The following is a 144,179-nucleotide window of genomic DNA, read 5'->3' as shown; positions in this document are numbered from 1 at the left end:
CGTGCCCCAGCAGCAGCGTGTCTGACTCGGGATATACGTGTTCCGGATGGTTCTGTTCTAAGCTTACACACACATCTCAAAATAACTAACTGAGTTGACAGATCTTGATAACTAGGCCATGCCATGCATTGTCGTGACATCCCATAACCCGCTTTCTAATCCCGGCCCGGTCGTGTCATCCGCAAACTACTACCTGTAAGAGGCATTTTTGCGAGTTTCCTCCCGTAACGCGGACACCGGAGTATCTGGGGAACACGGTCCGTATACTGAGTTTGCGTTGTTTTCAGAAGTATCGTAATCCCCCTGACCTCGAGTCCCCTGATCGGTGGAGACACCGGAATCGGAAGTGGTAGTGACATCCGGTTCCGGTGTTTCCACCAATTAGATGAATCACGGTCAGGAAGATAACGACACTTCTGAAAACAACGCGAACTCATAATACGGTACCAGGAACCTTATCGCTATTGTGTTGATAATTTGGGAGATAGCTCGTTAAGAATACCAGGATACGTGATGCTTTATATAGCGCTTTATGTGTGGCCTCTGTAGACACCACTTTCTGTGGAGTGGTTGTTAGTCGAGGAGTGGTAGTTGTCCCTCACTATCGAATATAAATTGGATGGAAATGAAAAATAATATCGTGCTTCCACAATTCTTCTTCGCAAGTGTGTCGAAGTACATTCAAGGCATCTCTGGCATGACTCAACCCGCCTTTTCGCGTGAATTCTTGGAAAGCGTGCTGTGTGGTAAGCTTCGCAGTCATACATAGGCGATCTCTATATGGCTAAGATTTCATATCAATATGTTTGAGAAAGTTTGTCTTCCTCCTTTAGGCATAGCAGTATCGAACCTTGCAGCTTGCCTATTCCGCATGTTAGGGAACAGAAGAGGACTGCTTTTAAAAACTATCGGATTTTTATCTACAGATCAACAGACACACTACCATAATACTGAATTTCAAATGCACTAAAACGGGGTGTTTAACGAAGCATAGCAGTAAAACCTTGTACACCATCTATCTGTGGCTATAATTATGTTATTGGGCCGTGCAGTGCTACCGCGAAAAATTCGTGAATGAAAATAAATCAACATTTAAAAATGTTTCTAATTCAAATTTGAATTAAACCCCAACGTAGCGCAAGAGTTTATTGTCTTGAATGTCCCAGACATGCATGCCAAAAAGAGATTTACAGTGAAACCGCCATTAAGCCTTAACAAACAGCCTATTGTTTCCCGTCGCCATTCAGAATGATAATAGTTTCTTTTCTGTTTCTGTTTAGACTGTGCTGGTTGGCATTACGTTTACGAGTCAAGTATCATACAAAAGCCGGGAGTGAAGGTTAGTCCACATTTCTCCCCAGAGGTAGTTTTCACGTCAGTCGAAAGAACAGTTTGCGCACATGCTCAACGCTAAGTGCAAGACTTGAGGCATTTTCCTAATTTCATTCAATGTATTTACAGAGAAAACAAAAAAATAAATGCGATCAACTTCATAATTATTATGGCACGCTAAGCTTGGAATGTTAACAACAGTTGTAATAGTTGTTTGTAAATCCACTTGGTCAAAAATATTCAGAAAGTATTTGCGTGCCCTCGTCGTATTTGACTTTCGTTTCGCAGATAATGTTTATCCACTCAAATTCAACATTTTCTGCAGTTTGTTGAAGTACTAAGTACTAAGCAGAGAAACCGACAAGCTAAACATGACGCATGCGCGATTCTGCAGTTTCGAAAAGATGCATGTCATATATAGAGCAGTCTTCGCATTCATCTGAACAATGCCGGGGTTGTAAAGGTTCCTCTCCCTTCTCTCCCCAAATGGCCCAGCAAAATATTATACTAAAGCATGCTAAAGCATTATACTAAAGCATTTTGAGTCAAATTTAACGAGGAGTTTTGCATTTGAATGCGGAGATATTTTTGCATTAGACACTGTCGAATGCTCTCAGCGCTAAATAACTAGCTTATACTGACCACATGGGGAACTTGTTCCCTTTCGGTGTTCCTTCATTGTGTTATGAGCTTTTTTCCTAGATGATGTGCTATGTTTCCTTCTAATCAGTGTTTCTCCTGAAATCAGTATCTTCCCATCGGTTTACATATTGTCTTTTTATTGTTTTTATCGCCTTTCTCTTCCGTTTCTTTTAGACATTTATTCACGAGGTTCATTTATATTTCGTGTTCTTGGTATCAATCTTTAGTTTGGAAATACACCTCGTGTCATGGTCCTCCTTCTTATCGTTGTTGTTTTTTGGGCTACCGTCACATGAATTCGATTATACTTGCCGAACTTTCCGTATTTCGTATTTTCATCCATTGGGCCAGTTTAATTTCGTGAGGTTACCAAAATATTGATCCATTACCGCTGGTCGGGTGCAAGCAGATTGCAAAGCGGTGAGATGCGCGAGCACGGAAGAGTGGAGTCGATCGTTGTGACGTGTGCTGAAGAATAGCGCAAAAAAGACAAACACACTAGACAAGAAACAGCGACAGACACAGCGCTAGTGTGTCTGTCTAGTGTGTTTATTTTGATGCTGTTTTCCCGAAGATGTTTCACCAACTAGTCTGTCAATACGTTTTGATGATAGATGCGGTTTTCAGTACCTGCGTCTTCTGTTTTTGGAATGTGTACGGATGTCTCGCCGTCGGGTTTCAATGTTAGTTTTATGGACTGGCGACTAAGGACATTTGAGGTCATGTCACTTTGAATGCTGTTACAAGTAAGCATCTGATTATATATGAACACGGCGTGGCGAAAGAGGAGTCCCAGTTTGTTGGAGCATACAGAGATATCGTTCGGCCGATGCATTGGAATATTGTTTCGAATGAAATGGACAATATTGAAGCCCACTAAAAGCAAAAACATTTACACCTTCGGGGCCTTACATAGTGAATATACTACTGTAGTACTGCTATTGGGGGGAGGGGGATACACTACTATTCTATTGTCTTTGTTCCCGATCGAAGCTGACGACCTCTGCCGACTACAATTCTGCGCCTCTAACACGTACTTCTCCTTCAATAAGACATTTCACAGACAAACTTTCGGAACAGCCATCCCGTCTTAGTTGTATGTGCCAACAGTGCTCTAGAATGCGTAATGCGTAGAATCCGGAGCACTGTATGCTAGGGGCGAAAATTGGGGGAAGGGGGGGGGGGGGGGGGGGAGGGGGGTTATGGGGAGGCTTCGAACAGGCCCACACAAATGCTTACGCACTAAGGCCCAGAAAGGAAGAGTGCGCACTTTAACAGTGTCCTAGGGTAAGGTTCGTAAACTCTTCATTATTCTTCACTATCGCCTGATGTATTGTAGAATGCCAGGACATGACGTTCTTACGCGGGGGCGAAAAATATTACTTTTGCCTCGCGCTAAGACATTCTTCTACAAACTTAGCTTCTACACGGACACATTGCATGAGAAGACTTGGCTTCGGTAAAAGCACATTTTGAGTGATCTAGCTGTTAGCTGCCGCCTTTCTGATACTCCCGCAAAAATTCGACATTGCTTCATTATATGTAAGGACTCAATTTCGCTCTGAGCGGTTTTACAACGGACCTTGAAAAAACTTTTTTGACTTCGCATTCCCTTGGATACGTCACCGCAATGCAGTATATTGATGAACATCTTCACATGTGCTTTTCTAACTGGACGACATAGCTTATGAGAAACGAGAATAGCGAATCGGCTATGCGAGTCACTGGTTTCGACAAAATCTAATCTCTGTCAAATATAACCTCTGCTCAACTGAGATAAATTTATGAATAGACCGACTTTTAACCGCTTGGTGAAGGGATCGGCCTTACCTCCCAACTAGTGCACCGTAACTCTGTATTTTCGAGGTGGCTTTCGTGGGGTTCCATAAAATATTTGTCAATAGTTCATGTAAATATAGCATCAGTCTAATAAGTAGCATGTACGAAATATAAATGCGTGTCAGGGGAAAGGAAGCTGCTCTGATTATTAGTGGACACACGAGCTTTCTTTTTCCTAAGTATTTTTTTGTGAGGATACACTCTGACGGCAGACTTTATCCATAACACTCGAGAGCCAATACATTCATTCATTCATATAAAAAGTGCCCACATGCCGTCGTAGACACGAAACTCATCGTTCGTGTTCTTTTATCACTTTTGCTTTTCTTGTTCTTGATATCAAAAATATATTTTAGTTAATAGTGCTCAACTAACCGTGGTGAGGTTGTATCATGGCTTCTCTCCTTTCCTTGTAAAACTGCGAAGCGCTTGCAATTTGTTTCAGTGTTAAGCAAATAACTAACCCTGCACAAGCTACATGTAGTACTTTCAATCTCTTAGTGCTGTGGGAGTGGAGCCAGAAATGAAAAGCAAAATTTACTGGGAAAATGGCTGTCGAACAAAGTTTCTGCTATGCCTCAGCCTAGGTTGCCTAGCAATGCACTTATTTAGTAAGTCTTTAGACAAGATAATGAACTCGGGTGTAAATTGGGATAAACGTAATTGCAGTTGCATTCAATTCTAACCTACTCCGTCTTTTCTCTCTTTCGCCCGCTTGTCCCTCGGTACCTTTTTATTTCCGCCGCCTGTGTTCAGGTGTTTCAGTTATTGAAATAACAGATAGCGGGGCTGGCGAAAACTATTTTTTTTATCTTTTATTATTATTTCGAAAATTTCTTTGGGTGCCAGTATAGCACGACGGAAAAGATCTGCTGCCACTTTGCTCATACTGTTCTTTGCAAAAATAAAATTTCGAGTTTCAAATTTAATACTCGGCAGGTGCATCTAGTTACAAAACGGCAACATCAGCCTAACAAGCATAGGGAGTCAAAGCACTTTTATCAGCGTCAGTACAGATATACGATGCGGTAGAGTTGAGAATGACAGCTATTCTAATGTAACTAAAGACCGTATGTAGATGTATTATGTTTTCATTTGTTTTTGCATAAAGCTTTCTCACCGATGTATTCGATGCGAACAGTTGCTGGGGCAAATAAAGTCACAGGCGCTATTGGGGACCTTGTGAGATCTAAAAGCTGCCAAGCTAGCTCTGCTTCGGGTAATCATGCGTCTGGTCCAAGCTGTAGCGCTGACTCTATCCTGCATCTGCTCCTTTCAAGCACATTACTGCGAGGGCAAACCTAAGCATCAATTGTATCATGAAACCTCTGATGTTGGAAAGGTAAGTGAGGAAGCAAATCTCCTGATGATCTTCCCTGCATTTAGCCATATTGGACATGTATCAGATCAGTTTAAGGTTGATACTTTCTTATTCCGGCCGCGGGCGTGGACGACGCAAGGCATTGCCCTCCCCCCCCCCCTCCCCCTCTTTATTTTTTGCGTGCGTGTAGCTTTCTAAGCATAAAGTACACAGTACGCAAATATTACGGCTACATAGCTGGCTATATTTACGAAGATATTGGACTGCCATTTTATTTCTCAGAACGTACACCTTTTTTCCCAAATTTACCCCTTACAGTATAACAGATCGCCAGACACTGAGATTTGGAGTGCATTATGCCTGGAATCTCGCGGCGTGAGGTACATGAGATGCACACAATGGTATTGCCCTCAGGTTTGGTGCTCTCGCAATGAAGCCAAATCCACCTTAGTCATGAAGGACTGTTTCGTTTCACAGGAATTCGACCTTTACATATCCCTCATCTCATAGCTGTAGTTACTACATGAGTACTCTGGTCATGTAGTTCCCATTGAGTGAAGTTTGTACGACGTGTTTCAAAACATGTAACCACAGGTAATGGAAATTCGAGCGACACGCGTGGAGTGAGGGATACAGAACTGAGAGGGGAGGTTCTGCATAATGCAATTTCAGGTTAGCCTGATCAATCAAGGAGACCTTGCCCCGCAAAAACGCATTGCTTATCACCCATGATGGGTCCTTTTTAAGAGGCAATTTGCGTTTGTTTACAGGTTCGGGAAGCGTGTTTCGCAGTTCGCAGTCACTCAATTCAGCGGCATCGGGAGAAAAGAGAGATGGGGGGGGGGGGGGGGGGGGGGGGCAACATTAAAAGAGCATCGGATGGGGACATTTATTGCTTGGTTTATGGGCTTTAACGTCCAAAAGCGACTCAGACTATGTGAGACGCCGTAGTTGAGGACTCTAGAAATTCCGGAGTTCTTCTGGAGTTCTTTTATGTGCACATATATCGCACATGACATGGGGGCCTCCAATGAAATGCGGCCGCAGCGGCCGGAAGTTGATCCCGCGACCTTGGGTTCAGTAGTCAAGCGACCTAACGACTTAGCCACCGCGGTGGAGCGGGTGGACATATAGCATCGCCTCTAAGGGCATGACGCGATGCCTCCTGGATATTCTCGTTCGCGTGAGTCTTTGCTAATCGATTAACCGCTAATTCCTTGGTTCTTCTCTGCCTCGGTTATCTCACACATATTCGTTAGATTGCAGCCGTAAGCTGGCCACTTATGTGAGAGACATCTCGGCGCATATAACTACAGCTATCCGCTTTAACGAAGCTACCTGAAGCAGCGCGTCTTCCTGATAGCCAAAGGGTTACGGAAAGTATGACTAACATCTCACCCACCCAGGTGAACAGAGAAGCTCGAGTTGACAGCTTCTACCATATCATATATCTTCGGACCTCCGCACTACCGCCCAGCCAATCAGTATAAATCCATACTTATTTTACAAACTGCAACATGCCGTAGCCATGCCCGTGAATTTTCGCTCTCTACGCCGACAACGCCGCCAAAGCCAAATTTCTGGCAGAATGAGGAATTTTACGCTGTTGAAATAAATTGTAACTTTTGGGTCATACCAGTTGGGAAATTCTACTTCAACAAGCGACCAGATTTTGTATGCATGTTTCCGGTACTTATGAATTGTCTCGCCATCTATAAGGGTCAATAGAAGTTTTCTGCTGTTGCCGTCATTGCCTTTTGTAAATCACTACCTCTTTGTCATCAACTCTACGCCTGTTATATCTAAGAATGTTTGCAACTGCAGGGCTTCAATTAATTTTATTTGCCAGGTGGTTGGGTATTTATCAATAATCTGAAAGTTTGCAACTTAGACGCAGTTTTCTAAAACGATCGCGGGCGCCGCCAATAAATTTTGACAAATCAAATCCGCAGTTTTTTCATACATGGGCCCTATGGAACATTTTGCAACTGACAGTTTTGAAGAGCTTTGAAATTGTAATAGGGATATATGTGAAATCAGGAGGAATACACTCCTTCTCCTTCGCTGTCACCGTTCCTCGACTGTCATTTAGCTCCATTGCTCCCTTTTATCCGCTTCCGAAGAAAGTAAGAGAAAGGAGGTGTCATATTGCCTCCCGGACAAGTCCCTCGTTATCTCCATGTCTAAGAGTTAGTAGTTGCGCTTGTGTTCTGCGTGCCGTAAGACTACCACTTATGCATTACTCTCGCGTGATTTTTATTCTTTCCTTCGTTTTTATTTTAGTGCACTTAAAATGCAGTTAGTGCCGTACGAGGTTTTCGGAGAGACAGCCAGGAGAGGGAAAGGAAAGCGGACGCCTACATGCGCTTTAGCTCGAGGCCCTGATTTTTCTTTAACTGGAATTAGTAGGGCTGCGAATTTGGCAGGGGTACTCGCTCAATGCGCATAAAACATTGATTGCTAAAGACTAATCTACAAGTTTCTTCAGACAGCGCGATATAGTCTCTTCCTTTCATAGCAAGGCAGGATCTGTGCGAAGTTCATGGGCTTTTCATGGACATTTTTCACATGTTCTCAAATTCAATCATGTATAGTAAAGGAGGTGTCTCGGACTGTGGCATCAACGACACATCAGCGAATTCATTACCATTGCTTAGACGGGCGCGAGATAGCTGGACTCCTGTGCAGATGTTCAGTAAGTAATTATTGGGAAACAATCCTTCATTCTTCAGAGAGGAAAGTGAAACTATTTTTAAGCTAATGCATACCAGTAAGAGGTAGTGATAAAATCTAAAATAAGGGGTCACTTTTCTTTCAGGAAGTCTAGTATGCACTGCCATTTCTATCTGCAGTCATACGTCAACTGGAAATTCCTCAGCACTACATTTGTATCTGCAGGTATTCGCAAGCTTCCCTCATGTCCTCTCTATCGCCGACGTGGACAAAGATGGTGATCTTGACTGCCTAGCAGCTGTGCGAACAGACTACGACAAAAGCATACCGCGAGCCACATACGTCTGGATGCTGCCAGGGCTGAATGGCCGTGAACCGTACGTATTGGATCAGAATAATTACACGGAAAGAAGTTTAATGCTCGTAAGGAAAATTATAAGAACTGAAGGACGGTATAAAGTAACTGCATTAAGCTACAAAATTGACGCAGACAGCGGACTCGACAATCTTCAATTTCCTTTTAAAGGAATTATGGTTTATAGCGCTATTCCAGGGGATTTTAGGGTTGGTTTAGGAACAAAAAATTATCGCCGTTGGCATAACTTTAAATTCTCCTGTTCGTACCTGCCGATACAAAATTAATTACCATTAATAAAATACAAGAGTTTTCTATGCACATTCTGCCCACCCGTGCACAGAATTCGCGCCACATCCAGATATATTTGTGCTTTCGTAAACAATATATATATATATATATATATATATATATATATATATATATATATATATATATATATATATATATATGAAGGAAAGAAGCCAACAGTCGGCGAGGCCAAGAAAAGCGTTGGGGATGGTACTTTATGTCTTTTTCTTTCTTAATGTTTACTTGGACAATCACAGAAATTAGTAGTGTAATCTGTTTAGGGGAAAGATAATTGAACACAAAGTAGAAGAAAAAACAACGTGCCGATGGTGGGAACCGAACCCACGACCTCCGAATATCGCGTCCGGTGCTCTACCAACTGAGCTACATCGGCCGCTGTCCCCTCTGCTACTTGCTTGGGTATTTATGTTGTCTGTATACGAACCTTGAGAGTGTTCACCAGCGCCACCCTCAGCCAAAGCAGCGGACGTGGAACGTCCTTTGTTACCGCCAGCGTCACGTAGAACGTGATCAAGAGCGAGGGCGAAAGCTGTGCTAGAACCCTCTTACGCTACCTATGGCTTCAAGACTGCCAGAACCGAGACCCTCGTAAGCTAGAAGCAGATCAATTAAGGGGAAATGAGGATGCTCGTTATAATACATGAAGGAAAGAAGCCAACAGTTGGCGAGGCCAAGAAAAGCATTGGGGATGGTACTTTATGTCTTTTTCTTTCTTAATGTTTACTTGGACAATCACAGAAATTAGTAGTGTAATCTGTTTAGGGAAAAGATAATTGAACACAAAGTAGAAGAAAAAACAACGTGCCGATGGTGGGAACCGAACCCACGACCTCCGAATATCGCGTCCGGTGCTCTACCAACTGAGCTACATCGGCCGCTGTCCCCTCTGCTACTTGCTTGGGTATTTATGTTGTCTGTATACGAACCTTGAGAGTGTTCACCAGCGCCACCCTCAGCCAAAGCGGCGGACGTGGAACGTCCTTTGTTACCGCCAGCGTCACGTAGAACGTGATCAAGAGCGAGGGCGAAAGCTGTGCTAGAACCCTCTTACGCTACCTATGGCTTCAAGACTGCCAGAACCGAGACCCTCGTAAGCTACAAGCAGATCAATTAAGGGGAAATGAGGGTGCTCGTTATAATACATGAAGGAAAGAAGCCAACAGTCGGCGAGGCCAAGAAAAGCGTTGGGGATGGTACTTTATGTCTTTTTCTTTCTTAATGTTTACTTGGACAATCACAGAAATTAGTAGTGTAATCTGTTTAGGGGAAAGATAATTGAACACAAAGTAGAAGAAAAAACAACGTGCCGATGGTGGGAACCGAACCCACGACCTCCGAATATCGCGTCCGGTGCTCTACCAACTGAGCTACATCGCCCGCTGTCCCCTCTGCTACTTGCTTGGGTATTTATGTTGTCTGTATATATATATATATATATATATATATATATATATATATATATATATATATATATATATATATATATATATATATATATATATATATATATATATAGCGGACGTTGCGCTTGCGACATACTGCCGGCGCCCCTCGTGCGCTTAGTTTCGGTTGCATGCTGATAACAGCGTCTAATTTCCTCGCGCTGCCGGGCAATGGAAAATAAGTTTTCCGTTGTTTTAAAAAGTGATATGGCATCGTCTCGTTCACGGCATCAAACTGCCCATTCGAACTAACTACCCAACTACGATAATTACATAGTCATGCAATCTTTAATTACATAAATATTTATACGAGCTTTGCAGTATATTACTTCCGCCGGGCCAGATATTTTATTTGCTGCTACAAATATATTTTTTGCGAACCTAACAATTGCAAGAATATTTGAAAATGTTCGCTGAAACACCGGATATATTGTCACGTAGTGGTGACAAGCCCAGTCTGTCTGAAACTCCTAATTGGGCTCACTTGCGCCTGCAAAAGAACTATAAGCGAATCGGCGGTGGCGTAACAGCGAACGCGCTCGTCGGTCGTCGAACTCAGAATGACCATTTTACTAATTAGCGCGGAATTTAGAAGCGGGGAAGAAACATCTAGATAAAACCGCTAACAGTGACTACAGTATAGCCTGAAACATTGTTGAAATACAAGCGCGTGGCTGGAATCCTTCGAGATAAATCTCGAATCATCTGCCGCAACAAAGGAAATGATAAAGCCGTGTCTCGCTACAACGCATATGAACAAACAAATTACAGAATTGATACGCACCCTAGATTCACAATGATAAGACAACATGCCGGCGGCTGTAAAAAAAAAAGAAAAAAAAAACACGAAGATTTTAATAGATCGCGGCAATATAGGTACATATATACTAGTGTTGTTTCATCAAACACTTTCGAAAATTCTTAAATCTATTGTGAGGTGCCCGGCGGTTACGAGGGCTCGCTAGCGAGGCGCTGGTTTGGTTCGAGGCTAGGTGTGCGCGGGGAGAGAGGAAGATGGCGTCGGGACAACGGAACAGGCGTGTGTGATCTGTGGTGCCGTGTGGTGCGGTGCGATGTTTGAACTGAGACGCTGGTCAGCGGAGAGGACTTCTGAGTGTGGGACTGACGTGTTGCGGCACAGACGTATTTCCCGTTTGAAGCAATAAATCTAGTTTAAACCCCTATAACCTGACAAGGTAGGGGCTCGTCCTAAGCGTCAACATGGACAGCGGTGCGGAACAAGGCGACGAGTCGCAGGCGTCGCGTGCAGTCGTGGCTCACAGTGTAATCCAGGACCTGCTGCCGCAAACCGACGGTTCAATCCTGGCTCGGGAGCAAATCACAGGGGAGCTTCGCACTCTGCTCCTCCAGACACCGGTGGACTCCTTCCATTGCTCCAGCCTAGTAGGCCAGGCTAGGCCTACATCCGACCGACGAGGCGCCACTGACTTCCATCAGTTTCAGGCTGAGTTTGTGTCCGTCGACGATAAACAACGCGGAAAACGGAGACAGCAACGCACGCAGCACCTGCAGGAGAATATCCGCCACTTCACTCACGTGATAGCGGAATAATATGAGATAATTGGCGGCCCGTTATCTGAGGATAAAACAGTTCTTATAGCCAGAAAACTCATGCACCCGCAGTTCCAAGATCTAGCGAAAAACATGGAGTTCAAGGACATGCGTGATATGGCGAAGGCGGCGGGAACATTGATGCAGAAGGCGTGGAGCCGCCTCAACTACGTGCCACCCCCTCCTCGAAGTTACTAAGTGGCCCAAAATCTAGCCTTTGTCGACCACGTTGCAGCAGCTCAAGGAGGCGGACAAAGCAACCAGAGCTGCTATACTACTTATCAGTGGTCTTTGCTCCCATGAGCTTTGCAAACTACCCAGTGGCATAGTCCACATTTCGGCGGCATCCACCAAGTAGCACACCCGAGGCACCTCGACAAAATTCGAAGCAACAACTCTGCCGTCATTGTGGAGGTGCAGGCTACTTTGCTAGGTGTTGTGCTGCGAGGCAGTCAAGAGGACAGTCCCGCTACTTCCAATGCAACAGGGCAGAGCATACTAGAGCCAACAGTCCGGGAAACGCTGGGTGTAGATGCTGCTCCAGCCGGCACCTACGCCGCAACGCTGCAAGTGGCAGCTAGAGCTGGAAGGGAAGAGCCCCTGCTTGAAGCAGCGGGCGTTCTTCGCATTGTTTGATACCGGATCAAGTGTAAGCCTTTTTGGTGACTCTGCTATGGCCGCAGCAGAGTTAGCAGGTGCCATTCTTAGAGAAGAATCTCATTCCCTCCGTCTAGCGAAGGGTGGACTGGCACAATTCGGTCGGTGCGATGCAGGATTTTTTGGGCAGGGGCCAGTCGTAAGACATCCTTGACTGTGTAGGAATGTGGTTGCAGGAAGAGACTTCCTCGTAGCGTCATACATGCGTATCCATATAAGCCATGGTGGGTAGACAGTTAGCATAGACCCGTGTTCTCTTGTCAAGTTTGTTCGTCCGCCAGTGACTAGGCCCACACAGTCGGCACCTACCGATGACGGGTACGCTCTGGACACCCTGTATCAGACAGCGCCACAGCACATCGTGAGTAGAGTGAGCATCCAGCCACAGGATTTGGACAGGCGTGTGTTAACAGTGATGATTTTAAAGACATCTTTAGTGCAAAGCCGGGACTCACCATCCTCATGGAGCACAAGATTGTGATGGAAGACAAGGTACCAACACATTGCAAGCTCCTCCCAGTGAATGCAAAGAAAAGAGAGGTTATGGGTTAGTGCTTTCGAGAGCTGTTCAACGAGGGGCTTATAGAAACCGGTACAAGCACTTGGGCAAGTGCACCTGCGTTGGTCCCCAAAACATCTCGTGGATACCACCTCGCAATCAACTGAAGAAGTCTGAATGCCAAGTGAAGTGTACCAGTGTACCCTATGCCAAGAACAGACTGATTGCTCGCCCAACTAGGAATAGCACAGTGTTTTGCCAGCCTCGATTTGTCGCAGGCCTTCTTTTAGATTCACGTTGATTCGGAGGACATCAGCAACACCGCCGGCTTATGCCCTCAAGGCTCATTCCAGTTTGAGTGGATGCTATTTGGTCTAGCCGCGACCCCAGTCACCTTCCAAATGCTAATGAACAAGATCCTGCAAGGTATCAAGCACAAGTATTGTATGGCGTTCTAGATGACGTGCTCATCTACTCAGAGTCCTTCGAGGCACACATTGAACATCTACAAGACGTGCTAAAACAGATACAAGCGGCTGGCCTCACAATAAAGCCAGATAAAGATCAACTCTGCATACGCACCCTGAAGTTTCTTGGGCATATCTCCCCTGGTAATTGCTACCTCGACCCAGAAAAAGTGCAGGCAGTACAGTTTTCCCTATCCGCGGGAACACTAAGGAATTACAAGGTTTCCTTGGACTGACAATGTATAACCACACTTATCTGTCGAATTTCTGTCACATCCAAGCCCTTAACGTCACTTCTCCGGAATTATTTTTCATAGAGCTGGGGCCCGCACCAGGAAGCTGCTTCCACCACTCTTAAGCACCAGCTGTCTGTGGGAGCAGTAATCAGCATGCCTGACCTCAACCGCCCTTTTACCATTGAGACTGATGCTAGTGGAGATGACATTGCAGCTTTCCTGCTTTAGAAGCCAATGGAGTTCTGAGTCCAGTATCGTTCATCAGCCGGGCGTTATCTGCTGCTAAAAATAACTATACTGTGCAGGTATGGGAGTGCCTGACTGTAGTGCAGACTCTCGATAAATTTTCGACCCTTCATGGAATTTGCAGAGTTCGAAGTTCATTGTGACCATGCTTCACTCGCATGGATGTTCCGCACCGAGCAACCATTGATCAGAGTAACATAGGTTCTTCGGCTCCAGGGATTCAACTGCACTATTAAACATTGGAGAGGCAAAGCTACCATCCCAGCATATACGTTAAGTTGCTTTCTTGGGCCAGAAAATCACCACATATTGCCATCAGTGGCTGAGGAGCTCTTCCTCATGGTAGCGGCAGAGCTCGACAGTTTTATTGATATTGAAGGACAGTAGCTGTACAGAAGCCTGATGTAGCAACGTTTTCTAACTTTCCAGATGGACATGTACTGCTGAGGGACCTCTTCGGCTACATTGACAAAAACTGTCTCCCCAAGGGCACCAAAACGGCCAAATTAGTAAGACCTAGCAGGCGAAAGTGAAGTTGACGCACATGGTGCCCTTTGGCATGTTGTTGGCAATGTGAAGGCACTGTGGATACCTCAGCAGCTCCAAACAGAAACCTTGTGTTTGGGACATGACCATCCGCACAACGGCCATACCGGCTACTTTAAAACCTACAAACACACGCGTGAGCAGTACTTTTAGCTTAGAATTCGGGCGGATGTTTGCCGGTATGTCCGTGCCTGCCGTCATGCCACAGACTAAAGCCACGACAGAAGCCGAAGGGTCTGATGTGCAGCTCATGGGCCACAGGACCCATACAAGAGTTAAGTAGCGACATCATTGAACCTCTTCTCATCCCACCTCGCCGCCAGAGGTTTATCCTCCTTGTGCTGGACAAATTTACAACGTTTGCAGAATTGTTCCCCCTTCGTGTTCATACCTCACAAACCATAGCCAACAAACTTATCGAAGTTTTCTGCAGATATGGTGTCCCACGCAGCATCTCCAGTGACAATGGGAGTGAGTGAGTGAAAAAACTTTATTGAGGTCTTTTGGTTAGTCTCGGAGAGTCTTCCTGCAGCCGCTTCTTCGCCACCGTTGGAGACTCCTTAGCACGGGTGGTTCCTTCATTCCAGGGCTCCACTGGTCCTGGCTACCTCGCATGCGTGCTGCACCAATGCCCTTTGGGCGGTGAGCTCGCAGCTGGCTAGCAGGCCCTCCCATTGCTCCGCACTCGGGTTAGTTTGTTTGTGGAAAGTGTAGTTGTGTTTACATTCCCATGTGACGTGGTATAGGGTCGGACTGTCTCCGCACCAGGGGCAGCTATCTCTATACTGTGTGGGAAACATTTTGTTTAGAATGTATAAGTTGTGGAAGGTGCCAGTCTGCAGTCTTCTCCAGCTGGTCGCTTCTTCTTGTGTGAGTCGCTTGTGGGGCGGAGGGTATTTTAACCTGGTGCCTCAGTAGTGATTTAAAATATCTGCGTACGTCGGGTCCACCATCACGGGGTCCACGAGGTCTTCTGTCAGCAAGGCTCGGTGCGTGATTTCGCGAACCAGGCTGTCTGCCCTCATGTTGCCCTCTATGTTGGTGTGCGCCGGTGCCCAGAAAACTACTTGTGTTGCTTTATAGCCCGAGGCTCCTGCGCCGAGGAGAATGCGTAGGGCCTCCCTGCAGATTCTTCCTTGTTGGAACCTTCTGCAGGCTGTCTTGGAGTCTGTTATTATAACCTGTGATTCGTTTCTTCGATAGCCCTCGGCCGCTGCGAGTGCCACAGCGATCTCCTCTCCGTCTACTACCGATCTTCCTCTCGCGGATGCGCAGCTGATCGTGTTGCCTAAGCAGTCAACCACCGCTGCTGCTATCCTCGTGTTGGTGCTGTATCTGTCTCTCGGGTATAGCCCTGCGTCTGTATATACTGTATATGCCTTTTTAGCTAGGTGGTTCTCCACGTATTCTGCTCTTGCCTGTCTTCTGGTCGCGTGTAGGTTGGGGTCCATATTTCGTGGTATCGGGCGAATTCTGAGGGTTCGCCGGATTTCGTCTGGAATGTTTTCGTTTGGGTCTGGCGTGTTTTCCGCCTGGTAGCCTAGTCTTCTAAGTAGTCTTCTGCCTGTTTCCGTGAGTTCTAGCCTTTCTAGCTGTGCTTCCAGTTGGGCCGTCGCCAGCTCCTCAAAGGTGTTGTGAACTCCCAGTTCTAGTAGCTTGTTGTTTGGGGTGTTTCTTGGTAGGTTTAGGGCCGTTTTGTAGGCTTTCCTTATCAGAGCTTCGGCCTGTTCTTTTTCTTTCTTGATTGCCGGGTGGTAGGGAAGGGAGTATGTCACCCTGCTGACTACCAGGCTTCTGACTAGTTTAAGGGTGTCGTCTTCCTTCATGCCATGCCTTCTATTGGAGACTCTTTTAATCATTCTGCTGACTTGTTCGGTTGTTTTTTGCAGTAGGCTGATCGTGTGGCTGCACTTTCCGCTACTCTGCAGCCACATGCCTAATATCCTTATGACGTTTTTTTCCGGTATGTTTTGGCCTTGGAGCTTGATTTCCAGGTTCGCCTTCGTAGGTTTCTTCGCCACCCTGAGTAGCTCCGACTTGTCTGTTGAACACGCTAGGCCTCTTGCCCTTACGTATTCTTCTACGCATGTTGCGGCTCTCTGTAGGCTTTCCTGCTTCTCTTCTAGCGTGCCCCGGTTGGTCCAAACCGTGATGTCGTCCGCATACATGGCATGCTGTATGTCTTCGATTTCTTCCAGTCTTTTGGCCAAGCCAATCATGGCTAGGTTAAAGAGCACGGGCGAGATCACCGACCCCTGTGGGGTTCCCTTGTGGGGGGTGCTGAAAGGCTGACTTCTCACCTCCCCCAGCCCTATGGTGGCTGTTCTGCCTGCTAGAAAGGCTCTTACATAGTTGTGAGTTCTTTCCCCGCAGTTTATATTTTGGAGTCCCTCCATTATGGGCCGGGTGGCTGACGTTGTCAAAGGCCCCTTTGATGTCTAGGGCCATGACCACGTTTTCCCCTGTTTTTGGGATGTTGGTTAGGATGTCCTCCTTGAGTTGTAGGAGAACGTCCTGCGTAGATAGCTTAGACCTGAATCCAAACATGCTGTGTGGATAGATTTGCTCTCGTTCCATCCACCGCTGGATTCTTTTCGTAATTATTCTTTCATACAGCTTTCCCAAGCATGAGGTAAGGGAGATTGGCCGCAGATTCTCGATTTGAAATTTTTTGCCCGGTTTGGGAATCATTACCACCTCTGCATGTTTCCATTCGGCCGGGATTGTGCCCTCGGCCCAGAGTTGGTTGAGGTAGTTTGTCAGCTGGTTTACTGCCCCCTCGCTGAGGTTGCGTATGAGGGAGTTTCGTATCTTATCTCCCCCGGCTGCCGTGTTTTTAGTGAGGGCCCCCATCGCCTCGTGCACTTCTGCCAGCGTGATCGGCCTGTCCATCTCAGGATTCTCTTTGCCCTGATAACTTCCTTTGTATTCTTCTGGGCTTTCTTTCCCGTAACATTTGGCCTTTAGGTCCTCAATCATTTGGTCCTCGGTTCCTTCGTACTGGTGGATTAGTCTTTGTATTGTCTTGTTGCTTTCGGTCCTCGTTTTTCCCGGATCCATCATGGCTTTCAGGATACGCCATGTCTTAGCCGTGCTCAGTGTGCCGTTTAGCGAGTTGCTGAATTCCTGGCAGTTTTGCCTTGCTAGTTGTGTGGCGTATTCTTCTGCCTTGGCTGTGATTTCTGCAATCTTTTTCTTTAGCTTTCTGTTTAGCTTTTGTTTCCGCCATCGCTTGGTGAGACTGCGCCTTGCCTCCCATAGCCTAAGCAGGCGCTTGTCCACCTCTGGTGCTCGCTCGGTTCTGTCTACTTCCTTCGTATACGTTTCCTGTATTTGTTTGAGCTGCTGGCACCATTCTTGGATGCTCGTAATCTGTCCTGTTAGGTCCCTGCTCCCTTGTCTGAATGCGTCCCAGTCTGTGAGGCGGGCTTTCCCAAGCTTCCGTCTGGTGGACTCTGCCGTCATTGTGAGCTGGACTATGTAGTGGTCGCTTCCTAGATTCTCTAGGGTGTTTTCCCACTCTGTTTGATTTGTACCCTTTACGAAAGTGAGGTCTGGACTTTTGTCTGCACTTACGCTGTTGCCCGTTCTTGTGGGTTGGTCTTCGTCCGTTACTAGTTCGAAGCCCTGGCCTGCCGCAGTGTCCCAGATGCTTCGGCCTTTTCGGTCAGACGTTGGGTATCCCCAGTTTGGACTTTTGGCATTGAAGTCTCCCGCTATCACAAGGGCGTTTGTTTTGGCTAATTTGTTTACTTCGGTAAACAACCTTCCAAAATCGCCGTCCTTTTGTCTCGGGGGGCTGTATAGGTTTACTATGAAGGTGCTTTTTGCCCCAAATTTCTTCTTTGGAATTATTTCGGTGATTACGTGTTCTATATTCGTTCCCTCGATCTCTTTGTGTGCTATGGTGGCTATTTTGCTGCTGATGAGGGTTGCGGCTCTTTTCCCGCCTGCCTGGCAAGTGTATCCCTTTAATGTGGGTGTGCTGTTAGTTTCTTGGAGCAGGATTATGTCTGGCTGTTTCCCCCTGGAGTTTATGTACTGCTGCAGGAGGCCCTGTTTCTTCCTGTACCCCCTGCAGTTCCACTGCCAAATATTTAGTTGCTGTTGTCTTGCCATGATGGGTTTTCATTGTTGTTTGTCCCTTGGTTTTCTGTTGCGCCAAAGCGTCTTTCGCTAAATAGTCTGTCTCTAGCCTCGTGGATAGGTCTGTTGTTTTGATTCTTGACGTAGCTGCGGAAGCTCTGGTCTTGCATAGCTAGTCTCTGCTGGAATTCCTGCATTTGTTTCTGTACTGTCATCATAAAGCTTTTCATTTCGTCCCATTTTTGGTCCTCCGTTTGCTTCTGCTTCTCCTCGACCGGTTGTGGAGGAGGGGGAGAGGCTGGTCTAATATTGCTTGCCTCGTTTCTGCCCTGTTGCTGCCATTGTAGTTCTTTGATGAGTTCGTCTAGTTTCCGTTTAATCTGTTTAGTTTCCTCTCGACTTTTCTTTAGCTCCTCCCTCAGAGCCTTATTTTCTTCTTCTAGCTTTTTCTCCCTGCTTAAGGGTGTATTTTTATCCATGTATGTGTTTGAGTGCGGATTAAACGATTTAGGAGGACCCGCTTCCCAGCTTACCTTGACTCCGCTACTCTTCTTCTGCTGTTGTTTCGGCCCGGGGCCCCCGAGCTTCTCCAGTGGCGGGTAGGACTCGTCTCGCCGTCCGTCCCGGCTCTTGCTACTCTCCCGGCTCGGGCTTCTCGAATTGTTCCGTGGTTGGGTGGCCTCTTCCTCCCCAAACCATCTTGGTCGTCGGTTTCTTCTGCCGCTCCTACTTCTTCCCCGTCCTAGCGACTGCTGTTGCTGCTGTTGCTGGCTTCTGAATGCGGGTCGCCCTCTCAGCTCCGCCGCTGGCTTCAGTCTTTGCTTGCATTCCTTGGTGCCTGTTTGGTGGTCTCCGCCGCAAATCAGGCATTTCGGGGTGCATCGGTGTTCTTGGGTTGGGTTCTGCTCTCCGCATTGCTTGCAGGCCTTACTGTCCGGGGTCGGGCAGACGTCGGATCTATGGCCTTGCTTGCAGCATATGTGGCAGAACTGGCGGGTGGGAAAGTATGGGTGGCACCACATCTCCCCTCCGTAGTATAAGACTTGTCTGGGTTTAATGTGGCCGTCGAAGGTGATTACCGCCGTGCTTGTCTTGCCTAGCATGCGAGCGCTGTGAATCTTGACTCCCTGGGTACGTACCCTTAAATTGGCTTTCAGCTCTTCGGGCGTTGTTCCGGGCTCGATGCCGTGGATCACCCCTCGTATTGTGTCTTCCGGCGCCGCCACGTGTGCGTTAACCTCGTAGGATTTCCCGCCGAAAATGAGATTGGATATGCGCCTCACGTGCTGGGCCGCCTCTTCGTTGTCGGTGCTCACGATGACTATATTGGAGCCGTTGCGTAGTCTGATAATTAGGTCTTCCCCCTTGGAAGCCATTCGCTATACATGGTGTGGAAGCAAGTGATGCGCCACTGGGGCACCAATGATCGCCATACAGTCCCGTATATACCAGCTGGGTAAACAGTGGAGAGGAACAACGCTGTAGTGAAGCAGGGCATCATGACATACTGCGATAGCCACCGCGACTGAGACAGGCTTTTCCCGGAGATTGCTTTTGCCATGCGCACTTCAGAAAGCGCAGTCACAGGGTACATACCAAATTACGTTCGTTTTTTTTTCAAGAGAGACAAAGTGACAAAGTACAATGCACGTCACACTACTACAGGCAGTCCGAATGAAGTAATGTTCACATGAAAATTTCTTCGCCTGAGCGAAAGCGACTGAAGGAACTCTTTCTTAAGAACTACTCTCCGATTGCACGCAAACAATTTTAGGAATTCATTGCGCAAAAGACGTAGTGCGAGAAACGACGCCCCCCGCCTTTTTATAAGACACTGACAACGACTTCGTACCAGTAACTGATGTCAGTAAAAATTGATTGCTTGGCTGTTTCTGGCTATGTTGCCGCTTGTTACAACTCAAAAAGGCGTTTATCCCCAGAATGTGGATATAAATATCTTTCCATCGGTCGAAACAAACTCGTTTTCAAGTCAATAACGGCATATAACATATTCATGTGACGTCAGCTGCGCGGAGCATATACGCAGCCAACCGTTTCGCGCAACGGCATGCAGGGTGCATCGCGCCGTGGCGAGCGGGAAAATCTTGTCCTCCAGCTCCTCTAATAAACTGGTCCAATGCTTTAAGGAAATCCTTCAAAGTTGAGTTGATCTGTATTGAGGGAATAATTACTCGTTAGCATTCCCCGAAGTGTAACATAAAGCTGCACAAAAAGAGCTATGCCGCTTTCAAAATATTGCTGACAAATGAAAATTCGTCCTGCTAACGGGTTCGAAACTGCTACCAGCATCTGCCGGGGCAGTCGCTTTACCCCCTAAGCTAACGAGGATGGCCAGTGGATCAGATCCAGGGTGAAAGCTGATTGATCAACAACTTGAAGTCGTGACTCAATGCCTTATGGGAATCCCCCGAGGTGAAAAATACTTTCAAAAACGTAGTATTAGAATCAGAATCCTTCCAAACGCAGCCATATCGCTACACAGGAAAGCTAGATGGCTTTCTCAAAAACTTTATAGTTAAAATATCCGTCTTGGCCCGCGGTCTATTCCACCTCGACGGATTCTCCTATAGCATATGACGAACACTGTGATCGAATCGCTTTCGCCCTACTATCTAATTTTCCGTCTATCCTGGTTAGCTCAGATGGCAGAGCGACTTCCCCGAATTAGCAGTGGTCCCGGTTCAAAAGTGCTGACCAAGAAGATTTTTCTTTAACTAAGAAATATCTGAGAACTCTATATAGCTTTTCTGTGTAGCCACATGGCGGCGCTTGGATGGATCTCTTTTTGAACCCGTCCTAAATTTTGGTGGAGGACACATTTGTCAACTGTCTGTTATACACCAAGAGAGAAACTTTCTCATCCCCCTTCGTGCAGCGTCTTTAGGGCAGCGTGGCGCCCCAAGTCACGTACTTTTATTTTCGGACCGCGCAAGAGCCTTCTGCCGTCCATCAACGTTGCGAGTGAACGAGGTCTATGGCGTGCCCTTTTGAACTGTGTTCACCTTTGATTCCGGTACCCTCTTATTTTATTGTCACTTTTCTGGCTTTTAAAAACTGCGTATGGTTTGGTGAGATAGGTTTCTTTATGATTACAGCCCTCTACCTTATCGATACAGTATATTTTCTGCATGTTCTCAGTGTACATTTCAACTAACCGGTCATGAAACGACTTCACGAAATCCTGCTTCAAGAGACCACTAACAAGGGCGCGCACACCACCGCTGCTTCCGTCTTGCTGCTCCCGTAACAGCCCATCACATGGGCATAACCATAAGACCTTCTTCCTCAATGAAATAATTGTACATATCCATGCCAGAAAGGAGTCTGAACAGACCTACCTCAAGCGCGGTAGCAGATGAAAGGCACCGAAGGGGCGCGAAAGTTTACTGTTCATTCATCACGTTCGGAGAGAGGGGTAACGAGAAGCAGGTCGCATACCGCTGTGAACGCACGGTATCGATCGGCGCTTGTCATGAGTCGACGGAACTGTGTTGCACGACTCTGTCGCATACAAAAGCTCTTACGAGTGCAAATCAAGTCGCATGAACTGTTGTGTGCCTATAGTGCTTTAGTAGTCGGCTAGGATGAAGACCACCGCAGCAGTGCAAGAACTTGAGGTTGGCTCGAGCGGTGCAGTACGATCGAAACCAGTCAAGACAACGATACGAACGGATACTGAATAAGCAGTGACTACCATCGCAAGCCGAAAGCGTGAACCATAAAAGCAATATGCAGAGGTGGAAAGGACAAGGCGACGCTCAGGGAAAGAGGTTACCTAAGGAAGCATCAGCGTCAATAAGGAGATTTATCCAGAAGCCCAGAATAGACAGAACCTGAAAACCCTGCAGACGCTCAGAAGGAGCAGGATTAACTTTATTTGGGGTCCAGCAGGGTTTAATGCGCCCCTTCATGGATCACTGCCTTGTCGTGGCGGAGGGGCTTGCGAAACTGGATGAAGTCGTGAGCTCTGCTGTGTAGGGCCACCCAAGATAGACAGGTCACGACAGAGACTGCTGACAAAATGTGATTCACTGGAGAAGGTAATGGCAACCCACTCCAGTATTTTCTGCCTAGAAAACCCTATGGCCTGTCAGAATAGCATTAATGATATGGCACCGGAAGATGAGCTCCCCAGGTTGGAAGGTGTCCCACATGTTACTGGGGATGAACAAAGGGCGATTCCTAGTAGCTCCAGGACGAATGAAGCGGCTGAGCTAAAGCCAAAAGGACGCTCAGCTGTGGATGTGTCGGGAAGCGACCGGAAAGTCCGATGCTGCAAGGAGATACTATATCACGTAGCAACATGGAATGTAAGATCTATGACGCAAGGTAAAGTGGATGTCGTCAAGCGAGAAATGGACAGATTGAACATTGATATATTGGGTATCAGCGAGCTCAAGTGGACCGGAATAGGAGAATTTAATTCCGGCGACCATTATGTGTTTTATTGTGGGCACGAATCCAGGAGAAGGAATGGGGTTACTCTCATAGTAAACAGAAGAATGGGCAAAGCAGTGCTAGGGTACAACCCCAAAAACGATCGAATAATTTCACTTCGGATCCATGGTCACCCTTTCAACATAACAGTTATCCAAGTCTATGCACCAACCACTACTGCTGAAGAAGCTGACGTTGAGAGATTTTATGCTGACCTGCAATGCATTTTAGACCGCACTCCATCATCAGACGTCCTTCTTCTCATAGGAGACTGGAATGCTAAGGTGGGGAGTGAAGAAATATCCAGAATTACAGGCAAGTTCGGTCTTGGTGAGCCAAATGAAGCTGGGCAAAGGCTAGTAGAGTTTTCTCAAGAAAACAACCTGAGCGAATACTTATTTTCAACAGCGCAAGAGGCGCCTGTACACATGGACTTCACCGGACGGTCTTTACAGGAATCAGATCGATTATATTCTTTGCCGGTAGAGATAAAGAAGCGCTATACAAGCAGTAAAAACAAGGCCTGGGGTCGATTGTGGCACCTATCATCAGCATCTTGTTGCCAAATTTAGGCTTCAATTGAGGAAAACGCAGAAAAATAGAAAGTTTTCAGGTATAATCTGGATCAAATTCCATCAGAATATGCTGTGGAAGTGAGGAATCGATTTCAAGAATTAGATCTAGAAGACAGAGAGCCTGAAGAGATGTAGACTGATGTTCGTGATATAATACAAGAAGTTGCTACTAAGGTAGTTCCAAAGCAAAAGAAATGCAAGAAAGCAAACTGGTTATCCGAAGAGGCTTTGCAAATAGCTGAGGAAAGGAGGATGTCAAAAGCTATGGGGGAAAGAGAAAGATACAAGGTTCTCAATCCAGATTTTCAGAAAATAGCAAGGAGAGATAAGAATGCCTTCCTGAACATACAGTGCCAAGCAGTTGAGGACAACAGCCAACTGAGGAACACAAGAGCTCTGTATAAGACAATCAAAAATATCAAAGAAAGCTTCCATGCTAAGCTGGGCGTGATAAAGGACAAACGAGGCAAGGACCTCACTGAAGCCTCAGAGATAAAGGAGAGGTGGCAGGAATACACAGAAGAACTGTACAAGAAGGACTCTGATGTGCAAACCCAACATAAGACGGTTGTGATTACTGATCTCGAGCCGGGCATCCTGAAGAGTGAAGTTGAATGGGCCTTAGCCAGCCTTGCTAAGAACAAAGCTAGCGGAATTGATGGCATTCCTGCTGAGTTGCTTCAAAACCTCAACCATGATGCTGTTAACGTTCTGTATACATAATTTCAGCAAATTTGCACAACCCTGCACTGGCCACAGGATGGGAGGAGGTCAGTTTACATCCCCATTCCAAAGAAAGGCAGAGCCAAAGATTGTTCCAACTACCGCATGATCGCGCTTAATTCGCATGCTTGCAAAGTGATGCTGAAAATCCGTCCAAGGTAGGCTGCAGCAGTATGTGGATCGGGAGCTTCCGGACATGCAAGCTGGGTTTCGCAAGGGCAGAGGAACTAGAGACCAGATTGCCAACCTTTGCTGGATAATGGAAACAGCAAGAGAGTTCCAGAAACCCATCTACTTCTGCTTTATTGATTATGCGAAAGCGTTTGACTGCGTAGATCACAGCAGATTGTGGCAAGCTCTCCAAGAGTTCGGAGTTCCAATTCACCTCATCTGTCTCCTCAGGAACCTGTATGAAGGGCAAGAGGCCACAGTCAGAACTGGGCATGGTCTTACTGATTGGTTTCCGATTGAGGAAGGAGTGAGACAAGGCTGCATACTGTCGCCCTGCCTATTTAACCTATATGCTGAGTGCATCATGAGGAAGGCCGGTCTGGACGAGTCTTCAGCTGGAGTGAAGATTGCTGGAAAACGTATCAACAACCTGACCGCCGAAGAATTGACGCGTTTGAATTGTAGTGCTGGCGGCGACTCTTGATCGTTCCTTGGACTGCCAGAAGATCAAATCAGTCGATATTGTCGACCATGAACCCTGACTGCTCATTTGAGGGTAAAATTCTAAAGTTAAAGCTCAGCTACTTTGGTCATCTGATGAGAAGAGAGGAGTAGCTGGAGAAAGATTTGATGTTGGGAAAGGTTGAGGGTCACCGGAGAAGGGGTAGGCAGCGAACGCGATGGTTAGATGGCATCCTCGAGGCGCTGCAGATGAAGTTATGTGATGTTAGGAAGATAGTGAGAGACCGGAAAGCGTGGCGTGATATGGTCGATAAGGTAACAAAGAGTCGGACACGCCTGAACGACTGAACTGAACTGAACTGAACTGAACTGAACTGAGCTGAGGGTTTAATGCGACCGGGCCTAGGTATCCCACATGAGAATGTCGTGACCTTGTCGCTTCGCCGCCACGCTCAAGCAGTCACTGTTTAGCTTGCGCAGCAGTTATGTTATTTTTGTACCTTTAAGCATGTTGATTTCTGATTGTAAGTACATTTGTTTGTATTTCAGGATAAATATTTCGTATGTTGGTGTACAGGGAGAGAGCCCTGACGAGGTCCGTTTCTGGGATCAAAATGGTGAATATATTTCCTTCTAGACATGTACACGTGAATTTCTCCATTTAGTCAGGATGTTTTCAAAGGCACATTAATGTATTAAAAAATATACGAGTACTAACCCAGGCAAGTAATGACTAATTGTGTTTGAGTTGCTAATATCCGAAGACATTATAACCCCATGCATCATAAATGTAGGGTGCCTACACAGAGTTGTTAAAGAAGTTCGGATGTTCATGTTGACGATAGAAGCGACTTCCTGCATATATGGCAATTTTTCTGACTCTGTGCAAATGTTGTTGCTGTCAGAAAATCAATCAACCAAATTTCTGGAATGCTGAAACATACACTGCCTGCTAGAAGAAGAGGTACATGGTGGGATCGAGAAAAACAATTAAGATGCAAGCATTCTGGAGAAGTAAATTTATCGTGACATTAATGTTGAGAGAGCGCAACGGCAAAAGTCTAAAAAATCACGAACTGAATTCAATGGGCTCAACTGAAGAAGCGACGTAACCCTAGAGCCAAAATCTTTGGGAAAGAGGGGCCATCACTTTTGCAGCAAGAGAGAAGAACGCTGTTCGAAGGGAAAATTTTTTCATTGCCTTACAGGTGACGGAACTGCTGAAACCGCTAGATACGTTTACACGGACTACAAGGAGTGCCTCATTGCGGACCTTTACGAGAGGAAAGGTATAAAAATTAAGTAACCAACCACTCTTCATACTATAGTGTGTGCCACGAAACCTAGTCGGAAGCAAAGGGCCCGTGTTTCATCGCGGCTTAGATTACATGAGTCGTTTCTGGTCTTAAATATTGTGCAAGAGAATACACACAGCTTTACAACCTCATTGCAAATGTGTTTAAGTGCGTAGGAAAAGAAAACTCGGAATATGTGTCCATTCGTTTTGGGTGGCCTTTGCAAGAGGAAAGTCGATATAAAGAAAAAAAAAAAAGACAAAATGTTGACCAGATGAGCTTTATCAGGCTTGAAGACCGGTTACAAGAAGGGAAAGAGAGCATACCACTTGAAAAGAAGCTGAAAAAAAATATAAGAAAAATGAAACAAAGCTTTGCCTCAAGTCATAAATGGCAAGTTTAAGCTTCAAGAAAAAAAGATTATACACAAAGACACAGCAAAAAGCAGACGGGACTCCAGACGAAAAAAAAAAAAAAAACGACACAGAAAGGCGGAAATGCATGAGCTGAAATGAAGGAAACTTATAAAAAGCTAACTGAGCAAGAGCCAGCGGGGAAATCAGAAAAGCAAAATAAAAAAAAAGATATTTGATGGTAAGAAGTGTTGGTACGGACAAAAGTAAGCGTAACTTAATAAATCTCTACAACTATAATCCAGGTGGCACAAAGCATCGGCCCATTACTGGTACTATGCCGGCAATGCATTGACCCTACATTGAACCGGACATTGTCAACCAAGTACCAATATTGGGGCAATGGCTTGTGCAGCTTAGGAAATAGGGCAGCAGTATGAACAGCTTGCTGAGGTGGCAATATAAAATGTAAGAGCAGAGCATACAAAGAGTGAAGAAAGTGAACTAGAAGAGGCTGCAAGGAAACTAGTAAAAGGCTGGAACTAAGTATGATGCTTGGCAAAAAAATAAATAAAAAACAAAACTAAGCATTGTAAGATGACAACAAGGAGGTCAAAATCAACGAAATAAGATTATTGTTATATATAAACAGATGATATAGAGAGAAGAAAGAGAAACATCGTAGAGATATAAGGGAAATTGTTCTGTGTAAAGGGAAATATTTACAACCAATGAAAAATGTGCACGAAAGATAACATGCATAACGCAGATTGCAGCTTTTACAATAAGGTTAACTTCGAACAACAAGCAGCACTGATAAGAAAATGCGAAAGACACAAGGGAAAGGAAAAGTACAAGAAAAATAGAGGTGCACTGAACAGCAATAAAATGTTGAAGATATGAAAAGTGAATATGCACGTGAAGAAAGATAAGCGATAAAGCCAAAGGTATATAAAAGCTTCTTACATGACATCGAAAGTAGGACTACAATAGAATACGAACCGAGGGTGTGAAATTAGATTGGTTGGTTGGTTTGTGGGGTTTAACGTCCCAAAGCGCGACTCAGGATATGAGAGACGCCGTAGTGGAGGACTCCGGATGTTTCGACTATCTGGGGTTCTTTAACGTGCACTGACATCGCACAGCACACGGGCGCCTTGCTTTTCGCCTCCATCGAAAAGCGGCCGCCGAGTGTAAAGGGGAAACGAAAGATGTATGAAAGGTAAAGTAAAACATAAGGCTACTAAAAAATGACACCACAAATATCTAAGAAAGAAACATCCTTCGTCTTAGCTCAGTGGATGGTAGAGCACCTTACGCGAAATTCGGAGGTCGTGGGTTCGAATACCACCAAAAGCATGATATTGGTTTTTCTTCTACTCTCTGGTCGATTATCTCCACGTTAATTTTATAGCTTCTCAGGGATTAAAAACATTCTCAATGCATTCTTTTATGTCAGTGGTGCTGTTGGCTCTTTTCGTAATAACGGACGACGGTCCATAAGAACAAAAGCTAAAGCTCGAAACTGGTGTAGTAGAATTAGAAATTTGCACATTAGGTACATGCAAGCAGTGGGAAAGTGTAGCAAGCGAAAAAGAAATGGATAATTATACAAATGTGATAAAACAAGCTGGTACCAAATGTAGAAATAAAAATAAAACAAAACACATCACGAAAAGGAAGTTGCGGAAAATGTCCAGGCAGGTAATTGACTGTGAAAATGGAAGGCAAAGAGTATAAGTTCAGCAATTATACACGCCGCGATACACCTGGAATTTTCTGAAATGCAACCTTGACTACAGAGGTCATGCTGAATGCATCGGCGTTTTTTATTTATTTTTTTTTTGTGCGCTGTGCATGTTTTGCTGCCCGCTCAGTATTCAGTGCTGGAATTTTTCATCGCAGAGTGCATGCTGTGGACTTCCTGGGAGGTGAAAGACCACGTTTCGCAAGAATGCTGGGATCAGTTCGAAGACAACTGCGAAGACGCGCACATGTCCTACGATGAAGATACGTGCCGCCCATTCTTCAATTTTTAACCAGAGAGCAGGACCGGACTCGGCACTATCCGGAGCCAGCACTATAGCTTTTCCTCGTTTGATGCGGTGGCAGCTTTGGCGGGCGCTTTATTGAATATTTTGACTTGTGGTGGCACGCCTCCATTAAACAGTCAACAGTATCCTTGTTGTTGGGTCATTCTAAATTAGGTATCTCATGCAGAGTTTGACAGGAGGGTGGTGGCGCATTGAGAGGCCTTCCTTATTATCCTTATTAGTATTGCTATGCATGCTTGTGATTAAGAACATGAAGGGCATTACGTTTGCATTTATTTAGAAATGTGCGCAGATAACATCCGCCAAGGATAAAACAGGTATAGGGAAAGGACTTTGTGCTACACTGAAGTCAAAATGATAAATCTGAATAAAATGTTCATCCTTATCAACTATGAAATCTATCCTACACCTTGGCGCACAGCGGTTGCCATTAGCAAGCCTTAGCTAGGTTCCTTTTTAAGGAGAGAGAAAGCTGGAGAAGAGAGAAGAAAGGAGAAGGAGAAGAAAGAGAGAAAGAGATTGCGATCCACCAATCGAAAATGGTGGATCGCAATAAAAGCTGCAAATGTAGCCGTTAAACGTGTTCCTGCATTAATAAAAGTTTCCCCATTGGCGCTGAAAAACAGTTCCTCTGCATGAGAGCCACACACACGACGCACAAGTTGCGACTTTTCATTTTTACCGTCTGCTTTAACATAAATATAGTACAGCCAGCAAATAACATAGGAACATGCCAAACATGCATTTTCACATAACAGTAAAACTTCCTCAATTCAGCCAATTTGTCACACAGGCTCAGTCATTCGGGCGTCTCGAGTGGTCTCTGAAAATATCCCACACACATGTCACACTATCAATGAAAATTTCACGTGTAAAGCGAACTTTTTGTTCGGCTTGAGCAACCTGCATTCTTATCCTCCAAAGGCTATCACAACTTTCAATAAAAGTGTAGCCTATATTTTTAGGCTTTTTTCAAAGACTGCAATTGTTTGACCAGTGGACAAAGACACTTTTCCCGTGAACCCACGTTTTTACATAGAGTGTGCTTGGGCTGGAGGTTAAGCGATGATTGTTGGTGATATTAGTGTTACAAGGACACTCAATGAACGCGTTAAGATGCACATGATTTACTTACGTGTATTGGGGACGTGTACAGTTGTTACAGTAACAATAGTGTAAAAAATTTATTTTGAGTAAGAAACATAAACAAAATTGCGAAATAAAAAGGCGCTGTCGCGCCTACTAAGTAGAAGGTCAGGTGTCCCCTGAATGCTATTATTATTAGGCACATGACAAGTACCTACCAAATAGTAACTTGCACATAAATCTTACATTGTTGCCGACTGAATATCCGGTTGCGCGCAGAGTGAAAGAGGCTTCGGGAGAGAATGAGTGAAGCAATAAATGTTGGTTGACGGGAAGCTCAAGCTTTTATCGAAAATATTAGCATTGTTTTCATTCCCAACACCATACTTGAATGACCCTGCAATATCACCCTAACGCATTATTATGTTTGTTAATCTCCGTATTTGAAGAGAAAACCGCTATTCAACTGGTTTTTCGTGCTGTAACTAGCTTACAGTGCTTCTGGAGCCGTCATTTTGAACGTGAATATAAGTACTCGAGCGGCTGAGTTTTAAACGCTGCACTTTCTCGTCTTAGCCTAACTGGCAAGGTCGAGTAGGAGAGCCAATACGAAATGGGACACCGCAAAAAATATGGAGTTTGGACTCTTCTATAACTGAGACAGGGCGCAAATGATCTGTTTGGATTGGTTACGCTTTCAGCTCTCTTTGTCGCGCTTAACATCAAGCTTAGCAAAGCCGCGGCACGACGAGCTACATCAGCCCGGTGCTCCGACGCGGCTTGTCGTCCACTACACACAGTAGTCGCCGACAGTTCCGTTATGGGCTTCCCTTTACGGAAAAAAGGAATGCGAAGCGTGGCTTCGCCTTTGTTAATGTGACGTCTATGGTCCCATGATCAACTACGCAAGTGGTCACATGTGGTTTTAAGCGTCGCTGTTGTCGGTGTAACCGACAGAAAGAGAGTCACGAGCTCCGAGAAAGTCCCGAGCCAAAGAGAATTTATGAGAAGAAAAATAAGAGCAATGAGCTTGAAGGCAAAAGTGTCCCACCCGATGACCTCGGCGACAGGGCGCCTTACACAGCGCTCGCTCTAAAAAACAAAATGTCAAGTACAGCCTTTGTCAAAAGTGTGGAGCCCGGGGGGTCTACTTCTTAGCCGTGTAGTGGAGCTGATTTAGCATTGGTGTAGGTCCTTCCCATAGGAGAGGGTAGGGCAAAACATCTTCTTACTCTCAAGAGATTTGGAACATTGTAAATACATTACAAGCCGCACGAAGTGGCTCAGAAGCAGACTCTCTTGGCTCTACACATTTGACAGAGACTGTACTTACTATTATGCTATTATATATACTATTATACTTACTATTATACTACTATAACTTACTATTAGACAACTATTATACTATTATATATACAATATTATGTTATATATTACATAGGCGATCAATATACTACTAGGATGTCACCTCAAAATTCTTAAATTTGTCTTCCTCCTATTGGCATAGCAATATCGGAGCTTGCAGCTTGCTATTCCGCATTCTAGGTAACAGAATAGAACTTCTCCTAAGAACTATCGGATTTTACCTAGAGATACACAGCCACACTATTATAATCCTGAATTTCAAATGTATTGGAATTGTAATGTTTATTGAAGCATGCCGCAGTAAAACTCAGTGTACCATCTGTTAGTGGGTGTGATTATGTTCTTGGGCCGTGCAGTGCTACCGCAAAACATTTGGCGATGAAAAAAAAAAATTACTTTTCAAAATGTTTCAAATTCAAATTTGAATTAAACCCCAACGTATAGCCCAGCGTTTCTAGTCTTGAATGTCCCAAACTTATATGTCAAAAGGAGATTTACAGTGACACCGTCATCAAGCCGTAGCAAACAGCGTGTTGTTTCCGGTTGCCATCTGGAATAATAATAGTTTCTTTTCTGTTTCTGTTTGTTTACGTTTATGATGGCTAAAGATTGCCAAGTTTAAATGCAAACGCCGGGAGGGAAGGCTAGTCCATATTACTCCCCAGAGACAGTTTTCACGTCAGGCGAAAGAACAATTTGCGCACATGCTCAACTCTGAAGGCAAAATCTTAGGCGTTTTCTCAATTTATTTCAAAGTAGTTACAGAGCAAATAAAAAACAAATGCGGTCAACTTCACAATTAATATGACATGCTACGTCTGGAGTGTTAATAACAGTAGCAATAGTTGTCAGTAAATCCTCCTGGTAAGAAATATTCAGAAAGTATTTGCGTGCCCTAGTCGTATTTCACTTCTGTTTTGCAAACAAATTGAATCCACTCCAATTCAACATTTTATTCAGTTTTTTAAATACTTCTACAGTTCACCGAAGTACTAAGCAGAGAAATTCACCAGGTAAACGTGACGTATGCGCGATTCAGCAGTTTCGAATAGATCCATGTCATTATAGAGCACTATTCAAATTCATCTGAACAATGTCGGGAATGTAAGGGTGCCCGCTCCTCCTCCACCCCTCCCGAATGACGAAGAGAATTTATAGTAAGGCATACGGAGCTACTCTCACTCAAATTTATTGAGGAATTTTACATTTAAATGCGAGAATATTTTTTACAAGACACCATCGATTGCTTTCAATGCGAAATAACAAAGTTTGTACACACATGGAACTAGTTCTCTTTCGGTGTTCCTTCATTGTGATATGAGATTTTTTCCTAAAGGATGTGGCATGCGTATTTCTAATCAGCCTTTCTCCTGAGATGGTTACATTCACATTGGCATGTATATGGCCTTTATTTTTTTATTTCCATCTTGTTTCGTTTCTTTTAGAAATTTCTTCACGTTGTTCATTTATATTTCGTGTTCTTGGAATCAATCTGCAGTTTTTTCCAAACGTTTTTCTTTACCTCTTTAACCATTTGGCGAGTATATGTTTTGTGCTTAGATTTCTCTCGCAAGGCGGGATCCCGCCGAACCTTGGACTTCATTCACTGCGGCATGCTAGGAGCGCAAATTGGGGGAAGGGGAGAGGAGATATGGGGAGGCTTCGCACAGGCCCACACAAATGCCTACGCACTAAGGCCCAGAAAGGAAGAGTGCGCACTTTAACTGCCACCTAGGGGAAGGTTCATATACTTTTCTCGACTCCTCATTGTCGCTTTATATATTGTGGGATGCCAGGACATGAAGTTTTTACGCGGGGACAAAAATTTGACTTTTGCCTCGCGCTAATACTTTTTTTCTACAAGCGTAGCTTACACACGGACACATTGCATGAGAAGACTTTAGTAAAAGCAAATTTTGAGTGATTTGTGAACTGCCGCCTTTCTGATACTCCCGCCACAATTGGACATTACTTTATCAATTCTATAAGGACTCAATTTTGTTCTGGAAGGTCTTGCAACGGATTTTGGGAAAACGTTTTTCACTTTGCATCCCCTTCGATACGTTATCGCAGTGTTATATATTGAGCATCTTGACATCTGCTTTTCTAACTGGACTACATAGCGTATGGAAAAAGATAATGGTGAATCGGCTCTGTGATGTCACTAGTTTCTACAAAACCTAATCTCGGTCAAATCTAACCTCTGTTCAACTGAGGTAAATTTTTGAACAGACTGAGTTTTACCGCTTGGTGAAGTGATCGGCCTTACCACCCATCTAGTGTACTCTAATTTTTATTTTTGAAATGGCTTTCGGGGTGTTTAATAAAACATGTGTTAATAGGTCATGCATATGTAGCATATTTTCAGTCCATTAAGTAGCATGTTTAAAAAATAAATGCGTGTCAGGGGAAAGGAGGCTGCTCTGATTATTAGTGGAGACACGAGCTTTCTTTTTCCTAAGTGTTATTTTTGTGAGGACACACTCTGACGGCAGATTTTGTCCATAACACTCGAGAGCCAATACATTTGTTCATATTGTTACGATGAAATAAGAAGGGGTGTTTATTTACAGTGCTGATGTAGCGGAACAAGATGAAGCCTACTAGCGCCCAGAAACCAACGCTTCTTCCTCCTCTTCGGTCACACCATCACCATCCTTCATCGTCGTCATTAGCGTGACATTTCCCCCCTACTCAGACGAAGCCCTCTGGGTGTGTTCGTGAGTTTTGCGAGGCTGACACGGCTTCAAGCGGGCAACATGACACAGTTCGGTTTTGGCAGACCGGCGACCCGATGCTGTCAGGCGGGCTATTCCATAAGTTAAATCACTAATGCGTTTGATAACCACATATGGGCCGTCATAATGGGCCAAGAGTTTTTGATGTAGGCCACGGCGCCGAATTGGACGCCATAGCCAGACTAAATCACCTACAGAGTACGTGACCCGCCGGTGACTGGCATCGTATCGCACTTTAGAACGTTCTTGTGAAGCACCAGACCGTAATCGGGCGATTCTCCGAGCTTCTTCGGCGAGGCAGAGGGTCTCAGCCAGGCAGGGGTCTTCACGGCTTGTGAAGGGGAAGATAGTATCCAGAGAGTAGCGTGGTGGTCTGGCATAGAGCAGAAAAAATGGACTGTACCCAGTCGTCTCATGCGTGGCGGTATTAAACGCATACGTGATGAAGGGCAGTATGGTGTCCCAGTTCTTATGCCCTGCGTCCACATACATGGCTAGCATGTTGATAAGCGTTCTGTTGACGCGCTCAGTCAAGCCATTTGTCTGGGGATGGTATGGCGTCGAGTGTCGGAAAGTTACGGCGCATAAACGCATGAGCTCTTCAACAACATCTGCAGTGAATTGTCGGCCCCGGTCAGTGATGACAATTCGTGGCGGCCCGTGTCGGAAGATGACTGAGTGCAGCAAGAAAAGCGACACCTGATGCGCCGTAGCAGATGGAAGAGCGGCGGTTTCACAGTAACATGTGAGATAGTCTACGCAGATTACAATCCAGCGATTACCATCCACGGACTTCGGAAACGGACCTACGAGATCAATGCCTACTTGATCAAACGGTGCTGTCGGGGTCTTCACAGGGTGCAGCAAGCCTGACGGAGTTTCAGTTGGACGTTTGTGGCGTTGACATTGCTTGCAACTTGGGAACGGTTCGCCACCGAGTTAAAACTGCGTTTTGGCGACTCTGTTCCCAGCAAAAAGCGAGCTGAGCAGACCCTTGCACAAAGAGCTCAATTGCCCGATGAAGCTTGTACAACTTACACAGAAGAGATCCTCAAGTTATGCAAATGTGTCAATTCCAACATGCCCGAGGAAGACAGAGTCGGTCACATTTTGAAGGGTATCGCGGCGGACGTGTACAACTTCTTAATCGCCAAAGACAGCCTTGACACTGTCTCTGATGTCATTAGACACATCCGCGCGTTTCAAGCTTTTAAAACACGTCGTATTGCGCCGAAATTTGGGCGGCTGGCCAACGTGCCTACCGTGGCCAGTCTTGATGACCATGCCCAACTAGATCTTCCATCAACTATCCGGCAAATCGTGCGCGAAGAACTTCTACGGATCAACACGCTTCCCCTGCATGAATCTGCTGAGGTTTCTGTCCAGAGGGCCTCTAGACGGCCGGCTTCACCACCACAAGCGATTCAAGTACACCATTTCTCTCAAGCTCCTGAAATTGCAGCTTCTATTGACTACCCGCCAATGCATTTTGCCAACCCGACTGCGTCGATGCTTGAAGCCCCAAGGTATGACGTCACCTCAAGTGCACCTAGATCTTCTATTCGATCTACAAGGAATCCTGTGCAGTGTGAGCATTCAGCCAGACCTACGATGCGCCCTGCTGTGCCTGGCTCGTATCCACAACAGCATTTTATACCTTCCCCACCGATATGCTACCGCTGCGGCGTCGAAGGTCACATCGCCAGGTACTGCCGCAGTATGTTCCCGCAACGCTATAACCGCCCGGTGCCTCCAGCAGTACCCAACAATCGGCAATACAGCCCCGTTTTCCAGCAATCCACTCCCCGTGGGTACTTCGGCAACATCCAGAACCAGAATCTCCGCGACCATTCCCCAGCATCTGAGCGAAGTGTTACTCCGCCACCCGCCTTCCGTGCACGTCATTCTTCATCACCGCGGCGGCGCCCCATGCCGCCCCATCCGGAAAACTAACCAGCGCGACCGATGGGGGTGAGGCCGCTGTAAATGTGCTGTGTGCCAACAACCCTCCAACTGCAATGCTCAAAAACAAAATTCGTGTGTTCATTGATGGTGTGTGTACATTAGCTTTGGTAGATACGGGTGCGACTGTGTCTGTGATGAGTAATCAGTTTAGGCGCTTGTTGGGACGCAAAGTGATGTTTGAATATGACCGTGCTTCAACGTTTTGTGGTGTGAGTGGAGAGGCGTTGCGACCACTGCGTGTGTGTAGTGCGCAAGTGTCTGTGGGTGGTGCAAGTTTTCAAGCCGAATTCGTAGTCTTACCCCACTCTACGCATGACATCATTTTAGGAATGGACTTCTTGAAGTTTTGTGGCGCTACCGTGGACTGCCGAAGCCAAGAGGTTCATTTTGATGGCTCGCATCTGCCAACACTTTTCGAAAGTGGCCGTGATGGAGAAACAGTTTTTAGTATTACCGAAGACACCGCAGTTCCACCCTTGTCTGCCATGTTCGTCCCCGTATCCGTTCCACTTCTTGAGAAGCTTTCATTCCAGGCCGTGGTGCACCCAGTTCACTCAGCATGCCTGAAGAAAAATGTAATTATCCCTCACTGTATGATCTCCGTGCATCACGGTAGTGCCTCGTTATGGACCATCAATCCATCGTCCGAGCCCGCAGTTTTACCAACGGGATTGAAGCTTGCCTCCTGTGGACCCGATGCGCCCCACGTCGTTGCTTTGGTCACAGATGCTACGAGTGCCACCGTACCTCTGCCTGCTGATGAAACTTCGATCATCCGCATGATCAGCGCCGATCTCAGCTCACCTCAACGCCGTACTCTTGTGGATATTCTTCTACCTTTTTCGCCTATGTTTGACTTTTCTGAAACAGATGGACCAACCTCTCGCCCTGCACATCGGACCCATCATAGCATCGACACTGGTTCGGCTCATCCCATTCGTCAAAAGCCATATCGCGTGTCCCCATCTGAGCGCAAAGTCATTCATGAGCAAGTGGAGGACATGCTACGGAAGAAGGTGATACAGGAGTCATCTAGCCCCTGGGCTGCCCCTGTTATTCTTGTACGCAGGAAAGACGGTTCGTGGCGATTCTGCGTCGATTATCGGCGTCTAAATTCTGTTACGAAAAAGGAGGTCTATCCTCTTCCTCGCATAGACGATGCCCTCGACTGCCTCTCTGGTGCGTCCTATTTTTCTTGTCTTGATCTCAGATCTGGCTACTGGCAAATTCCAATGGACCCTGCGGATAAGAAAAAAACAGCCTTCGTAACGCCAGATGGCCTTTATGTGTTTAATGTTATGCCATTCGGGCTGTGTAATGCGCCAGCCACATTTGAACGCTTTATGGACACAGTTTGCGCGGCTTAAAATGGGACATTTGTCTTTGCTATCTGGACGATGTCGTCATATTTGGGAAATCCTTCCAAGAACACAATGACCGTCTAGTACGTGTCTTGAATTGTCTGCACAACGCCGCCCTAATTCTGAACTCCAAAAAGTGCCGCTTTGGAGAGCGCCAAGCGCTGGTGCTAGGACACCTTGTCAATGGTGATGGTGTAATGCCGGATTCCCAGAAAACTGCCGCTGTTGAGTCTTTTAAACCCCCGCAGACAGTGAAGGAGTTGCGCAGTTTTCTTGGGTTGTGCTCGTATTTTAGACGCTTTATACATCGCTTTGCTGACGTTGCTTACCCATTGACGTGCCTTCTCCACAAAAACTCTACTTTTAACTGGACACCAGACTGCGACGCGTCATTCCGTCAACTGAAGTTTCTTTTAATATCGAAACCCATCCTACGTCACTTCGATCCTACTGCAATGACAGAAGTACACACGGACGCTAGTGGAATCGGTCTTGGTGCAGTCCTTGTCCAACGGCACGATGAACGAGAGCATGTTATCACGTACGCAAGTCGTACCCTGAGCAAACCGGAGCGAAACTACACAGTCACCGAACAGGAATGCCTAGCTGTAGTTTTCACTGTGCAGCGTTTCCGTACATATTTGTACGGACGTTCGTTTACTATCGTAACTGACCATCATTCACTCTGTTGGTTGCGGAACCTTCGAGACCCATGTGGTCGCCTCGCACGCTGGGCCCTCCGGTTACAGGAATATGACTTTGCCGTGGTTTACAAAAGCGGGAGGCGTCATGCAGACGCAGGTTGTCTTTCTAGGATGCCAATGGCCACGACTGGCCTTGAAAGCGACGATTTCGACAATTATATATCGACCCTCGAGCCAGCGTTCCCCGACACGAATGTTTTCAAAACGGAACAGCAAAATGATACCAGTCTGCAGCCTCTCTTTGCCCAAGCCAACGTACCTGCAAGCCGTTTTAGTGTGCGTGATGGCCTTCTATGGAAAAAGAGTTATTCGCCTGTCGGCCAGCGATACCTACTCGTAGTTCCCAAGACGTTGTGCACGGACGTATTGCGTGTTATGCATGATGATCCAACTTCTGGGCATTTGGGATCGGTTCGAACACTCCACCATGCTCAAGAAAAATTTTACTGGCCAAGAATGCGCTCGACGGTTGAACAATACGTTGCCAATATTAAAAAGTGCCCACACGCTGTCGTAGACATGAAAATCATGTTCTTTCGTCACCTTTTCTTTTCTTTTTTTGATATCAAAAATATATTTTAGTTAATAGTGCTCAACTAACCTTGTTGAGGTTGTATCATGATTCATGGCTTCTCTACTTTCCTTGTAAAACTGCGAAGCGCTTGCAATGTGTTTCAGTGTTAAGCAAACAACTAATCCTGCACAAGCTACACGCAGTACTTTCGATCTCTTAGTGCTGTGGGAGTGGAGACAGAAATGGAAAGCAAAATTTACTGGGAAAATGGCTGTCGAACAAAGTTTCTTCTATGCCTTAACCTAGGTTGCCTAGCAACGCACTTATTTAGCCAGTCTCTAGACAAGACAATGAACCAGAGTGTACGTCGGAACAAACCTAATTGCAGTTGCATTCAGTTTTAACCTACCCTGTTTTTTCTCTCTTTCTCCTGCCTGTCCCTCGGTACCTCTTTATTTCCGCCGCCTGAGTTCAGGTGTTTCGGTTATTGAGATAGCAGATAGATACCGGGGCTGGCAAAAATCGTTTTTCTATTTTTATTATTTTTTCGAAATTTTCTTTAGATACCAATAAAGCACGATGGAAAAGATCAGCTGCCACTTCCCCCCCCCCCCCCCCCCCCCCCCCCGATACTGTTCTCTGTCAAAATAAAATTTCGAGTTTCAAATTAAATACTCGTCAGGTGCAACTAGCTACAAAATAGCAACGTCATTCGAACAAGCGTAAGGAATCAAAGCACTTTTATCAGTGTCGGTACAGATATACGATGCGTTAGAGCTGAGAATGACAGCTCTTCTAATATAACAAAATACCGTACGTAGATTTATTAAGTTTTGTTTGTTTTTACATAACATTTTCTCGATGTATTCGATGCGAACAATTGCTGGGGTAACAAGCACCATTGCGAAAGTTGTGATATCTAAAAGCTGCCAAGCTAGCTCTGCTTTGGGTAATCATGCGTCTGGTCCGAGCAGTGGCGTTGACTCTGTCCTGCATCTGCTCGTTTCAAGCAGATTCCAGTGAGGGCAAACCTATGCATCAACTTTATCATGAAACCTCTGATGTTGGAAAGGTAAGTGAGGAAGCAATTCTTCTGACGATCTTCCCTGCATTTAACCGTATTGGGCGTGTATCAGATCGGTTGTAGGTTGATGCTTTCTTATTCTGGCCATGGGTGTGGAGTACGCAAAGCAATGCGCCCCCCCCCCCCCCTCTCCCTCCGCCTCCGTATGTTTTGCGTGCGTGTAGCTTTCTAAGCCTAAAGTACACCATACGGAAATGTTATGGCTACATAGCTAGCAATTTTTACGAAGATATTGTAGTGCCATTTTATTTCTGAAAACGTACACCTTTTTTCCGAATTTACCCCTTGCAGTATAATATCTCATGTCAACAAAAAAAAAAAAAAAAAAGCGCAGAGACAGGACAAAGAACAAGCAAGAACACACACGAGCGCCAACTTCCAGCTTGTGTGTTCTTGCTTGTCCCTTGTCCTGTCTCTGCGCTATTTTTGTTGACATGTGTTACCAACAAGTCCAAAGTACCACCTTAATAGCAGTATAATAGATCGACAGGCACTGGGATGTGAGTGCACTATTCTTGGAATTTCGCGGAGTGAGGTAGAGGTACATGCGATGCACATAGTGGTATTGCCCTCAGCTTTAGTTCTCTCGCAATGAAGCCAAATTCGCCTTAATCATGAAGGAATGTTTTGTTTCACGGGAATTCAACCGTTACAAATCCCTCTTCTCATAGTTGTAGTTACTACATGGGTACTCTGGTCATATAGTTCCCACTGAGTGAAGTTTGTACGACGTGTTTCAAAACATGTAACCACAGGCGATGACAATTCGAGCGACACGCATGGAGTGAGAGATACAGAACTGAGAAGGGAGGTCCTGCATAAATGTAATTTCGGTTAGCCTGATCAGTTAAGGAGACCTTGACTCGCAAAAACGTATTGCTCACCACCCATTATGAATCCTTTGTAATGAAGCAATCCGCTTTTGCTTACAGATTCAGGAAGCGTGTTTCATAGTTCGCAGTCAATTAATTCAGCGCATCTGGAAAACGGGGGAACGAGTATATGCCTGTTGCATATACTCGTCCGCGTGTATCGCCTTTGCTAATCGATCAACCGCTAATTCCTTGCCTTTTTTCTGCCTCTGTAATCTCACACATTTTCGTTAGATTGCAGCAGTGGGCTTGCCAGTTATGTGAGAGATCAGTTGGCGTAGATAGCTAGAGCCATCCGCTTTACAAAGCTGCCTGGATGCTCCTGTGTGACAGGACAGCAGCGGGTTTTCCTCATAGCCCAACGGTTATAATTTCACCCACCCAGTTCAATAGAGAAGCTCGAGTCGGCAGCTCTAGCCATGTGACATAGTTTTGGGACGTCGCCCTACCACCCGGCCAATCAGCATACGTCCGTACATAATTTGCCAAATACAATATGTTGAAGACATGCCCATGATTTCTCGCTTTCTATGCCGACAACGCTGCCAAAGCAGAATTTCTTGCGGAATGATGGCTTTAACGCTGTCGATTTATATTGTAATAGGGAAAGTAAGGGAAATCAGAAAGAAAAATATTCCATTTTCTTCGCCACCACCGCCGTCGTTCACCACCTCTCATATAGCTCCATTACTCCCTTTCATCTACTTTCAAAGAAAATAATAAAAAGGAGGGGCCACATTGACTCCCGTTTATGTCCCTTGTTATCTCCATGTTAAGAGTTAGTAGTTGCGCTTGTGTCCTGTGTGCCTTAAAACTAACACTAATGCATTGCTGTAGCGTGATACCCACTGATTTCCCATTCGTTCTTGCTCTTTTAATTTAGTGCACTTAAAATGCCGTTACTGCAGTACGAGGTTTTTGGTGGGGCAGCCAGGAGAAGGAAACGGGGGTGGAGGCCTACATGCGCTTTACCTTAAGACTCATTTTTCTTAACCCAGAATTGGTAGGGCTGCGAATTTGGCGGGGGTGTTCGCTTAATTCGTGTCAAGCAAATGCTCGCTAAGGCCTCAACTACCATGCTCTCCCAAAAACGCGAAGCAGCCTGTTGCTATTGCATCCTAGCCACGTCATAACAAGAGGGCAATTCGCATTTGTGCGAAGTTAAGCGGATTTTTAATGATCATTTTCCACAGGCGCTCAAATTTAATCATGGATCATAAAGAAGGTGTCTCTGACTGCTGCATCGACTACACATTAGCGGCCTCGTTGCACTTCCTTAGACGGGCGCTAGACAGCTGGACCCCTCTACTAATCGTTGGGAAACACCCATACGTACTTAAGAAAGGACAATGAAACCATTTTTAAGCTAATACATACCAGTAAGAAACAGTAATAAAATCTGTAAAACATTGCTTTCACTATGAAATCCCTCAGCACTACATTTGTACTTGCAGGTATTTGCAAGTTTCCGTCATGTCCTCTCTATTGCCGACGTGGACAAAGATGGCGATCTTGACTGCCTAGATGTTGTGCGATCGGATTACGACAAAATCATACCGCGAGCCACATACGTCTGGATGCTGCCAGGGCTGAACGGCCGTGAACCGTACGTATTGGATCAGAATAATTACACTGAAAGAAGTTTAATTCTCGTAGAAAAGAAATGATAAGCACTTGAATGACGGTATAAAAGTAATAGCATTCAGTGACAAAAATTGACGCAGACACTGGGCTCGACAATCTTCGATTTCGTTTTAAAGGAATTATGGTCACTGCGCTACCATAGGAAATATTAAGCTCAGTTTCGCAACAAAGAGTTATTGTTGTTGGCATAATTTTAATTACACCTGTTCGTACCTGCTTTTATATGCAGTGCATGCTCGGCAAGCCCAATGCAAAATTGCACACACACACACACGCGCGCGCGCGCGTGCACACACACACACACACACACACACACACACACACACACACACACACACACACACACACACACACACACACACACACACACACACACACACACACACACACACACACACACACACACACACACACACACACACACACACACACACACACACACACACACACACACACACACACACACACACACACACACACACACACACACACACACACACACACACACACACACACACACACACACACACACACACACACACACACACACACACACACACACACACACACACACACACACACACACACACACACACACACACACACACACACACACACACACACACACACACACACACACACACACACACACACACACACACACACACACACACACACACACACACACACACACACACACACACACACACACACACACACACACACACACACACACACACACACACACACACACACACACACACACACACACACACACACACACACACACACACACACACACACACACACACACACACACACACACACACACACACACACACACACACACACACACACACACACACACACACACACACACACACACACACACACACACACACACACACACACACACACACACACACACACACACACACACACACACACACACACACACACACACACACACACACACACACACACACACACACACACACACACACACACACACACACACACACACACACACACACACACACACACACACACACACACACAAAAGGAACAGAAAGGCGGAAATGCACCAGCTGAAAAATAATAATGAGGAAAACTAAACAAAAACTAATTGCGAAACGAGCAGTGGCAATATCAAAAAAGCAAAAAAATATTGCAATACCACCAATACCAATGCCATACCAGCCCACCATCCACTAAGCGGCGATAATCAAGTTTTTCCAATTCAATCCGAGACCACTGCAGGAACTGCACTTGAGAAATGCGCAAGCCTGAGCGTTGCTGTGTTGCCCGTGAGATGTGTCAGCGAGTTTCCGCGAGTGACATATACTGCGCCTTACCTTTCCTGTAAGCGAATTGAAGTACGCCGGCGAACTTTGATGCGGTTAGCGGAACGCTGTTTGTGTTCAACAAGGGGCACGCAATGTACCGTTCGCAGCAACGCTAAGGCTTTCGCAGTTTTCCACTGCAGATTCTGAACTGCTCTTGAAACCTTTTTTTCCCGTGACTTAACAACACTTAACACACTTTCTGATCACTTTCACTTGTTTATTCGGTTCATTCATCTCGAAACACGTCCGCTTCCTGGTTTGTGACGTCACACGATGACGTCAAATTCTTACGTACACATAACTACGTCACTATTCCGACGTCCTCATATGTCACCTTACCGGAGGCGAGGTTCTACGTGACCGAAAGTGAGGCATCACATGATCACTTTGGAATTCGACATTACTCCGTTTGGCTATTTCGACTTCCGATGAACTTACTTGGCTCGAAGTAATCACCTAATCAACCCACATGCACCAAATTTTTCACCAGTGAGATTTTTTATTCTCTCTCTAAGGAAGCCATTGCTTTTTTTATAACCTGTTTCGTTCGAACGTAATCGTGCGGACAAACTCGTAGTGACACGAACCTGCTTACATACCCACTTAATCATCATCATCATCTTCATCAGCCTGTCTATACCCACTGCAGGGCGAAGGCCTCTTCCATATATCTCCACTTAACCTGGTTCTGTGCTATTTGCATCCACTTGACCCCTACGAACTTCTTAACCTCATCCCCCCACCTAACTGTCTGCCGCCCCCTGCTACGCTTTCCTTCCCTTGGAATCCAGTTTGTTACCCTCAGCGACCATCGGTTATCCTCTCTTCGCACTACATATCCTGCCCGTTCCCATTTATTTTTCTTAATTTCCACTAGAATGTCGGTAACTTAACCCACTTAATGCTTACGTATTAATAATACTCCAAATCGGAGCCCGTGAGGTATTTGAATAAATAAACAAAAAAATGAAGAATATAAGTAACCTCATTTAATAAATCTCTACAACTATAAGGACCTGCAGTATGAAAAATTTGCAGAGGTGGAAAGATAAAATGTAAAATTACCGCATACGAAGAATGAATAAACGGAACTTGAACAGGCTGCAATAAAACTGGTGAAAGTTACAACTAAGTGCGACACTTAGAAAAGAACACTAAACATTGTGGAGATGACAAAAAAGAGGCCAAAATCAACGAAAAAAGACAAATGAAATAGAGAGTGGAAGCAGAAACACTGCAGAGAAAAAAGGTAAATTGTTTTGTGTAAACAGAAATAGCTGCAACCAAGAAAAATTGATGACGAAAGATAACATGCATAACACGGTATGGAACTTTGACAATAACGTTCACTTTGAAGAACAAGCTGCACTGCAATCAAATGCGAAATAGATAAGAGAAAGGAAAAATACAAGGAAGATAGAGGTGCAATGAACAGAAATAAAAAGTTGAAGAAATGAGAAGCATATATGCACGTAAAGAAAGATAAACGCTAAAGCCAGTGGTAAATAAAAGCGTCCCACATTACATCGAAAGTAATATTACAATGTAATACGAACCAATGGTGAGAAAGGAGAGTAAGGGAGAACAATATATGCTGGAGAGGTAAATTGAAACTTAAAGTTACTTTAAAAGGACGCCACAAATACCTAAGAAAGTGGAAAAGTAAACATTCGTCGCCTTAGTTCAAAGCATAGTAGAGCACTGGACGCGAAATCGTTGTCAACTGTTTTTGTACATAACGGAAGATGACTCATAAGGAGGAACAAAGGGGTTACTCGAATCTGTGACGCCATTTTTTCCGACAGAGTGCATGCTGTTGGCTTCCTGGGAGGTGAAAGACCACGTTACGCAAGAATGCTGGGATCAGTTCGAAGACAACTGCGAAGACGCGCACATGTCCTACGATGAAGATACGTGCCGCCCATTCTTCAATTTTTAACCGGAGAGCAAGACCGGACTCAGCAGTATCCGGAACAAGCACTATAGCTTTGCCTCGTTTGATGCGGTGGCAGCTTTGATGGGCGCTTTATTGAATATTTTGACTTGTGGTGGCACGCTTCCATTAAACAATCCAATCGTTCCAAATTAGGTATTTTTTGCTGAGTTTCACAGGAGGCTGGTGGCTCATTGAGAGGCCTTCCATACTATCGGTATTGCTATGCATATTCGTAATTAAGGACATGAAGGGCATTGCGTATGCATTTATTTAGAAATGTGCGCAGATAACACCCGCCAAGGATAAAACAGGCAGATGGTAATGACCTTGTGCAACACTGAAGTCAAAAGGATAAAACTGAATGACATGTTTACCGCAATTAATTATGAATTCTGCCCCTCACTTGGCGTGCGGCAGTTGCTGTTAGGAAGTCCTACCTGTTCCTTTAAAAGAGAGGGAGCAGCGGTATCCATCGTTCGAGTTACTGTAAGGACAGTTTTTTTTTATTTTAAGATGCATTAAAAAAATTCATTTCATAAAAGATACTGCGCGTCCAATATTGCACTATACTGAAGTGAGCCAGCCGAGAATTGGGGGCGAAGCATAGGAAAGATAACATCGCCTTTCCGAAAAAGTCAAAGCCATGCTCAGCTCCATTCGCATTTGCGCAAATTGACCTCAATTAATTCTTCACAACCGTCGTGCCATATGTGCTATAAATTATTGTTGAAATCAATTCAGGAAACGAACGGTTTTGGCCCATTAATGATGCAGGCAGATCTCTTTGCTTTTGTTATTTTATGAAAACCTCACCATAACATTCGTAGTACTTGGCTAGCCTGCTATACTTGCTGAAGCAGGCTGAGGCCATTTTGTTTTTCTTTTTTTAAGCCTCGCCATCATTTTAAGCAGTACCCGTCTTTGTGAACGTGTCAACGGAAAGCCGTATTTTCTTTCTTGCCGAATGCTGTGCTACCTCCTTGCTGTCATGTCGCAGGGATGCCTGAAACGCAGATTATTACTAAGAATTTGCAGTGGCTTAGCGCAACTGGGTCAGTATATAGGCATCGAAAGATTAGGGTCTGACTTGGATGGGCTTAGTTGTCTGATATGTTCGGCTCCACCGGTTAAGCAAATGAGACATCATTGCGTTTTTCGGTGTGTGTAAAGCACATGCTTATTCAGTGTTAGGCTTTACAGAAACGAAGGCCGATCGGTGGTCTGTAAAGTAGTTTGCCACCATGCCAGTTTGGATACACAGTACCTAGACGTGATAGTCTCTCTTTGGTACACACTATTTGCCTTTTTGCAGTCCGACAACGTTTAAAAGTGATTTCCAGAAGGTGTTCTCTAAGAATAAAAAAACTATTTCTGATTTTTTTTTTGTTTACTGTATCACGCTCTGAATGCACCTGGAAGCCTGAATAGAGAACAGATCCGAGGTGGCAATATTCGGTTGATGTTTACAGCGATATGAACTCCGCTTTTAATTCTAATTTATCGCGTTTGCTTACCTATTGGCGGAAATACTGAATCACCGCTTATACCGAAATAAGGAGTTTTGAACCAGAGAAAGGAAAAGAGCACAGAAAACCGTCTGCGTGTATGAAAGTGAATGCTGGCTCGAGCGATACCCTGCCATGGTCCCTGGTTCTCCCGTTTCCTGCTTAAAGCTACTCAAACTTCGTAGTTTCAGGAACATCCTATTACTATACCCTCTCCAATACTCCTCTCAAACTTTTTTTTTTCTTTTCTAAACTGCCGCTCAAACCGGAAACATGATTTTGACCTTCGGCGCCGGTAAGCGCCAAATTTGGTCATGCAATAAAAACTACCTCAGGTGTAGAGGTGACTGTGGTTGGCGTTGGTTACGACCGCTTAAAAGAAGCAAAAAGAAACTAAAAAAGTCCCTCGCCTTATTGCTGCTCGATAAAGAAAGGTTTCAGTAATTTTCCGCGCCAAAAGATACGCCATCGGTGGACGTAGCTGTGTGGAACATCGCATAAATATTCCCGCTTGTATTTCTCCCCTTTGTTTTTGCTACAGAAGATAAGAAACTATTTTAAAAGGGAAACGTATATCAAAATGAAGCCAGCTCGAGCCCGTCTGAATAAATGCCTCTAGAGCTCTGAAACAAGCAGCATGTGCCACATTGATCCATCCACCAGGATGAAGCAATAGCAAGCCCGTCTGGTACTGGAGATTTTTGCTGCCGCCCTTTGTAAGGAATTCAAAGACGATTTCACCCTAGTTTTGACTACATTATTTAATGAGGACAATGACAAGGATATGCTTCCCCCGTCGTTTCTAACGGCCCATACAAGTTTAATACCAAAAAACGTTGACGAAGCCAAGCTTCTACAAGTTACCGCTTACAGACCAATATGCCTGACGAACACAGATTATAAGATCTTCATGAAAATTCTAGCTAAAAGGCTTCAAACTGTAATGGAAGAATTAGTAGGATCGCATCAGATCTACGGCATTAAAGGCTGAACAATATATACTAGTATCCACAAGGCACGGTCTGTGCTGGAGTATTGCGGAGTCTTGATGTGCGCCCTGATGGCACGTCGGAGACTGACCACCGAGGACGGCGGACGGTGTTCGAAGATAGAGCGGCCTGCGGAAGTTAGTGAGAGGCGTTGGCGCTAGGATAGGAGGGCCGCCTCAATGAGCTCGTCAACCGGGTTGGAGACACCAAAGGCGATGAGCTTGTCGTTGGGAGTAGAGATAGGAAGACTAAGGACTGTTTTGATGCCGCTGCGGATAAGGCAATCCAGGCAGTGCTTCTCTATGAGCGTGAGACGTAAATATCGAGCAGTGTAAGCAATACGACTTACGACAATTGCTAGAAAGAGGTAAAGGAGATTGGCCTCCTTCATGCCTGCCCGCTTATTGGCAACGAGCCTTATGAGACAGGCTGTCTGCTATGTGTATTGTGTTGGTGTTGGCTCCGTTTGCTTGGAGGTGAAGGTCAAAAATTCGGATGGTGTCGATTGTAGGCACGGGACGGTTGTTAATAGTGAGGCAGATATCTGGAAAAGTGGGGGGTTTGCAGGCACTGGGATAATGCACAAAGAAGAGCTCAGATAGCACGCCCCTCTAAATGTTGAGATTTCTATGCGGATGATACATAAGAGCTCAATAGCATGTCATGGAACCAAACACCTTCGCCTATTCATTTTAGATAAATGGCGCAATACATTAATAACGAAAACATACTGGATGAAGAAAATATAAGTTTATCAATGAGTGGTACCGCATACAATTGTACTAACGTTCTGCAAGTGTAGACAAATGCTGGAAAACGCCAACAAAGCAACAGCGTCACTAGGTGAATGAATGTTGCCCCATTGCATGCGCCTGAAGCTTACACGCGGTGTATAACATCTAAATGAAGATGACAACCGTGCACTGTTAAAATACTGTTTATATGTTTCTGAATCTGTCAACTTAATGTCGGATAAGCAGCCGTTTTTTGATCGCCGGGTGTCAGCCGAGACTGACTGAAAAAGAATGTCTCGCATTTAACTCATTTTTATATTATCCAGGTTTTAGTGATCGAAGTAACAGGAGACAATAGTTTTTCTACTTGAGGTTAGTTATTATTTCTGGAGAGAAGAAACATTTTGGGAAAAAAACGCAAAGTAAATTACAGTTTTGTATTTTTATTTATTTCAGCCTCACCCCAGGTGATTTGCAATTGTATCTTTCGTTCGTTCGAGGTAGTTTTTTTTTTTTTTTTTTTACTCAATTTGCAGTCTGCATGTAGGAATTACCGAAAGAAAATAATTTACAGCATAACACTTTAAGCCCTCGTTGCAGCACAGCTCATCACATCCCAGACGCTTATATCATATGGACTCCAGCACACATCCACCTGGATGGAAATGAGGCCGCCAAAGGTTCTGCCCGACGATACGCTAATCGGACACCCCTTCCAGAAAGATTTCGGAGAACCCAGGATGTACCCAAGAAGTATACAGATATCCTCCCTCGTTGTAGACTTGAGAGAAGAAAATATTCTCTACCTCACCCAAAACTAGCCGGAGAAGATGCACTCACCTTCCGAGAAATACAAACCAACCATCCCGCTGACGGCACCTTACTACACAAGGTATCGACCACCACCTACCAAAATGAATGAACATTACGGGACATTCCAAACAGTCTACATTATATGATGTGCAGGGTATCGTACCAAAGGGTACGATAACCATCAGGGACCTAACGGAAGAGCAGTGAGAGACAAGCTGTCAAGCACCAGCCTTGATGACCAGCGTAGTCTTATTGGCGGGACTAAAGATATGGTTTGGGTCCACGGCTTAATGAAGTGAGGCGTTTACCCATCTAGGGCGAATATTTCGTGCCTGCTCTTGATAAAAGTTTCCAGCTAACTCCCCCTCTCTCTTTCTCTTTCTTATTTCTTTCTTTGCGTTCAAAGAGTAAACAATAATATAATTTTTTAAACAAAAGCGAATAGTTTAAGCAGAGACTAAATGCAGAATGCGACCCTAGCTCGCGCACAGAGAAGTATAGTTGCTGCGCTTTTGTTGAAGAAGTCAAAAATATCTTCTTACTATTTAATTTAGAACTTGAGTACTATCATATAGTACAAGGACTTATAGTATAACAGGAGTCAGTTTCCAGCAAGCGCACGTTAGTTTTCTCGTTGTCTGGTATTTATAAAACACATATTCCTTGAAATGATTTTGACTTCAAGGCCGGAGGTATCCGCTCCGTATACATCGACTGTCAGCCGTAATTTCTAGGCACTAAGCCAAAATATGCGAACAAGAAAGCAAGCACGTTCGGATAATATGTGCTAGCTGCCTGGAGATTCAAACCAGGGGTCGACAGTAAGTTCCACGAAAGCGATCGCATCGTTCTTGACTTCTCTCCCGACAGTTCGAATTCACTACGGCGAACAGCACAGCTCACGGGTTCTTCACAGATGAATCTGCAAAAGGCAGAAAATGAAAAACAACACACGAATGTATTTAACAATGTCATGGGCTGCATCAGCGGGGCTAGTGATTCAGTGGATATCGAAAATGTCACATTAAGTATTTTACTCTCACTTATTGTAATCGGGAAGTCTAGATGAGCAGCAATTTTGTCGCAACTATTCGACAGTGTTTTTCTTTCCTTTTCCACTTGATAGCGCCAAAAATTAAGCGCGGAAAAAAAAGTGATTCACTGCTGCCGGTATTCTACAGACACAAAAACACTATCACTGCCACCTGTTTCATGGCCTAGTACCTCATCTGTCTTTAGAGCAACAGAGTGGTTCATTATAGTGTTGGATTTTTGTATCAAGAAACGGCAGCGTTGGATACCATAATATTCATTCTTTACCGGTAGAGTAGGGTCGTATGCATTGAGCTATGATGCCTGCACTTGCCTTTCCGGTATACGAAAAGGCAAGATCCCTTTCTCCGAAAGAAAATATGATGGCGACCCATACCTTCCTCATCTTTCGGCATCGAGGCAGTTTCCGCTGTTTTCCTTGTCCGACAGGCACGGTTCATGCGCTCCAGGTCCTCGCTCGTGGCCAAAATGAGCTCGAACGGGAAACCAAGGCCCAGTTTGGCACCACGCGAAACCACTCGTAAACTCGGCAGTACTTCTACACTGAGCTCCAGTGGACCAAGCTCAGCCAGTAGCCGCGAGGCTAGAGCCAGCCAGGCTGCGGCCAACACCGCCATCACTGCCCGGTGCGTCTGCTCAGACGGGGTCTCTTTTTCGGGCGTGGTGACACTAGGAGGGCGCCATTGTAAACAGATGCACTCAAGCAGAGCTTGCGAAAGAGACAGAGGAAAAGATTCGGTGCATGACATCATACTTGGCTAATGGAACCGACAAAGCGGGCACCGCTGGAAGCAAGGCTTCCCTCCGGGCTCCTTGTACCGTAACACCGCCCACGTCCCGGCTCGGTCTCGGCGTAGTACAAGCGCAGTACAAAAGGTAAGGCTTGCGTGACGAAACTCATCGCATACAACTACTGCTGCCCGTAGCGCTTCGTGCACGAGTTTTTAGCTTGTGAAGGCGTAATCGCAGTGTCGCTTTGTCCATATTAATAATGCCGGTGGAAAAATGGTATCGTTTAAGGTGTGAATCATAATCTCCGTTCTTCTAGACTTATGTGAGCGCATCAATGTCGACTCTGCACTGGAGCCTATTTCGTGCAGCTTCTTTTTCTTCTTTCTACATTCGGTATTAGTTCTCTCGCCTTCAGAACATCTTCCAGGAAACCTGGCAACACAAGCATTGTCCCCTAGCAGCGATTGACATGCGGTGACAAAAACTGTAGGCGGAAATGCATGGTAAACAATTTGGCAAGGAAAGCACTTACTATTCAGATGCATCCAAATTACTATTGGAACTCCCGGTTCCGATTCTCTTCTAGTTCTCTTTCTACAAAACACATCAGCTTCCGAGAGATCAAGCCCAACCTTGCCACTATCTCACTCCATCGTGATGTCTTCCTATATAATGTCCCTGCCCATGTGGTGCTTGGGGCGACGAGCTTGCATGCAGGGCCGCCTCACTGGCCTCAGCACGCGGCCTTCTACGGCCGTCGTGACTATCTCCTTTGTCTATGAGCACCATCATGCGCACCATGGTCCTCATGATTCGGGCATTAACCTGGACAACGGATAACTCTTACATCCTCTTGTCTGTTTTGTGCCCTCCTTTCTCCGTCTGCCTCTTTCCCTCCACCCGTTCTCTTCTCCCCCACCTAAAAGGCCACGGCCGCTTTTCCATATTTTCAAACTTCGCTTTTCGGCTTCCTGTCCACGCGGTGACGCTGTGGGGGACGTCCCTCATTACCTCAGTGCCTGTCCGCTCACTGTGGACATAGCGGAGCGGCTTCCTGGCTACCCAAACTTTGTTTCCCTCGAAGACTTCCCTTCTTCACTTACTTCCCCTCGATTTCGTGCGATGCTTATTTGTATTCCTGTTCGCATTTCATCTTCACTCCGCTGTCAATGGCCACCAATCCCGCCCTGGCAGTTCTTAGGCCTACGTGCCCGTCTGCTGTATGTCATGCTGACGGAAATCTCATATTTGGTGGGCCGCGGCCCTTTACCTGGCATGTGGACATGGGGCTTTACTGTTTTTTCGCCCTGCGTGTACCCACAGTACTTTTTTTTCACTCTTGTTCCATATATGTTCGTTATTAATGGCTGTTAGATGAACATGTCTCTTTTTTTTCCTTTATTATATGTTTTGCTTCTGCGGTGGTACCTTTCCATTTCATTTTCTTTTGCTTCACTGGCAACACATGATTTCATCTGTCTCTACCTGTTAGTTTTCTTGCTTTGCTTTTCTCTGGGTCTTTTTTTAATTTTATTTTTCGCTCTAATATCGTTCTGCGTTCTCCAACACATTTATCTTCTCTCTCCGGTTTTTTTTTTATTCCGCTCGTTTTATTTTTGTGACTCCCTGCCCTTCCCACAGTTCCCCGCACCTTCCCTCTTCTTGGCCGCCTACAAGAACACATCAAGCGTCTTAGCATGCTGGCTCTAGCCTTGTTTTCTTTTGCACTAAATGGGACCTCTCAGACCACTTTTCGTACCTGTATAATTTGCGCCATTTTTTTTTTTTGTCTCATTGGGTTTTCTAACGTTTTTTCTTGGCTGTGCGTCTGCCCCTTTTCTTTTATGTTCAATTGCTTCTTTGCCTGCGATAGCCTCTGGTTCGGTGTGGACTTTGTCTCACATTTATTTTTTTAGGTCTTGAGTGTTTTATGATAAAGGAAAAGGTAACCCCTTAATATTGCAGCCGTCCATGTGTATAGCTAGCTCTAAAGAATCACAATATTGGCTTTGCTTTTAGGTTAAATGCAACAACAAGTTCAAGACTTTCAAGCACTGCACTGAATACAACACCGTGAAATCAAGGCACGCTTTGTGGAAAATAGGTGTTGGAAGGGTGGTTTCAAGTCGATGCGCTAGTGTCTTACAAATCTTACTATCGATGCCAACTTTCCCCTTTTCTGGAACGTTAGAATTTACCCTCTCTTTGTTCAGAACATTGTGCCGTAAATTGTGCCTTCCTCTGGCTGCGCCAAGGGCGCGGCGAACGCAAAGCCGCTAGATGAAGAAAATAGAGAGATTTAGCACCCCGTGGTCCGCGATCTGCTACCGTGATCCGTCATCGCGCGTTCCCCTGCGCCATGGCCGGTCTCGAGGGAGAGAGAGCGAGGGAGAGGGCGCGCGCTCTCTCTCCCTCGAGACCGGCCGTGCCTGCGCATGCCCAGATCAATTTGATGCCGATAGATGGCGCCACATACTGGATGTCGGCACACAGACCTGCCGCATTGGAACCAATCAGCTTGTACGCCCCGCCCACAAGCGGTAGAGGGTCACGGTGGAGGATCGCGGATCGCGGTATGCTAAATCTCTCTATGACGGCGGCGGGCGGTGTGGATGTGAAGCGGTGGGCCTATATCCGTGCCAGCTGTCTCGTCTTTCGCTCCTTTCTTAGGCCTACAACTTCCCTGACATTAAATTCGAAGAAACGGATATCACTGCGTATATAGTTAGCACCATATTTATTTTAATGCTTTTAACATGGGATTTTTGAACAAGTTACTTAACGTAACGCGACCGTTACTGCGCGGAATGATTCAAAGAGCCGCTTCATTTTTTTTATTTCCGAGAACCAGAATAACAGCAGCGTCCATGCGTAGCTAATCATGGCTATAATTTTGAAACTGGCGAAATTGTATATACGTTTAAATTCCCAGCTATTACGCATGTGTTCACCTTTCGAAGCATTGCACGTAGTTTATTAACTGGCTGATATCTAGGGGTGCTACGAAATTATTCCGTTCTAATATTTTGTATTACTGTAGACATGTGTAAACATAACCCGTGTGTAATAAGCTAAGACGACCGTGTGTATGAATAATTAGTCTTCGGGCTTGCATAAGTTGACCAGAACTATCTACTATTTTTCTTTCCAATACAAAATACAACATGCACGAGGCTTGTAGCAGTATTTTGGTTATCTGTACCGTAGGGAGCAGCATTACAGAGTGTAGGTTGAAATAAAGGGTGTCTCTACTTATTTGGGCAACCGCCGCAATCTTCTCTGGAACACACTTACTTTGCACACAAATGCCGATATTCTGAGATGTCTTGAAGCTGTTCAAGCTTGCAAGCTCTAGCATACAGCAAGACCATTCGGCACGTATTACTCGAGTAATTGATTACATGAGTTCATATCCTTGCTGCTGCACTGAAAATGAGCGCGTTTCTCATGTAATACATTGCTTCTATTATTAGTTAAAAAATATTGCGGTTATTGTTACATGTTGTTCAGAGGCAGCTACCAGCTACAGAACACACTGGCTAAGTTGCAGCTTCAACCTTCATTTTGCTGACAAGTTTTGCTAGTGCTTAATCACTCGCCGAGCGTAAAAAGTTGGGTCATTGCTGTAGTATGGTGTTGCCCATTTGAATGAGCGAGTTGAATTCCCAACTTCCCTCTGTATAGTTACCATAGTAGTAACTATAAAGTGAGGTTTGTTTTGAATCATAGCGCAGATTGTGTGAGGAAATTTCCAAGATAGTTACATTCTTTCCAACACTGTTGGTGCTTCACGAGTAGCGACAATGCATGACTCAAGTATATAGCGTACCTTTATTATTTGTGTTTTCAACTGATTGCATGAGCATTAACCTAATTGTCTTGCTTGATTAAAAAATATAATGGCTGGTGTACGCTAGGAAACATGACCCCCTTATTCACCCCCCCCCCCCCTCCTCCCATTTAGGGAAAGAAAGCAGAGAAACAAACCAAATAAACCAAAGAACCGATGCTAGGAATGTAGCAACGCTTAATGCCATCACACGAGAAACCACCATTTCCCAGTTTACGCTTCAGTACTCACAGCAACGACTCGCGTCCACATGCATTATTCATGCGCCGCTTGTTTGCAAGCCATGCGCACCGAAGTATGTCAGGTGTTGAGAAGGACGAAGCTCGCATAACAAAAAGGTCGACTGCTTCGCCCTCGCATGCAGTTTGAGTGCTTTATACAAAAATATTCCATCAATGCGAAATTCCATGTGCGTTTTGTACAAGAGGGGCTGCTTGTTGTGGCAGGAAGGTTGTAATTCTTTCTCAAAGTGCGGGTGCTGTATCTCCTCCTTCCCTCACCTCACCTGCCCTGCTATCTGAATTCGATTCAAAACAACATACTTGTGTGTGGCGCATCTTAGCCACGGTTTCTTACGCGCTATAAAACCCTATATGACTAAACTATCAAAACAACCTACACTTTCGAGTCAACTTCAGTGTGTTTGAGAGCTCACAAAATGAAAACCTGCGAAGTTTGATAACGCAAGGCTGATCATCCTTATTAGTAAACCAATTCAAAACATTATCTTGACCAAAACCGACAGAGCGTATACTAGTTTTTGCAAACTCACATGAGTGATAACAGATGAAAACATAGCAGCTAAAACATTGCGAAAGGAAGCTCATGTTCAAAGATACTGTTTTACGATTTCGGCTGGAGATACAATGTCTTTCTGTTATATTACCTTGAGTAGAGGCAGGTGTTTGCATTGGTAGTGGCGCCGCGGTTGTGGCTCGTGCGTGTTGCAGTGTGCAGCATTCCCTTCTTTGTGTTTATTTTTCTAGTAAGGCTCTGAAGCTGCGCGCCGCCATCTTGCCATAGGCAGAACGCGCGGGCCTTCCGCCGCGAAGCGTAGTCAGCGTGGTGTCGTCCGAGCGTTGTAAACGAGAATGGTGTCATCGTTCGTTGCGTACGGCTGCACAAACCGAGCGAAAAAGGATTCTGGTATATTGTTTCACTTGTAAGTAGCACTTTTTGAGCGTATTAAAAACATATCTTCATGTTGCAGGGAATGCCGACAGTTCGCAGTACGCCACATATTTCATGTCTGACGGGCACAATTTTTCCAATCAGGTTTCCCAAGGATCCAAATGTGCGAAGCATGTGGGAGCGGTCTGTGTGGCGGGAAGGCTGGCAACCAAAAGACGGGGATCACTTATGTTCGGCGCACTTCACGCCGGATTGTTTCGACCGGACCAGGCAGACAACGCGGCTGCGACCGGGAAGTTGTCCGAGCGTGTTTGCCGCATTTCTACAGCACCTGCAAAAGCAGGTGAGTACTCGACCTTCTAGTGTTCACTGATGTCGCGGGTGCGAAGAGCGAGTAGGAAATGAAACCACAGTTTGTTATTCGCTGGAATAAAATTGATTTAACTTCCTAGCTTCCGCCGTCGATTGCAGTGTTGTCTAAAACCTTTGCTCGCAACTACGAGCTGTTAACTGGCGTATGTTTCAGCAGCTTAAGAGAAGCTGTTCTGTCTTTCACGTGCGCTTTTTGCTCTTATATTTGTGCTTGCTTTACGCGAATGCAGCGAGTAAAAGGAGGTGGATTAAAACGGTTTGCAACTTCCGTTCCAGCTGAAAAGAAAGCGACCACCACCGAAGCCCCGGAGCCCTCCGGCCGCACACCTGGTGCAAACTGAAGTGCGATCTTCGAGGAGTGGCTACTGCACACAGGACATAGTCTCCATTTTGAATGGGACAGCAGCCCTTCAAGAAAGTGTGGGTACAGCTGTGACTGCAGCAAGGCGGTCTCCAATTATACAGCCAGAGGACCACGACTACACACACCGTGTAGGGTCTGTGGTGCCTTTCATTGCAGGCTTTGTTGCCAGAAAGGTTTCCGAGACGAGCAGTTGTGAGGAATGTGTTGTAGCTCTGCAAGCAGATGAGCAACCACCCCTAGTAAGGAAAAAGAGCCAAGGTGGGCTTGTTTCGCCTTGCAGGACGTGGTGGAGATTTGTACTGCTGCTGAGAAGAGTTTACGACGACTGGAAGCTGAGTGCCAAAATTTGAAGCATGTGCACGCAAAGTCAACGCACTTGGTTTTGGAAATCCTGAGCTTGTTGTCAGAGAAGGAGTAGTTTTCAAGCCTCGATGAGCACATTCTTGACTGTGATGCTCTGGCCAATTACATATGTATCCTGTGTAAGAAAGTGGCCGAGCTCTATATAAGCATCAGGCTCCATCACATGACAAAAATGCTGAGGCTTAGCTAAGGTTAAGCCTAGTCAGATGCGAAGCATATTGGTGGCTAGGCTTGGAAATGCACGGTTTTTCCTTGGTTAAACTCGGAAATACACGGTTTTCCCTGGTTAAAGTCGGCAATAGCATGACTCGTTCATCTCGAAAATACGGTAGTATAACTGTGTTACCGACACAAAACGAACATGACGAACTCCGGGCCAACGTTGATCGATTACCACTACGCGAATATGTACACGCACTAAAAGCTCTTAGAACATCGACGTGCTGAAGGGATCAACGATTATGAATTTTTCGGCAACAACACGATCATATGGCATGTTCTGGCATGTTCCACACGACGTTCTTCTACAACAGCCTCGCTGGTTTGCAAACGGCTAGCCGCCTCTTCAGCACGTCGTTTCCTCCGCGTCTCCTTTTCCCTTTCTCGCCTTGGTCGTTCTTTGTCAAGTCGCTGCCGTCGCTCTTCAGAAGTTTCCCGGGCACGCCTAATTCGTTTCGTAGCATTCCAGCGTTCCGAAATGGTAGAAGTATTGGCAGACTCACTGGCCGCACTAGTGAAACATTGCTGACAAGTTCCTCGCTTTGTTCTTCAGTTGTTGTAGAACGTTGTCGCCGAGCCGCATATTGAGCACGCCGCTTGGCTAGACGTTCTTCACACTCTTCATCGATCTCTGTAGCATGCTGCAGCTTTCGTTTCTCATTCCAACGGGCAACCCTGTCTTCTGGACGCATCTCAACCCCGTGTGTGCCTAGCAGTTGTTGTTGTTGTGGCTGTAGTAAGAAGGAAAAGAAAATGCACGGGCCTGCTACTGGCTCTGTAGCCGAGCCACCTCCGCTGCCTTGTGCAGATAGAAGAGAATATAGATAAGAAAGAAAAGGAAGAGGGAAAGAAAGACGCGCGCCGCAAAACAGCCGTCGTCCACCACCAGCGGTGGCGTGTGCAATGACGGCCTAGAACAGATAAAAATTTGGTGCCAGGCTAGCCCCCGCCGCAAGCGGCGGTGACCCACCTGTACCAGCCCCATCAGGGGAGATTTGCAGCAGACGCACCCCCCTTATATATCGCCGCTCCGACATCACGTGTTCACTACAGCGCACCTAACGGTAGAAGTGGGAAGCGCATTGGTAGCGACGCCGCGCTCGACCGCGCGAGCCGGCTGCCCATCTCTCCTCTGCTCTGACGTCACGCATCACGTGGTACTCCTTGGTAGCGACGCCGCGCTCGACCGCGCGAGCCGGCGGCCCATCTCTCCTCTGCTCTGACGTCACGCATCACGTGGTACTCATTGGTAGCGACGCCGCGCTCGACGGCGCGAGATGCAGCCCTGTCTCTCCTCTGTCATGACGTCACGCATCACGTGGTTCTCCTTGGTGGCGACGCCGCGCTCGACGGCGCGAGATGCAGCCCGGTCTCTCCTCTGTCGTGACGTCACACATCACGTGGTAGGTCATGAAAGGTCAATGGTGGCGACACCGCCGCGCTCGAGGAGCTGAGGCTTAGCTCTAGCACGGCCGCTCTTGAGCGGCCGTGGCTCTAGTAATATGCTGCTGCTCTTACGAGGCTCATTATTTTTAAAAACCAGTGAGCCGGGCCTTCCATCCGTGCTCGTACTTTTAACGAGAACGCCGAAAGTATTAAAATGAAGTTTATTGCAATGTTGTCTGCCATTTCGCCTCTTATTGCTCATTACTTCCCCTGCTGTGCCCGCGATAATTTGTAAAAACCACGGCGGGGAAACGCAGCCAGCGCGCGCTGTGGCACCCGCCTGTTTCTTGCCTATGGCAACATGGCCGCCGCGCGCGCGGCGCGGCTTCACCGCCGCCTATTGGTAGGTATAGACGACCTCCGCTCCAGCAGTTTTTTTTAAACCTCCTTGTACTGACTAGTATTATTTGGCCAAGAGCAGTGGGAGAGGCACTTCCGAACCGACTAACTTTTTAAGGCGAAAGCCTTTCTAGGCTCATAAAACAAAATACCTTGCGCGAGAGTTGTGCTCGAGATCTGTCACATTACGCCAGACTCAGCGCAATATGTTCTTCCTGCCATCTGTAATCCCACACTTGAACGCGCCACGCGATAGGAGCGATGGTGTACTGTGTAAACTCACACTTGCCGCAGTGTGTGACAGATACTGCGCCTTTCCTTTACTGTAAACAAATTATAATTATATGTAGCAATGCAAAGAACACTAATAAAATGCAAAGGATAAGAGGTAAATGATAGGAGAGGAAGGGCAGGCTTTCGCCATTCTCCTCTTAAGCGACATGTACATCTATGAGACCCTAACTTCTTTCGGTGGTGACTTCTTAGCGTTCTTCGCGCCCCTGCCGTGGCCAGCGTTCGGTCGGTAGGGACATCTTTTTGCGTTCGAGCAGTCTAGGCAGTCGCCTTCACCAACCCGCCCGTCCTGGCACACTTCAACCCCTCAGCACTAACGGAGGTACGCACTGACGCCAGTGGTCACGCTATTGGTGCCATTCTCGCCCAACAGCAGACGGGCCACACTCGCGTCATTGCTTATGCCAATCGCCTGCTTTCAGTGGCTGAGCGCAATTATTCGATAACAGAACGTGAGTGTTTAGCCCTCGTGTGGGCCAATACAAAGTTTCGTCCTTGCTTGCTTGGCCGCCCATTCTTTGTCATCACCGACCATCACGCCTTATGCTGGCTTTCTACGCTGAATGACCCTACTGGTCGTCTCGGGCATTAGGCGCTGCGTCTTCAGGAATACACCTTTATATCATCTACAAGTCCGACCGGCTACACACTGATGACGATTGCCTGTCCCGCAAACAGGTAGATCCGCCGCCTGAAAGCGAGTATGACGATGACACCTGTGTGTTGTCCATCTCTGACTTTTTAAACATTCATCATGAGCAGCGATTAGATCTCAAGCTTTGCGGCATTATCAACCGTCTCAGCACTGATCACCCTGACGTTACCCTAGCTTTGTTTGTGCTCCACAATGGCACTTCATATCGTCGGAATATGCGACCAGATGGCGCTGAGCTTCTGCTCGTAGTCCCCGGCCACCTGCGTGTCACCATTCTTCAGCAGCTGTACGACGCGCCCACTGCGGGTCATCTTGGCGTATCTCGTACCATAGCCTCCTTTATACTAAAGGAGGCTATGCTCGTACGTATGACAGCGTCCGCGGGCGCTTCTTTTGGCCAGGCCTCCAACGGTTTGTTCCTCGTTACGTGGCTTCTTATGACAGATGTCAGTGACGGAAGAAGCCCTTGGTTGTGCCTGCTGGATCTCTACAGCCAATCGACATCCCAATGGACCAATTTTCCCGAGTTGGCCTTGATGTCCATGGGCCTCTCCTTCTGTCTGCTTCAGGAAATAAATGGATTGCGGTGGCTACTGACTATATTACGCGCTACGCGGTTACACGAGTGATACCTACCAGCTGTGCAATTGAAGTGGCTGTGTTTCTCCTCCACGACGTTATCCTGCTCCACAGTGCTCCAAGCCAGCTGCTCACTGACCGTGGCCGTGGCTTTCTTGCTCGAGTAGTCGAAGAAATTCTCCGATATTGCTCCGTTAAGCACTACTTTACCACCGCTTACTATCCACAAACGAACGTCCTCACCGAATGCCTCAATCGCACACTCACGGACATGCTGTCAATGTATCTATCGGCTGATCACCGTGACTGGGATAGTACTTTACCGTTTTTAACTTTTTTGTATAATTCCTCCCGTTACAATAGAATAGGCTATTCGACCTTCTATCTTCTGTTCGGCCGTGACCCTTCTCTTTCGTTTGACAGCGTACTGCCCCCCACCGCTACCGCAAGTTCCTATGTTCGCGATGCCATATCCCGAGAGGACGTCGCCCGTGTTAATGCTGGCTTCCTCCCAAAACTCTCAAAACCGCCGCAATGATTCTCGTCATCGGGATGTCCACTACCCTCCGGACTTTCTCGTCTTGCTCTGGACTCCCGCTCGTAGAGTTGGGCTCTGTGAGAAGCTCTTGCCGCGCTACACAGGCCCCTACCATGCTTTTACGGCCAGTAACTTCCGTGACATACGAGATCACCCCTGTGCACTCACACCCACAGTTCGATATGTCACGTACCAAAATCGTTCATGTCGCTCGCATGAAGCTGTACCACTCCAGGTGTAGTTCCCCGACGTGGTACACACCGGGACAGTGCTTTTCGTGCTGGGGTAATGTTACGTATATACGATTGAAGGGGACGACAATGGTCAACAGTGAGAGAGACAACGAAGCTGAAGCAACGGGTGGCGCTTGCCAGAACACTTACGTCTGTCATCAGCTATTGTGTTCTCATGAGGTAACCTTCTGCCACGTATCAATATTTACATTTGGGGTCGCAGAACCCGGGGTGTATTGTGTTTAAACGGGCTGGTGTGTTAGCACACCAGCCCGTTTAAACACCGCGGGTTCTGCGACCCCAAATATATGTACCTGTCGGTAGGCGTCGCCATCTAACTTCCTCCGCTTTGGCCACACGAAGACCAGCTCCAGCTAGCGCAGTGAAGCTTTCGCTTTTATTGTAAATTGGTTAAAAGAAAGGGAAGGCGCAGTACCTGTCAGTGTCACTGGAAGGTGAAAGCGGCTTACGCGACGACTGCTTTACCTAGCGTAGTGAAGCTTTTGCTTCAAACAGTAACTATTTTGATAGCTATACCGTCTGTAAAAAGTCGATTCGCAGTGTTCCGGTACTAACGGCGTCCTGGAAGCGCGCCAGTGGGAACAGGATACAGGGGGGAGATAGATGCCAAGCAGGCAAGGGCAAAAAATGTTTTTGTGGACGCGCCGGCCTAGCGTAGCTTTTCGCAGGTGGCCATATGTCACCGACTACAGTACAGATGTAAGCTGCACTCGCAACTGGGAGAGGAAAAAGCACGTTCCCATTCTGCATAAAGCGCCGTGTTTGGAGACCTCCCACTCACGGCGCGTTATCGTTTTCATGGTGCTTCGCGAAAAACGAGTACTGGAGGCTTTGTATCACGTGGTACGTGCCAGTAACTATAAATAGGGGCTTCGGCAGAGCTGCAGACAATTTAACTCTTCAGGTTTCGCGGAGACCCAACTAGATGAATCCTTGCGAACGCCGAGAACGAATAGTTATACGATCGAGGCATCCTCTCTCAGCGACGTGGAAGTAATAACCTGCTGATGTGTTAAGCTGATCATGAGCCCAATCACGTTGACCGCAGGACGACGGCTTTTCCCGGTAATATGTTTGTAATTATACCTTGCGCCGAATGGCGGTCATTTTGTACGCGCAAATTTCTTGCCCTCATCTCCTGAAATGGCTTCCTGCTGGCCTTCGCTTTCGGTTCCCTTAACTGCGTATGTAATGTGTTGTCCTGAGTGATAATTTAGCGACTTTCGCAAGCATCCACCTTCAATAATCATTCATTATCTGCACTTTAAATCACAAGCGCTGCCAATTCCATTTTTTTTTCTTTAGCTGAGCATGGATATTATCATCTGGAGTTTCCGTCTTAATAACCTTCACTACTGCCTCCTATCTCTTCACGTTACCTGCACAGTTTTCCTTTACATGACTAAATGCGCTTTCCTGAATAATGCAGATTAGCCTCGGCTAAACGTTCCGCTTGTCAGTGGGACTGAATGGAAAAAATATTAAATAAAGATCCTGCAAAATTCGCAGATCAAAAGCAAGCGAACTATTTCAATTTTTTATTTGTTGCTTTCTACAGCCACTGGCCTGCAGCCCTACCTCTTGAATTGCACAGCGCAAAACAATCCCACAAAATTTCGGGCTTCTTGTTTGTTCAAACTCGGTGTCGCTTACAGATGATTTTATCCCATTTTTTTGTAAAACAAAATGCGCCAAGAAGTATCTCGAAGGATCTCAGCCACACACGACCGCTACAACACTGTTCCAAATTGTTTCCACAGGCTTGCAGACTTTAAATTTAACGGTGCAGAGAGTAGCACTAATTCCTGTAGTTAGACGACCATGAGCACCAATATTGCTTTTGTCGACGCCGAGCTACGTAGTATTTTTAATCCAATAAATAGGTAATTTCAGTGCCCCACGAACCAGCTCAATTTTCGCCAATCACATTGTCGCAATCAGCTGTATGTTCAGTTTTCGAACACTATATGCGCTCTTTATTATTCTGGTATAAATAGGTATCAGACCATCGAGAGGGTAATTACTCCGACGAGAACAATAGTTCGTTTACAGGAGTCCATCATAAATGATGGACAGTGTTAAACGAGCTTCCCTCTGGTGCACAGCTAGAAACGGTTGCAGTACGTGAGGTTATTTTGTTGCTGGCGACGGAAGGTGTCCGTGTGTTTAACGTGGATAGCGTGGATAGCCCAGTTAAATTCCAAAACATTGCGTGGGGACAAAGGCAGCTAGCTGTCTTAGCGGCAAGAGCGCATCGCGCGTGAGAAGCTAAACTCGTCCTGAATACAGCTGTACTTCTACACAGGCTGACAGCATGTCTCGTTGCGCAAAAATTTCCATGGCTGCAAAGACTAGTGTTACTCCACATTCTTGCAAAGAGACAATGTTATGAATGACGTCATTTATAGAGCGAGTTAATACAGCAAATCCGGTCCGAAACGTCTGCCAAACAATTCACTAGAGGCCGAGAAAAAGCTAGCAGAAATTGAAGTTTCGCTCCTAACACCAGAAAAAATAGTGGCTCCTTCTAATGGAAACATGACTTACTGGCTAAGACGATTAAAAAACGAAAGTGTAATAACAGACACAGCTGCACCCGCGTCTGCCAAAGCAACTGCGATAACACTGTTCGCACTCACTGACGCTTGGTTATTCAGCATGGAAATAGGAAAAGGTATGGGAAAGCTAACCGGCCGGTTACCTTACCTCTACCCGTCATAGCAGCTAGTCACGACCCGACGTTGAACGTCGTGGCCGTATTGGGGGTCAAGTTATAATGCGCTCTAAACGGGATAATTAGCGTGGTTGGTACGAACAACGGGGCTGGCGAAAAGAAGCAGGCGGCTGCCACGATGCTTCATATTAGAAGCGGGACGGGCTTGATGTGGAAGAACGCGTAGACCCACAGGCGGGCACGGGTGGTGCACGTGATCGTGAGTTATACCTTGTGTGGCAGCTCCTTCACGATTCTCCAAATCACTGAGGTGATGTCTTCAAATCCAGGAAGGTCGACGCTGGCGACACTTGGGACGTTAGAACTCCGACCAGACTAACTTATAACACTGCATGTTTTTCTGCCTAGTTGCAATGCAGTCACCTCGCTATAACCCCCCCCCCCCTCCCCCCCACCCCCCTACCTTCTAGTGGGCATGGTTAGCCTCTGACCAGCTGAAATACCAGTTGACCTTAGTGAACCTGAGCCAATCTATTATCGACGCTTAATAGTGCGTTACATTACAGTTGTTTCTTCCTTCTCTTCCTCATATTCCTTCTCGGAGTATCCACCACGGCTTGAGTGCGGTAAACACAGGGCACTGCTACATCACGTCCGCTGCAGAAGCAGGTATATCTTTGGAGATCAGAATGCTGTAAACGTCATTGGCAATCCACTTTGAGAGATGGCCCATCTTGTCTTCTTCTGGCATATTTCGGTTGACAAGCCAGCAGAGCTGGAGTACTTCTTTGATGCACTTCGTTCATGTCTATTTTCGAACCTGATCTATCTGTGCCGGCTCTTTTGATCTTGACCAAAGTGTTGCCGAAGTGCTTCGTGATTCGTCCACAAACCGGGTCGGGGTAGTGTACACGTCCTGGTGATTCCAAACCACATGAGTGCGGTCCCGGCTAGAAAGGAGAGAGCGTTACTAAGTTGAACAGTCGGATCCTAGCGGTTGTACTTGCTGACTCGTTGATAATACGTCAGTCAGTCTTCAACGTGGTCATCTGATTCGCCAGGAAACCTGCGAGGTTCTAGCTGGGGTGGCCAATTGAGCGCTGGTTTGTTCAGGAGCAGCGCTTGGATCGAATCGTCCTATTGAGATCTGGCGATAGATTCGCCAGCGTTCTAATACATCTGATTCGCGTAGTTGCTTCTGCCCAGCATTTTTTCTTAGTGTGGAAACCTCCACATTATGATTCCGTTTGCCTTACATTTTGTGCGCCTAATTCCGTTATCTTTGATGAGAATTCGATTAGTTTGAGCCTCAAGCGCCTGAAACCATCTTTTTCTCCTGAACCTGATGGCATTCCAGCCGCCATAATAAAAGCATTAGATAGTATCTTTGTACCCGCTTTAACCACAATATTTAATAGCTGTTTGAAACATTCGGCTTTTCCTCGCCTGTGGAACCCCGTCTTCAAATCAGGAAACAAAAATGATGTTTGCCTAATTTTTCTTTTCTTTCATTCTGGATTGTTTGCCTTGTGACCCACTCCTGTATGAGCCTGTAAAGGCTTACAGTATCTATAGAAAATAATAGAATAATTTTTCCACTTATCGTCCCATTTCCATTCTTTTTGGAAGCTTTAAGCTTTATAAATTACCCTCGCACAAATTACTTTCCTTTCATCTCAAACATGTCATCATACCCAATCAGCATGACATCGGGTCGTTCTACTTCAACCAACCTAGTCACGTTCATGGCGTATGCCTCTGCTGCAGTCCTTCAGACACGACAGGTTAACACTATGTATGTGATTTGAGCAAAGCGTTTGACGTTGTCACTCACTGATTACTTCTCGATAAGCTTCTGCTTTCTGTAATCGAAGTTTCATTTGTAACCTTCCTGCGTAGCTACCTTGTTGATCGCTCCTGCTTAGTCAGCATCAATGGACAGACCTTCGTTTGCCCTGGAACTATCGATGTTCCTCAAGGCTCAGTATCAGGCTCGCTTCTCTTCTTTGTTTTTTATTAATGACGTTTCGTCCATGGCCCAAAACTTTTTTTTTTCCTTCTTTATGCTCACGATATAAAAATATTTAGGGTAATGCACTCATTTCAAGATTTCTTGTCGTTGCAATAGTGCATATCTGCTTTCTCTAATTGGTGTGCGAAAAAAGGGATAACCCTAAGTTCTTCCAGAACTAGGGTTGCCTCACTTGCACGTACTGCGCACAGCTTTTTCTACTCTTATTCTGTTAATTCTGTGCTGTTGGACAGGGTTGATGAAATAAATGAGCATGTTGTACTTTTTGACCGTACTCTCAGCTTTTTCTGTAATAGTAAACGCATTGCTCGGCGGGCTTTGCGTGCACACTCGGTTTCATCTGTAGGCTTTCGAGAGAGTTCCGTGCCCCACTTTCGTTCCTAAAACTGTACCTGTCCATATGCTTGCTGCGTTAGAGTACGCGTCTGTTGTTTGGAATGGCACTTGCAAATCTAACTGTGACAAGGTCGACAGAGTACAGCAAATGTTTTTGCGGATATTTTGATATCGCTTTCCTTGCGCAACTTCCTCCTCTCGCTCCACTGGGAGTATCCCACGGCATCGTCCTTCTCTTAACTGCCGTCGTGTCAGGGCAGATATAATTTTTCTGCACAAACTTCTTCACGGCCACATTCCGCGAAAGAGAAATTGGGAATTCAGAGCGTTTCAAGCTTCGCCGCTTCTGTACAACCCCCCATCTTTCCCTCTAGACAGAATGCAGAGGCTGATCAATTCTTTCTGTGCTTACCTAGACATCATTCGAAAATCGCCCGCTTCGTTATATCGGATGTTGATAGCGTTTTATTCTAAAAAGTATTTTACCACATCTAACTTCCACTATCTAACCTAATAGTGTATTTACTAATCGTTTGCTTTTTCTCCTGTTCAATGCGGTCTGCATCTTAACTGTTCTTTATCCGTTTCTTATTTATATTTCAACTTTAAAACTTTATATTTGAATGTGACTTTCCCGCGTTTAATTGTATTTCTTCGAACGTGAATAACACATTGCGGGCTAGTTAGTTGATCATCACAAGGTAAAAGCGCCTGTGTTCGTCTCACCTTTGTGCGTCCTGGGCGTGGTTTTGCGCTGTTTTACCTTGTGTATTTCTTTATTGTATTTCAATCTATTTCTAGCTTTGATTTAGGTACAACACATTGGTTAAGGATGGAGTGGTTGTTTATTTTCTGAATATTTCTGTATTACAATAGTCAACGACCGTTCTTTGTTACTTTTTCTATTTATCGCTTATGTGACGTCCTCTACAAGACACGCTACTCACTAATTTCATCCTCTCCGTGATTCATTTTGTCTACCTTCCATTTCATGCATTATTTGCTTTTCCTTTTGTATTCTGTGTGTGTGTACAGCTTGCATGTGCATTCCTTTGTTCTCACTTGTGCTGCAGCACAAGTACTATATGGTTGTTCCTACGCACATTACATAAATATTGATTGATTGATTGATTGATTGATTGATTGATTGATTGATTATTAGCAGCAGCAGCACCAGAATCCTGACTACGCCCACTGCGCGACAAAAGCCTACACCATATCTCGCCATTTAACTTAGTCCTGTGCGTTTGCAGTAACACTATCGCTGTAAACATCCGGTTATCATCCGTCCGCGTGACGTTTTGCCAGTCCGAACTACGCGTCTTTTTTATTGGAGTACAGTCCATTAGTCCTAATGGTATCGGTTACTTGTCATTCGTGTTAAACGCCCTGCTCTTGTCAATTAGTTTTTCTTTGTTTCGATTGGGTTATCATCTACTTGTATTTACTCCCTGATGCAGTTTGCTCTTCCCCTACATTGTAACCCCTTTCACGTGTTCCGTGCTGTGTACCTTGAAGCAATGATTTGAATAAGGCTCATGTAGATTTTTATGTTTGACGTCATCACAGAGTATTCTGTCTGAAGACTGACATATCACATATTAGGCCTCTCTTTTATTAAGAATAAATAGCGACTCTATATTCCTTTCAAGATTTTTGTGATAGCGTTGATGATCACTGCCTTCGGAAACCTCTATGAAGAATCGACGCTCAGTATAAGGAATTTTGTTTTGCAGTTACTAGAAGACTTCTGAAATATTTTGCCTCGTTACTGCTATCGACGTTACTTCCTACAGGAACAATTGCAACCCTTAGTTTTCCTACCTATAGTGCGCACCTTCAGGGCAGGGATGATAGATGCCCCTCCTGTCCTGACCCGCCGGGGTGGCGCAGTGGTTACGGCGCTCGACTACTGTTCCCAAGGACGCGGGATCGAATCCCAGCCTCGGCGGCTGCTTTTCGATGGAGGCGAAAAGCAAGGCGCCCGTGTACTGTACGATGCCAGTGCACGTTAAAGAACCCCAGGTGGTCGAAATTCCAGGAGTCCTCACTGCGGCGTCTCTCATAGCCTGAGTCGCTTTGGGACGTTAAACCCCACAAACCAAACCAAACCTATCCTCCTGTCTTGTTTTATTTTTCTATGAAGCAAGTCTTCAGCGTCATACATTTAAACCGAAAACCGTACGCTTTTCTCAGCCACATCGCAGTCGTACATTGAAAGCTTGAAGAGTTAGCGCTGAACCATTGTCATGACGCATGGCGCATCACTCGAGCGAAACCAGTAGAGGGGGTCGGAAGAGACGTACTTGAACTTATGAGTCTCCTTACTTACATTCCGAAACTCGGACTCTAGAACACTTACATGGCACTGAATGTTTCTGACCGGTGCTCACGACTTGCATAATCACTACGCATCACAGTATAAGCAAAATAATTTAGAGGTCTATAAAAGTGACTGAGTGCATTTCGCGCTTGTTATACATGTTTCATTAGCGTACAGTAAGTTTACTGACATGCAGTGTAATCTTTCCACATTCCTTCTTTTCAGGCCTACATAGCCCACGGGAGGAATATACAGTACGGCTTGACTGGTGTCTGCGTTTTATGCGCCTCTGTCATCGTCTTTGTTATGATGTACACGAATCTGAAACAAAGGGAATGGATTCCCGGTGCGCACACAAAGGGAGCTGAAAGAGAAAGTACGAGACAACCTGTTCAAATCTTGTTCTACAGTAAGGACTTCAGCACCTGGGAACCGAATACACTCTCGAGCAGTGACGGCCTAATTCCTTATGACGGCTGCAGTGTAAAGTGTTTTGTGACAAAAGACAGATCCCTGATCAAATCGGTTGACGCCATTGTGATACACGATAGGGACGTCGATGGTGACGACCTTCCAAAGTATCGGGATCCACACCAGCGCTGGGTCTACTGGAACATGGAGGCACCGGATAATAGCCGAATCAAGCAACTGGAAGCACTCAAAGATGTATTCAATTGGACCTATACATACCGTCGTGACTCGGACGTACCGCACCCTTACTTCTCCGTCCGGCGACGCACTCAGGCGCAGGGCATTAAGCCATCTTTCGTCAGAATAACTAATCGCTCCAAATTAATCGTATGGGCAGCGAGCAACTGTAACACTAGCAGCGGTCGAGAGAAGTTCGTGATGGAACTTCAGAGGCACATCCCCGTCGACATTTACGGTAGCTGCGGCCGCCTGAATTGCCCACGAGGGCCAGAGTGTCTGATCTATTTCGGCGAGATGTATTACTTTTACTTGGCTCTGGAGAATTCAATATGCCCTGAATACGTCACTGAAAAATTTTATAATGCTCTTTATTACGGCATGGTACCTGTTGTGCTAGGAAACTACTCTAAGATCGCTCCACCAGGCTCATACATCGATGCGTTTGAATTTTCATCGCCCAAGCACCTCGCCACTTACTTAAAGGCGGTGGCGGCTGACCCATCTCTATACAAGCAGTACTTTGCTTGGAGGAGAACCCATGATATAAATTTACATAAGTTCAGTGATCATTGCGCCCTCTGCGAGGCGCTTTATAGGGCGCGACCAGGTGAGAATCAAGTATACCAGAACATCATTCGCTGGTGGCATGGCAGTGGTTCGGCGTGCACGTCGTGGGAGGCAGTTCTGTCACCCAATAGATCACCGCAAAACATTGAATCAAGACGGAGCCATCGGCATCATATGTTGTAAAAAAATTCGTTGCTGGCAGGCTTAGCAGCAGGCTTGGCAGGCGATAGTACTAGTGCGAAAATTATGCGGCGAAAAAAAGCGATCAACAGCCCCTGCGTTCACACACAATAGAGATAAGCCCGGAAGTAAATGCTGCCAAATTAGAAATTCAAGCGCTAGTTCCAGACATGTTGTGGCAGAAATTGTCAGCTTAAACGGTAGACAAGTGAGCAGCCAACGCCTAAAGGAATGCGAAGACATTCTCTTACAGTAAACGCTATGAGCTTTGCAGGCCTGTGACAAGACTCAAGTAGCCATGCGCTACAAAATACAGCGCGGAAAATAAAAAACCTTCTGCTGGGTGCCAAGAACATCGGAGAAGCAGTCTTCCGAAGTGATGCCGGCATTAGCGCAATCAAACGATATTCACAGGAAAAATCGCACACTCCGCATAGCAAGCGAAATGGTCGAAAAAAAAAAATAATTTCCCCACTACATTTACTACTTGAGGATTATTTCAGGGTGTGAATAAAATCGCCGGTACTAATCGCTGACGAAAAGATTAGCATTTAGAGTAAGATATCACTCTGACCATGAAAGAGGGATCCTGCGTGGTATATGTGCATATACGAGGCGAAGAAAAAAAATGTAGGGAGGGGGGGGGGGGGCAGCTAAGCCCTTTAAGGATATGACGCAGCAGCGTTAACGGCTCCAGTCCGCAATTTCAATTGTGAATCTTCGCTAGCGCACGCGCACTTTCCCGTTAGCTTAATCACACATCCTTTAACTATTACGTCACAAATGCTGTTTCTAAGTCACAAACGCTGTTTCATATATAGACGTAAGCTACCACATGACGTGAAACACCAACCTTCGTAGATAATCAAGCCATACGAACGTTCCTTAGTGGCCCATATAGAGTCTCATGTAGGAATATAAGGGTCCTGTAAGTTTCGATTCCCCTCTCCCTCCTATCTGAAGTGAAAAGCTGAAGTTCGTAGCTCCTGCCAACACGTCTATTTTGCGTGGTCGCGTGGCCTCGCACGACCATAGGATCAATCAGTGCCTGGACACGTCAGCTGCCAAGCTCCCAGAGCCATCCCGTGATTTTTTTTTTCTCAACGCCGACAATGCCGACGCCGCATTTTCTGCGCAACTGGACATTTACTGCCATCCCGTTAATAAATGCATACGGCTGAGCGCAAAATTGCTTTGTGTACTTCGGTGTGCTTGTTTGTTCATTGTGAGTGAGACGGTTGCTGACTACTTTATTTTCTCAGTACCATTCGCCCACCCACGCACAAACATGCGGCTGTCCACGGCCACGCGTACACCCCCCCCACCCACACACACGCACACGCACACGCACACACACACACACACACACACACACACACACACACACACACACACACACACACACACACACACACACACACACACACACACACACACACACACACACACACACACACACACACACACACACACACACACACACACACACACACACACACACACACACACACACACACACACACACACACACACACACACACACACACACACACACACACACACACACACACACACACACACACACACACACACACACACACACACACACACACACACACACACACACACACACACACACACACACACACACACACACACACACACACAACACGCATGCTAACAATACTTACGCCGGTGCAGAAGGCGCATATTGTTTCGGCCATAGGTATAAATTTCTCTACCGTTGCAGTAATGTCTTAAATATTAATATGTACGAAAGACGTATATATTGTTACGGTGAAATAAGAAAGGGGGTGTTTATTTACAGTGCTGAGGCAGCGGGACAAGGTGACGCCTACTAGCCCCCAGAAACCAACGCCACTTCCTCTTCTTCTGCCACACCGTCACGATCCTTCATCGTCGTCAGTAGAGTGACATTTCACCCCTACTCATCTGAAGCCCTCCGTGCGTGTTCGTGAGTCATGCGAGGCTGACAGGGCTTCTAGCGGGCAACATGACATAGTTCGGTTTGGCAGACCGACGACCCAATGCCGTCAGGCAGGTTATTGCATAAGGTAATTATCACTGATGCGTTTGACAACCACATGTCGGCTGTCATAGTGGGCCAATAGTTTTTTATATAGGCCGCGGCACCGAATTGGGCGCCAAAGCCAGACTAAATCGCCTATACGTGACACGCCAGTGACTGGCATCGTATCGTAGTTTGGAACGTTCTTGTGAAGCACCAGACCGTAAGCGGGCGATTCTCCGAGCTTCTTCGGCGAGACAGAGGGTCTCAGCCAGGCAGGGATCTTAACGGCTTGAGAAAGGCAGGATAGTATCCAGGGAGTAGCGTGGCGGTTTGGCATGCAGCAGGAAGAATGGGATGGCGATATTGAACTCATACGTGATGAAGGGTAGTATGGTGTCCGTTCTTATGCCCTGCATCCACATAAATGGCTAGCATATTTATAAGCGTTCTGTTGACGCGCTCAGTCAAGCCATTTGTCTGGGGATGGCATGGCGTCGAGTGTCAGGAAGTTACGGCGCATAAACTCATGAGCTCTTCAACAACATCAGCGGTGAATTGTCGACCCTTATCAGTGATCACAATTTGTGGCAGCCTGTACCGTAAGATGACTGAGGGAAGCAGGAAAAGCGACACTTGATGCGCCGTTTGCTGGTATCCCGTCGCCGAGTTGTTCAGTTACTTTGAGGGCGAAGGTCATTCCAATAAAGAGTTCATTCCAGGGCTATACACCAACCACCTGTTAGTTTTTGGCCTACGGCATTGCCACCACGACATGGCACTATTCCTTGTCCGCTTGTCCGTGTCTCCCTGTCGGTTCTAGCACTACACATACCTCGATTAAACCAAGTCTTCACACTTGAAATAGCAATAAAGTTATTGAATTTCTTTATTTCCTGTGCTTTGAAATTGGGATAGAAACAGCGATGACTCGCTGATATAGGTAAGAGCAGCTGGAGATTCTTGCAGTGCACCAATCATTCTGGCGCGTATATCTTGTACTGCGTTACGTATTAACTTCTAAATCAAGCGCCGTTCTTTTCTGTAAGTGCATTGTGAAACAGCAAATACCTTACTGCTCCAACTTTTTGGTAGGAAATGTTGCAGCGCAGGAGCTGGCGCGGTATGCATGCCGCTGTGATTCAGACAGAAAACCTCCCGCGGCAACACGTGCCTTGTAATTGATGTGACGCATTCTATAGGTGGAGCTTCCGGCTACGACGTTAAAGCATCATGAGAGCTGTGGAAAGCTGTCGAATGCGTGCAAGAAAAAAACAACAGTTCAGACCCCGTCACCATTTTACAAAAGTCGTTTTGCAATCTGCATTCACTGGTAATGACGAAGCCTTGCAAGCGCACCAGCGGTGGAAGTATACCAAGGGGTTGGCACAGAGCAAGCAGGGGCAAACATATCCACCGACGCACCTGTAGAAAGAGGAGCATCGCAGGTGGCCGTATGTCGGAGATTAAAGCGCAGATGTATGCTGTGCTGACATCAGGGACGGAAAGCTAGATGCTCTAGCTCTGCATAAAGCACAGGGTTTTGACAACAATTATTCTACGGAAGGTACGTAGTATTTTCCATCGGGCTTATAGTTAAGAACGAGTGCTGAAGACAGTACCATGCGGTCCGTCACAGTAAATACTGTTCGGCGCTTTGGCAGAGGTGCGGACGTTATAAGTATTCCTATTTGCGCAAACATGGTTGGGGAATTTTTGCAGGACCAAGAACGGATTACTTAGATGATCGAGGCATCCTCTGTCGGTGACGTAGCATGAGCGATTGCCTGCTGAGATCAGTGAGGTTGATGTTGATCATGAGCCCATTGGCGCTTATTGTAGGACGAGCGGTTCTTGAGATTATCTGTGTAATTTTATCATACGGCATGTGACGATCGTTCTGTCCCCCGTATACTTGCCGCTCTCAACCGCACACTTAGGTTTCTGCTGCCCCTTGCTTTATGATTCCTTAAACATGGTATTTAATTCGTAGCGCTATGAATTGCCTACTTCTCCAAAAATCCACCTTAAGGGATCATGGCTTATATTTTGTCCATATTAGCTCAGCCGGGGTGGCGCAGGGTTTACGGCGCTCGACTACTGTGCCCAAGGATGCGGGACCGAATCCCGGCCTCGACGGCCGCTTTTGAATGGAGGCGAAAAGAAAGACGCCCGTGTGCTGTGCGATATCAGTGCAAATTAAAGAACCCAAGGTGGTCAAAATGTTCGGAGTCCTCCATTACGGCGCCTGTTATATCCTTAGTCGCTTTACGACGTTAAACCCCGCAAACTAAACCAAACCATTTACTGATATTACAAGTCGGGCCTATACCCATATTTCTTTTTTCTGTTTTCAACTCAGCCAGGACATTACTGCGTTTCCCTCCTAATAACCCGTTTGACTTTCTGCCTGCCTTCTCTCGTTGCCTGCAAGCTTTTTTTTTTTTTTTTTTTTTTTTTTTTTTTTGCCCAGCTCAATACACGTTCTCAAATTATTACGATTAGCCTTAGCGGAAATTTGCATGGGTCCGTTGAACTGAAAGATAAAATATTGGAAACAGCTGCATAAAAGAGTACTTAACTGGGGAACGAGCGCAGGTTGCGGAAAGCAATAATTTTCTGCAAGTTGAGCTTCCGTCGGCGGTTTTCACTATTGCCTTCGCTTTCCAGTCGGAATTGCTGCTAGGCTGACATTTGGCCTGCGTGACCCTGAAAAAAAAAAATGCCAGGAGATCTTTGACACGAAGAAACAACGAATGAAATGTCGGTATTTTTTTTTAGCTGCGGAAAGCTTGCTTAGAGCCGCCAAAAACAATATACATTTGAATCCTGTAGGTCAGTTTAGGGGATTAAAACTAGCAATATCATGAGATGCATAGTAGGCGCTTGAATGCGGTGCGACGTTGCCACTCGAAGAGCATCAACAGACGTACGCCTTGGAGAGAATGGTCCAAGGTGTTGACTGTCAATGGTGCACTTCCACATCATTGTCGTATCGGATAAATAGTCAGCACAACTTAGGCAGGACTGATATACTGAATCACCTTTTCTGAGTGCGCTGCTTAAAAGACCGCTAGCGAGTGATAAGGGGCGGAACGTAAAATGGCGTTTATTGCTATAGAAGCTTCGATAAAGATTACGAGTCACGCTGGATATGTGCAGCTCATGGAAGTGAAAAGTAATTTACAGACAAATTATCAGAAGGTCTGATATTTTGGTAAGAAAATTGCGTTGTAGTGCTTTATGTTGAAGAGATGCATTGCACATCATATTGCACATTTCTAAGGCTGTCTCTTGTGGCAGTATATTTAGTAAGTTGCTGCTATTTTAAAATTAGTGACGCGCTATCTTCATGCTAGCAAAAGAAACAGAACGTCGATTGCAAAAAAAAGAAAATATACTAGAAATAATTAATTACTATTTAACTGCATACAGCTGTAGTTAACATTGTAATAAAAATTCATTTTTATTTTCTGTCCACGCAAACGTATGTCCACATTTTAGACAGAGTACATATGCTTCTAATAGCACTAGCAGCCATGCAAAGCAGCCAGATCAACATCAATCTCCACCTTTGTGTTCCTGTGTTCACTTACATGGGCCGCGTTTGCACCAACGGGAAGTTGAAATTTTTTCCACGCAGTACTTCAAGAGAAGTTCGTATGTTCGAGTACTTGTCGTAACTATAAAAATGAATTCTAAAAAATGCAGCTTTCAATGAAAGTTTAATTCAAGCTTCCACGCCGTGGTGGCCCAGAAATTAGGGCACTAGACTGCGGAGTCAGAGGATGCGGGTTTGATCCCTGCCGTGTTTCAATCGAGCCGATACGGAAGATACCCCTGTACTGGGCGCTGCCAGTGTACGTTAACGAAGCTAGGTGGCCTCTCAAATGCGGCGCTTCTCATAGCTGATATCGCTTCGAAACGATAAGCCCCACCTACCATACTGAATTCGAACGGCACACCTGCCGCAGCTGAACTTGGGTGATTAATCAGCCACCTAGCTGTGTCGCGTAAATAATCTAGCCAGTCTAAGTAAGTTTATTAGCTGATATAGATACGCCAGGACTGCTTGCTCTTGGGTTCTCTCTCGTCTATGCGAATCTTGGTCGCTGAATTGGCGCCTTTAACTACCCACTGACTACGTTGCACAATGCGAATCAACTGGCGCAGTCACGGTGACGGAACGGCAACACTCTGCCTTTTTGATTTCTATACCACAGCTGCAAGTGCTGTATGTATGTCACAATTGCCTGTGGGGCTTACACGATTACACCTGTGCTGAATAGTTTTCACAGCCATAGTGCAACCACAGGGCATTTTTGCTTCGTAGCGTTCATGTGTTGCCGCTAGACATATGATCACTGCCTCTCTGTCTATTTTAGAGGATAGCATTTAAGAGGTACGTGAACTGCGTTAAGTTTCGTGGATGCGAGCTTGAAAGCCCTCCCAGTATCGAAAGCAGCACGTGAGGTTAGCACTGCCAAATCTGTGTGTTGCGCAAGGATATTTAAATATAGTGATCTATGCATCGAGAGATGCATTACCTTTGCAAGCACTGACGAAATTTCATGCAATAACTTCGTGTACATTACGTCGCTTTCATGATGAAATACCGGAAGGAATTCGTTGAAATGTGTATGTGTAGAAAAAAAAAAAAACTAGAATAGTGAGATATATGCAGAAGGGAGAGAGAAAGAAGGACGCACATATAAGCACTTCTACTTCGTGCAATGTTTTTCGTTTAATGTTATTCTCCCTCGTTAATAGCCGGTCCTATATATATAGCATATCTAAACTCTGAATTGAGAGCTTGATTGCCAAGATAAGGAAACTACTGACGTTTTTGCGTGTTTCTCTGGAGGTTCGCTAAACTCGGATATGTATGCGTAAGCCCTGTGCTGCCACAACTCTCTATGAGGCATCGATTATGAAAATTTAACGGCACGCAATGACAAAAACGCGCCGCCTAAAAATTTTGCGTTAATGTTGGGATGTTAGCCAGAGTTGACATTTTGTTACTAACGTACTCGAAATTAATTAATATTTCACAACGTCCCAAAGCGTGGGTGCCTAGTAAGAAATGTAGAGACGTTCCCAGTTCTGTATTCACCAGGATGGAAACTTGAACTAAAGCGCCGACATAAACGATACCCACGTTGAAAAAGTATACACTGCGTGCGCTTTTCTTTCCAGGCTACACAGCCGACCCTTGCATTCCCACCTGATTGCAAAACAGCCTGGAAATGCGAAATAGAGTGGACGGCCGGTGGGACATCGCTGTTGTGGCACTGTTGGCCGGTACTTTCGGCATAGCGACCAACCGCAGCATAGGATGGTTCTACGTGGCATACATGGACGAGTTCAGCGTAGACCGCCAGAGGGCCTCGTGGCCAGGCTCTGTCCTTCTAGCTGTGTTTCGCGGCGCAGGTATGTATAGACCTTTGCAACGAGGGCCTCCTAGGCGCCACCATATTGCTCGCTGGACTGTCGTGTGCACCTGACGTCATCACGGTGGAGGCGGCAGCAGAACCGGTTTGCAACAGTCCAGATAGGAGGCGTTTCGACAACCTCCTCGCCCGATGCAAAGGTCTATATGCGGCCCTTGCGAGGAGCGTCCGGGCCGACCTATTTCGGCCTGAATACTGCAGATTTGTTTGTTTCGCTTTTACGAGTTCTCCACATATTTTGAATTGCCGACGAACAATACTCGTCGGCATGCTTCTAGCAGTGCAATGCTGTTACGCATTACAGAAGGTCCATGATATGAGCTTGCAAACGCGCCCTTTGGCCTCTTATGTGCAGAACGACGGCCAGAGTTATATAGTATAGTCGAATTTGAATCTGCACAAGAGGATCGGCTACGCTTGCTGTCTTTGATCGAAGTTAACGGTCGGACGTTTTTGGGAGGAGCAGGAGGAATAAATTTATTTTGTGTCCGACAGAGTTTAATGCGACCAGGTCTAAGACCATCGTTTTTTGTAGCGAGAGCTGTCTTGCCATTTTGCCGTGCCTGTCCGTGCCTTTCCGAAGACCGAATAAAAATGAAAAAAAAAAAGAAGAAACTGCTGAAGAAGAAGAAGAGGAAGAAGTGGAAGAGGAAGAGGAAGAAGTAGATAGATAACTCTGTAGTTGATAGAGGCGAACGACTACAGCGAGTTGCTAGGACACAAGTTTCGTTCTAACGTTGTGGTGGTGGTTGTTCGGAGTTCGACGTAGCGACGATGTCATACCACTAGAAGTCTTCTACATATGAATGGGAATGGTCAACGATGAGCGGCAAGGGATGCTCATACGTGAAGTGATGCCAGTGATTCCCCTATGGCATAAATAAAGCTGCAACCACAGAGTAAACTACTATGCGCAAAAGCCATGTCTTACTTTCAAGCCGAACCTAAGCGTAGCCACGCAGATTGCTCTCGCGTAACTCCAGGTTTCAGCACAAGCTAAACCACAGCAAATTTTTGTTACTCTGGCTGACAACACTACGTAAGTACGTTGTTATTGTTGGCCACACCAGCATAACGCAACTAGTGAGGAACGGCAGTCGCACATTAAGAGTAGACATGGGTCACTTAATGCCGTAAAAGCAAGATATTCCGGTGTGAATGTGGGAGGATAACGCATAAGCTGAAATTGAAATGCAAGAAAATTAGGCTGTAAAGAGCTCCCTCTAATTGTGGTGCAGCCTGTATCTTTAGGCGAACTGTGTATCCAGTTTCTCTCCAATGTAGTTCAAGTGACATCATGCAAGCAAGGTGCTTGTCAGCTTGTACTCACAGCGTGCAGCCTTCAAAACGCGCGGCAACAGCTGAATTCACTTTCTACATTGCTGATGCATAGAAAATATAGGAGAAGCTCCTGAACGCTTCCAGAGAATCAACACTGGTTTTAGTTTTTCAAGCTTGGAACCAAAAGAGTTTCGCTTGTACTACACATGAGACGGCGTATATATTACTGCTCCTCATATGTTATCTTCTCTAATATCAGGCACTTGCTTGAAAACTATGGTGCACCAAGTTCTAAGCCGCTACTTTGCGCCTTAGTTGCAAAGTTTAGCAGTGCTTAATGGCCGAATATTTTCCTTTCTCGACTTATTACGTACAATTTTATGTAAAGAGTAGCACTGCATTGCGATTTATTTAAAAAAAAAATCTGCGTTGTAGATTTAAATCAGCGTATTTGTAAAAGGTAGCGGCCTAAAAACAATACGCGCTCAACTTCGCAAAGCGTCAAAAGTCAAAGGCGTCAATCGAATGAACGTGCAAACTTGGGCTGAAAGCTTTCTTGATATCCGCGCAGGTCTTCTCGTCACTGTTCTCCACAGGCGCTTGTCATTGCGCAGCATTGGTTTACTGGGCAGCTGTGTGCTTTGGGGAGGCATAGCAGCATCTGTCTTTGCTCCCGACATAGCATGGATGACTTTTACTATCGGAGTTTTGCATGGTGAGTAAGGAAAAGTATTCACGGCTGTTCTAAGCGCACAAGTCTATATAAGCGTTGGTATCGAATAATTTAAAAACCTGAGTGAAGCGGTTTGTTGCGACAAATTAGCTCCGAAGAGGTTGTGCTTAATTTGATGTAGTAAATGAAACTTGAGGAAAATGGGGACACGAGGAAAAAGAGGTACGAGATAGTGTTTATTGTAGCTGTGCCACGTATTTCATGTCCGCGCCGACTCTTTCGAAAAGGCAAGGGAAAGCCGCAAATATGATGTGTGCGTTTCATCACATTGCAGATTTATGTCTTAGGGAAAATCATATAAATGATCTTTGTGTAACAGCTGTTACAGGGAAGGCAGCGTCTACTTTGAAAAACAAGCTTTCTGTAATAATGAAGTGATTTTCGCGGCACAGTGATATCGGTGTTGAAAGGTATCTGAAAAAGAAAAGGATGATTTCAACTGGTTTACTAAAATCCAAAAAAATTAACGACTTAACTCTAACGCTGCAGCAGTTTTTGGCAGTTCGTTATCACCAGCAACACAACTACATTTACTGAAGGGCCGCTCCGATATCCCTGCATTTAACCGGTCCCGTGCCAGTTACATCCGTCTAATCCCAACAAAATTGCTGCTGCCGCTTGGTACGCTTGCCATCCCTTGGAATCCAGAACGTTACCCTTTGCAAACCATTACACGCCCTCCATATGCCCTTTTCTCCTTCTTGATTTCGACTTGAATATCATTACCTCGCGCCTATTCACTGACCCTCTCTGCACGCTTTCTGAATCGTAACGTTGCAGCTGTAAGAGACTACCTTGCGTAAATAATAGTTTAATTTTGTGGCAGGTTTCCCTGATGTACTTCGTGCTTGAGGATTATAGATGTTCGGCGTTTTATACGCGTACCATTCGATATTGTATATTGTAAATATACCATAACTCAAACTGCATTTCTTAACAGTGCTTCATCATTTCATTGCAGGGATTGGCTGCGGAATGCTGCTAATATCCAATATGGTGCTCATTATGCAATACTTCAAGAAATACCGTGGGGTCGCCACAGGTCTCCGGCTGACAGCAAATCCGCTAAGCGCCCTGGTGTTTCCTCCTGTTCTATCAGCACTGAAAAACTCGTACGGTTTCCGTGGTGCACTGCTCATTTACACAGCAATAATCATGCACGTGACCGCGCTTGCCCTATACCTAAAAGAGCCACCTTGGCTTCAACCAAAGAAATCGAATGAAAACACGGCCAATTCGCTCGAGTCTAGCAAAGAAATTGAATCAATAGATGAAGTTGAATGCAACTCGTGTCTACTTTCAAAAGCAGATGAGCCAGCTGGTGCTGCATTTTGCATTCATGTGGTCATTGAAGAATCCCGTAAACGCAGCTCCTCTATCATAGAGGCTGAAGCACTGCTACAAAACAGACGAGGTACACCATGTGGTACAAAGAGCAAGTCGGCTGAAACTGACGTTCCCAGCCCGAAAGACGAGTTCTACAATGAGGTTTCAGACTCTGAGGCATTGGATATTGGGGAAAATGGTAAGATTTGTATTCGAAATGAACACGCGTGTGGTTGCTCGTCTTCAAAAGAGAATGAAGCCCTCCAACAACTTTTACCAGTTGCTGAAGATGAAATAAAGGGTCTTGGCATACGCTCTATTAGGACTGGGCAGTGCACCGTCAGAAAGGACGCCTTGCCACTAGGTTCCGGAAAACGTCGAGAAATCGTAGGTAAGGAAGGAAAAATCACACTTGGCGGTCCGAACTCTCAGTCCAAAGTCTCAATAACCCGACGGGTACAGAAGCAACTGCGGCGTTCGTTACCAGTGAGGACTCCATCACTTAGTTTTATTGTATGTGTTATGGGGTCAATGTTAGTGGACTACATCAACTCTATCCACCTGTTCACATTCGTTGACTATGCCAGAGACAAGGATGTGCCGCATCATCACGCTGCCATGACTCTTACTTATGCAGCGGGCCCGGAGATAGTAGGACGTGTGTTTCTTCCCTTTGTTGCTGACATTGGCTGGGTGAGCCGGTCTGCAATGGTGTGCGGGAACATGTGCGTGGCCGGTCTGCTGCTTTCTATAACGCCTCAGACAAGTGCCGCGATGCATGTGGTGCTGCGGGCACTTACCTCGGTATCCATCGCGGCCCTGCTGACCATGAAGCATGTACTGATAGCCGACTATTTGGGCTCCGAGGCCGTCTCCATCGTCTCAGGAGCGTCTGGATTGCTCCTCCTCCCTGTAATCTTCTGTAATCCGCTAATATTTGGTGAGAAACAGAGTCATATATTTATTTCTGGACGTACTTTGTGGTTTGGGGACACTACTCGGCAAATTGGAACTTTTCTCTTTACTTACAGACCACTTTACCCGAAATTGTCTTTAGACTGCCTTCTTTGTACAAAGATGGTTCATGGATGGCCTATCATTTCTAAATTGCATGAAGCTTTGTATTTTTATTTTACTGGCTAGTATGTCACTTGTAACGATCGTCGCATTCAGAACTATTGTTGGAGCCTTGGTCTTGAACAGAGGTAGAAATGTGCTTACATTAAGCGAATGTGGAGCGCACATTTAATATTAGAAAATAAATCACGAGAGAACATTTCTTACCTGCGGGTTCTTGCTGGCGCGATTCGGATAGAAGTGGGACAACAAAGAGATCATTTGATGATGCATTTTTCTAATCAATTAATTTTGTTAACTCATTATTGCATGTGGGGCTGAGCTCGAGAAGTAAGCGGCGAAAACACTTTCCTTTAACGTGTCGTGTTCGGTGGTCATGGCTTACTGGATGTTGTCATACCAATCAAAGTTTGACGCAGAGGCTCTTGTTATCAGCATGCACCCTATATTCTTGGCCAGCTATTTGGGACCAATCGTATATGCTTTCCAAAAGTGTCTCTCCGTGCAGCTTCGCGAACATTTTGAAACTTTATTCCGCTGGGAACGTTTTTGGCCTGCTCGGACATTTTGAACTCCGTGTTTATGAAAAGAAAGCCACAGAAAAAAAAAAAAAAAATATTACAAAGGTTCAACGCTGCTGAACCAAATATTGAGCGAAAGCATTAGCTGCGGGTGACCGAGCGTTCTTCTTCTTCTCTTTTGCTTCTTCCTCAGCCCACATCTAAAGCCCGCTTTAACCACCCTATAAGGACGTGTCTTAGTGACGTAGCTATAGGGGTAACGTGAATGCCAGTGCCCTAGCAGGCTGACTCTGACATAAACACCTCATGTGAAACGAGAGACCCAGATTGGCAGCTCCTGCAAGTCCGTGTGTCACGTGGGGTGTGACGTCACAGCGTCACGTGGGTAAAACGTAACTACGGCCGGCTTACGCGAAGGCTTGAAAGTGTGAGTAGTATTGCTTTCGCAATAAAAAATATTAAGAGTGAAACTGACATGACCGATATTGTATAAGATGCTGAACCTAAATCACGTCTCCCAATTTTCTACATTCTTCGCGTCGAAAAGCTTTTAGCAACAGCTTTACCGCGTCACTACCCATTTGTGTATACTCATATATATATATATATATATATATATATATATATATATATATATATATATATATATATATATATATATATATATATATATATATATATATATATATATATATATATATATATATATATATATATATATATATATATATATATATATATATACATATATATATATATATATATATATATATATATATGGCAACTTGGATAGCGAAAATATGAGGGAAAATTCTGAAGAAAGCATTTCGCAGTGTCCAGGTCTCGGGTCTAACTGGGCCGCGTTCTTAGAGAGCAGGTGAAAGCAAAAAATTTCAGCTATGAATTAGGGCGACGCCCGTAGTGCTTAATTCAAACAGAATGCCTCTTGTAGCAGTCGTAAGACTCGCTGCGTAACAACATGCACGCTACTCACGACAGGCGCAAGCGAGTACCACAGACTTACGGAAACCGTGCGTTTTGTGCTTCTGCACTTCATGTACCTCGTGCTTTATAACTTACACCGAGCCAAATTGTACATTTTTAAATAGCATGTGTTTTGCTTGCAGGTTATTTTCGAGACACCATCGGGTCTTATGACAATCTTTTCCGCATCTCCGGGGGAGTCCTCTGCGCAGCGAGCCTTATGGTTGGACGTTTATTGTTCCTCCGTAAAACCAAGAGCAAGGTCACTGGGTCCACTGTAATCGAGCAATAAAAGCGCTGGTCGCCAATCCTGTGATTTTTTTTATATCTTGAATTTCATCATGAGCGCATATCACAACCTTGGCCACAGGGGCCCCCAGTATTATGAGCATTAACAGTACAGATGATCATGTCATCATCATCACTATCATAGATCTGACCGCACCCATTGCGAGGCATCCCCCATGTACTCCTAAAATCAACCGATGTCCGATATGACGCAACACTGCACTGGTCTCATTACGGATAAAAGGAGAACCGGTGCAAGTTCTATAAAACAGGCTACACGCCCTTGTCCAGCCAGAAGTGCAATATGCATCTGTGCCTTCTACCAGCCAGAAACTGCTTTCGTTCTTTCCATGCAAAGAAGTGCCTCGCTTGCCCGATGTTGCCCAGGAGCAACAATTCATTACGTTGAAATTAATAATGCTAAATATTTTTTTTTTCACTTCTTTCGTGCTCTTTTGTCATTATTCAAGCTATACTCAAAACGATAGGCGCGTGCATTGAAAAATAATGTTTTGGGCATCAGAGGGTTAACGCTTCCCCCCCCCCCCCCACACACACACACACTACCTTTTGACCTAGCGTATTTAGACGTATGCGAATCTTAATCGAGTCTCAAAATTTTCCTGGGAACATTTTTTCTTCACGATGAGTATGTCCTACTTTTTTCTTTAGATATTTAAGAACTGGAAGAAATTGTTGGTCAGTAAAGTTCTGTAATAAGACCATTTTCTAATTTATGAATTTTTTTGCAGTCGCCATCCTGAAACAGCCTTTCTCCGATGTGACGATAGAGGCCTTTTATTTTTCCGAAGGTTCACGAATCGGAGGTTGGGTTTGCCGGCCGAACACTTCAGCATGCCAGAATCTTACGAGGAAGGCAATGAGGACGCTGATGGGAGCGCGCAAGATGCACTCAGTTCCGGCGGACAACTTCAAAAGCCCTTTATACCCAAAGAGAAATAGCCCCAGTCTAGAGCAGTGGAAGGTTCCTCTGGCTAACTCCGGCCCCAACACACAGCTTATGAGGGTGACGAAGGTCAAGGCCGCAGCGGAGGCTGACGGGATTCTGGAAGAGGGACGACGGATCCCTGAAGCTCCTAATATATCTCTGCCGACAACCTTTCCCCTAATTTTCCTTTTCGGAAATGAATGTTATTACTGTGGCTACTCCAAAAGTACCAGAGTACTCAATACTCCCACTCAGTGTCTTGTAGCTAAAGCCAGGGCATAAAGCACGTGTTCGTGGGCTGTTTCAATGCGGCGGCTAATGGCGCACACAGATCAGTTGAATACTGTGCTGCTGTGCTAAAGTCTTTAGCCAGTTTCAAAGTTGTATTCAAAGCCCATTTTGTTGCCGGGTCGAATTGCCTGTGACTTCCATGTTTGTGCACGACAGTGAACAACGCATAAGTAATAGAGAGGTTCAGTTTTGTTCCAAGGATAAATTGCGGCAAGTATTACTAACTTGTTCTATTATCTTGAACTAGTGTCGTTGGAAATGATTGTTCTTGCTCGGGCGGGACGAACAGAAGTTAGGCATGTGAAAATGACAAGACAGGAGAATGCACGCAAAGACGTCGATGATAAACACTATTAAATGCACGCAGTAATAGGTAACATGTGGGCTGCATTTAGCAAGCTCACTAGAAATTGAAAATATGTATGAAACACGGGCGGCATTAGTAACTCGCTCCCCAGTGAGAGCGTCTCTTGGCACCACATGACCACTGAAAGGGCTGGGAGAGTTGCTCGCCCTTCAGAGTTAGCTGTTCACTGCTTTACTTGGCTGATGTCGTTTAGTATGCTTTTGAACTGGAAGGAACAGGGTTTTTATTTTAGCATGGTTTCTAGTTTGCCTGCCATCGAGCTGCAGGATGTTTTTATTTTTTTCACTTTGCAATGTTTTCTTCTCAGACGCCTTCATTTTTTTCCCTTCCTTGTCTACATCGGGAGATTTTGGGACGCTAGATCATGTTTTCCTCCTGTCCTATCACCCACGACTGCTCCAGGAGGAACGTGCTGCAAAATAGTCGATTTGCAGTCCTACATTCTGGCCCGAAGAATCAAGTTGTTTTCACTAAATCTTTTTGTCTTGATTATGGAGGCGATATTCTGAATGCTAGGCATAATTGGAGGCTCTGGACAGTTAGCTGTTTTCTCCACATCTCATCAAATTGCATAAACGTTCGAAAACAAGAAAAAAGGGACAAACTTGATTCGCGTTAAAAAATTACCCTCTTAGACTTTTATCAAAATCTCACTGAAGAACTCCCAGTACATCGGAATGGTTATGGACAAAAAATGGTGTTAGATTATATAAAAATTAATACACAAACTGAGACATTACGCAAGTCTTGTTCTTTATTCCTGCAAAAACGTTGTAGCACTGCAATTGCCTGTTCATTCTCCGTGTTACTTCAAAATTAGGCAAAGCTCCAAAATATAACAAATGTCAATTTTCGTTCGAAGTTAAAAAACATCATTATATAAGATTTTAATTTAAGCCATATAAAAACAATACTCAGTTCTTCATAAATATCAGCATTGTGTAAAATAGAAGTATAAAACCAAGAAGAGAACTATAGCGCATAGTTTTATTCTATAGAATTGCTTAGGCCTTCCCTATAAATGAATAGGTGCCAGAAATCTTGATCTATTATTTAATGAGTATAGTGACATTTTATCTCATGCCATATCTAAAATCATTTCAGTGCTTATAAAGTCGGTTTATACCTGTTGGCAGGGTTAATGATAGCTTGAAATAGAATATAAAGTTTTTAATTCTTGCTTGTTCAGGAGAAAACGCAAGGAACGGTATAGCTTTTACTCTACCTTGTATTCTTTTTCTTTTGCGGCGCAGTGACATTCATTACAGCTCTTGATTTTATTAATTCTTATCTCGGTTATAGAAAAACAAAAATAATATATTTTTGCACATGAGTTTTCTCAAGCGCACTTACGTACTATAATAAGCTGAATGCTCTGCAGCATGATAGCTTTTGTGGAATTATATAGGTATTTGTGCCTGCAGCACGAATGAGCCGAGATGGCGACAGTTCTTGTCGACAGAACTATCTAGGCTAGGCGAGACGAAACAATCCAAAGCGAACTCGTCATATACCTAACCTGCAAAGCCCCGGGTCTCGCATCTATGGATAAGTGGACGGCGAAGTCATTTTTTTCCTCGCCTTTCTCTCTCTCTCTCTCTCTCTCTATATATATATATATTGTGAGGCAGAAGAACGCACCAGCAAATTCACCTTTTTACTTCAGGTAGGCCGAAGCAGCAGCTACCGACTAGCCACAGCTTAGCAACACTTCGTCTTCTTCGCACGACCCGAAGACCGATGATGATTACGCTGAGATGAAGATGAAGGTCACTCACAGTGCTTACAACATTCCCCCTCTCGAACGAAAGCGACCATCCTGGTCGCAAATTAAATCTTAAGGTCGGCGGTTAAAGGGTTTCAAGCGCGACACGTGCACAATCTCGGTGCCGCGACACCGGCGATCGCGAACAGGCGATGCAGGTGTGATGAGATAGTTTACAGGGGAAGTTTGTTCCAGAACCGTGTACGGGCCAATAAAACGGCTCAGAAACTTTTCACACAGGCCGGGGATGCGAGTAGGTGTCCAGAGTAGCACTTCGTCTCCAGGGCGGAAAGACACTGAGCGATGAGTCGCATCATACGTGCTTTTCCTGGAAGCTTGAGTGGCTTCAGTTTGAAGGCGGGCACGATCACGGCAGTGGGCGATACGAGACACGAACTGTTCGTGGGAAGGCGCGGCAGAAGGAGTAGAAGCTGTGAAGAAAGATGCTTCGAGGGAGAAGGTAGGATGGCGGGCATAAACAAGAAAAAACGGAGAGTAGGTGGTGGTTCGTTGAACGGCAGTGTTGTAGGCGAAGGTTACAAAGGGGAGTAAAGAGTCCCAGTTGTTGTGCTGAGGGTGAATGTAGGTGGATAGCATATCAGAAAGGGTGCGATGAAAGCGTTCCGTGAGGCCATTGGTCTGAGGGTGGTAAGGAGATGTAGTTTTATGCACGGTGCCTGAAGCATGAAGCACTGCGGCGAGGACGGTGGAGAGGAACGACTTGCCACGATCGCTAAGGAGGAGGCGAGGGGCGCCGTGGCGAAGAAGTATGGTGTGGAGGAAGAAGTTGGCGATTTCGGAAGCGGAGCCGGAAGGAAGTGCTGCGGTTTCAGCGTATCGGGTGAGGTGGTCAACGGCAGTAACGACCCAGCGGTTGCCAGCTGGAGTCAAGGGCAGGGGTCCATACAAGTCGATTCCGACGACTTCGAAAGGTGTGGAAGGACATGGGAGAGGTTGCAAGAGACCGGCAGGAGGCGACGTAGACCGCTTGCGTCGTTGACAAGGGATGCAAGACGCTACGTATTTTAATACTGAGGTTGAAAGGCCAGGCCAGAAGAAACGACGTTTGATGCGGTCGTAGGTTTTGTGGTACCCAAGGTGACCTGCGGTGGGGTCGTCGTGAAAGGCTTGTAGAACTTGAGGACGCAGGGAAGAAGGAATTACGGGAACCCATGTGTGGCCCAGTGGGCTGTAGTTGTGCCAAAATAATGTGCCATCCTGTAACTTGAAATTTTTGAGCCGACGACGGAGACGGGCATTTGGAGGTCTAATAACACCGCTGAGACTATCAATCAGCTTTTGACAGTAAGGGTCAGCACTCTGGTGGTGAGCAAGATTGCAGGGTATATCTGGCATGGGAGCAATAGAGGCGGCGCTCAAAGACTGCATAACTGTAGGGTTTAAATGGCTTGACTCCGTTGGGACAGGAGAGGAATGCGAGGACATGGGTTGCGACGGCAAAGCAATAGGGCAACGAGAGAGAGCGTCGGCGTCCTTGTGCTTCTTGCCCGATTTGTAAGTGACAGTAAAGTCGTACTCTTGAAGGCGGAGGATCCACCGCCCGAGACGACCGGACAGATTTTTCAAAGTGGATAACCAGCATAGGGCGTGGTGGTCAGTGACGACTGTGAAGTGACGGCCGTACAGGTAAGGACGAAACTTCTGAACAGCCCAGACGACGGCGAGACATTCTTGTTCGGTAATAGTGTAGTTTTGTTCCGCAGAAGTCAGAGTTCGGCTCGCATAGGCAACAACATTTTCTGTAGAGGTGTTTTGGCGTTGCAGAAGGACAGCGCCAATGCCATGGCTACTGGCGTCGGTGTGCAAAATTGTCGGTGCTTTATCATCAAAATGGCAGAGGACGGGACCCGAAGTCAGAGCACGCTTCAGAGTTTCAAATGCTTCTTCGCAAGCAGGAGACCAGATGAAAGGCGTGTCGTTGTGAAGAAGCGCATGTAAAGGTGAGGCAATAGAGGCGAAATTGCGGATGAATCTGCGGAAGTATGATGCCAAGCCGAGGAAACTGCGGAGATCTTTGACCCGAGTTGGACGGGGAAAGTGCAGCGCAGCAGCGATTTTTTCAGGGTCAGGCTTAATTCCTTCGCTGCTTACGAGATGGCCAAGAACTTTAATGGATTTTGATGCAAAACGGCATTTCTTCGTGTTTAGCTGTAGGCCAGCGCTGGAAAGTGCTGTCAAAACTTCATCGAGACGAGTAAGGTGATCAGGAAATGACGAAGAAAAAATGACGATGTCATCTAAGTAACAGAGACATGTTTTCCATTTGAGGCCGCGGAGAACTGTGTCAATCATACGCTCGAATGTAGCAGGAGCGTTGCAGAGTCCAAAAGGCATTACATTGAATTCGTATAAACCCTCCGGTGTTGCAAAGGCGGTCTTCTCTTTATCATCTTCATTCATGGGGATCTGCCAGTAGCCTGATCTTAAGTCAAGGCTGGAGAAAAATTGGGCACCTTGCAAACAATCGAGGGCGTCGTCAATTCGAGGGAGGGGATACACATCCTTACGAGTTATTCTGTTTAGAGCACGGTAATCTACACAAAAACGAACCGAACCGTCTTTTTTTTGCACTAGCACAACAGGCGATGACCAGGAACTAGACGATGGGCGTATGATGTTGCGTGCAAGCATGTCAGCAACATTTTCCTGAATAACTTTGCGCTCGGTTGGGGAAACACGATAAGGCCGGCGTCTAACTATGCTTGATCCGTCGGTGAGTATGCGATGCGTTGCTGCAGCGGTTTGACCCAGTGTGCCGGAATTGACGTCGAACGAGTCTGCGTGCTTGTTCAATACAGCGAGCAGTGCGTCTGTCTGGTCTGTTGTCAGGTCGGTGCTGATCGTGTGGCGAAGTGCTGCACTGAGCGAGGCAGGGGATGAATCAGAGCGATCGGAGGTGGAAATGGGAAGAAGTGTGACAGGCTGGGCGGAAGCAATTGATGCAACAGTAGAGTCGCGTCGCAGAAGAATGGGCTCTGATGTGGTGTTGAATGCGGCGAGAAGAGAAGAACCGCTGGAGAAGCGAAGAAGGGACACGATGATGATAATACCTCTTGACAGGAGACGAGGGCTGGGTGTAATCAGGACGTCGCCATCGGTGACGGCGTCAGAAGTCACAGATAGAATATCTTCGTTGCCCGGATAGAGGACGTGATCGGCAAGCATAACTACACGGGAAGAAAGTGGTTCTCTATCGGCAAGAATGTTGCATTCAGTGACTTCAATAGTGGGAGGGGAACACGTAATGACTGCTGAGGCGTTTTGGAGGAAATCCCAGCCGAAGATGAGTTGATGGACACAGGAGGATAGGACAGCAAACTCAATGAAGTGCAAGATGCCATCAATGGTGACTCGGGCTGTACACGCTCCACAAGGGTTAATATTCTGTCCATTTGCAGCACGTAAAGGAGGATCCCACCATCGGCACGTTGTTTTTTCTTCTACTTTGTGTCTAATTATCTTTCCCCTAAACAGATTACATTACTAATTTCTGTCGTTATCGAAGTAAACATAAAAAAAAAAAAATGACATAAACATACCATCCCCAACGCTTTCCTTGGCCTCGCCGACTGTTGGCTTCTTTCCTTCATATATATATATATATATATATATATATATATATATATATATATATATATATATATACTCGTGTGTGTGTGTGTCCATCAAAAATATGGGTAATATGCAACCTGATACGAGATTATCTCTGCATAATCTCCATAATATCCATGTGTGGTGTATAACTCTCGTGGGTATGTGCCAGTATCCAAGGGCACAACAGGACTCTTACTCTGTAGGAGGAATATGTCGTCTCGAAACCGCATTGACCAAAAACGCGACCAGCCCCTTGAGCTGAGAAGCGGCGGCAGTACCAATCACTGTGAGCCATTCCCTGTAAAAGACCAGTGTCAACGTCATCAGGCACGCAAGTACAAGCCCTCGGTTCTGGTCGGTCTGTTGGCGCTGAAATCTCTGTCCGTCATCGTTGCCGTGTTCTTGGGAATCAGCAGTACGCAAGGACCTGGTCTTTCGCTGTTCTCTTTGGTGCCAAGGGGCAACCGTTCTACAACGACGGCTACGTTGAGCAAGCGAGATATATAAGTGGGAATGGGAGTGAACGCCACAATTCCGAAAGCTTCTTCATCCCGTCCTGAATCCTTTACGGAAACCCTGCACTCAAATAGGTTCTAAAAAGCACGGAAAAGTGACGACATTGTATATACAAAAGGACTGCACAAGTGCCTTGACAATGGGAGGGAACAAACAGAAGCTGTGAATATAGATATGATTGCATCCACGGAATACTTAGACTCGGACGGTTCTGTTCACGTCACCTCCACGACCAGTTGAAAAGATATAGTCATCGCTTTGTATCCGATGCAACATCAACTGATCAAAAGTTGGAAATGCCTGCGTGTCTTATTGAATAAATCCAGGCTCAATTACTTGCTTTTGTTAGCACTGCAAGAATTCCTCGATCATCTCATCCTGGAGAACATCTTGGCTATCGCAGCGAAAAGATGCACTGCTAAATGGACACTACAGGCTCCACTAGATATCGCTGCTAACAACAACAGCAACAAATTCTGTTCTTTAAATTTGAACTCTTTGCAAATTTCGCCAGACCGCAAAAATAGCATTTAGATTTGCCAATGGAAAAAAAAAAATGGAACCAACCATTTCTATGTCACAGCGTCAAGACAGAGTTAACGAATAGACGTACACGAGCGCTTAGCTTTATGCCTCCATCGAAAAGCAGCCTCCGCGGCCTGCATTTGTTCCCGCATCCTTGGGCACAGCAGTCGAGCGCCCTAACCTCCGACCGCAGCGGGGTCATAGACGGTTCTGTACCACTACATGCACTGTTTATTATGTATATTCACCTCATTCTCTTTGGGGTTATTTTAATCTTATTTTCTTCGCTTTTGCTGATTGTAATGCTCGCTGCACTACCGTATTGGTCTGACTTACGGTCAGCTATTTACTACTGCGTGACCACATTTTGTAGAAACTTCCCTAGCAGTAATTCCTCACCAGCGATGTGAGTATAAGTAATGATTAAACCTGATCACTTCCTCGTTAAAATATTCTTATCCTCCCTTACAGACTTAAGAGGGCACTTTAGGAAAAGCATTTTTTTTAACAAGCAGGGAGGGCTATAATAAGTTCTTTTTTTCTGATTAAGCATGTTCTATTCAACGTATTTGAATATTTAAAATACAACTATTGGTTCAGTTTATTTTCCGAGAGAATTTTCCTCAAAGATACGGTAAAATTGCTAGTCTTGCCAGCAAGCATAATTAACAACTCGAAGGCTGAATTGAGGAATGCTTTGTGTCCTATGTAGCTGAATGTGTGACCTGTGCAGTGAACTAGGATAAATTTAGTGCAAGGAATATTCAGAAAGTAATCTTTGAAAAACTGAACAAGGTGAAAAAAAAGCTAATTTCTTCTTCTAAAGTAAGCTGTGAATTAAATACTTCTTAATATATTTAAATTATTCTAGTTCATTAGAAACATCTGTATATGTGGAATCATTGGCCAAACTTTTGTTTCAGAATATTTAGAAAAAGTTATCACAGTTTGCGTAAGAAGAGATGGAAGAAAATCTTGTTTTGAGAAAAACACCAAGATTTCATAGCGGTAAATATGTGAAAAAACAACATATACAGCTCTAAAATGCATCTCTTGAGATGCAGTAGTCTCCTTTTGTCTTGTAGCTGCCTTGCTTCTTCCCTATCCAGTTTTGTCGCGTCAGCTGATTTGCGTAGAGCCTTTTGCATTCGCTGGCGGTATCTGTCAATGCAATCTCTTGTCGTGTAGTACGCGTACTCTGGTTCAATACCAGTCTTGCTCAGTACATTCAAGATGATTACACGGCCATTACTGAAGTGTGCTACAGCACCCTACAAGACAAATATTATGGTAGGAAAGCTTAAATACTCCTCCTTGGGATCCCGCTGTCATGTCATCCCAATGAAACACTCCTTTGCATTTTGTTTTTGCCATGTAGACACTTTGACAGGAGCTCGTCTGAACACAGATCACTGTACGCAGCTTTCACCCTGTTCAGCACACCATTTGGGAAGCCGTCCTTTGTGCGCGTACGTTCCTTGGCCAAGTTCTTCAACCTGTTGATGCCCGCACCAGCTGTTGGGTCCAGGCGGGCGCAGGCTGTGCCTTGCATGGCTGCTCGTCAATATAACTGCAAGGAAAACACTGGTCAGGGTGGCTTGTTTCAATGCCGAAAGGTTTCCTACAAAAAAAAAAATGATTTTGTGGAGTTTAATGTCCCAAAGCGACTCAGGTTATGAGAGACGCTCCCACATTACCTCATATGGCAATCCCATAGTAATTTTGCAGGTGCGGTCAATAAGAGCATCGTTTAACTTTTCCTTACCACCAAGTCCACACACTGCTTTCTTGAGTTTTCTCAGGCGGCAAGCCAACAGGCTTCTGTACACATCTAATGCATTTAAGCTTCTTGACGCTGTTATCTCAGTACATACCCTTTCCTGTTGATTACCTCTTGGCAACGTCATCACATTAGTAGTCCAGGTACATACTTCAAGTTCCTTGTTTATTGCGACCTGTAAGGGCCAACCGTCTCTATACTGCCTCCACTACCTTTAATATTTGCATAGCAGGAAGTGCGACTTGCTTTCCACTCCTAGAATGAAACTCTATTTGAGTTTAACTTGATTTTTATTTTGCAAGCCTCGCATGTGCTCAAAGGAGCACCGACATCAATAACTTTTCCTGTGTCAGCAGAAATCGCTACACCCTAATCCGTCTTTTGTTTGAGTAACTTTGGAAAAATAAAAAAATACCGAATACAAGGACACACGACTCTAAACAGCACCCAGTTAATTCCACTTCATTTCTATAAGCTTGGTTACATCGCTCAATAGCAGCCGCGATTTCCTTCAGCGTGGCTTTGCGTATGACAGAAACCGATGACAGCGCGCGTATTTAGTCCAGCCAGCCATGCAAGTTTGTTCAAAGGAAGCCGGTGAAGAAGCAGAGGTCTCCATATTATGTGCAACAAGAGCATCGCCTTGAGGGCGCCCGTGTTTTATTACTGTGCCCAAGTGTAAGACACGAATGGTTTGGGAGCTGGATTTGTACTTTGTGACGCGCCAGATTTTGTCGAAAATTCAGATAGCGACCGGAATATGAGCTATATTCTGGCTTTCGCGAATCCTGCCCGTATTCGGACTGAGACACTTTTGGCTTAAAAGAGTCCCGAGAAAAGTTATCATAAATATGCACATCACATACGGGGCTGATAACTCCGAAGTGGAGGCGTTGGGTTTGATAAATACCCTTCCTATCTGCCGTTGTCCACTCACGCAAACTCATCGCTATTTGAAAAACGACTTGCTATATCGGAAAGGTCAGCACGTGAAAAACAGTAGGTCGGTTTCTCAGAGCGAAGGAAGGGCTGTTCGTATCTTGTCCTTGGTAAAGTTCCATATGCTTCGCGGTCTGGTTCTTACCGCGTTGCCCACCTGCTCAGAAGCTCAAACTTATGCCTCTGTACTTACACAGAACACTCAGCTATAAAAAATACACATACATACGTTTGTTTTTTCTTCATTTCAGTCAATGTTCTGTCATTTTTACCACATTATTAACAACGACCACTAGCGCTTTTCAAAGGAGTTAATCACTCGGCTTTCTGATTAGTTCATTCGTATGCATTGACTGCAGAGTATCGAGAGCTTTCGCGGCGCCTCTACGGAAAGCACTTATGTTTTTGCCTCACTTTCCCACGCGCAATAAGCAACTAGAATTGTAATTGGACTACCAATGACAGATGACTCGTTGAGGGTACTGGAAGGAGATGCGGCATTATTCTAAACCCAGATTCTAAGTTCTACGCAAAAATTAAAGGCGCAAGACAGCAAATTTGCGACTGCTCAATTGTTTTGTTTTCTTGTGAGCTTGAGCTAAGCGAGTCAAGGTATTTATTTTCAATTATGGAGAATATCTTATCAGTTAGACAATGTGGGCTTTAATGTATACTTTAATGGCCTCGAACCCGATCCTCTCAACTATGTAGTTGAGTGCCTAACCACTCATTTACGGCGGCGAGGCGAATTTGCGTGTTTACTTAATTTGCAACAATAGTGACAGATATAACGCCTTCAAAAAGTAACACAACCAATGGTTCTTAATTTTCATTCATCACATTTCTTATGCCTTCCTCGACCAATAGTCCTAATTACAAGCTGATATTAAAGCGTCTAACTTTTATTGACTTGATGCTTTTCCGTGTCTATCTAGAGTGCGTCTTCTCTTGCCAGTGAGGGCGCGTAGAACCATACACGAGAGCTATGGATGCTGTTTATTGTCAATGTTGACAGTAAGTTGCATGAAGCTTTTCTCTCTTAGTTGGGGATACAATCGCATGTCGGCGTATAATAGTAATAAATAAACATTACCCCACTTGTATAGAGAGTGACTTTCCTGCAAACGGCCACTTGAGAATGCGATAGCTTTAGCGCGGGATATAAGCGACCAGATCATGGCTGATCAACGTTTGCTGCTATTTATACAGGCAAACGACCACGAAGGCAAACAACCCAAACCAACGGCCTTACCGAGCGCTTCAACCGCACACTTACGGACATGTTATACATTTATGTATCACCTGATCACCACGACTGGGGCCTCGCGTTGCGTGTGTCACTTTTGCTTACAATTCTGCCAAGCACGACACGACGGGTTATTCACCCTTCTTCCTGCTCTTTGGCAGGCATCCCGCTTTACCTTTGGACACGTTGGTTTCGCCTGCTGGCCGCCCCATAACTACCTTCGCACGTGACGCCCTCATGCAAGTCACTGAAGAGCGCCAAGTAGCCCGTAGTCGGCTCCTCGCCTCTCAGACTTCTCAGAAATCTGCCTACGATAGGCGACATCACCACGTAACCTATGATCCTGGGTCCTTGGTTCTTTTATAGTCTCATGCACGCCGCATTGGCCTCTCGGAGAAACTTTTGTCCCCCTACAGTGGCCCTTATCGGGTGGTGCGTCAAGTCACTTATGTGACGTATGAACATGCCCCTCTTGTGCTTGCGTCCTCCTCCTCTCGCCCCACTAATGACAATGTCCATGTGTTGTGCCTAAAGCCATACGAATTCATGCCTTCTTTGCCAGTTTAACGCCGGGACGACGCTTACACCACCGGGGGGGGGGGGGGGGGGGGGGGGTCATGTTACGCGATGACGACGACGAAGTGTGTCCTTCTCTTGCCTCGAGGAAGGGACAAGGTGATGACGAAGAAGTGGGACTGGTTCAGTGTTGCTGCTCGCTGCTATGCCAGTTGAGACTGCCGTAAATATACTGTAAATACATTGAGTTTCCATGTAACAATATTTTGCCTTGTTCGATTGAGGACCTGTCAACTACCACGGAGACGGAGTTCCCGTCATTGTCAAGGCCGGCATCTGTGAAAGCAACCGTCTAGAATGGCATTCTGCTTAGTTTTGTTACCAAGTGTTTAGCTCTCTGCTGGCGTCTTTTTTGATTGTGTTGCGGGTGCATATTCTTAGGTGTCGGTGCGACCGTGAGGGCTTTCCTAATTTTGGACTCAATGTAAAACGTCTGGTATTTAGTGCCTCTGTTTCCTCGTAGTCCTACCCAGATTAAAATCAGCTGTCCTGCCTCCGTTAGGCTTAGGCGTTCGAGTAGCGCCATTTTCGTGTCTTCCGCTAACTCCTCCCATGTGTTATGCACCCCCAGTTCATCTAGTCCCTCAGATGAGGTCGAGATTGGGAGTCCCAGTGCTCGTTTCGTGTATTTCTTTATTATGGCGTCAAACGTGTTTTTGTCTGCTTTTTTTATGTTAAGGAATGGGGTTAAATATCAGATCCGACTCAAGACGAAGGTCTGGACCAGCCTCAACTTGTTCTCCTTTAGCCCTCAGCCCCTGGTCGAGATTCTTCTAATGATGCTTACCACTTGGTTTGCGGGCGCGTATAGGTTAGCTATAGTCGTGGGATTGTTTCCTGTTTGCGTGCCCGGAATTCGGATCTCATCTACTTGCGCAATTTCTTTCCCGTTCAATTCTATCAAGATTCTGGGAGGAGATGTATTATCTGTGCTCGTCCGAGGCCTGATTATTAGTAGTTCCGAACTCGTTGGGGAGCAACTCAGCTCTTTACTTTTGGCACGGAGGTCTATGATGTCGGCTGCCCGCTGTTTTGTATTTGAGAAAAGATTTGACGTAATCGAAGGCCCTCTTCCCTACGCTGATATCTGACAGGCCGTCAAGGATGGCCGAGTGGCTGACACTATCAAACGGTTTGGTTAATTCTATGCCCAATATTGCTCTCGTATCTTTGGTCTTTCGTTTGTCTATTATATTGTGTTTGAGCCTTAGCATGGTATCTTTCGCATTATTCACATCACATTTAAACTATTGTTCGCTTGTTTGGGGAACAACAACGATCGGCAACATTAACGCAATTTTTCTTTTACAGAAAAAAGCTCTTCGTAATATTGCTAATGTATCGTATTACCATCCGACAGAAACACTGTTTCTCAAGTATCATATAATAAAAGCACAATATTACCTACAATATCGCTTAATATATACTTTCTTTTTTGCAAGCAATGATCTTCAAACGTTTTTAAAGAGCTCCGCAAGTTTAAGCAAACAAAAAAGCGACGACCGCACCCGCAGCTGTGACAAGTGGTTTGTTCCGCATCGGCGTACCGAATATCTCTGTCAATCCTTACAATACCAACTTCCGCTTCTTCTCAATGACTATGAAAAGAGGGCAATATATTTCGAGACTTTCAATAAAAAAAGATTGCGACATTATTTTGTAACCAAATGAACTACTTATGTTTCAATAACCATGCTCACTTTGTGATTAGAGTTGTACTGACGTGTTAGAATTCTGTAGGGCTTTATAATTTTCATTGTGAATTGAGGCCTAACGCAAATTTCTTATACTTTCCGTGAATAACTACCGTTTTGTTAACTACTGTACTTTGAATTTTTGTTAGAGTTTGTTTGAACGGATGTTAAATTGATGTGAGTCTACACTGTAATTTATTGTGGGACAACTGCTGCCATGTATGGGCCCTCAGGCACTCTTCAAGCTGTTCTAGAACAGCTTTTTTCGCCTGAGGGCCTTCAACCTTGAGTTGAAAATAAATTGAATTGAATTGAATTGAATCTTAAGGGCTAAAGTGCCGATCGCTAATATAATCGGTGTTAACGAGCTATAGCTATAGCGTTATCTTAGGAGGCATGACACATAAAAAAAGTTACATTAAACGTGCCTCTTCATAATCGCTTGAAGACTTTCTGCCTCAATTTGAACACTCGTGCTACAACGATAATTTGTAATGTAAAAGCCCAGTGCCTCTCGAAAACCTAATACGATTGAGAAAGATACTATGTCTGTCACAAATAAATGAATTCTCTAGCCTGTAAGCTGTTAAATGTTTCTTTACGAAGGAGGCCGTCCATTGTGGTCTCAGGACGGCTACCATCGTGCAGGGCGGTACAAGCAGCGGCTAGCTTCACCCGTCTCTTTCAACTCAAATCTCTACCGAACTAGCTGCGTCTCGCGACGATATCAGCAAACTGACTCTGCCGATCCCATACGGTATACGAACCTCTCCCCTGTATTACGACCTTTGTGATAACTGGCGGAGAACCAGCACATCTCCATATCTTTTGGAGAGATAAAGTGTTATGCATGCGTGGCATTGTTTGCCTTTGTGGAGCAAGCTGGAAACGTCTCACGCCCAGCACTCGAGTCACGGCCTTCGTGACAAAAGTGCAAAGACGTACCCCTGCATCGCCGCAAACCGGCTGAATAACGTCACAGTTTTATCGATTTGACATTGATACCACTGTGAACACGGTGAATGGCAAATGGCTATGCGCTTGAGGATTTGCGTGATTTTAAGGCATTCAGAGCAATAGGTGGCCAGCAACCATATTAGGCAGTAGTCTGTTATAGGTGGAAGTTCCTCTGTGTTGTTGTTTCTTCAATCTTAATAAAATTGCCCGATAGCAAAGAAAGTGCATTAAGGATCACCTTTTCTTAGATGTGACTTCACCCCTCCTCGGTGGCGCAGTGGTTAAGATGCCCGACTACTGTACCGGGGACTACTGTACCCGGGTTCGAACTTGACCGCTGGCGGATGCGTTTCGATGGAGGCGAAACAGAGAGCCATCCATGTGCTGTGCGAAATAAGTGCACGTTAAAGATTCCTAGGTGGTCGAAATTACGGCGTAGTCTTCCATTACGCACCTCCTTTTCTCTGTACGCTTTCATTCCCACCTGCCTTCCTTTCCTTACGGCGCGGTTCACGCGTCCACAAAACAATTGCGACAGATATTGCGCCTTCCGTTTCCTGTGAACAAATTATAAACTATTATAGAAGGGATCTGAATAGCTTCACCCAACTGAATTTAGAAAATTTGTATGGTCACGTCTGTTGTAGTTTTCCTTATTCAATGATTTACAGCTCACCCCAAAGGCTCTGCAGCCGGAAGGTTGCAATGAAAAATAAAGCACGTCTTCATTCACTTTTCGCAACTCCTGAAATGTGAGGCCACTCCATTAGCTAACGGAAAAAGGTAAAGCAGAACTAGTTAGCATATTATTTGTTGATGTGTTACTAATCAGAAAATAATAGCCTATACGAGAGGAGACATAACATGTCTTTTGCGAGTGTATTTTTTTTTTTTATAATGCTGTTCATGTCAGATAATATTTCGTAAAAGAGCTCAAGCTAAAATCACAATATAGCTACATCTTAAGTTTTGTATCTTTTAATGTTTCCTACTCACTGCGGTATTTGCTTGCTTCTTTTCATGTTGTGGCGATGCATTATCTCTTCAACGTATCTCTTTGCAACGCTTATTGGTTCGAACATGCTTCTTGACCACTGAAAATTTTTATCCTTAATTTGATTTGTCTTCTTTTTCATGCGCTACTTGTGCTTATCCCTATCTCATATAGCGAGTTTTCGGAACCTATGAGTAAATATATAAATGCCACCTGCAAAGCTCCTTGTTTTCACTGAGAGAAAACTTCAATAAAACACCAAGTCCAATGTTATTACTCTAAGCGTTGCTGGCAGCCGCTTTTTCTGCCCCTCGAGAGCCTTAGATTATTCTCCAGCGCCACCTGTACGCTTTCACTATCGGCATTGTATCTGTTATCACTCTCACATTGAGTTCAACCGGCCGTTCGCAGGTGGCCCTCTTGGCTGTCGCGCTACAGCATACGGCACATCGGAATGGAATAGCCATGCTGCTCTGATCAATACACATGAGGTAAGATATTTTCTACATTTATAAATGGGACTCCTCTTGGGACGTCAGAAGGTCAAATTTTAATTTACAGAGAGCAACCTTAGAGTCCGGTAAATGTGTCGGTCGAAAGAATTGAACCGATTGAGAGTTCCCGGTCTGACCAGTGCACTAATCTGTGATTGTGCTTTCTGCTTCAATCTTCAAACGATATTGTTTTACGTCAAGTGTTTTTTATATGTTGCTTCATTCAGGATATTTATCTTAATTTGAATCTGCTCATGGAATTGTGGTTGATTTCAGCTGTGCACATCCAGTTGTTATATCAGTCCCATTATTAACAGCTCGGTCATACTGTATACGCTGTCGACATCCTATCATATTTAGCACCGTAAACTCTGCCCGGAGCATGGCTAGTCATGTACAAAATTTTCAACTGCAGTGATTCGCAATGTCTCACATCTCCCACGTAGGCATTATTCGCGATATGAAAAATGTTCGTCGGTGTGGCAATACGACTACCGCAGTTCCTGGTCGCTACTTTAGCTTGGCAGATTACGTGTGTTTTTTAATAAGCGTGCTTCCTTGGTGAAGCTCTCATGAATCTCGCAACAAAAAATTTTATAAGCCATGCTTCAGCAGCTGCGCTGCTTGCATATTGCTAATCTCTAACCAAATGTGGGGATTTCTTGCCGTCTAGTGAGCGCCAGCATGAGTTTACTGCGCCCTCAGTGTCGCTTAAAATATCGCAATAAATATGAAGAAAACCAGCACTCGGAGGCACGTCGAAAATGCCGACTATATGCCATTACCATTCTCTGGCATGCCGTGTACACAACAGTGTACAAAATGAACTCGGAGATTTTTCCGAGTGCGCGGCACAACTAGTACTGATCTCTTTGTTTGATGCGAATTTCGCGTTTTTCATGTTGCAAATCAGGTTTTCTAGTATGCACTACAGCGAACACAGTAAATAAGTCTTTGCGAGAAGGGGTGCCACACCGTTAGATATTTATGTGCACACATATCTTCCTACCAGTAGGAAGATAATTTTTTCTCGCAATCTGAAGCGTAATGCTTATTACGCTCGTTTCGCGCGCTATATAACACGAAGAAATCATTTCCGCGCTACTTCAGGCGTTTATTTGACAAGTGGTGGCATTTCAATAATGCAATTTTTATGAATTACGACAGTTTGTACCGATTTTCGCTTCGCTAGCCCTGAAAACGGTATACTCTTATTATTAAGGGCTGCAAAGCTAGCAAATTGTCTTTATTAAGGCCAGAATATACTCTTACGCAGCAAACAATACTTCATTTCCATGGAAACAAATAACGCCATGTGAAAGGGTGAGTCTATTTATGATGCCTTTATTGCGCTGGATACATGTTTTTATTTATTTTAATATTTCTGCTTTCACATGGATGGACTGCAGAGAGATAAAGATCTCTTTAATCACTGTAGCGATTCTCCTCAGCCCCTGCAGCATGTCGTGTACACCAGATAAAAGATAATTAGATGCGTCGTCCTAACGCCTGCAGATATGCGTATGCAACGGCTTAGCAGCGCTGTTTATTACAACAGTGACGTCACGCTCTCCGTACGTTGTCAACTTGCTACCACCTCTGCAATAGTTAATGAACAAAGGTAGCCTAATTCCGCTGTGCAGCAACCGTCAAAGGCCACACTAATAATAGGCGTTATTTGAAGCGGAATGTACTGCATTGTTCTCACTTTAGATATGTTTTGAATCATTTATCGTCGTAAATACACATTATACAGCGGAATTTTCTTAAGCGTTTACAAGTGAATATAATTGAAGTTGAAGTTGAAAGTTTATTTTCGAATAAAAAAACAACGTACAAGAATATACAGCGAGAGGTCCCATTGTACAAGACCGCAGGTGGGACCTCCCATGGTAATAGATTTCGATAGGCAACATAAAGAATAATATTATTGTAAGAACATTTATGAAGCAACACTGAAAATAAATAACGAAATACAGAGTAAAGAGTGCATTGGCGACAGATTTAGATACAAAAATAGAATACAGAAAAAGTACAAGAACACTTACGAATTCCGCGACACAAAAGATAAAGAAATCAGAAATTAAGAAGAAAATTTTTGAATTCCAACTTGAACAAAGAAAGTGTATTAGTTTGCTTAATGTCGAAATTAAAGGAATTCCAAATGATATGGACGAAAATTGAAGGCCTTGTTTCCCGTAGTTAGTACTGACCTTAGGTAGTAGAAAATTATTACGTAGAGCGAACCGTGTAACGCTGTTGTTTTTGATCGTGCCCGGAGGAAAAATGCTAAATGGGAGCTGATGGTGAAGAATCTTAAAGAATAGAATACCGATATTATAAAGATAAAGAACCGAGAGGTGTAGAACTTTGCACAATTGTTAACCACAATTTTTTAAGCAATGCTTTACTTTTTGATTTTATGAGATAAATTATATTGCGAGATTGAATTTTGTCAACATCAAAAGTACTTTTTCCAATTTTTGTGATCTATATTATGGTTCGAAACACACACACACACACAAAAAAATTGCATTCAAAATCTCGCTAAGCGGGCCTAAGCTGAATGAAGCCACTCGCATTTATTACGCATCAAAAACAGATGCTGTGTGTATTTGTTTTTGCAGGAGAAATTAGCAGTATTTTGAAGAAACTATCATAAGAGAGAATTTTCAAACATGCAATGCAGGAAAGCTCATTACACGAGCTTTCAAATTCTCATTTTTGCCATTCAATATTTTCAACCAAATTGCTACCAAAAAAATATACTTAAAATCTTCGCTCACCTTTCATATGGCCGACCTCAAATTTCACAGTAGAACAGTGGCTTTGAAAATAAAGGAAACAAAAATTATAAATTGGTTTTAGTTAACTATTCATCTCATTATTAGCGCTCTCTTTCGGACATAATGTTTGCCTTGCTGCATAATTCCGTTACACAGACCAGACCGACACACATATCAGAGGCTTTATTATAGCAAGTCCGCAAACGGGTAAAAGCTACCCTGAATATTTATTTTACTGAGTATAAACCTATATGAATAAACAGAGTATACTGTGAGGCCAGTTGGTCAGACTAAAAATAAATGTGTTGTACACATTTTTAGATTTGTCGATGATTTCCTTGTTGTTCTAAAACGTTTTCCAAGAGAAGACTTGCTTTTTGTTGCAGACTAGATACTGACCTTATCAAAGGGATCATGAATACATTGACATTTTCTGCGGAACTGCCGGCTCATGGCTAGATTCATTTCTAGATATTCATCTGTATTTTAATCCTGTTGGCCATTTTTGTTGAACTTCCATGCCTCGGTTCAAGAAAGTGCTGCTACCTTACTGCTCTTCACATACAAAGCTCATTAAGCGAGGCAGAACAGCAACATGTCTTATACAGGTCTGTACTCCACAAGCCATGTCCTCACAGAGGGTGATTAGGTTTTGAAAATCAAGTTGAAAGACTTAACAAATCTAGCTTCCTTGTTGATGCTCTTGTGGCAGTCGCTGAGGCTATCAGGGAAAAGCTACAAAACAAAAAAGAGAAAACGAATTCATCCAGTTACTACCGCAAAATGCCCTTGTAGGTCAAGGGAAAAGGAAGTTTAAGGTTAGGCTATATGTGCGCAGGGTCTGCCACAACTTGAACAGATTTGCAGAGAAATTTGGGTTGATATCGCGTTTTCAGCACTCCTCAAGCTTGCGAGGTTATGCGCTTTAAGAGACTGTGAATGGAATAAAAACTCTGTATGTGGTACAACCACAGAATGTCGCTCGTCTCATGTGTCACGACTCACTGGGCCTGTCGATCAGTTCCCTCTCCGCTGAAAGAGAGAGAGAGCCTACGTTGGGCAAACAGGGGCATGTCTAAACGTAAGGCTAGGTGAATATGACTCTTCAATACGCCAACAAACGGGTGAATTCTCACCAGAGCACTGCAAGAAATGAAAAGGTTGCTCTCCTTTTCTGAGCCGAACTCATTTCTTAGCACGTGGTAGCGATGGTAGTTCTGCGGTGGCCCGATTTTTTATCCGAGTTTGCGCGACGCCGTCAGTGGACCCAGAAGTTCGCAAAGCGCGAAAGCAGCAGGCCACTTGATCCACCCTACATGTGCCTTATCTCGCTGCAACTCCCCAGAGCCGCCTACTGTTATCAACGAAACATTCAAAATAGCAGTAACATGAATTGCCCATACGTGTGCACAATCGCTACAAGCTGCTTTTCTCTCTTGTTCCGATCGTGGCACCTCTTTCGCATACTATATGTCTATCCCTGCTCGAAGGCGAACAGTGGACACGCGGCGCACTCTCACGCTAACACTTTCCCTTGTTTAGAATACTTTACATGGTAACGTATCATATAACCATTATGTTATATAGATAATAATTGTTCTTAGATTTCAAGGCAAGCATGTTTTGATGAAGAGCGAACCGTGAGGCGATGCCAAAAATTTAGCCCTTTCTGCCTCGAGCGGTGAAAATGCGCCCGAGCTTGCTGGCGGCCTTTTGTAGATTGTATTATACAAAGTCTACTAAGGTGGCAGTCAAAAGAGTGCGAAACACGAGCTACCTCGTGCGATGAGAAGCTGGCAGAGACGCGATTTTGCAATTTTCGTAGGGCCCCTTCGCTTGAGAGCTAGGATTTGAGTGACTTCTACAGGCTGACTACGTTCAACTCCTTTCACATCGATGCGACAATTACTAACAGCGTATCACAATCACCCTCGCGATGCAAGGATATTCTAGTACTAGCAGCAAGAAACAAGATGTGACGTTTGACTTGTTAGGCGTTCGGTAAAACACACTTTCTGACGAAAGCTCGAGCTCGCGCTGAAACAGCGCACACAGGAGGAATTAAGTCGCGATAAGCATTTATGAAGGCCTTCGCATGTATACGTGTATTGCGTATTGGTAATTGCTAAATCCGTGCGGGCTCACGCCAGACAGTCTGGCAATCTACTCGAGCACATTCTGCGTGTATGCAATAAACGCCAGTCGTTCCTCAATTACATGTAGGACACGTCTCGTTATACAGAAATAACTTTTTGAACGTTTTCCGAACAAAGCCGATTTGCTAGTTAGTGTCAATGGCGGAACCTAAATACATCCTTCGAATTTTGTCGCTTGGAAATCAAACTAGCGCACTTCAAAACAAAGACACAGGAAGAGAACGACAACACAGCGCTCTTCCTGTGTCTTTGTTTTGAAGTGCGCTAGTTTGATTTCCAAGATGATTTACCAACTAGCCCGTTCTTCCACCCTTGCGAATTTTGTCGCGACAGTAGAATGCCAGCCAAGGAAAATTTTGTCGTGCAAGCAGAAACGACGAGTAAAGTCCGCTGTTTTATCATCACGTCGTAACGTGACAGAGCATAGCCACGTCGTTGACGGTTTAGGCTTTCTTGGCGAGTAACATCCAGAAGGCACCACTAGAAAGTTGCCAATCTTGTCGCTCTTAGCCTTATATGGGCTGACGAGCTTACAAAGGCCGATCACAAGAACATCTTCTACGAACGTCCGTCTGGTTGAGTTGAAACATGAAAATCGTGAATCGGGATGTCATACAATGACTTCGCTACAACTCTTAAAGGGATAATTTTAGGTTTCTGATCCCGAGCACGACACCGTGACTTCATATGTCGGACATCAGAAAGGCTGGCGCCTTATGAGAAACTGGATTTAGGAAGTCGAAGTGTAAACATCGATGTCGCGGATCACAATTTCGCAAAATCGGTAAAATATAAGAGCACGTTCACGAGCTTATCCGTGTCATCTCACTTGTAGGCGCTTATTCGTTCATAGCGGGACTGCCACTCATAAAGATCGTAGTCGTCAGCTGAGCTGAAGGACCTGGGGCCGCATTGTTGTAGTGCACCTAGACATTCGATGGTAGGAAAGAGACGTGGATGACAGTCAAACTGTTGTCTTCGAGCATGGCGAATGTCGGGAGCAAGTTATTCCGTGGCTTCCAAGCTCCAGCATGGAAGGAAGGAGAGGCCCAGAACACCAGAAAATTTAACGTGGTATTTATTCCGGGTATCTCTGTACTTCAGAAGCGTAAACTGAACAAGCTTAGCATGCATTCCACTGCGAAGGAACGCGCCTTCATATCGCCGTCGGCTTCTTCAATTTGAACCAAGTGCGTGGGCTACGCCATAAGACACTTTCACATTCCCGAACAGATGATTCATATATCTTCAAGATGACCTCAAAAGAATATCACTCAAATTCTCCACGACGTGAAGCAGAAAGGTAGTGCAAAGCTGTAATCATAGTTGGAACGATTGCTGATTTCATCAGTCCTAAGTACGGGAGCTTCCATGCAGCAGAAAAAAAAAAAAAGTGGGCTTTCGCATCGATGAAAACTCGCATATGTAAAATTACACTCTGAATAGCAGCATTCAATGCTATCTTTTCTTTTCTTCAATATTTCAGTCTGCCCCATTTATTGCATCGAAGTGGGAAAGCTGTGTCTCCTTCATATAGTTTCATGTTCGAAAATCACAGACTCGACGAGCCCTATACAGCAGGCTGGTAAGGGCAGGAACGTTAGGAATTATTTAAATTAAGTGAATACCAAGGCTCCAGCGAAAGCAGCTCATTATGCTAAGTAGTTCCTTTTGAAACTTTCTCCAGTGATAATAGTCTCACATTGTCACCGTACTTGTGACCTTTTTGGTACCTGCACAGACCGTCGAAAATGCTTTTGAGTAAAGGTTCCGGAATCTGAGATAAGCTTAATTGGTGCGATAACCACAGTACAATTACGGTAAGATAAGTAATTGTAAAACACTCACTACTTGTTTGATTTAATAGGATTAGCCTCGACGGTTAGTTACTCTTTCAATTTGTCATCTTGTGCACCCTTGTACATCGTAAGTCTGTTTTACAGAAGTACTCCGACTTTTAGTGATTTGTCTACTAATTTTTTGAATGCTGCCTTTACAGGTGCTGCTTTCAGTGAGGTTCAAGGAAAAACGGCAACTTGCTCCACGTTGGAAGGAGACGATCCTGACATTCTTGCCAACGCTTTTGAGATAAGCCATTGCGCACGGTGGTTATCTAATAAACATTAAAAAAGTTGGTTTGCCTGATACTCCAGAGCGTCCACTAATCCTAAACTCTCATCGAAGAAACTCAAATAAATAAATAAATAAATAAATAAATAAATAAATAAATAAATAAATAAATAAATAAATAAATAAATAAATAAATAAATAAATAAATAAATAAATAAATAAATAAATAAATAAATAAATAAATAAATAAATAAATAAATAAATAAATAAATAAATAAATAAATAAATAAATAAATAAATAAATAGTACATTGTTTCTTTCGGAACTTCAAGTTCGGAGAGATACTTGGGAATGGTGGTTGTTAACTTGAAAAGCGGCGATAATTGTTCAATTTAAAAGTTACTTATCACATTTCGTAGTTCCAGGAATGAGCTTTAACTGACGCGCATTTACTTCGTGTATATGTAGGGATTGATTCTAGGTTTCCAGAGGACTAATTAGCACGACCGGTGTTGTACATATCATTAGGGGAAGTAGTACCATTGCGTGAGCAACTCCCGAAACGCTGCTTATTATAATACTGTGTCAAAAGTGACCCATAATTTATACTCACCTGCCCGTAGTGCATTTAATAGAGAGTAATTACTGAAGTAACATACTTAATAACGTTCGACAAACTGACATTAATGAAACTTCGTTATTTTTATGCGGCATGTTTAAATAATTCTACTTTTACTACTTGCAATTAGCAAGCAGGTAGTCGTTTGCGTGACAATTAGTTGTAATTAACTGAATTACCTAGTCATTTATTTGTGGAGTATGATTCCCCTTTTTCATGTGCATACAATACGCCTCGGGACTGATTTGTAGGTCACGAAGAGTTGTCAAAAAAAAAAAAAAAAAAACATCGTTAAGTACCTTAATGCAATACAGACCCAAAATAAAATAAAAATGCTATTAACATGTTGACAGGACGCATTGCTCAGAGCAGATATACACGCAGCTGTTGAAAGGAAGGTGAGTTTAGGACAGTAGTCTGCGTTTAAGAAACAAAGTTTGAATGGCTTTCCTCACAAGCATGATTTCTGACCAGACGTTTCCTTGCAACTTTCGAGGCGAATAGCATGGGCAACAAAGAAGCGTTGAAGTACTATTGAATTCCACTGAATCTCTTTTGCGCTTATATATATTATCTTGATTTGGATGCAATACAAGAGCATCAACAAAAATTGTAATATTCTTTCCCTTTTTTTGCAGGCCTGTCCAGCACATGGTAGAGGCATGCGGTACTACATAATTGGCGCGTGCTTTATTTGCGCCTCAGTTCTCTTCTACATTGTGGTGTGCACTGACTTCAATAATTCCGAGGGGACCCCGGCTGCATTCAGAAAGGAGACTGCCGTGGATGACCCACTGGAGTCCGTTAAGATATTGTTATGGACGAAGGTCTTCAATTCCTGGCACGAGCAGTTCCCCTCAGACAGAAGCGACCTAATATTTAACAATTGCAAGGTTCCGTGCTTTGTGACCAGGAACAGGTCTTTAGTGAGAACGGTGGATGCCATATTAATACACGATCGGGACGCGGACGCCACCGACCTACCAAAGTATCGCGCCGCGCATCAGCGATGGGTCTACTGGAATTGGGAGTCACCCGCCAACAGCAGAATCAAGCACATGAAGAAACTTGCGGATGTCTTCAATTGGACCTACACGTACAGACGCGATTCGGACGTTCCATACCCTTACTTCTACATCCGACGACGCGCGCTAATTCAAAGTGGTGACCTACCTTTCACCACGTCGCTGAACCGCTCCAAGCCAGTAGTGTGGGCTGCGAGCAACTGCAAAGCCAGTAGCGGCCGAATGGAATTCGTCACAGAACTGCGGAAGCACATTCCCGTCGACATATACGGCTACTGCGGTGACCTGAAGTGTCCGCGAGGGCCGGACTGTCTGGCCAGTTTCGGAAAGAGGTACTACTTTTACTTGTCTTTGGAGAATTCAATATGCCCCGACTACGTCACTGAGAAGTTTTACAATGCTCTTCTGTACGGAATGGTTCCTGTGGTGTTTGGAAACTACTCAGAGTACGGTCCACCGGGATCTTACGTGAACGCGCTTGACTTCCCTTCACCAAAGGACGTCGCTGAATACTTGAAGGCAGTAGCGGCTGACCCGCCTCGATACCAGCAGTACTTCGCTTGGAAGAGAACCCACGTTGTCAGTACAAACAGCTTCACCAACCACTGCGCTCTCTGTGAAGCGTTACATAAGGCGCGGCCACAAGATCGGAAAGTATACAAGGACATCATCGACTGGTGGCATGGTAACGGTTCTCTATGCACGTCATGGAAGCCAGTAGAGTGACCTCGCACGATGACTGAAGCAACACAATGAACTTTGTGTTTTAGATGAAATGATGTTCAGCATAAGCTTCACCGCGATTGATCATCGCTGGAAGGTTTACAGCAGGAGCAAAGTATATAGAATCGGAAAAAAATGTTAGTCGCAGCCTCCAGCTGCGAGAGATGCGTCGATATCACGCGAAACGTATACGGCTCGCTCGGTCGAAAACGTCGTCGCTGTCGAACTCAAAACAAAACAAAAAAAAAAAAAAAGAACGTGTCGGACAAAATACGTAATTTCGTAAAAGTTGTGACGCTACATTTCTTTGTGCAATGTTCAAGGTGGTGTCACACTATTTCGCTCCCAATTTAGCATCCATTGTTAGCCAAGCTGGAGGCTAGTATGCGATAGAAAGTCGAACCGAGACATATGCATCTCCAATTGTATGTCGCTCATTGTATGTACAGGTATCTCAGAATAACAGCTTGAGGGGAGAGTTGTATGTTGCGCCGCTGTTCAGGGTGGTAAATACAGGTGCCCAAGAAAAAGTGGGCCAGATACTCCACCTTTTTTTATACCCCCCTCCAGACAAAAAAAAAAACAAGTAAACTGAGGACGTTTAACACTTTGCCTAACCCTATGCCAACATGTTAATGCCAGAAATTTGTGCAATAAAAATGTGTGTTAAAGGTGCTACCACGTCTATGCTCTTTTGAGATGGAACTTAATTGTCCTCCTACTTTTTAATGACAAATTCTGAGGGCCCTTGGCACCTGGTACTATGGTAGGAATTACACCGCGAAGAACGGTTGCGTTGTATCTGTGCCAACAGAATGCATTTACAGCGACGGACGTAAACGCAGTGGGCCTTAAGAGCAGTATCGCAGTATTTGTGCCAGTGTCACACTCTCCTGGGGAAATTTGTAGCACAACATTCGACGTTATCAGCCAGTCGCTGCTTGTAGGAAGATGAATACCTTCTGTTCCATACATTTCCCGAAAATGGTGACAAACCTCAAGCAGTCCAGCGTTCCGAGACATCACGTAGAAAAACATAAAGACTGGCTGAGTTGGACGACGGCCTCCCTGATGTGCAGTCTTCATCAAAAGTATACAGCCCAATGGGTTTGTTTCTAAGTAAACCCTATAACTTGCCTCCTTGTGCATCCCCCCCCCCCCCCCCCGCGTTCGCAAACTCGCAGGTAACTAGGAATCTCATGGTCATCCGTTTCAAGATTAACCATTCCAGGAATGACCCCAGAAGCCCTTTTACAAGGATATGGATCAAACGTCTTTAGCTGCATGCTTTTGACAAAGACTACCGCGTAGGAAAGCATATACACCGTGATGTTGGCATTACTGAAATTATATGGCGTTCTCAAGGAAAAAGTGCCATCCTGTGCGAAAACAATAAATGGTAATTTTCTATTACAAAGTACTTATTGAGAATTATCTTCAAGCGTTAATACAACAGCTTTTATTTTTCGTTTACACAAAGATTTTGCTTTCCAGGGAGGAATACAGTGGCGATATCGAGGTGCAATACCATGATAATAAAACGAGAGAAGGTCTGATGCGTAATCTATGTGTATGCCAAATAACTCTAGGTTATCGAAATAAATTTGCGCCCCTCAATGCGAACATTCTACCTCCCACCTTCCTTGCGCACCTGCCCTCCCCCCCCCCCCCCCCCCCCCCCCCGTCTCCTCTGCCTTAATCACTTCCATTACTGCGCGGTGAGCTGCCCACCTTGGGTACGATGGCTACTGGTCCCTTCCTATTTGCAACTACTCTCCAAACTCATTAACTGTAGTACCAACGCATGCACGCACATGTCTGGCTGCAGTATGCTACACAGGCGCGTAAACCACCATTTTAAAGCAGTACACAGATATCGAACTGAAATTATTATATTCCTTTGATAAGCGACATTGTAAAGGGATGAATAAGCTACTTTGACATTTTTGCGTTTTCGTTGAGGGATTTTCAAGGGGGATTAAAAAAGGTGTACGCACGTGTGCGTGCGTTCGCGCGCGCGCGCGCGCGTGTGTGTGTGTGTGTGTGTGTGTGCGTGCGTGCGTGCGTGCGCGTGTGTGTGTGTGTGTGTGTGTGTGTGTGTGTGTGTGTGTGTGTGTGTGTGTGTGTGTGTGTGTGTGTGTGTGTGTGTGTGTGTGTGTGTGTGTGTGTGTGTGTGTGTGTGTGTGTGTGTGTGTGTGTGTGTGTGTGTGTGTGTGTGTGTGTGTGTGTGTGTGTGTGTGTGTGTGTGTGTGTGTGTGTGTGTGTGTGTGTGTGTGTGTGTGTGTGTGTGTGTGTGTGTGTGTGTGTGTGTGTGTGTGTGTGTGTGTGTGTGTGTGTGTGTGTGTGTGTGTGTGTGTGTGTGTGTGTGTGTGTGTGTGTGTGTGTGTGTGTGTGTGTGTGTGTGTGTGTGTGTGTGTGTGTGTGTGTGTGTGTGTGTGTGTGTGTGTGTGTGTGTGTGTGTGTGTGTGTGTGTGTGTGTGTGTGTGTGTGTGTGTGTGTGTGTGTGTGTGTGTGTGTGTGTGTGTGTGTGTGTGTGTGTGTGTGTGTGTGTGTCGAAGAGTTGAAGAAACGGCTAGTGGTAAATAAGGAAGTTGCTTAATTTACGCATGACTGATTATGTTGTCTGTTTTAACCGTCATGTCTGTTTTTTCTCTGATTATTGATGTTAATTTTATTCTTATGGTAATGGTTCATGCCTCAGAACAGCTGGCATCGTCGCTGTGCACGTAGTTGGCTGATAGTGAATAATCCTGATTGGTCGACAGGGCCACTACGCCACGGTTACATGACCTCGCAAGGGAAGTTAGATTGTCGATAGTGTTCGGCTATATTGTGACGTCGCGCACGGAGAAAAAGTGATTAAAACGTAGTAGATCTTGGCAAGTAAAGGTCACCGCAAGTATTAAATGAGTAAACGTCCTTATATAATTGATTGCGCTTCAGTGAACACCATCCTGTACAGGCAAGATGCGACCCCACGACCTCTGGTTTGCATGACTGGCGCGCTACCAAGTAAGACACACTTTTTTTTCTCTAATTTTCATGATCAGTCTGACTGGGCCTAAATTCAGAAAGCTTTCTAATGGGCAAAATGAAATGGCTGCAGTGCTACTTGGCAGACAATCACGTCTATAACAGATGATCCAGATTGTCCAACATACTCAGAATGTTGCCAATGTTGTATACGCATCGCCAACAAGAGCGGTTAATATGTACTACATGTACGTCACGCGGCATCACACGTAAAATACGATTTTACAGCACTATACAGAAAGGAGAAATGCAAATGGTGACAAACCTGCACTCCCGGGACGTCCCACGAACTAAGGCTATGCGATGAAAGCTGAATTCAGAACCAGGTCTTCAGTTCGGCAGCACCCAAAGTATCTTTCCGAAAAAACAGTGTCTTCGAACCTGTGAGGCCATCAGCCGTACAGCATTTCTTCCTGATATTGAGGCTTTGTTTTAAACCGTAAAAAAAAATTAGTCTGGCACCAGGGCGCCTTAGCTTACACGCGAAATCTTTAGCGTGATTACGATATTCCTTTATGCGAACTTTGAGCACGGAGGCGTCACCTATAGCTGCTGGTCTGACAGCGCTGAGCTTCTACTCATGCAGCTTGTTCAGCAGCAACGCCAGACGAAGCATTTCCACCGGCTGCGTCACTCACTCTTCAAAGAGGACTGGCTGACACTGTTTATATGATTTTACTCTTGCAGACGGGTAATGCTTAGAAGGCAACGCTCTGAGTGGAGTGGCCGACGAGGACAAACTATCGCTTGCGGAAGATTTCACCCTAATACATCTAGGCATTCCTAAGTTCCCAGAATATTTTCACAGAGCGAAAAGAACGCAAGAGAAGAGGCAACGCCTATTCGCATTATGTATCTTTTAATCAATTCAATTCTACTCGTAACATCACGTTCAACGTGAGCATTGTGGGGTGTTTGAAATTCCCACGCGAGATCATGTGCCTGTCAAGTCATGGCGGTTTCAACAAATCAGGGTTTTTAGCCCTCGGTCAACGACGCCGGCTTTTTTTTGCAACACGGCACACTTAACGCTGCTAGGTCAAAAAGAGACAACAAAACTCTAGCACAATACAATACAAGCTCTTCCTCTTTATTGGCTAAATTATTTTTGGGCCGTTAAAAAGCCTTAAGGGTCCCAGACATTAAGAAAGACATTAACGGTCTGAAAGGGAGGCCATATAGTGCCTATAAAGTGCTTACATAGCGTAGAACGCACGACTCTGATCGTGCATGTCACGCAAGAAATCCTCAGAAATTAGTCGAAATTTTGGAAACTATCTTTAACACCTCCGACTCCACGCCTCGAACAGTGATTAAAATCAGCACCATCATGGCGCGCGAATGCGCCAGGCACGTAATTTATGCACGTTTCCTCGTTTGTAAATTCGGCCACAGTTATTGCAGCGACGCGAGCAAGTCCGGCAAACAACTGCTCAATCATATCCCGCATTAGCTGGCATACCCTCTTGGCCTCAGGCATAGCTGGATTGGCCCGCCTAAAAAGTAGCGTCATGCCTTCGATAAACACGGTAACGCTTTCATTCGGCTGCTGACATTTCTAGTGCGGAACGAGTCTGGCTTTCTTTTTTCTCTCGTTGGTGAAAAATGTCGTCAGCAACTCGCAAAGAAATGCTCCCCAGGTATAGTCAAAAAAGCTTTGCGATTCTCGAAGTAGGTTTTTGCCGAGTCAGGCCGTGCGAGCCAGACGTTTCGCAGCTTGCGCTCACTGCCCCACTGGTTGAAGCTCGCCGCATGGTCGACACTGGCAAACCAATCTTCAATCTTCGAACCTACACCATGGAACGAAGATGGTGAGCGAGGTGTGTGAAGGACAAACGGCGGGGAGGAGGAGGAGGAAAGCAGGGAGGTTAACCTGTAACAGCAACCGGTTTGCTACCCTGCACTGCGGGAGGGGGGTGAGTGGATATAATAGTTGCGAGAGAAGGATGGTTGAAGTTAGTACAGTCACATCACAGACATGCCACATCACATCACGTCACAGTCATATCACTTACCATAAAAGCAAGTTTTAAAATGCTGAGTAACCTGGCTGCCCGTGGTAATGTCATGGCTCTTGCAGGTGTTGTTAGGTTGCTGAACTCGGGCTGTAGACCGCGCAGGCAAAGGCTAGCCTTGTGAGCTGGTGTTGTGACCACGCACTCAGAACTGGCTTAAAACGTCAGCGTACATGGAACGGACCCAGCACCTCCACCGAATGTTTCATCCACGAAGAGTCGCTGTATTCAAGATGGCGTTACTCAGACGGTCTGGGACGCGTACAAGGCAGTAGTGGGCTTGAAAGAAAACGAACTCACTGACCACCAGCGTAAATAAGGCGAGGCCAAATATCAAGCAGTGCAGGGTAGGCTGGAAGTGATCCTACACTTAAACTGTTGGGTGCTGTATGAAATGTTTATAAAGATGATCCGTGAAACGCAGGAAGAACGAATGTGTTAACGCAGACATCCAAAGAACTTCATGGGTTAAAAGGCGTTTTGCACGTTTCAATTTGGGTTATCACATATTGTCCTTCACTTCCACCTGACCATTCTCATTAAGACAAGCACTTCCAGTTTCACTGCTTAGCGGTCTTGACCCAATGCGCTAACCTAACTGCAGGAATGCTACGTTGTTTGCTGCAGAAAAAAACAACGACGCATGTCTCTATGAGCGCGAACACTGCGATATGTGAATGGACTGCACAGTACTTACACCAGCATTTTGTCTGGAAGTTTATTATTTCGTTTAAAAAGACAGACATCTGGCTGCATGATGAATGTATCGTATAAAAAAGTATTTGTAATAAAACTACAAGGAAAAAGTCTCATTCGGTAAATCAAGAGTACAAATAAATTTAAAACTGGAACAGTTTTCAAACTGGAAAGTTTTAAAACTGTAACTGGAACCAGAGATGAAGCAGTCACCCTCTGAAAAATCCAAATCAACAGCGACATCCACGGCACCCTACTACACAGAATCTCGCCCACCTCCTACAGATATGAATGCGCATTTTGCAATGTACCAAACACCCTATAACATATGGTGCGGGGATGCAAGGGACCAACTGGTACTATAACCACCGTGGCCGTAACCGAAGAGCAGTGGGAGACTCAGCTGCCAAGCCCCAGCCTGGAGGATCAGCGTAGTCTGGTCAGCCGGACTCGGGAGATGGCTCGGGTCCACGGCTTCCTGGACTGAGGAGTCTGTCCACCTAGGGCTGAATATTTCACGCCTGCTCATAATAAATGTTTCTCACTCTCTCTCTGGAACAGTTTGAAAGAATTCTGTTTAGTTTTTTCGTAATCCTAAAAACTGCTCATGTAGAGCGGAAAATCATGCTAGAGGTAGAGCTATACGTTTGATAGAATATAGTTCTGATGCACATTTTGTACTGCGGACGAAAAGCAGCTGTGTCTAACGATATTGAGCACGTGTTGCTTTTTACCTCCACACATTGTTTTTTTTTAGCAAGCGCAGGAGAGGGGATTTAAAAAAATGTGTCGTATCATGCGTTTTATGATGCTTCAAGCTTGCCCTCGCTCTTTTCCCATTCCGCTGCTCTATCCTCTCAGTCTACTGCGCAGCTGTTTCCTGTCACAGAACAAATGGAAGGGCATGCACACCGGATAGATCGCCTAGTTCTGAACCTGCACACCGCTATTTCTTGTGCAGCCCGGCCGTGCGCAGGAATGCTACATCCTTCAGGTTGAAATGGTGCCCTGTGCTGATGGAACGATCGACGCGTCGACCATGGACTTCGGACTCTTGTACTGGGCCAACGAGTCAGTGCGATTAGTTAGCCCAACCGGAAAGTATTCCCACCGCGCCGCGGGAAAACCAGTGAGCTCGTCAGGACATGGTGCCGATTCAGCTCATCGTTCGGCGAGCGAAAATGGGAAGCCGAACTGCGGGCGTGGGCCACTCAGAGCGATGTCGGCGTTGGCAATTGTCGTGGTTCTCGTAGCCACAGGTGTGATGTGGCCTTCTCGACGGAAGCAACCACACATTGTATTCATACTGGCCGATGACCTGGTGAGCCCATTAGCATGCCGCGGCGAGACAGTGGCACAATGGATTTTTAGTCCCGGGCAGTCCCGAACTGCTTACGAATTTGAGTCCCCGTTCGAGTTTTCTCTGGCTGCCCCGACCTTCGCCCACGAGACAGTCTCCCGGGAAAATTAAACACGTGCCGTCTTGGGAGCCACATTCAGTTAGACTCCGTGCGCATTCTGAGCATTTTCGTATTTATGCAGACGATATCTTGTGTTAAACCTTGACATATGCGCTCAATAGCTGGTATCTATGCGACTGTAAAAATTTTTGACCTTGCATTTTCGCTTTCGTGTCTTAAAAGTCACTACAGTCACAGACGCGTTCAGAGCTGTAGGCACGGATTGTTCATTTTCTGGTCAAATGTTATTCACCACTTTAGCGACTTTTTCAGCGTTGAAGCCTGAAACATTGCACCGGCCCCCTCCACAGCCTGGAGTAGCTAACGCTTGTTATAAACGATTGGCAAACGCTTTCTTCTGATTTTCGACAGTTATCCGGGCGCAGCCAGTGTCACTACTTCGCCGCATGCAGCAATGGTGATTGAGCAACCTCGCCAAGGCAAAGTTCTATCAGCGCTTCGCATTCAGCTCTACCGCACTCGTTCGCGAGAAGCCCCATAACTCCGGGCCTCTGCTGTCTACCCTCAGGAGATTAACCTACGCGCGGAATGACTGCGAATGAGCTCCGTAGTGGTGACCAATGTTTTGCATCATCTGCTATAGCAGACAACAGCGGACAGGTAGGATAACATGAAGCGAGCTCAATCCCCCCTCCTTTCTGTAAGTCAGGTTCTCACAATTGTTCCTGTAAGCAAGCAGTGCGGAGCTAAAAAAAAATTAATATGCGTTTACTCATGAAGCAATATATAAGTCTTAATTCCATTTTCTGGTGGATGTTATGTGCACGTAGGGTTGCGAAGGAAATTTATACAGCATAAGAAAGAGAGAACGAAATAAAATAGAGGCATGTAGTTACGTATTTTAACTTTTTTTTTTCTTTGCAACGACAAGGTTACTACACAGAAAAAATTCGAGAATGAGCGCAAGCTACAAATCAAACGACAGTGGAGCTTTTGATGTGTATCGCATTTTAAGATAGAGTTTAAGCCTTATCTAAAGCTTGCCATCTGTACGTTAGATTTCATAAGGTATTAGGGTGATAAATTGCATGGTTCTTTTATCCGCATCAAGCGAACAAAGCTGTCAACTACGGTTTGACGCTGTACGTCAGTGCGCTTTGTGGTCAGAACTGTAACAATTTTGGTTAAAGAAATCGCCTCTAATCCACAAGCCCTGGTGCAGCTTTGAAAAGCTACTGGGTAAGTGAGGACAGGATTGAGCGGATGATCAAAGGTAGTCTCAAGAGTATACATTTTATTTTTATGTATTTCAGCAAGGTCAGAGTTCGGATAAAATTTATTTCTTTGCTCTAGGGATGGAACGATCTCAGCTACCAGGGCAGCCACCAGATCAGGACGCCAAACATTGATGCGCTCGCATGGAACGGTGTGCGCCTCAACCGTCTATATTTCCAGCATCTTTGCTCGCCTTCCAGGTCAGCCCTCATGACTGGGCGCTACCCGATACACACTGGCAAGTACTGGTAATGGTATTACGTAGTTTATCAAAAGTCATCGTGCCAGAGAACCTGCTTTTGAACGTTATAGGGAGACCCTTACGGCGCAGTATGAACTTTGTTGAGATGATCAAGGCTGAGGATGATATTGCTCCTCACTTCTCAAGGAAATTTTATATTTGTGAGAGTTTTCAATTTTAAACCACAGTGCCGAAAATGAGACCTTTAGCCAAATCAGCGTGTGTATGAAGGGATTTCCCAGAGCTAAGCAGTGCCGGCATCGTAATATCACGAAAGCGAAAGTTTCATTCTCATAAAATTCTCAAATTATGCTTCTTTTCATTTAAATTTTATACATAAGCGGCACCAAGCTGTCCGCTAAGCAACTCCCCCAAAACGTGCTTGAGAGCTGGTTCTCTGATGAGTAGCAATTACAGGACGCTTTTTAGCTGTTTGATCTGATTGATTACTTATTGTGGCACTGACCTATATGTTATCAATTTAAAATATCAAGGGTACCTCTATGACAAAACTATGCAACTTACATATATCGTTTCGTTTCAATTATGATTGGTGAAGACAGGCGCAAATGGCTCACCGACAACGCTAAGAGCGGGAGCCTGCTACGGTTCCTCACGGAAAACCATTTACATGAGTTTCTATAATATGCCTTATGGCAAGCTTGCGTACAAAAAAAAAAAAAAAGACTGGCGCAAACGAGACCTAGGTAACAGGTAAAATGCGGCACTCAAATCTTCTCGTAAATATGCACTACCTCTTTGCTAGATATATAGCTATATATGTACGCATTGAGGATATCAAAAATGGCAACACAAAGTTAGGAGGTCTATCTGACGCCAAGAGCATACTGAGTGCCAATAATTGGACCCTTGCTTACTTATTACGATTGGAATATCAAGAATTCAAGAAAATCGCATGAATAGTACGACTATTTGATGCTGCTCCGCGTCTGTCATGATACTTTCTGAACACTTTGTATGAGTTCTTTGTGTGTGTGTGTGAAGTTCGACGGTTGTCACTACGTGCTAGATCAGTGAAATTGTGGAGACAAGGCTGAGAACAAAAACTATAGAAACGAACAGGAACTGGGAGAAAGCTTCAGTGGGCTAGCAAACGTTTCGACCAGATGACGTGTGTGCGTCTGTGCAAAGCGTTCCTATTAGATGCAGCTTTACATAGGGATTTCTTTCCGAGTGAGACCGGTGAGGGGAAAAGGCTGCGTTGTCGGAATGGTTGTGGGGTGGAAAACATGACCGCCCAGGGATAGCGCGGCACCTGGCATGAGGGAGAGAGTGTGGGTGGCCTAGAGGTAGGGAAAGCGAACTTGAAAGGCTGCGTATCTAGGCACAGGTGCTGTGACAGTTTTAGCTTCGGTTCAAGGTGGCTTGGAAATGCTGAGAAAAGGCAGCTCAGCACTATGGTAGAACACATACTGGGGTAAAATACTTAACCTGCAAAACCAGCAGAAAAGGAAAAAGAGAGCAACACGACCAAATAATATAAAGGAACAACACAGAAAGCCCGCGTCAAGCAGCCTGTGAAAACAAGAACGAGAAAAAAATCAAAAGGAGGAGATAGTGAAAGGTATGGGAAGAAAAGGGGAGCCAAATTATTAAAGCTTCACCATGAAAAAGTTGAATTCTTTTTGTCAAAACGCTGCCTAGCGCACTGAGGCATCCCTTCTATCCTCTTTCATTTTGCTTCATGTTCAGATCAGTGGAAACTATCTGAAGTTACACTTGAATCAAGACGTTTATTTTGTGTAAATACCTCTAAAACATTTACTGCGGCTGATTTTTTATGTCTTCCCTCCGCTCAGGAATGCAGAATTATGTCCTTTTGCAAAATGAACCTCGTGGTCTACCACTGCACTTCAAATTGCTTCCTGAGTGGCTGAACGGCCTGGGCTACACGTCATACATGGTGGGAAAGGTCAGTTCATCTGCTGTAATTATGGCGTTCTAAGCCAAAGTCATGGTTTGCACAAACGGCCTTCTTTTTCTTTCTTTTTTTTCTGCAGCATATCTTTTATATAGAAAGGCCGTGTGTTCTTTCATGAAATCCAATGTCATTCTCTAGCCAAATTATGCATCATTACAATAAACTTATATCTAATATACATAGCCAAGTAAACACTGTGGAAAATCACTCAGTTCATTTAAACATCATCAGGTATATTATTATGGAGATAAGCAAAACAAGTGCTTTCTGTAGATGGCAACCACTACACGCGCATGCCACTGACATTTATTCTGAGCTCTGGTATTTTGAAAGCCTGCTTTTTATTGAGCTAAGCTTTGTCTCAGACCTCGCTTATCTAACGGATATCGCGACCCCTGCAGCAAGCGCGAAGGCGTGCAACAAAAAGCGAAGTTTGTAATGGAAGTAGTACATCGCAACTTAAGTTGGCTTCGCTATCCTTTTGCCGCAAACTCGGGTTACATTGCAGTGGCGTCATTTCATATTTGAGCATTCATAGTCTTTCTTATACACTGCAACAATTCAGTGAATATTACCATTTTGTATTTTATCCATCAAGAAAGGGTGATTCTAAAATACAAAACATTTTCATATTTTATCAGTACAAGCTCCTTCTGTTAGCACAAACTTGTCAGTCTAAACAATTCTTTATTATCTCAGCACTTACCTTTATTAAATGCACATGCAAAGTTTAGTATGTTGCCTTCGCAAAAGGCGCAGGAGAAACCTCATAGCCATGGTGAAATTCATGCTTCAGAAAATAATGAACAGCTTAGACATAACGCCGCGATGCCTAAGAGAGGAAACGAAAGTCTAGAATATCAAATAAGAAACCTAATTTTTTAAGATGTAATGATCTTAAAGCGGATGAAAAAAAAAATGGGCGAAATAAATTAAAAGAATGATTGGGACCGACCTTGAGGAGTAGATTATGGAAAAGAGAGTCACATATTCGACCTACCGAAGAAAACACCATTGTGATCAACGCAACACGTCAGCTGAAAACTTAGACCCACATACACGCTCTTGGAAAGTCCGGGGAGACCAGGAAACGAAATGCGCAGTCCCGGCTGCGTCTTTGTAATAAAAATTATTTGTATATTCGTTTCAGTGTTTACCGCTATTCCATCACCGAAGGCATTTCGATTTGCGGATAAGACTGCACACGAAGCGAGTCGTGCGTATTAATTAATCGTCAAAAAAATGAAGGCAATGATCTAGCTATAATTAAGCGCAGCTTTAGTTTCAAATCTCGATATGATTTCGCACTAAATAAGATAGCCTGTGCATGTTACATTTGTCTTTTACACAGCTATAATTAGGGTTAATTTGGCTTCAGAAAATCTCATCTTTGCCTACATGGCAATGGTACTCAGGGTCACTCATAGCAAGTCACTGTAAATGTGTATAGCAATGCTAGACTTGATTGTTGTCATAGCAACAATCGGTTTGGCGGACGGAGAGCAGAATCCAGAAATCGGCGAAATCCGTCATAAGAAGCTATTAGTGGGGTCAAACTATGAATAACATTGTAACACTCGATGGTTAATGTATGCTTTTGTGCACATTGACCGGTATATTTTAACCGTAATTATCATTTCGAAAATGTAATTGAGTCATTTGTGGGTTCTGAACTGTAAACACCTTCACGTTGCGTTTTGTTGGTGTCACGAACTCAAGGCGCACGAAAGGAAATATCTAATTAGGAGTGTCGAAGTTTACTCTCATCGCTGTCCATATTAACGCAATCAGATTTTATCGGCCTCACAATAAGCTTTGTGCAATTTCACCTAATCCATTCTCCGGACAGCGGGTTGTAAAAAAAGTATTAACGAGCTGCAAAGCCGATTTGAGTTCGCAGAACGCAATAATATACGAGTTGCGAACAACGTCCTCAGCAAACTGTAAGAGCCAGAAGTGAATATGAAAAACCCTAATGATCTACGGGGAAGTTAAAATAAAAATGACCATATTGGCGCGGACCTGGCTTGAGCTACTTACGCGGTAAGTCGTGAAGACGACGAAGCGGTCGCCGTCGCCTGAGGAGTTCTCGAGCTGGTTCTGGGCAGGGCGATTAAACTAGCTCGGCCGCTCTACGGTCTCCTCTACGTCTACGACTGCGCTTCGTCTGGTCTGTGGCAATATTGGGCTCTATCTCTGGCATTGCGCACAGTGTAGCCGGTTACGGCTCTCTTTGCGGATGCTCATTCCCGTGCATAAACTTTGCTAATCGCTTAATCACTAATTCCTAATTTGTGTCTCTGCTATCTGACAAATAGTATTTAGCATACAGTCGTAAGCTACCGTATCATGTGAAAGAGCATCTGACACAGATATAAAGGCAAGACGCAGTAACCTGCCTGCGTGGACAAAGAGCAGCATGTGTGGCTCGGAATGCAGGAGTACCGGAGGTTCGATTTCACTCAGCCTCTGATCTGTATTCACAAGCGTATCTCCGGCCATATCGACCATACCACGGGGTCGCATGACCTCGCGCAACACTACAGCCAATCACTGCTAGGCCATGTCAGTTGCCAGTGCCCTTGCCCTGTTACTTATCACTCAAAACGGCGACAATGCCGATGCCGGATTTTCTTGAGAAAGGCGCATTTAACGATGCCGCGTTTAAACCACAAGCACAACAAATTTCCTACTCGTTAGGTGTCGCATATACTTGCCATTTCAGTGCTAAAGTCATCGAGGCAGATTGGTAGAGCCCTTTCCATCAGCTCTTCTAGAAAACCGTGAGAATTTTCTTGTGTCTCATAATAATCGACCCCGTCTCTCTCCTCCCGCTTTCATGAAACTTGCCAAGTGAGTGACACCTACACTGGCGGCCCTATGGCGAAGGTGGCCTATTCCGTAGAACTTGTCGCCTACTTGCAATAACGAAAGCGTCAAACTGGGTCTCCACGAAAGTGTCCCTTATATTGTATACGGGTTTGGTCAGCGTAACCCTTACGCGCCTCGCTGGCGCCTGTAAGAGCTCGTCTGAACGCAAAGCTTGGAGCCTTTTGGCAGGCGTATAAAAATGCAGTTATTTTCCATCTTTGAATTATTGCGGCCGTCGTTCATACAGAGGTGCTCGTCACCTCAAATGATTTTTGCGGTGTCCGGCAATTCGAGGCGCCCGTATACCTGCCTGCTGCCAGCCTTCGTTAGTAATTTAGGAAAAACTCCGACAAGGCCATGAATACATAGCTTAGTATGTTTATAGGCATCCTTCGCTAATCTGTAATATCAGCAGGTATCTCACATCCAGCATGAAAAGACTGCTAAAAAATTTGGCATGCAAATAGGGCAATTCATTTTTTTTGCTTTTTGACACACCCGCGTTAGTGCCGTCCACATAAAATGAATATGAAGGCTTCAATGTGTTAATGAGGCTTACAATCTCGGCCGCACATTTTAATATCGGCTGAATATGGACGAAAATCAAGGTATGTACGGTATAAGTTTAATAAGGATCATGGAATGCAAGTTATTTCAAACAAAACACGTCGTTAACGGTGAAGGCGCACTCTTTTCTTGACACAGGTAGTTCAGTAAACTATATAAATATCTATGTTACTGTGGGCTTTAAGTAAGGCGTTCTAAAAATTTCGAGAGTTAATTACGAGAATACATAAAGGTTTCCCATTGTGAAATTTGATTTCGCAGTAGTGACAGCTTGAGAGCAGATGTTAGACGGGACAGTGCATGCCTGCCAGCGTAGCTAGGTTTGGAGCGCTTCGGGTGCCCGAAATAGGCGCTTTTTCTTTTGGAAAGTTTGTTTAAATATGCATTATACCATGTTGGTACGAAGCACTATGAAATCACCTATTATTAAATCAACAACAATAATGAAAAGCGTAGCTTTTTGAGCTTGTTGGTGCATGAACATAGCACATAGCGATATTGTAGCGCAAAACAGACAAGACAGACGACAAGACACACGACAAGACACACGAAAGCGCTCGTGTTGTTCAGTCTTCTCGTGTGTCTTGTCTGTTTTGCGCTACAATATTGCTATGAACAATAATGAAGACAGGAGTGTCTTTATTGGTGTTATATACACCATGTCAAGGGAACGGTGTGTTCGAAGCTCTGAAGACAATTATCGAAATAGAGTAAAAAGGCCACTAATAATCATTTGAAACTGTCTTCTGGTAACGAAATGAAACTGTTCGTTCATTTGTCCCTGGCTATGTAAGAACGGTCAAAAAAATTAAGGTAAAGAATGATCGCTGTGTCCCGGCTTAAAATTATTGCACCTCCGATACCACGATAAGTGGACGGAATTATACCAAGAAGGCTTGAATAACTTAAGATTGAAAAAATAGCATGTGTCAGAGGAAAATTGACACTGCAAAGAATACTGTATGCAACATAGTTGTGCCGATTTCCAGTTTATTGTCGCTTAATTGAAGTCACCTGCAAGAGCTACAGGGTACGGTAGTGCGTCGAGTCTGGATAGCATTAATTGCATCAGGCACTTTGTTAACGTTCATGATGTCTGTATGAGGAGGATGATAACATACGCCTGTGCTGTGGATTTAATGTTGAACTTGACACCACACAAGACCTATCTGGCATTACAGATGATAAAAGTGGGGAAAGATGTTAGACTTGTGTCAAAGTCCTGCAGCAGTGATATAAATTGAAAGAATTTCATGAAGCGAAAATTCCCAATCATCTATACAATCATTCACCTAGGTTTTGATTATTGCTACAACGCCGGCAAAGCGCGACTTGATAGGATGCACTGATAGGTTCATTTTGCCTGAAATACAAGAATGTGAGTGTACTCAAGAGATATAGGCGTCGAAAACAACTACATCTCATTGCTTTTATTAAATAATTATGACGCACTTAAATTATGCTCAAGGCGCCCCTAACCAGACATGCTCCGGCAGTTTCTATAAAGTCAACGGCGCGTGTGCGTCTGAGATCATGAAGCGCGCTATCGGGCAGAGAACGATTATATTACCGTGAAAGCTCGTGAACAGCTGTCGGTCTTTGGGTCACAAATATATTCATTTTGACTCACATAGAGTGTACTGCAGCGAAGGAGAAATCTTGGCAATGCGGGCAAAAATTTCACCAAAACCGCTTTTCCTTTTGCCAGCGAGCCTAGTCGCCTCACAGTAATCTTCGGCAACATAGATTTCACTGTCGCTAATATTTGCATAGTGTACTATTTAGCATTCCTTCCCTTCGAAATTCGCAGATGAAATTATCACTAGTCTTTGTCCAAATTTCTCCCCCATTGGAGGCAAAAAAGGGGACAAGTGTGAGTGTACAATTAACAAAGTGGTCTTGAATTGTAAATCACTGCTCACGCAACCTAATCTTTTCTTCCAATGCCGCGTTCTTCCACGAGTATTTCTTGAAGAGATATCTTCACACTTTACGAGGAAATTTACTGAGTGGACAGCATTGTGCCTCCCGCAGTGGCATCTTGGCTTCTACAAGACTGAGTACCGACCAACTAGGCGAGGTTTTTCCAGCCATGTGGGATCCCTGGGCGGCTACTGCGACTACTACAATCACGGTCGAGATGTGGTAAGCTTAACTTTAATCAATATCAGAAGGTACAGCAAAAGACAAAGTAGCAGTAGCTCTTTCATGATCTCGTTGAAAAGAAAAGTCAAGGAGCTGGCAGCACTTTCCGGAATATTGAAGCGCAAAAGGAAAATGAAATGTTTATAAATAAATGGCGTAATGCAATTCAGTTCTGTATTTTTAAGTGCCGTTTTTATTCTTTTACTTTGTGTTTACTGGACATATCTGGAGGCGAAAAATGATATGCTACTCCCTTACATCACTTTATAGGAAACACTTGGTCTGACGATGTGCAGTTAAACACAATATAACATACACTACTGCATAACATTACACAAACATAAACAGTACACAACATATAAAACAAACTACGAGGGTAACATAGAGTAACATGAATAACGATACAAACTTTGTAAATCTGTGTAGATGCGCGTAAACATGTAATTCTGTACAGAACAGTGCATAATACAATATACATAAGAGATATGAATAAACAAAAATATGGGTATTTGCGCTATACGCACCGAAGTAAATAACAGAGAGAGGTATACCTTTCTTGAGCAAAATATGCGTATGATAGAGCTAATATGATAGAGAATTGCATTAATGATAGAGCTCCTATATAGGAGCTCTATCATTTATTAGGCTAGACCTACAAAACTAATTATATTTATGGTTGTTTATAGTCATGATAATAGTTATGTAGGGTTAGTTATATTTTTGCGCATTTTTTGTGTCACTTGATTAGTACGTAAACATGGTCCATTCTCAAGTAGTCTTTACGACATCCAGCCTGATCTTTAATTACATCGAAGTCTAAAGTTAACTTTTGATTCAATATGCAATAAATTTATTCTATTAAAACTTATGTTGTATATAAGGTACCGTAAGCAAATAGGCAATCAGTTTTTTTCTAATTACTGACGCCCATTTTCTTATCGATTTCCTTAGATAACGTTGGCATTCTTCCCAAGTTTTCCGTCCGCCAAGTTAGGTGACCCCAATTTATTCGTCCGAGGCTTATCAAGTGCATAAAAGGTGGAGTAGGTAGAAACGCAAATAGAAGTGAACGTTAGGACAGACCCCCTCTTTCCCAAAATTTGATCAACGAATCAGGAAATAACATTCTCCCAATAGCCTATGCTCTTTGCTCTATGTGAACATGATTTTGAAAAGATAAGACCGATGTAAGTGTCAATGCAGCTTTGCTACCACATGCATATTATCCTCTAATGGTAGCTCTGTATTCATTTGGTGTCTTGTGAAATTAAACGCAATTTTGTAGCAATAGGCGTGTGGTACCTGTAGCGGCATCATGATGCAGGGTAAACGCAGCATGTCTGGCACTGGAAAGATGTCGTTTAATATAGATGGCTTGGTGGACACTAACATAAAAACGATGTGTGAAAAGAGCGCATCAATAAAATTACATGCCCATACTCATAAGGGTCACACTCTTGTAGGAGCCGCCCCCGTGAACCTCTACAGCAAAGAGAAAAAGAATTGCAAAAGCTAATCTATTTCACCTGTCTAGGAAGGTCTTCGCTTAGCTTGCTTCTTGGACAACTAGCAACAGCAAAATAACATAACCTAGCATTAAGCATGCCTAGCTCGGTCGCTCGACTACGGAGAAACGGGACCGAAGCTTGCTCCCAGCAACATAAGGCGCCCGTGTTCTGTGCGATGTTAGTGCAGGTTGAGGGATCCAAGGCGGTGAAAAATATTCGGATCCCTTCAATTTAAATTTGACCATACAGGCTTGCCATTTTGGAGCATTAATCACAATGGACGAAACCTAATGTTATTCGCCTCGCCGCGGTGGTGCAGGGGTTAGGTTCACTCGACTTCTGTGCCCAATGAAAGGGGAACAAAACCCGGCCACGGCGGCCGCTTTTCGACAGAGGCGAAAAGCGTATCCTGCGTGACCAATGCGCGTTAAGGAATTGCAGAACGTCGATATTTCCGGAGCCCTCCACTACGGCATTTCTCATAGCCCGAGTCTCAATGGGACGTTAAACTCCACAAACCTAACCAAACAAAATGTTATTCGGAATAACGTCGACTGCACGCCTGCCAGTAGGATAGTCATCCACTAGCCAGCCACCACCAGCCAGTGTTTTTCGCAAGCACAATAAAGGCATCCTTGTCCACAGATAACAGAAGGCACACTTATGCTCTGCATTTAAGAGTATGACACGACCATGCCAATGAGTCATGCTGGCTGCTCCCCTTTCGAATCTTGGCCGCTTACTTGTAGTTTGCAATTCGTGTAGTCACTGATTCCTTGGTTTATGCATCTATTATCTCCCAAATACTATTTATCATCAGTTCAGTTCAGTCGTTCAGTCGTGTCCGACTCTTCGTGACCCTATGGACCATGTCACGCCACGCACTATTTATCATATGCAGTGGTTAAGTAGACATATGTATACCATCCGACATAGATATAAACCCCCGCTCTAAACAAAGCCGTACGAGCGCGCCTGAGTGATCTAGGAGCAATGTATCTGAATCAGAAGGCAAGTGCCCTGGAAGTTTCGATTCCTTTCACCTCAAGATTTATTTCGAGTGGTCTCTCACATAATTTATTATCCTACGACCGCATCCTAATGAGCGTGTGTAGGATACTAGAGGTAGAACCTAATTAAGTCTCGAGTGGTCTCTCACATAATTTATTATCCTACGATCGCATCCTAATGAGCATGTGTATGATACTAGAGGCAGAAACTAAAGGTTAGGATTAAACTAGTTGCAAAGTGCACGTACAGTCGTGAGCAAAAATGGTATACAACACTCAGCCGGGGGCAGAGCCCGAAAAAACTGCATCCCAACTTTATCTACCAACAGCTATCTGGCATCAAGACATGACTGGCGGTGGCCCCTTTTATCCACATTCATGTGTCGATGTCGCATTCCCTTCCCACTGTCGCAAGATGGCATTTAGATGCAGTTTGCCCGAGCTGTGTCACTGGCTGTGTGTTGTATACCACTTTTGCTTACGACTATGCGTCACGGATGATTCTCAATGATAGATTCGGGTGGAAGACATTCATGCTGTCATGCATAACCTTAAAGGCGAACTCCGGTGCCACCTATTTTTTTAGGCGCCTACCGCTGACGATTTTCATATGCTTTAGGCGCATTTCCTTTGTAAATAGTGCACCAGCCTTAAAACAATTTCCCTTGAAATACGTGTCGTCATTGATACAATACGCAAATTTTTGCAGCCCACCTCGCTACAGTTCCCAGCAATAAGCTCACCTCTCTTGGATTGCAAACTATTTTCACTTCCAGTGTGTTTAGCACTGCAATTTCAATCAAACCATTTAAATCGAATTGTTTATTTTCACCAGGTGCTTGCTGGTTGGAGGCACCTGGGCTAAAAAGCTGATCGAGGCAGCTTGACGAGGCCCGGGTGTGACCATTACAAAAACAAAAAAAAAATTAGCGGTGGTTAGCATTAGTTAAACCCGGTAGGTTGCGTAAGCAAAGCCGCGACGTAGCTTCTCTTTTTGTTCTTTCTTCTTCTTCTTCTTCTTCTTCTTCTTCTTCTTCTTCTTCTTCTTCTTCTTCTTCTTCTTCTTCTTCTTCTTCTTCTTCTTCTTCTTCTTCTTCTTCTTCTTCTTCTTCTTCTTCTTCTTCTTCTTCTTCTTCTTCTCTTCTTCTTCTTCTTCTTCTTCTTCTTCTTCTTCTTCTTCTTCTTCTTCCTTCTTCTTCTTCTTCTTCTTCTTCTCTTCTTCTTCTTCTTCTTCTTCTTCTTCTTCTTCTTCTTCTTCTCTTCTTCTTCTTCTTCTTCTTCTTCTTCTTCTTCTTCTTCTTCTTCTTCTTCTTCTTCTTCTTCTTCTTCTTCTTCTTCCTTCGTCTTCTTCTTCTTCTTCTTCTTCTTCTTCTTCTTCTTCTTCTTCTTCTTCTTCTTCTTCTTCTTCTTCTTCTTCTTCTTCTTCTTCTTCTTCTTTATTCGACGGCTCGCAGAGGGGCCCCATCTGCGGTCGCTCTAAAGGTCAAACGCGGCTACCGGCCGGGCTTACGCGACCGGCTGAAGCCTGACGTAGTATTGCTTACACATTAAAAATAAGGTAGGGCGAGGCGAGCGTGAAAGCACTTCGATCAAACAGAACAACAGAATTACAACAAAAACATGCGAAAGCCGTAGAGTTTGATGAAAATGTTAAGCAACGGTAATTTGCGCAGCTTGGAATGTCACACGGTCTGGATTTCTGGCGGGGCCTCGAGCCATCGAGGAGTGGACGACGGAGTCTACTACACGCACATCGTCAGCGAAGAAGCTGCGTCCATAATCAGACGCCATCCGAAGGACAAGGTCCGCACACTTCTTTCCTCTTATAGGACAAAAGTCAGTGTCGTCAAAGCCCCCCCCCCCCCCCCGCCACGCACCACACACACACCCTGTTTTCTTTCAGGATAAACGTGAAACCATATAGAGCAAAGTTGCAGGAACAGATATTTTTGCATGAGCAGACTTAGTTACGTTTTTTGACTGTTTAATTGTCTCGTTAAATGTCCTACTGTCAATATTTTCCTGTCGGAAAACTATCGCGGTGTCTTTTACTTCAGTGTTAGCCACTCTTTCCGAAATAAATTAATAGTTAATATTCTAAATTTTGTACAAAAGTGAACTTCGTTACGTCGACATGTGGTAACTTAGGTCATTTGGATGTTCACCTGCGGCTGACATTGTGGGCAAAAAACAAAAAGAAAACAAAAAAGCTATGAAGAGAAGTAGGCATTTAAAGAAACGTTCGAGAGCACGTCACACAGACCGAAGCTGATGGAGACGACAACTTGCATTGCACTGCGCCGGAAAGTGCGACAGTTTAGCATGCGGAGTGATCAGGCGTGATCAGAAAAGAAAAAAAAAACATGAGCGGAGATAGCTTCCTTGCTTTCCACGAGAAATTTATGGCTTCACATCCGCTCCACTACAACGATTTTATTTTCTCTGCAGAGGTTTCACAAAACATTCATGATTGAATTTGACTGTGTTAAATAGTGTCTTCGCACTTAAGAAGCCGCGGTATCAGCATTTTCTGCTGACTGACTGTGATGGTGTCTATCCAATATACTGCTTCGGTCATTTTGAGCGGCTTGTGTGGGCCCTCTTTTATGGGACTTCAAGAGTATCGCTTTTCAATGCTCTCTCTCGCTTATGTGTCCCGTGCATCTCGAAAGAATATCTGCTGTTATTGATTGCTTTCCTGACCCCGAGCTTAAGCTCAATCCCGAGAAGTATGCATACTTCAGGCTTCAAGCATGCACGCTTTTGCCGGCCGCTGGCTCGCCCTTCACTGCCACCTGGACGACACTTTCGAAGTACGACCGGACTTTGTTTAATACGTTCTTATTACCTTTTAACAGAGAGTATGAGGTGCTTTGCTAGCCTTTCTCTTGAAAAACATGCCGTTGGCTTAGGCCATCTACTAATAAAAAGCTGTGGAATGTTATTCATTTTACCTTGCAGTTGGGATAAGTGGAAGCATTTTTCGGCGCTTGTACCTCTGCGGTCGACGCCGCTTATTCTAACACCTCAACAAGTGTTAAGGCTCACATTAACACCAACGACACGATACCGCTGCTGCCCTCGCCTAACAACTACTAGGCGTACACATGTAATTCCGCATGCAAGCTGCCTTCACTCTGCCACCTAACGATGTTTCGCCATCAATGAACAGGGATTTTTAGGTGACTCCTGCCATACTCCGCCCTCGTCTCTATGATGGGCATTAGACAGTCGTCCCTGGCCACCACGCTTTTCGCTCACCTTCTCGAGATACCCCCAGGATTGCAGATAGGCAAAGATTTATGCCCGCTAGAATCGCTTTCATTGCACCTGTGGCGTGATGTTTAACGCGACGATTATGGGATGCTTGATATTCTCACGTCATTTCATGCTGCTTTGAGGTCACCGAGTTTTTAGACGACGAAGATTATAGGCATGGGATGGGTGAAGTGCCTTACCCATACAGTTAATTACCATTGAAGCAAAGTGCCGAGGTGACCATTTTATGTGACTGAAAAGATGATGATGCCAGCGGCGGAAGCAAGGCAGAGTCAGCGAGCTAAAGAGTTTGTGACAAGCTCTCTGGTACTACAGCACTGCTGAATTGAAGGTAGGTATTGTAGCCTTCAAACCGGTACTTTTAAGCCAGAGCAACGTTTTACGGTGGAGAGACGACAACGGGAATCGTTTATTTTCTGTTAGCGGTTTCAGGGCACACGTGTACTGCCTCGTCACGGAGCCTGCATCAGTGTAGTAATGCATGCATGCGTCCGCAGCCCATGTTCCTCTACGTGGCTCATCTAGCACCGCACTTTGCCACTGAGAGGGAATGCCTGCAGGTTCCCGAAGAATATCTCCGAGGGTACGAGGGCATCGGGCATGTCAACAGGACTCTGTACGCCGGTGAGGCATACTGCAAAACATAACTTAGCCGTCCGACAGTGAGCTCGAACAGGAGGGCGCGTAGACAGGTCGTGTATCACAGCGCAAAGCTGTGTGATAGCTGACATTGGGCTATTCTACTTACTGTGTTGAAATTCTACATGTTCTAGAGTGCAACAGCTGTTGGCAATAAGCATTAATTTCTATTTATTACGTATTGACATTCGTGTTGAAATTGTACAATGAATTTACAGGATTAAAGATATACATTCAGTGTTACATTAAATATCTAATGTTTGTAATAGCGAAGTGATTGCGCTAACGATAATGCATCAAATCAATAGGAGAATAAGCGCAAAAAAAAAAGAACGACGCAATTTCAAGCGCCGACAATATCATGAACCAAAGTCATCAAAGCCAAGTGGCTTGTCAAGTGGTCAAAAATTAGCCAAGTCCTCACGTCTGGGAGGGATGGAAATTGACAATGAATGCAATTAAAGCACGTAGAAAAGGGCCGGTGCTATTAGAGGAGCGGTTGGGTAGTAGTGAGGAGAATATTTAAATGGATGTGTCGGTATATGCGTAGCTGAATAAAACTGAGAGACTTTAATTACTATAAGTGGTAAAAAGGGTTCCTTTCATATTAATAAAAGTGAAGGCATTTTAAGTCTGGGACAGAGAGTACTGTTGTTACTTTTTCAATTCGCTCTTAAGAGGTTACTGGCCTATATAAATCACAGATTACTTCAATGTAGATGTGCTCAGTCCGCTATAACCTTCCACTTCCCATTCTCTTGAATCTATACAACGGTAAGACGAGTGGCGGTAACTCAAGAGCTAAATCTTGAGGCCACATGCGGCCCTAAGTGCGTAGTTAGGAGAGAAGTTGTGGCCTCAGTTTCATGGTGGTTTATGCTTCCTTTTCAGTCCTTCCCGTCTGTTTCAAACAGTTTGCCACCATGACTTCTTGCAAACTTGGTCAGCACGAAGAGTCTAGATCCACTTGTTGGTTAAAGCGCGCAGATGCCAGGAAATCTGCGTGAACAGGCTTGAAGACGCGTCCCGAACTCGAGGCGTGATTTCAAGACCGGAACAAACTCCATAGCCACCGTCTTAATTGAGAATTGGTTCAACTGAGACTCAGGCTTTCGTATAAGAAAAGCCGTCTAGACGTCACCGCACCTTATTACTGGAGGAAAGTACTGATGATGTACATGAATGTGTTTCATTTACTTAGGTTTATCGCATTCCGAAAGCTCAGTTTTAAATGAAAATGTCTGCTTTGTAGCTATAATTCGATAACCTTACGATATTTAAAACATTTACTCACCTCTAACGAACATTTAAGATAATAATGGCCCTTTACTAATCTTGAAGCTTGCTTATTACTTACTAGCGACTTCTGTCCAACTGCCTTTCTGCAAAACTCCGCAATATCCCGACTGATCGCCTTCCCTCATGCTACCTGAAATTAGGCAAAACCGCGGGCTGTATATGCTTAGGTCACAAAACAAAAAGCTGAAGAAAGCTTGGAAATGTGTATTTTTTCACCTAGCGTAGCACGATAAAAATCTACTCAACTTCAATTGCAGGACTTTATATTGCTCTCTAGACTCGTGAAGTTGTTTTGTAGTCCGCAAAATCTATAATGCTTGCATCAGCACGTTGTAGTGACGTGCGGCTGCACTTCCGCCAACAAAGAATGCTTACCGACGTTAATTCGATCACTTTTCTTGTCGATGACCGCCATTTGACCTTGAAGTAAAAAAAAATTGAATGATGCGTGAAAGAAACAGTTTCTGTCTCTATCGTCTATCGTTTTCTGTTTATTTTATTTATTTTTGTCGCCGTGTTCAGAGTTTCGGTTATTTTTTACAGTTGAGAAGGCAGTTTATATTTTGTAGGGATGGGCAAGAACTGGGTACTTTTGTCATAAATGATATTTCATTTGCGGTAGAGGGGGGGGGGGGGGGGGGTATGACACGGAGAGTGATGTGGACAGACGACTCTTTTACACTCGCCCTTGACGATTAAAGTGTTCAAAAATCTAATGAGATGGGCCAGAACTGTCAGTTAACTGATAGTATAGCGGTTGTTAAACATCTGTGCATGTTTTAGGACATGAGCTCCATTTTAGTTAGACGACAACGCAAAACTTTGTTTTTTTGCTTTCGCACCGTCAATTTTCTCGCACTGTTGTTGTTGTTGTTGTGGCTGTAGGAAGTAGGAAAAGAAAATGCACGGGCCTGCTACTGGCTCTGTAGCTGAGCCATCTCCGCTGCCTCGTGCAGACAGATGAGAAAATAGAGAAAAAAGAAATGAAAGAGGGAAAGAAAGACGCGCGCCGCAACAGCAGCCATCGTACACCACCGAAGCGGTGGCGGGTGCAATGACGGCCTACAACAGATAAAAATTCGGTGGCAGGCTAGCCCCCGCCACAAGTGGTGGTGACCCTACATGTTCCAGCCCCATCAGGCAAGATCCATTCTTCCCTGAGGGGGCTAGGACAGGTAGGAAAACGTTTGTCGTCGTCTTGGCCTTTATCTTATTGCAGTAAACCGGTTTAATTTTAGTTCACCTGACCCGTCACGATGGCTTAATGATTGATACTTGCCTGCTGGTCACACGGCCGCGGGTTTGATCTTGATTGCTATGGCAGTAATTATATGGAGGCGAGAAATAAAACCACTCGTGCGCTGTCCGTTGTCTGTAAGCATGAAAAAACCCCGTCTGGCCCTAAACTAATCTTGAGTCACATGCTACGGCATCCTTTTTAGCACATTCGTCTTTCGAGGACGTCAGGCCTAACATTCCATATTTTACTTGACCGTAGAGTTGGTGAAAGCATATGTGAATTACCTCAGCGAAAACCTTTAGGAGAGTGAAGACAGACTTATCGAAATGTTTAAGTTAAACGTAATGTTTCGGCGTATCTATCTCGTTGTTTTGAAGGATGATTTTTCTGCTAGCTCTATTTGCCTAAGTGAAATATTCTCGCCCAAAAAGTGTTCTTGTCATATAACTTGTTTTCTGCTTAGATGGCAAATCGTTCGGAGCATTATTGTTTTCCTTTTGAGCTAATATCTCCATATGTCTTGTAGGCCTTGTTGTAGAACTCTGAAAGAGCGCCAAAAGTCCGTGTCCAGTCCCTCTTCTTCCGCATCCGTAGGCATGGTGACAGCCCTTGACGAGTCTGTCGGAATCGTGTTCGCGGCCCTCCACGAGCGGGGTATGCTCGACGACACCATAGTGGTGTTCATGTCCGACAATGGTGCCTCCGCCACCCCCTACGGCATCGATGCTGCCTCGCCCTGGCCCTTGAAGGGAGAGAAGGAGACACTATGGGAAGGTGGCGTCCGTGTTCCGGGCCTTATGTGGACTACCGATTCCTTATGGAATGGGCCGGGATCCATCTATGAACGCCTCTTCCACGCGACTGACTGGTTGCCCACACTGTACGAGATGGCCGGTGGGTGTCTATTGCTATTTATGCGTATCAGCAAACCAGGCAGACGTACCTCTGCTGTGCATCAAAAACTCCGGATTTAAGACAGCTAGCCTCTTTACCAACACAAATGTATGCAAACCATATAAGTACCAATCGAAAGATCATCATCCGAAAATGAAATGCTGAATATTTATCTCGAGGCTATATGAAAGTGGCCATATTTCATTTTGCTGTGCATAGATATCGAGTTCAACATATTTTTATACCAACATGGGAGTTGTCGGTAATGTCTTATGTCACTGAAATAACGATGTCGGTCTTCTGTCCCCCCCCCCCCCCCCCCCCCAGTTTTTTTTTTCATTTTGTTCCTCCTCTGAAATAATCCTTTCTGTAAATTATAGTCACTAAGTGAAAAGTTTTTTTCTGTAGCAAACGAACGCAGTGAAGTCTTGCAGTGAAGTCTTCATTTAAAAGAGGTCGCAAACATATTTCTCGTATAAAAAATAAATAAACAGCAGTGAAGCTAAAGAACAGTTGTCTTGTATACTGCTACTGCCTAAACTAAACATTCTAGGTGATAGTGTATGACTGCATTGTGTAAGTTCAACAGTGGCAGACCTCATAATGCAGAATGTTTGAATGTTTGGCCAGTAATATCAATAAATATCGAGCAATTAACACTGCAGTGTTAATGTCTCATCGCTGCGGCTCCCCTTTAGACTCTCTCGGGCACATGCACTTAAATACTAAGTCGAATAACGACTTTAGTGTGCCTCTATAAACGTACACATACTCATAGCATACAGTCTTAAACCATCACGTTACTAGGCCAACCAGCCGACACTTATAGAAAGCCCCGCTTTAACCAAGTCGCACAAACTTGTGTCTACACGTCTTGGGGCAGTATGCCCGACTCAGGATTGAAGAGTACCAGAAAGTTGATTCGCCTGATCCTCCAAACTCAAAGGAACTGCCCAAGTTGGCAGCTAGCACTGCTGGTCATGTGGTCTCGTGACGTAACGGCGCACAACCCGGCGACCAATAAGTCCCAGGTTGTGTCACCTTCCGACTACCACCTGCCAGAAGTGTGCACCTGACTTTTCGCTCACAACATCAACGCGGACAACAGCTGGAGAACGGGGCATTTAACGCTGTGGCTGGGATATTATCACGGGTGCCTCTCGTAGCTATTGAACGGCTATAGATTATGGTAAATTACGGGCGCCCAGCTTTCTCTCTCCACTGCACCTATTGCTCCGTGCTCGCGTTTGATGACGGGCCAGCTACGGCCACGAGATGTATTTTCAACAGCTCGAACCATGGCACCCCATGCGCCTGCTGCATGGAGGGATACGCCAGTTTACTGTTGGGTACACTAAGTCTTGAATGCGCTCTAGTCACATGAGCCTCATTCGCTGTGGGCGAACACCAACCAGTACACTTTAGGATTTCTTCATGGTGGGTTAAACCCGGGACGCCATAAGGCGGCGCCTACTTTCTCTTTTTTTTTTTTTAACGAGAGGGCTTTTTACACGACAAGCACCAGAGTGAACTGGAATGCTCCTTCGTCCCGGTGCAGTGTAATTATTAAATGCCATGGGCAATATACAGTGGAAATTGCAGTGTATATGGTCCGTGCCGCAAAAATTAAACCCATCTTGTTTGCTAAGATCAAAACGAATGTAGAAGAGGCGAATATGGTGTGGAACTTAAGCGATGACTACTGACGGAATTTATGTTTACAGTAACATGAAACATATCTCTACCAAAAACGCAAATGGAGTTCCTACGTGCGCAAGATTATATGTTTTAATTGATATTTCTGTTAAATTCTTAAGCATGTGTATTATGTTCATTGAAGGATAAAAAAAAGTCCCTGTTAGCATTTGTGCTGTATACCTCTCTTTACGTCGTCATCATCATCATCATCATCATCATCATCATCATCATCATCATCATCCTGATTATACCCACTGCAGGGCGAAGGCCTCTCCCATATTTCTTCACTTAACCCGGTTCTGTGCCAGCTGCATCCACTTGACCTCTGCGAACTTCTTAATCTCATCCGCCCACCTAACTTTCTGCCGCCCCCTGCTACGCTTTCCTTCCCTTGGAATCCAGTTTGTTACCCTCAGCGACCATCGGTTATCCTCTCTTCGCACTACATGTCCTGCCCATGTCCATTTCTTCTTCTTAATTTCTACTAGAATGTCGGTAACTTGAGTTATTTCTCTAACCCACTCTGCACGCTTTCTATCTCTTAATGTTACCCCTACCATTTTTCGTTCCATAGCCCTCTGGGTTGTCCTCAACTTAAGTAGAACTCTCTCGGTTAGCCTCCACGTTTCAGCGCCATAGGTGAGTACAGGCAAGATGCAACTGTTGTATACTTTCCTCTTGAGCGATACCGGTAAGCTGCTATTCATAATCCGTGAGTGCTTGCCAAATGCGCTCCATCGCAATCGTATTCTTCTTATTATTTCCTTTTCGTGGTCCGGATCTGCGGTTACTACCTGTCCTAAGTAGACATAATCGCCTACTACTTCCAGTATTTCGCTACCTAATGTAAACTGCTGTTTTTTCCCGAGGCTGTTGAACATTACCTTAGTCTTCTGCATATTGATTTTCAAGCCTACCTTTATACGTTTCCTGTCTAGGTAATCAATCATTATTTGGAGTTCATCTCCCGAGTTGCTTAGCAAGGCAATGTCATCAGCAAATCGCAGATTACTGAGGTATTCTCTAAAACAACGGCTTGAGGGGCGAGTTGGTGCATCATCGTATTCAGATATCTTCTCCATGTGTTTGTGTTTGTTTGCGCCACATATCTGAATACGATGAGGTATTCTCCATCTACCCTTATCCCTAACTGCTCCCATTCCAAGTCTATGAATACTTTCTCTAAACAAGCTGTGAATAGTACTGGGGAGATTGTGTCTCCTTGCCTAACACCTTTCTTTATGGGAATTTTGTTACTTTCTTTATGCAGAACTATGGTTGCTGTGCAGCCACTATATATATCTTCCAGCACTTTCACGTACGGCTCATCTACCCCCTGATTTCGCAATGCCTGCATCACCGCCGAGGCTTCAACTGCGTCAAATGCTTTTTCGTAATCAATGAATGCTATGTATAAGGGCTGGTTATATTCCGAGCATTTTTCTATCACTGATTGATGATATGGATATGATCGATAGTAGAGTACCGTTTCCGAAACCCTGCTTGATCCTTTGCTCTTTGTGTAGTCCGCATTTTCTCGCACCTAGGATACGTATCGTTTTCAACTCTCTAACGCTTCTATTCCTTTTATACCTCTTATTAAGATCTACTTAGTTTAAAGAAATGCATGCACACCCGGCATACTCGTGAACTATCCAAGCGAAGAAAACAACTTGACTCCGGCCGCACTTGAAGGGCAGGAATCTTGCTTACAGGGATTGTAAAAGATAATTTTGAATTTATTGAAACGCACATTCATTTCGCCTTGGTGATCGAGTGCTGGGGAAAATAATTATTGATTAGATAGGGACTTATGTGGTTCCATGTAACGTTCACAGTTGGCCTTATCTAGGTGCTGATTAAATACAACACCCTAACTTTAGACACATTCTTGATTAAGAACAAGATGAATGATCGGCTACCACAGCAATTATTCTTATAGGTGGCAACAAGAGGTGCTACTCTATTACATAATTACTGAATTAGTAGCTCTTCTATTGTACAACAGTTGGCTGGACAAACATGTGCAGCTCTCTTCTTAGGGATAGACAGCTACGTCTCTGCCACCGTGTTTTCTTTTTGCTTTCTTAGCTTGCAAAACGTTACAGTATTTTTACCAGAAGTGTTAAATCATAAACCCCCTTTTCGTCCTATGGTACAACATTAAGCGCTGCCGATTGTTTTTCACAGGAGGATCTCCGGGAGACCTTGGCCCCGATTTGGACGGTGTCAGCCACCTTCAGTCCCTTCGCGATCCGAAATCCGCCGCTCCACGAAGCGAGGTGCTATTAAACATCGACCCAGTCGAAAACCACTCAGCCATAATACAGGGCCAGTACAAGCTAATCATTGGTACCGACCGCGGTGGGCAGAGCGACCGGTGGATTCCTGTGTCCGGTAATGTGGATCCCGACGGCAACGCCGCCAGTCGGGCCATAGACGCTTGCAAAAACTCTGTCGTCACAAGAGTGCTCGCAAACCGTGGTGTCGGAAGGCCTCAGTGCGGAGAAAAGGCACAAGTGCTTCCCGATGGACTTCTCTACTCAAAACAGCTGGATTGTGCAAGAGTTCATGCGCGACCCGGCACAAGCTGCGACTCAACATTGGAGCCCTGTCTATTCGACATAATTGAAGACCCATGCGAGTACCATAACATTGCCGACGAAAGACCAGAGGTAGGACGCGATCACCTTGTATTTAGGAATTTTAGTTCCAGTAATATGAAAGAGACCTTCGCCCTGCAGTAGGTATAATCCAGATGATAATGATGGTGGTGGTGGTGATGACGACGACTATGTTTTCTATAATAATGGCGCAAAGAAGGGATCTGTTACTAACTGAGCAACAAGTAAATGTACGGAGCCGCCGATACGAAAGTGCTAACTGGCAGTTATAGGTAAATATTGCGTACGACTGCAAGCACCAAATATTTCATTTATTAATTTAAGTGTAGTGACACCGGTGCTCGCATTATGTAGTAGCTTCATGCAATATGATTACATGAACTTCTCTCTGCGTAGGTCGTGCGAAGACTTCTATCCCGCCTGGAGCATTACGAACAGAGTGCCGTGCCGCCCGGAAACAAGGAGCCAGACGAACGCGCAAACCCTTCTCTTCACAACCACGTGTGGACTGCGTGGGGCGACGAGGACTGAGTAGTAGTGCAGCCATAGTTCGGACCTGTCACCACTGGACCTTTTGCTTGTTCTTGCCAAAGAATGTGGTGCCGCCACTGGTGGTGGTGGTCGTGGTAAAACATTACCAAGTGGGTCCCTCTCAGGGAGCTTCTTGGTGTGTCGTCGTCTCTATCTTGACCCGCGCTTACCATCTGGGACCCCGTTGTCTGGCGTTAATCGGCTGATAGACTCGATCTGACTTTGCTCATCAGTCGGTTCCGCGCTAGACTGCGCATCTTCCTATGAGGACCTGAATGGGATGAGAATGATTTATATAAACGCCGCTCGGCGCTGTTTGGCAGGCCCAAACGTAGTAGTACAGTTAGCACCCAGCTCCTTGGCAGCTCGGACTGTGAAGCGGGCGAAGAAAAATAAGAAGCTGTGGGTGATGTTTGGACATCATGTCTCTGAGGTAGCTTTAGCGTTTTTCAGAGTTGGGTTCATTGGTTGTAGTGTTGTTCTTGGTGTGCGGCATTGTTGCGTGATGAAAGTGTTAGTGCGCGTAGCCGCGCTGGTGTTCTCGATGCCTTCCATGACCTCCACTTCCGTTTACAGCACACGGAAAGTTGATCTCCGTCGACCGCGTCGCGCGAGTGCTCTCGTTGCCGGGAAGCGAAGCATGACCAGTGGTCGAAACTATGCGTTCCGCGAACAATTATTCGGGCTCTGTCGGTGACGGTTTTGCGTGCAGCCCGTGAAGACGAAACGTTCTCTTCGAAAGAGTGGCCCCCGGCTTGCGAATCGGTTATTATTGTGTGTGCAGGAATGGCGTTTCTTCATGTACGTCCGTAGAATGTATGCATGTGGGCGAGGTGAAGTACCCTGGCCTCGTTATGGCGGTCTCCTTCGCCGTCATACTGAAACTGATGCACCGGAGCCCGTAGCCTTCATCTAGCCGAACAACTTTCATGAACCAGTCCCTTAGGAAACATTTTCACCAAGTGTTGCCACTTCTCATGACATCTGTGGATGTTACTTCTGTAGCGAGCTATGTTTAAATCTCTTGCGGTCAGTTTCGGTTACGTAAGGAAAAAAGCGTCGATGTCCTCGCGCTGCACGGATTTGGAAAATGAGATTTTTCTTTTTTTCGTTTCAAAGACTGATAGAGCATAACCTTGTTCACGGCTTAGAAAACACCACTGGGACTAACCAGCCAACTGAGATAATTAGTGTTTTTATTAATTACCTCAATAATTAAAAGAGTCGTAGAATATCGCATCTGCCCTAAAATAGAGCTTGCTTCTGCAAACATTTTTCTTTCTTATTGAGCCAATTATTTTTTAAAGTTACTTAAACTCATCTTCCCTCAGACCCACTGTTTAAGCGGAAATTAATAAAGTTCGTTCTTCAATCTAACACAGATTTGGTTGTGCCTGTAGCATTCACTCTAGGCCACATTCTCATAACAATGCGCCTTCAGAAACAAGCCACGGCATGCCCTATGCCTCAAGAAAGGCGAGATCAACGACGATGGAGACAAAACGCTACTTGGGCAAGTCGGCTATAAACTGACCCAATTGCATATAATCAGTTGTCCTAAACTGGCAGTCAAAATTACGGGTCAGTTAGATAGCCTTAACAGTAACGGGCTCGTTATTTTTTGCCTACTTGGCCGAGCATCGTTGTCTCAGTTCTCATTAGCCTGGTCTTTAGTGTACGAAAAAAAAAATCAAAATGTCATACTTGACATTTTGTCATGACGTCATATTTTTGTCGTGACGTCATGACTCATACCTTTGTTTTGTTTTGTGCTGATATTTAGAATAGCCACCAGGGCAGGGTTGCGACGCCACAAAACTCCTGCTTCGCTCGGTCGTCACGCTGGGGCGCTATACCATTTCGCCTGGTTTCGCTACCTGGGAATCTACGTTGTCTTCAATGCAGTGGACAACGCTCGAGACGGAGCGGAATTTGAAAATGATTAGTTCTTCCTGTGGTTACCGTACCTGAGAAGCCGAAATTCCAAACTGTCGTGTACATGTACTGTTAAACCTCGACATGCGAAAGAACGCAAGTGGTTGCCCTCGCGATTATTTCGCGCATCTATCAATTAAACAAAATGTAGCCACGCTCGTTTTTCGTCTAGATGCAGGGCAAAAATGCAGTTGCTGATTCAACCAGGGGTCTGTGACATTCACCGACGATAAAAAAACTTTTTTCTGACGCACTATCTTTCCAGCACACTGAGTAAAATATTGTATCTGAGCGACAGAGGACAATCCGAAACCACTGCCGCGCTCTCATCAGGTAAACGTGAAAAAATTGTTGTAAAATTGGGTAGCGGGACACGTACAAGCAATACGCGATGCAGTAGGATGCTGTCCGATAGGTTTATTGAAACCACCGATCATGCCAGCATTTTTCATGCAAAATACAAGAGTATATACAGAATATGAAAAACCGAGCACGAAGTACACAGGCACATTGAGAATCGCGCAACGCATCAATAACAAGACAGGCATAAGCGGATTGAAAAAGCATTTTCCTGATTTAAAAATGCAGAAAAATGTCGCTCTAGCTCAAATGCATGAGCGCTGGATCTGTCTCAAAATAAAACTAGCAAGTTCGTTTTCTCAGAAACAAGGGTACGCAAATAGTATAATCTGTAGACTCTGTAGTTGTTGCGCAACTTGAGTCTAAGAATATCAAGGTACTGATGTAACTTAACAATCGCGGGAAGTTGGTGCACGGTGCTTTACCACACACTTCCCTGTCTGTGTCCTCCGTGGTGTTGTATAGTGTGTCGTGCTAACCCATCCAGCCGACTGTACTGACGAAATGTGCCTATCAAGAACGCTTACTGCAGTATCTAAGGCTCGGAATCAGTCTATACATTTCTCCTATTTCAAAAACAACAACACTGCAACATGACGCATAACTGATAGAATTAAGGAAGGTCTGCCATTTTTTTTACGATTCAGAAATCATGTACACAAGGCTTTGTAATTAACGAGATGCATTCAAACTGTCATTAGAATACAGGTATAGAAGCGTTTTCTAAACCAATGTAGAAGCTCTCAGAGCTTTTTAAATGGTAGCACTAATTCGTTAATTAAAAATTACGGGTCGTTTCGTTATTACCACTGTGCACATATTTTTTTCAAACCGGTATATTTGCAAGGGACGGACAGACGCAAGCACAAAAAAAGGTTTGAGTCGTTAAGCAAATTAGATTGTAAGCATGCTTGGTGACTGCTTAACATCAGCAAACTCTGGAGACAAACAAATAAACGCAAGCAATGTGAGTCATTCTCAGTTTAATTTTATTGGCGTTTTTCACACAGGTGAGAGAAGACGTACAGCCTTTATCAAAAGTATACAGTCCAGAGGGTTTGCTTTTAGGCTGTATAATATGACTTCTGTAATAATCGTGGAAGTACTAGCCATTGGAGCGGGCAGGGCGAAAATCTTCTTGCCTTCAGCAAGTATGGAAACCTGAGAATGCATTACGACCCACATAGTATCGCTCAGAAGTAGACCCCCTGGGCAGTAAACTTTTGATAAAGGCTGTACTCACGTCTTTCGGATGT

The 144,179-nt window shown here is 44.9% G+C and overlaps 6 protein-coding genes across 6 annotated transcripts; all 6 read left to right on the top strand.

Annotated features, from left to right (window-relative positions):
- The first annotated feature begins 4,988 nt into the window (after positions 1 to 4,988).
- LOC146198472 (uncharacterized) lies at positions 4,989 to 28,441 on the top strand. Its single transcript, XM_084593975.1, has 5 exons — positions 4,989 to 5,155; positions 8,033 to 8,184; positions 25,164 to 25,231; positions 25,823 to 25,903; positions 28,168 to 28,441. The coding sequence occupies exons 1-5, from the start codon at positions 5,039 to 5,041 to the stop codon at positions 28,299 to 28,301; spliced, it is 552 nt and encodes a 183-aa protein (XP_084450101.1). The 5' UTR covers positions 4,989 to 5,038; the 3' UTR covers positions 28,302 to 28,441.
- A 10,563-nt stretch (positions 28,442 to 39,004) lies between these two features.
- On the top strand, positions 39,005 to 41,672 carry LOC146198471 (uncharacterized). Its single transcript, XM_084591911.1, has 2 exons — positions 39,005 to 39,121; positions 41,460 to 41,672. Exons 1-2 carry the CDS (start codon positions 39,005 to 39,007, stop codon positions 41,670 to 41,672), a joined length of 330 nt encoding a protein of 109 aa, XP_084448037.1.
- Positions 41,673 to 53,347: 11,675 nt separating this feature from the next.
- Positions 53,348 to 70,210, top strand: LOC146198470 (4-galactosyl-N-acetylglucosaminide 3-alpha-L-fucosyltransferase FUT6-like). The gene is made up of 4 exons (XM_084591910.1): positions 53,348 to 53,379; positions 55,883 to 56,081; positions 56,387 to 56,713; positions 68,752 to 70,210. Exons 1-4 carry the CDS (start codon positions 53,348 to 53,350, stop codon positions 69,925 to 69,927), a joined length of 1,734 nt encoding a protein of 577 aa, XP_084448036.1. The 3' UTR covers positions 69,928 to 70,210.
- A 6,989-nt stretch (positions 70,211 to 77,199) lies between these two features.
- LOC146198469 (uncharacterized) lies at positions 77,200 to 83,617 on the top strand. The gene is made up of 4 exons (XM_084591909.1): positions 77,200 to 77,383; positions 79,256 to 79,399; positions 80,379 to 81,683; positions 83,469 to 83,617. Exons 1-4 carry the CDS (start codon positions 77,200 to 77,202, stop codon positions 83,615 to 83,617), a joined length of 1,782 nt encoding a protein of 593 aa, XP_084448035.1.
- Positions 83,618 to 100,224: 16,607 nt separating this feature from the next.
- On the top strand, positions 100,225 to 109,957 carry LOC146198468 (glycoprotein 3-alpha-L-fucosyltransferase A-like). The gene is made up of 3 exons (XM_084592594.1): positions 100,225 to 100,318; positions 107,263 to 107,368; positions 108,591 to 109,957. The coding sequence occupies exon 3, from the start codon at positions 108,615 to 108,617 to the stop codon at positions 109,701 to 109,703; it is 1,089 nt and encodes a 362-aa protein (XP_084448720.1). The 5' UTR covers positions 100,225 to 100,318; positions 107,263 to 107,368; positions 108,591 to 108,614; the 3' UTR covers positions 109,704 to 109,957.
- Positions 109,958 to 116,663: 6,706 nt separating this feature from the next.
- On the top strand, positions 116,664 to 140,628 carry LOC146198467 (arylsulfatase B-like). The gene is made up of 11 exons (XM_084591907.1): positions 116,664 to 116,765; positions 118,219 to 118,378; positions 120,202 to 120,314; positions 125,796 to 125,903; positions 127,734 to 127,757; positions 128,851 to 128,884; positions 130,151 to 130,227; positions 132,201 to 132,327; positions 135,476 to 135,775; positions 139,664 to 140,148; positions 140,494 to 140,628. Exons 1-11 carry the CDS (start codon positions 116,664 to 116,666, stop codon positions 140,626 to 140,628), a joined length of 1,665 nt encoding a protein of 554 aa, XP_084448033.1.
- The last annotated feature ends 3,551 nt before the right edge of the window (positions 140,629 to 144,179 follow it).

Source organism: Amblyomma maculatum, chromosome 2 (assembly GCF_055883805.1).
Source record: "Amblyomma maculatum isolate TAMU_Amacu chromosome 2, ASM5588380v1, whole genome shotgun sequence".
In the NCBI taxonomy this organism is placed as follows: domain Eukaryota; kingdom Metazoa; phylum Arthropoda; class Arachnida; order Ixodida; family Ixodidae; genus Amblyomma; species Amblyomma maculatum.
Note: the sequence above shows the minus strand (reverse complement) of the source record. Positions and strands in the feature narration are given on the sequence as shown.

Bases quoted from the DNA above. Each gene is read 5' to 3' on its own strand.
- LOC146198472 (XM_084593975.1), top strand. From the start codon at position 5,039: ATGCGTCTGGTCCAAGCTGTAGCGCTGACTCTATCCTGCATCTGCTCC. The intron at 25,232-25,822 runs GTGAATATATTT...ATTGCCTTACAG, and splicing joins CCGTTTCTGGGATCAAAATG to GTGACGGAACTGCTGAAACC. The intron at 25,904-28,167 runs GTATAAAAATTA...TTTTCATCGCAG, and splicing joins GGACCTTTACGAGAGGAAAG to AGTGCATGCTGTGGACTTCC.
- LOC146198471 (XM_084591911.1), top strand. From the start codon at position 39,005: ATGCGTCTGGTCCGAGCAGTGGCGTTGACTCTGTCCTGCATCTGCTCG. The intron at 39,122-41,459 runs GTAAGTGAGGAA...TTGTACTTGCAG, and splicing joins AAACCTCTGATGTTGGAAAG to GTATTTGCAAGTTTCCGTCA.
- LOC146198470 (XM_084591910.1), top strand. From the start codon at position 53,348: ATGACGGCGGCGGGCGGTGTGGATGTGAAGCG. The intron at 53,380-55,882 runs GTGGGCCTATAT...TTTTCCAATCAG, and splicing joins GGCGGTGTGGATGTGAAGCG to GTTTCCCAAGGATCCAAATG. The intron at 56,714-68,751 runs GTAAGGAAAAAG...CCTTCTTTTCAG, and splicing joins CAGATGAGCAACCACCCCTA to GCCTACATAGCCCACGGGAG.
- LOC146198469 (XM_084591909.1), top strand. From the start codon at position 77,200: ATGCGAAATAGAGTGGACGGCCGGTGGGACATCGCTGTTGTGGCACTG. The intron at 77,384-79,255 runs GTATGTATAGAC...ATATCCGCGCAG, and splicing joins AGCTGTGTTTCGCGGCGCAG to GTCTTCTCGTCACTGTTCTC. The intron at 81,684-83,468 runs GTGAGAAACAGA...TTTTGCTTGCAG, and splicing joins CTGTAATCCGCTAATATTTG to GTTATTTTCGAGACACCATC.
- LOC146198468 (XM_084592594.1), top strand. From the start codon at position 108,615: ATGCGGTACTACATAATTGGCGCGTGCTTTATTTGCGCCTCAGTTCTC.
- LOC146198467 (XM_084591907.1), top strand. From the start codon at position 116,664: ATGTCGGCGTTGGCAATTGTCGTGGTTCTCGTAGCCACAGGTGTGATG. The intron at 125,904-127,733 runs GTGGTAAGCTTA...GCGGTGGTGCAG, and splicing joins ACTACAATCACGGTCGAGAT to GGGTTAGGTTCACTCGACTT. The intron at 127,758-128,850 runs GCCCAATGAAAG...GATGGCATTTAG, and splicing joins TAGGTTCACTCGACTTCTGT to ATGCAGTTTGCCCGAGCTGT.